Below are 144,179 nucleotides of genomic sequence, written 5' to 3'. Positions count from 1 at the left end.
GATACCTTTTAGTATCTAGGGTATTAGCTACAACAGAGGAGCTACAGGAGAGCTGATCTTCAAGCCATAGGCCAGGCATAATACTCTAGGAGGGTGCAAATCTGGTCTTGGTGACAGTCCCACTCCAGAAGACCTTTCCAGTCTGTGTTAGAAATATATTTCTCTTCTCACACCAAGTATGAACTGCACATACGCCAGCATCAAGACGTTCAAGGCAGAAGCATTCTGCCTGCTCATTCATGAGATAACATTAACTGAATGCAGCTGAATAGTTACCCTACAACTTACTACTTCATGAGTAAGAAACTGTCATCCCATACATCAAAAAGTAGTTCTAAATGCCAAGACATGCAGTTCTTTTTGAGTGAATATTCTCTCGGAATATTCTGAAATCTGGAAAAAATTTACTCAGATGCACCACTATGTAACAGAAACATAGAGATGAAATAGAAATATATAATGAACCAGTAAAATGTTTTCAGTGTGTAAAAGTATCTGCATGAACAGTAACTGCGTTATGAACTTCACCTAAATTTCATTTTTTTAAGTATAAATAGATATTCACAATGAGGACAATATAAAAGTGGTATAGCAAAAGGTGAACTCTGGCATTTGCTGTTGCTCTTTGTGGGAGTTGGAATGCATGTTTTGTTTCAAACATCTTTGTTTTTTGAAAGCATCCTTTTGGATTAACATAGCATGCTGGTAATTGGCATGCTCTTCTGTAACACTAATGACCCTGTTTTATCTTGTTACCAGTTTTAGTCAGAATTAGAAGCAGCTTCTTGCCTAACAGAGAACAGAGAAAGAGGACAGTATTGGACATTAATTTAAAAAGTTAATTGAAAGAGTAACTCTTCAGAGTAGCACACAGTGACAGACTTTGCTACCCCTCTGCTGCCCTTAATCGTTGGTTGAAAATAATCTTTTCATCTTTAACAGACACGACTGAACTGGGCCTGGAGGCAGGAAATGCACTTCTCCAGTGAGGAAAGAAGAAACAAGTTAAAACACTGCAAGTTATCCACTTTCTGAGCTGATTGCTTCTCTTCAGGCACACAGGCAGGGATTCCTGTGGCAGGAGTAAGGGCCTGCTAACCCCAGAGTCATGTTTACAGCGAGGACAGTCAAACACTAATAAATCGTGAAGTATTCTTTCAGTAGAAATAAAGCACACACTGAAAGGAACAAAGATGTGGCTTGCTAGCTAAGGGATCGTGGGAAGAAGCTTTTGATGGGGAATCAAACAAGGCTGTTTTGAGTGAGATCCCACAGGGATTAGCAAGGCCCAATGCTATTTGACATTTACACCAGTGATCTGGAGGCAAATATTAAAACACTGCTCGTGATTCTAGCAGATAGACAGACTGGTGGGAAGTTGAAGAATGAGCAAGAAGCCCCTCTCCTTTTCAGAGGAGTCCCACTGGTGGCTAAGATAACGCTTTTTTGAAAACTAGAACAATAAATAAAATGTATTTTAATCTAAATAAGTGCAGAGCTGAACACCAATGATCAAGGAATGCAATCAATACCTAACATTTGGGAGAATCCTGGGAACAGTAGGAAAAAACTAGCACTGCCTCTGCATATGAGCAATAGTGAGAGTGGAATGTTGTGTGGAGGTGTGGGATACACATTCTATAAAAAAAACAAGTTGAAAAACTGGAATGTGTGGCAAAAGTGATTGAAATAAAAAGACAGATGTTTAAAAACAGAGAAAAACTCATGTGCAAAGGCTGAAGTCAGACAGGTTCAAATTATGAAAGTCTCAAGCAATAAGGTACAATCAATCATGATAATCACGTTACTGAGAAAAAAAAAAAAAGAGTGGATTCTATGCCTGTTGCTCATCAAGAAAGAAAGATAGCAGTAAGCCAAATGAAAGTTACTTGGCCCAAACATATACAAAAATTCAACAATTTTAAAAGTGAGAGATTGTTCAGGAAATTAAAATGTCAGAAAGGTTGCTGGAACATAAATAAGGATTTCTGCAGTCAGAATTCAGATCCTTGGGCCATACTACATTTCACAACACTACAGTAAAGAATGCTGAATGACCAGAAAAACAAGAGTCTGACTCTTCTGATCGTCCTGTAAAGAATTTGTGGTCTATTGTCATTACTGTTGTGAATATCTAACTCTATTTTACTGCTATAACCTCTCTTCTACTATCAAAAGAAGAGATTCATTAGTAAAAACATGCTGTTTTGTCAATAACAAATTTTACCATCTGTTTGAATTTCTAATAAATTTTCTGGTGTGGCAGAAAGAAAATTTTATTTCAAAGCATTTTTGAAAGAAAAAAGAGACTGAAGTTAAAGAAATTTTACATTAAGAACACTTTTTAATATTTATGCGGGTTATTTTTATCGTAGTCTGTGTCTTTCTATATTTCTACAGGAAATATATCTCTATATATCTATATTTCTATAGAAAATTGTGTCCAATAAAAAAAACCAAAAAACAAACAGATTTGGATTAAGGATTTTTCTTTAATCCATTAAAAAAAATTATTCCAGTAAACTTTCAGCCACTAATTTTTTTCCAGATGTTCAGAAAATAGACAATAGACATCATCTTCAGGACAGTCTTTAAATAAATGTTTCCTGAAGTAGAGCTGAAGTAACATGGCTGGTAAAGCAGCAAGCCTATTCTGGGTGCCTTCCTTTAGATTATATTACTCAGTGCATCATGCTGGTTTGATTCAGTCTATTAGTAATAGAAGTTTCTGACACTGAAAATAAGTTTCAAAAGAAGGTGTTTATTGTAAGTGACAGATAGATCTGGTTCCAAAAGTGCACAGTCAGTGAGTCAGGAAGAGTTAGTCTGTATACTGCAACCCTTAAAAACACAGCCTGACAGGAGAAGGAAAATAGACCTCTTCTTTCACTACTTTTCACCTATTTCATGGAATGATTCTGTTTAATTCATAACATACCCAAGCAGAATCTTGAACGTTCTGTACTTACATTCATAACCGTTTCAAAAATATTGCAATATGTTCTGTAATTACCACAATCTTGTATATAGCTCAGTCTCTATTACTCATGGTTTTGTTCTAATCGATATTTTTTTCCATCTGACATGTAAGCAATTGAGAATTCACTGACTCACAGAACTGCTCCATCTTTGAAGAGCTGCAGAATTGTTTATGTAAATATGGTTCTATGAGCAGCAAGTCTGTCTGCAATTCCCGTAAAACTGCTGTGACACGCCATGTGATTGTTGTCAAACCACAGCTATCACATATATTATAGAGTCAGTCTAACCCTTTCCAGAATGAGGGATTTATAACCTCACTTAGACACTCCACAAACTGCACATCAGATCTTTTCTGTTAAGCTTCAGAATAAAAGAATAGCAAAGCATGACTCACAGCCTTGAAAAAAATATGACCCTCTCTTGGGGAAAAAGTACACACAATCTCTACAGGATCTGAGCTGATGCCATGCAAGAGAGGGCTGGCATGACTAAACAGTAAGAATCTGTATCAGCTGCCATTACCACAGCTCTTGTTTGTATAATATGAAATATGGAGCTGTCAATGGCTGACTGTTAGCAGCAGGTATATATAGTCCCGTTGGATTTTGCATTCCAAGCTCCTAAGTCTTGCAGCTCCTATTGTCAGCAGCTATTTGTTAGAAGAGCTGCTCACCCTGCAGAGGGAGGTGAGCTGCAGCCTCCCCCAGGCACCCCTGCCACTTACCTGGGTGTGCAGGCGTGTGTGCTGCCATGAAATGGAACTTTTGCCAGTGACACAGATGGCTGCACACACATTCCTCACAATCTTGAGAACCGATCTGTATGCCTGACGGACTCCTGACGACCGTGCTGATGGCTGCTTGTGTAAGTGACAAAATCTGTGCCCCCATGTCCAAGGTCCTTCCAAGAGGGAAGGAGACAGAGGGCAGCTGGCAGGGCTGGGGGACAGCTGACCACAGATGCTCACCTGCTGAGAGCCCTGCTCCAGCATTTCCTCTAGGACATAGAAACAGTAAGGGGGGAAATTTCTCCTCTGTTCCAGACAGACCAACCAAGTATTGTTATAGTGCACTTCACAAAACCCTCCCCCAGTCCAAATAAGGAAAAATTGATAATTTCTGTCCGTGATGTGCCATACAAACCTGACAAAGGCATTGTGGGTGGTTTGTGGTCTGGTGTTACTGCACATAAAGTGAAACTCCAAGCTAGAATGTTGCGGGCTCTGTGACCCAAGTGCTGCCCTATATCCCGCTTCCCTAACTCCTTCCTATGCCAGCTCTGCTGGCCCTGGCAGTTGAGACTGCATGCCCGCTGCAGACCCTGCTAAAAAACCCTAAATCTGTCATTTTTCCTCACTACTTTGAAGAGTCATGACAGATTTCTCTGTTTTTCTACAGCATTAGTATCGTTCTCTTCAGAGGTCCTTTATAACTACAGGTGTCAGGTGTTATCATTGCTATTAGATTGTTTTGTTGGGCCATTAACACAAGTTCTCTTTATCATCTCCTCTGCACATTTTAAAGTTCATGATGTATTATACCTCTTTAGGACAATAAAATCACTTTTACTATGTTTCACTAAAATTCACCCTTAAGGCCTCAACAATATAAATCACTGCTTTTCCTCCCCCACATTGTTTTGTTTCAAAAAATTTATGTAGACCTGCTACAATCTGAGTAAACCAAGCAAGGGTAGTAATGAGAAATAATTTAACTTTCATTGAGAAGTTCTCTGGCATTCTGCACCATAAAAAAGGATGGGAAAAAACAAAAAAAAACTCTTTAGCAGTTGCATTACAACTAATGCTACATGTTATATCAGAAAAGAGGAAGCCAGATTAAACTCATATTCACAAGAGAATTGTGTCAGCTACCAATTCCATCACTCATACATTATTCTTGTGGCTTAGCACCCAAGCCAACTTGAAGATTTAAAATTTATGTTGCAATATAAAGAAAACTCATGAGCATAGGGATGGTGGGGAACACAGTTGGTATTTTTTTTTATTTTTTAAAGACACTGAGGTTTGTGTTCTTATTGGCAGAACACTGCTTATGCGGTTACTTCAGGAGCTTCTGTTGTGGCAAAATCAGATCTAAAAGTTTATATAGTATTGTCTTTTTCCTGTTTTTATTTTAACCTCCTGCTCTTTTGACAGTTTCCTGTCAACTTGTAATTATCAGGCCACCTAGCTCTACATTAAAATGCTCAGGATCAATGTGCCACTGCATACTTAATGTATTCACTCGTGAATACATTGTATGTAAAGTGCAGAAGCAGAACCAAAACACAGACTCATCCATAAGTTTAGGGACGTAAATACATTCTAAGATGCCATGTTGTAGTGCTAGATGAATTATCAGCACAATTTTACTTTAATACTGATAGCACATTATCAATATTATGTCCTTATAAGAGGTTTTACCCCCAGGCAGAAAACAATGGTTAGCCATCACCTAAATAGACAAGAAAGTGGACACAGATAGTCCAATATGAGATTCTCATACTTGCTTCTGGCTGTGATAGCATTTTGATGAGTAGTTTGTAGATTGCCTAAGACTGGAAAATTATAGGAAGGTCACACAATCATTAACATCATTCAAAACTATTTCAAATCCCTAGGAAGTTCATGAAATTCAGAGCAAAGTACTTTGCTTCCATGAGTTTAGAGTTGGATGTTTATCCAGGTGTCCAGTTCCAACATCTAGCTACTAATTTGTGTCGTCAAAACTAACTCAGACAAGTGTGAAATCCCTACCATCTAGCAACATCTCTGAGGAGCTACAGTCCCATTCTGGAGCATGTATTCAGCCGCCTAAACCAGTTCAATGCTTATTGATCATCTCATCAGCTCATCACCAGGACCCCAACAGAATGCATAAATTCCCCAATGTCCTCCATAAGAAACTGATCCAGTGGATGTGGTCAAAATACATCACTTTCAGAGACTGAACAGAAGGCTCTTTTAATCCAAGTTTGAGTTTTGAAAACATGATCAAAGTTGCTTTCTTGGAAAGTGAGACAGATATAAATTTCCATAGCAGAGAAGGGATTTGAAGGCAAATCTCTAATCTCCCAAGAGATTGTTTATCCTCTAAGTTACTGGGCTTGCAGTCTGAATTTGTCTTTTAAGCTCTTTCACCTGGCTGAAATAATTAAATATACACTGAACCATACAATGCACAAATACTGCTCCCCAGCTAAGGGTTTGAACAGCTCATATTAGAGACTGAAGATTTGTATCTCATTCCCAAGGTAAAATTGATATCTTAAACAAAAAGGACTAGATTGCAGCATGAAGTTTTGAGTCCACCTCATGTTTAGTATATTTTCCTGCAAGACGACTCCACTTATTTCTCCACAAAGACTATCTGTACATGGTGTGAAGTCATCATCTCTTATCCCAAGGCAGAAAAAATAACTGGCTAAATGCAAAGCCACAAGTGTCTGAGGAGAGAGGTATTTGAGCTAGGGGAAGGAACATGAGGTCATGTTTAAATTACAGCTTTGCCTCATGCTGGTTTTGTTTTGGAGATTTGGGGATTTTTTTCAATTTAAAAAGGTCCTTGTTTACTATGTTGAACTACATCAAACACTTGCTATTCCTCCATGTAGCTGGAGTTTAATTTTATGTTATTAATTCTACAGGGTAGGAAGTCCTTAGAAGTTACCTACTGACCTCCAGCAATACCACCCTGCTCCTTTTCTGGTTCTTGATAATGCTGTTACATGCTGGATGGTTTTGCTATTAACCTTTTCAAAGAAGATACATTTCTTTCTTTTTCAAAACCTTCTTAATGTTATGCTCAACCATGCTTGTACCTGCCACAACTCTGCATGATTTGTGAGTAAGCATTACTAAGCCTTGCACCAAATGGGAAAATTGGAGGATGAAAAATAAGTATTTAAAACATCTTTTTAAGGACAGAGTCAGCCATTATTATTTAATCAAATTCTCCAAAGCTAGAATCTGTTACTAAGAAACATTTCTTTATACTTTCAGGTTATAAGTGTGGACTAAACCAGTAATTTCTCTATTTATACCACTTATCATGCTTTGTATGGGGACAAAAAAAAAGCTCAGGATTTTCTGTGAAACAGATGAAATGAAAGAATACTTTTTAAATACAGGCAGACAAAGACACAAGTCAGAAGCATCTTTTAATAACTCATGACAAGTGTGAATGTGACTGAGAAACTTCATATGATCAGATGACAAGCCTAATTAGGGGCATGCTGCTAAGGCAAAAATTGCACATTTCACAGGATAATAAGGGAAGAATATTTATTAGTCCACAGCAAGGAAAAATAAAAATCCTGACACATCACCTTTCCCAAAGCTGCAGCTGTATCTCTCCATCTATACACCTTCCAAACAATCTCTTGCTCCATTAAAAGATTTCACTGACACTTGTCAGGTTGTTTTTAAGCAGTTAAGCCTAGATTTTTCCCAGGTTGCTCACAGAAAAAAAACCCATACCATGACAGAGATATGGTCAGGTGAGAAGCTGTTTGGAGTTTGTGATCTTTTACTTCTGCTCTTCATATTTAACATACACCTACATCTACAGAAATTACTTGTGCAGGATTTATGCAAGTGCAGGTTGAAGGGTGGTTGCTTTTTTAAAATAAAAGATTGAAAATCAATATAAGCACAATGTGAGATAAGCTAGTGCTCCAAAGATAGCACTTTAGGTACATGTGAACAACTAAAATAATACCACCCAGAACCATTTTCTTCCTGCCTTCACAGGGCTGTATGGTGATCAGCTATCTGTCCTCAAGACATAAAAAGGAGTTCAAAGCTCAAGAGGACCAAAATTAAAAAGCGCCTTTACGGTATCTTTGCACTTTTCCAGGTCCTTATACTGGAAGGCATCTTCAGTGCCCAGGAAAAGTAACCCAGGCAGGTGACCTGTTCAAGTCACAGCAGCCTTTCTGAACTGAAGCACTGCCCTCTTTGAGCTGTTCTCTGACACACTAAAAGGGTCTGTTTATAACCTTTACTCAGCTGGGGCTTCTTGCTTAACTGCTTGTTAATCCTGCATAAGTACTATGCATCTGAGTGGGGAATGGCTTCTTTTAAAATCACTGACTCTTTTTTTACAAGAGGAATATCCACCAGCACAGACTGTCTGCTAATACCTTCACTCCGTCTCTAGATTGCCCTGTAGCTTCACCTGTAACCTACAGCAGGTAACACTATGATGTAAGGTAAATTGCTGTCCCGTGAAAGTAAGTATATTCAACACACTTTTATGGGCTAGAGCATAATGGAAACAGAGGTGATGTTTGTTGCAGAAAATCTGTATGGGAAACAGCTATAGTAGGCACCCTGGAAACAGGGCATGGGGCAGCAAGCTCCTTTACTGTAAGGATAAAACCCTGCTGTCAGCGATCTCAGGCTGCAGATAGAGAACTATAGGAGGTGCTGTTTGAGACACATCATGATTTCACAGGGAGAAGGAAGAGATCCCAGTCACACTGAAACAGAGAGTAGTTTAACTGCTCTGCCATGACCCTCACTGCAGCCTGCCTGCAGGCAGGGTCTGCAGGGAGGAAATGGCTGGAAGTTGTTTCCTGCAAATGCAAATCTCTGAAGTAATAATATGTGGTGTTGGTACTCAGTCTTATGACCCAGCTGTGAAGACCAGTTAAGAGCTTTTTTGTTCCTCCTATTTCTTCATGTAGGGATGTTCTCTTAAAACAATAAATAAATAAAAATAAATTATATCTATCTATCTATCTATCTATCTATCTGTCCACATATATATACACACATGTACACACATATATATACATATATATACATATATACACATATATACATATATATATATATATATATTCTAATCCATTTTTTACTAAATTAATGGAAGAAATTGAAATACAGGCTGAGCATGAAACCATAGTGCATCAGAATGGAGCACCCTGTGCAGTGTTACACAGTGCTGCAGTGTAACACAATTAATTACACAAGCGATGAGGGCAATGGGATATATTGCAAAGAAAGGAAAAGAGAAAGGAGCCATCTATGCAAATATTTTGTATGCATTACCTTAATGCTTGTTCATATAAAACACATTAAAAGATGCCAAATTTGTTTGTTCCACATACACACACAAATCTATTTGTTTAGATTCACGGCAGACTGACTAATATAGTTTTGACAAAAGTTCTGATAAGTGCAATGGAATGCACACAGCAAACACACTGATCTACGTTTGCAGTAAATCTTTAGGAGAAAACATACAAGGCTTTGCATAGCTGGTAATTTTTGGGCAAACCATGCTCTCAAAAACACATGATCTCTTAGATGTCCCAGCTGTCTTCCTTTGAACTGCACTCCTGTCAAATGAGAGAGGAAGACATGCCACAAATAGCACATGGTAAACTCACCAAAGAAAGGAAAAACAACCCCCCAAACGAACAGTGTTTCCCTTCACTCAGGCATGAATAAGACATGCTTCAATGCAATTGCATCTTATCTTTATAATTTATGTTCAAGTAGCTTGCAGCAGCCAGAGTCAAATGAAACCAGAGACCTGAACGCGTGTAACTGAAAGTGATAATAAGGATGGCTCTTTTTATGAGCATCACAAAAAGCAGTAACCAAACAATCACAACTGACTAATGAACTGATCTGGGGTCTTGGGAGAAAGATTTCTGTAATAAATACTGGAACTACAACACTACATTGTAATGTTAATTAGGTACATAACAGTTGGTAGGCAAAGCAGCTCTCTGATTCACTTCAATAGTACAAAGGGAACAGATCCCCATGGCTTTTCTTAGGCACAGCATAATTTGAAAAATGGGAGGAACTCTGTAAGTATGATTAACCAAACGAACTACCATTTGTTTTGGACAAAATCGTGGGCAAGGAAACTAAAGAGCTCAGGCTACACAGGAGTGCAAAAAATATCTGCAGATGTATGCTTAACTAATATTTAATGGATCTGATTTTTGAAAATTTGTTGGAGGTAGACAATGAAATCCAGCATTTAGCATTAGTAAAATTAATTTGGGCTGCACTTTATACATATAAGGTGCTTTTAGGGAAATAAAGCAATCTAGTCATATAAGGAGTTTCAATCTACGATTAGCCAATCATTTTGAACCTGTTTAATAGTTCAAAAGGAAAGAGACATTTTTAATAATTGAATGTTTTGTCATGATGCATTCAGTCTGAAGTCTGAGCACTGTTTTGTGATATGGGAAATCTTGCACTTTTTGTGAACCTTTTGTAAATCCCCTTTATCTCTTCAGTTCTTGCAAAACTGCAAAGAAATCATCAATAAAAAGGAGAGGAAAGCTATGTTCCTGCTCGCATTTTCATGTTGAATACAAAATTTACCCTTAGAAAATTCAATAAGCAGTGCATGATAAACTCCAACCAACTGCAAATCTCACCCACATGAAGAATTCTTTAAGACAACCTCTCCTGACTGGCTGTTGAAGCAAAAAACAGACAAGACATGAAGATAAGTCTCCTATCAGTAGTAAGTTCATCTTTTACAGTATGCTTTTAAAGTCTTTTTTTAAAGATACTGAAGCACCTTAAAGAAATTTGCATGCTTTTAAAATTTTATTATTGTTATTATTGTTACTACTAAATCTGTATTTATCTTATATTTTGAAAAAGTGCTGTCTCCCTCTCCCAGAAGAAATCCAAAGAAAATTCAGCCTGAGGTATTTACCCATCTGGAAAATTTCATGTCAAAAGTTACTCTTTCATCAAGATCTTACACACCACTTTACACTGATATATAGGAAAAAAATCACCTGCATATAAATATAAATGCATTTTTATCTTTATGTGACCTTCCAAACACAAAGAAATAGGTCTCCTACAGGACAATATCTTGTCTACTAGATAGATTGTATTTTTCCCTGAGTGAGCACAGTTTACAAAACTACAATAGTTTCCACATCTTAAGTATTTTGCTGTGACCTACTTATTCTCCACAGTCAGAAAATAGCCACTGGATGAAGGAAAATTAAAGAGCCATTATATTAAATTTTGTAAACCTGCCAGGTAAATGAGGGAAAGGGAAGAAATACAGAAGAAAAGGAGGAATCTCAAAACAAAGCACATGGGCCCCTTGAGGTTGAGCATCAGGCCCAATTAGGTTAATAGAGTTTTACTGATTTGGTCCAGTTGCAAAACTGGTTCAAGTCTGTGTGTTCAGAGATGCAAGAGAAACTGACTGTACCTTGCTCCTAGCTAAATATAGTGAAGAACATGCCTCACATTCCTGCCACTAGAATGCTTCTGGATACTTCTCCCAGTACAGTGGTGAATTACCCTGATCAAATGTCTTAGTCGTGGTGTTCTTTTAAGCCTTCCAATCCTAACACAATATTCACATATCTTTGCTTCTCAATTCTGTCTCACAGCTCTAGCTGCAAATCGAATCCTGCACAGACAGTCACCTTCAGTGGTTTCTCGGCACTTGGCTCTTTGGATGAGTCAGAAATCATTGCTCTGGGTGGTATCCAGCCTGCAGTTTGAACATTATGAAATTACAGTATATTTTAAGCACAGAAAAAATATCCTAGATTGCCATCATGGTACATGTAGCTATCAAACAGCGTTAGAAATATACATATGCCATCAGAATTTTCACCACTTTGGTTTCTAGACACGTGCAAGTTGTACATAAGTATCTCAGTGATTAAAGTGCTAGTGGCTGATCTACACCAGTGCTCCTATAAAAGCAAGGGAAATAAAGACTGAAATAAAGAACATGTCTGGTGCCCCTAAAATAAATTTTCACTCCAAGTTAATTATGGCTTTCACAAGTCTTCTCTCTAACTGATCTGCTAGCCAATAAAAACACTCAGATCCAAGCCCTAGATAAGTCTGAGAGAAAGATTTGACCTCAGTCTACTTCAGTACAAGTTAAGGATTCAGGAATTGATACCCCTCCAGAGCATTCACTGAGGCTTCCCTCCAGCTCAGCTACATTATCCTATTTCCTCTTTCTGCCCTTCTTTATTAGAAATGCCTTGCATTGGCTTGATTTTTACATCACCGTCTACTCAGACATATTTCTACATACAGGGCATTTCAACTGAGAGGTTTGACCTGCCAAGTCCTCTTTCTGACATGCTGCCCACAAGCAGGAAATAAAAAAATCCGTGAAGATTCTGGACAGCCTCATAAAGTGACTGACAGTAGAGTAGGGCTCTTGATTTTGGAGAGGCATCAGGATGGAGCACCCAAAAATTTCTAGCAACAGCAGATAGTTATCAGAGCATGCCTCTCTGAGCACATTAAAAGGAAAAAAAAGTTTTTCAGAACACACATGGAAAAGCTGTGGGTTATAAAATCAAAGGAATACAAGGACTCACTGGGAGGAGTCTGACCCTTTCCCCTTCTTACTGGCTACATTTAGATGAGAAAGCAAAGGTAGTGAAGAAACAGCAGCTCCAAGAACAAGTGAAGGCAAAGATGTGGGGTTGGTGTCCACACCCGCTCTGCTGACAGATTTATGGCTCAGAGTTTTTTAAGAATACAGTGACAGAGAGGAAAATCAGAAGGCATTAATTACTATAGCAAGGGAAGAATCAGGTAGGAGCTAAATCACAACATAAAGCAATAATCTTATTTTGCTGTTGACATTAGTCCTTGAAGAATTATGGTTTTCCACTCTTACCTCCCAGATACTCAAGAGAGACTGGGAGCAAAAGTAAGCATAGAAACAGCAAATGATCCTTTTTGGCAGAACCATGTGCAGCAATTAAAACAAGACGAGCAGAATATACAAATACAGGCATACTTGTCTAGATATATTTCATTACATGCTGTTGCTGACATCAAGACCGGTACTGAGTACTTTTAAGAAAAAGTCAAATGTACTAAGGCTGCTATCACCTATGCCACTATTCAAATCAAGAAATTTTCAAATCTTCTGGTATTGCAGGCCTGAAAATCTACCAAATGTTGATGAGACATTACAGAAAGGTTCACCTGCACTTCTTTTATGCTTTCGTTACTCACAAGACTTCTTAGAGCTTAAACTCTGAATAAGTCCTCAGAAAATACAGAACATTTCAAAAGAAATGCCTGAAAAGCCTCATTGCTCTTTCAGTCTGGACCTTGAAGAATATGACATTTTGGCCACATTATAGTGCAGTTGATACCTCAGTTATTGCTAAGATCCTTTATAACTACTGCAAGGTCCCTGCCCTGCTTCTGGATTAATTGTTTCCTAATTTCTGTTTATCCCTTCTTATCCTGTTCTGTGGTTAAACTAGTTGGAGCAGTTTCTGAGCAGTGATCCTAAGCCTATACCTCAAGTAAATAAAGAGCTAGCACTTCCTCTATTCTGGGACTCAGTAACATCAAGGGGAAAAGTTCTTTTCCATCTTCAGACAGAGTAATAAAATATCATTACACTGCTTTTCACAAAACTCTGCTCCAGTCAAAACAAGGTATGTCCACAGGAGCAAGTGTGTGTCAGCAAAAGGGGCAAGAAACCTTGAAGAAAAGAGAAGGAGGCAAGCAGCTGCAGGAGCTACAGAGAGAACTGCCAATGAGTCAAACCAGCTTCTAGACCACCACAACAGCCAGGGCTGCTCTGCAGCTGAGCAGGTGCTGCAGGAGGTTGCAGCAGACTACACTGCCCATTATTTACAGAAGGACAGGGGGGAAAGGCAGTGCAGATGACAGCTAAGCAAACTACAAACCAGGGAAATGCTGAAGAAGCTGCTGGACAGCAAACAGGCAGCAGCATAAAGTACCCATCACAATGAAATAGAAATGCATGTGCAGAATTACTGTATTGTATTCTGCTTCCAATTCACTTTCTCCCTTAATTAGAATTAATATTTTAAGGTCCTAAGAGAAATCCACCTTACACACGACTGCTCTTGCAGTAATGAGGATTAAATCAATCCTTTCTTCCTTCAGCTGCCCACTGGGAGCAAACATATGGCTTCTGAAAGGGTTTGACCCATTTCCCATCTGCCAGTGACCAAAGGAGAGGTAGTGAAATGCAGCATCAGCACCCATCTATGAGAAGATGGAAAGAGACCTCCTGAAATTAAAGTGAACTGATTCATCAAGCAAAGATTTTGAAATAAAGGAAAGCCTTTTAGTGTACCAGAACTCATTGATAAGTACAGGTATACATTTGCATGAGTACATTAGGGTTTCATATAAATTTATGAATGATGCTATGATAATGCAAATTCTTCCATAGCAAATATTCAGCTGAAGTTATTAGTCAGCCTTCAAGATCCCTTTCATCACTATTTTAGTTGCTTGTAGACACTGCACATGGATAATTTTGAGGTGGACACTGTTGGTCTTCCCTACCACACAGCAGGATGCAGTGAGGGACTTCTGAAACTTGTAAATTTGATTACTCCAAAAGCAGCCATATTCCACTAATAATAAGTCAAGGTGATAAATATATCAATTATATTTATTTATATTTCTTTTTACATGCTTATATTTTTATTGATTATCTTTGTTTAGTGGAGTAACCCACTGATGCAGCCTCTCTGTTTCAGTGGCCAGAGTTCTCTACATCAATGTGCTATATGGTGTAAAGCTATCAAGTTCATTTATTGTTGTTTCAGGATTTCTATGGTGCACTTCATAATGGAATTGCCAGCAGCAGACTTGTACCAGGACTCTCATCCCAGGATAAAAGAGATTTAATATATGCACTACAGTTTTTTTGGCACTGTGGAGCATTATTCTTCATACCCTTGTACTTATACCCATCTTTTAAAAATATGCTAAAAACATAGAGAAGATTTTTATTTCAATATAGATCTATCAAGCAGCAACCAGCCAAAGCTTGAGTATTGGCATTTTCAGGTTTGCTATCAGTTTTGAAGGAATCTAACTTAGCATTTGTACAGTTTAAGAACAAATTATTAAACATCCCTTCTTGCTGATCCATTTCTCCAAATTCTCTAAAGAACTTCACCCTTCATAAAACTTTCATAAAAAGCAATGCACCTAAATTTGTATTAGTCCCACTAACAGTAACAAAAGTTATCAAGTGCTAGATGACTCACAGATTTAGATTGCTAGCATGTTTATCCAATGCTTTTCATTCTAGACAGCAGTTTGTTTTGTTCCTGTCTTCATTCTTTCATTAGGCAGGATCCATCACTTCATAATTTAAACAATTAAAAGAGCACTTTTGAATGAAAGGCTAGAGTTCAGAAAACAAAAATAAACCTTTTAGCTTTAAGTTAACTTCCAATCATTCAGAAATTATGTCTGCTACTTTGAATTTAGGAGAATTGAAGTTCAGAGAGCACCAGTGTCTGATCCAAGCCTCAAGAGTTTACAAATTTAGAAACACATTCTTAGGCTTGGTAACCAGCACAATGTTTCCTAAGGTAATTAGCTTCACTGATTTCAGAAAGTTATGGTGGTACAGTTATACAGGCAGTAGGTAGCAGACACCAAAAGTGAAACAGTGTTTTCTAGTATTTAGTTTTTTAATTTGGGTCATGTCAGAAAAGCCACAAGAACTCCCAGAGCACTTCACAATTTCAAACTGCAGAGCAAAATAGGACAAAACATCCCAAAAATTCACATCACAAATTGTTTTGAGGCCCAAGCAAGCACTTAGGCTAATCCACATATTAGCCACAGGAATGTTTTTTTTTGCCTTCTGAGAAGCCTGGATAGCTTGAGAAAACCAAATATCTCCAAAAGACCAATATCTTTTCCTATATATTTAAGCTGCAGTCTTCAAACCTACATATTTTTAGCTGCATTTCAATTTCTCATTTACATTTTAACTCTGTTGTTACATGCAACACATTTTTCTTTAAGAAACTGACAATGAAAGAGACTGGAATGTCTGTCAGATTTAATATTACCTTTATTCTTACCATTAAAATTTCATTTATTTTTATAACTGAACTTTTTTTTTGGAAACTTTATAATTCTAGCGCTACATACAATTCTGAATCAATGTAAGGAGATTTTTTCCTTAAATATTAGAAAACTTGAAAGAGATTTTAAATATATGGCCAGTGTTGCAGCTTTTGCTGATTTTTTGTTGTTAATATCCCTTAATCCATTAATTTCAAACTTGCCACAATGTTTTAGTCATGTCAACAAGGATAAGAAATTTCTCTCATCAATATCAGAAACTGTCCCTTTAATTGTAGATTCACTTTCCTTATTCTTTAAAATTTATTTGTAAATTTTTAACTAAAATCAGTTTACTGGGAAATAAGACTTTAAAAAACATCATTAAAATGTTATATTAACTTTGTACCTGCATTTCTCAGAATAAAATAGATCAAGTTTTAGAATGTTTCTAAAAGGTTTTTAAATTTTGAAAAATGAAAAGCTCTACAATAAATTCCCTGTTTATTTCATTTTCCTATTACTTTGTTCAACAATTTTATAATTCTTTGCAATACAATCATTTTTAGTGATTTTCCATACATATATTGTTGAATGTAAATATATTTTAAAAATATAAAGAATAAACTCATTAAGGCAATAAAGAATTAATGGAAATACCTCTTTTCATCAATTTCATGTAAAATAAAGGGAAAAAAATTAGCCTCATCTCTTACATTCAAAACAAAAAATGAAATCCTGTATAATGCATTAAGATAATTTAGTTATGCTACATATCTCTTCATGACCAAGCTGTGATAAACTCACCACAGAAAAATCTAAATGATGGGAACCAAAGTGGCTTTTTCAGTCTTGTTCCAGGATTATTTTTTTTTACCTGGGAAGTCCTAAAGACTTTTAAATTCTGGCCCATGTCATTGTACTGAAAATATTTCCTGGGTCTCACTCCAGTCTATGGATAGCTCTTCTTGCCAACTGTGGTACCAGGTCAGTATATGTCTGTCCTTTTGAATACTTTTAAAACCATGAGAAATCTTCAAGCTCCTAAAGAAAATGCATTATTTCCTAGAGGAAAGACAATCACTTGCCTATTAAACTTGTCAACCAAACTAGTTACAAAATGAATGCCTAACTTATGTGCTCCAGTTATAATAAAATATGAAATTGTGGCTCTCATTCAGTTTCACACAAAGAAAATAGAATTTATACAAGAATTTTAAGTCCTTCACTGCTATTTTAAAGGTAGTGTTTTACTATGCTTGGATTTATTAAGGAGATCATAATTCAGTATTGTGATCTAATAGTCACGGGGGAAAAAAGAGGCAAAGTCAGCATTGATTAAATTGAGCTACATGTTAGATGGATATAGCTATTATTTTCAGAAAGTAGCATGACTATTGGTATTGTCTGCTGTTTTGCAGAGGCAAGCAGCCTATTCTTTACAGTATCTGAAATATTAAATATAAACTCAGTAAAAATACTATGTTTACAAACATAGAGTTCTTTTCAAAATCACAGCATTATAAGATTTTTTATGGGGACTGATGCTAGAGTAAATATAGGACGAGTCTATTGTTTGTGACAGAGGTTCTAAAGGAACACAGATTTTAATTATATTCTTCTATATTTACTTAAATTATGTTTTATTCATCTATGATAAAGCACTGACATATAGACAAAATTAATGGTGAAGAAAACAGATGCACTAAGGCTTCATTAGTTAATTGACTGAACATGATGTTTAGTAGATGATCCATCATTTTCAAAGGGTTCATGTAATATTCCTGACCCCAAAACACCTGTCTAAACAAAAGGACAACTGCGAGTGAATTACAAACACAGGACTAGCACCAAATACAACTGAGATTTCAACACTCTGAGCTTGTGAGCCTAATCAATTTAACCAATTTTATTTATTACATTAAAATACAGTATAAATCTGGATAACGCTGGGCACAAGGGGTGGCTGGGGAGCAGCAGGGCAGAAAGGACCAGGTGGGTGCTGGCTGGCAGTCACTCAGGGTGAGCCAGCAGCGTGTGCCCAGCAGCCCAGAGGGCAAACCCCACCCTGGGGTGCATCAGGCACACATTTGCAGCCAGCCAACAGGGGAGATGAGCCCGCTGCTCTCAGTGCTGAGGCCTCACCTCCAGTGCTGTGTGCAGGTCTGGCTCCCACCATTTAGGAAGGTGCGCAAATGCATCCGGAGGGGAGCACCATAGCTGGGAAAGGACTCAAAGGTATTTCATATGAGGAGCACCTGAGGACTCTGGGCTAGTCTAGTTTGGAGAAAAGGAGGTTGAGAGGCAACACCTCATTGAGCTCTACAGCTTCCTGGAGAGGGAAAGCGGGGTGGAAGGTGTTGAGCTCTTCTCTCTCGTATTCAGCAACAGGACAGGTGGTTCAAATGAATGTTTCTTTGTTCGAATGATTCAAAGATGTGCCAAGGGAGGTCCAGACTGGGCATTAAGAGGCATTTATTTACTGAGATCAAACACTGGAACATCCCCCTTAGCTGTTGGTGTTTGATGCCCCAAGCCTGTCAGTGTTTAAGAGGCATTTGGACAACATGCTGGTTGGCCCTGAAGCAGTTGGACAATTGGACAAGATGATCATTGCAGGTTCCTGACAACTTAACTATTCTATTCTACATTATTAAGTATCAACAAGTAGAAAGGTTGACAAATTATCTTTTGTTATTCTTGATATTTCAAACAAGAGAAAGATATTTTTTTTTAATCTCTGCAAATCAATAGTGTCTAATTTTTAGACAAAAACTCTGAATATTTAAAAGACTACAGCTGGTATTTTGGAAAGTTCATTCCTTATTTAGCAGCTCATTACATTACACTTCCTTCTTTTCACCCAGAAAATAAGTTTCATTTATAGTTTCAATGTGGTTCTCTTCTAACCCTAAAAACACAGAGGGAGACTATCTTTCTGGGTGGCAATAATACACAAATAAAGTTTTTTTCCCAATTACAGAACACTCTGTCAATTTATTTTGTCAATGGCTTCAGAGGTTCCACAATGTCATCAAAAACTGTGGTGGAACTATTATTGGCTCTTTTGACATATAACTGTGTATTAAGGACTTATTAACAGCAAGCTTATTGCCAACAGGCTAAGGATATAGACCTAAAAAGCTTTGTAATGGGATACGCAGCATTTCACTGTTAAGCCATTCATCCACATCTGGTCTAGCTTAGCAGTGACCTAAAATCATTACCTTATGATGGCTTCCTCCTAAGTTATGCAAAAGGAACCATTTAGTCCAGTTTTTAAACTGAGGAAATATCCACATCACAAAGGACCCATTAAAACATCCTGCAGAGTCTCCAAGGATTTAAAAAATGAGCTTGCTTAGCCAAAGTTAAATTTATTATTTATAAATAACGTGTTCTTAAATTGCTGCTGATTCATTTTTGCGTGCTGTAATCATACAGTATAAAGCCAATATACATTTTTGTATATTGTAATTTTTAACTCTTTAACCTTATTTCAAATATGATTAGAAATAGTGCATCATACCCATTAAATGGCCACAGAGGAGTTTGCAACGTTCAAATGTTATTTTGACAGGAGCTGAATAGGAGCAGAGGCCTGTGAGGTCTTTAAGCAGCAGTTCTGGCCTGTTTATTTCAGTTGTTACCTTATTCTCCCTCTGCTTCTTGTAGCCCTCAGCAAACCCATTCAGCCTTCAGAAACCAAATTTTTCCCCCTCTTCTGCCTGTGGTAGCTCTGGCCAAACTCATTCTTCCTGCTCTGTGTTCTTCCCTGAGGCTTTATGCAGACTCTGACTCTCAGCAGCCAAACTGCTCCCAGCTGCCTTTCTGCACCTTCCCACAGTGCAGGAAGCCCTGATGCCACAAACACACCCTGGGCACATTCTTCTCTTCCTCACAAGTCCCTTCCCTGTCTGCCCAAGCATCCTAAAGGGACATTGATCCCGTGTTTAGCACTGCCCACATATTTCTAGCAGCAAGAATCACTTCTCTAAAAACGAAAGGTTTGTTATAGGTCACGTAGGAGGTCATGGCACAGATCTTTAACACCCTCTCACGTACCTGTATGTTCCTGGTCCATGACTGCAGACCTGCTCTCACACCTGTGCTAGCACAGTGGGCATTTGGAGTGGGGAGGAGACACCTGAGACTTTGCTGTGCATCCATGCATGACTTTGCAGACAAGTCTGTCTGACATTGTTGATGATAACAACAAGCATAGAAATATAACACTAATACCAAAATGGATCACCCTTCTGTGTTTGGCTTATTTGTTTCTAGGATCTACAAAAAAACCTGGCATTTACCGTAACTACTGTTAACTTCTCCTAAACCAGGTTGAATTACATCAGCAGATGGAGTTGTGATTTTTGACTCTAATGTTCTTCCTGCCTTCCTACTTCATCACTGTTATCCCTGCTTTGTCATTAAATAGGACTTCATTCCTATGGCTATCATAAATAATTCCCATAAATTCACATTTTACCACCATACCTTAGATCAAAGAATTCACTGTTCAAAACCTTGTTTCCCATACAACAAGCACCTTTTATTTTCAGATTCAGTACTAGGAATTTTTTGTATTTCAAATAAGAGCGAAACAAAATCAATAAAATGCTAAGACATTATCAACCATTATAGCCCACTCCACATAAAAATCAATAATTTTTTCAATCTTGCTTTCAAGCCATGGATACCTTACTTGGCCTTTTAGAAAATAAAGTCACTTCTTTAAACCTTTTGATGTGTTCCCGAAGTTTTTGGCTACTTTACACTTTTAAAGCTATATTTGAAAAATTGAAGCCAGGATAAAATTTGGTAAGATTATTTTATCATCTCTCAAGAAGGCAAAATACTCATGTTAGCGTCTTCAAAAATTAATTTAAAACTTACCTGCATTGTATTACTGGTACTCAGATCATAATCAGCTTTCCAGTACACAAAAAAATATTTTAGTGCTTCACACTACTATAATAGCAACTGGAACTTCACAAACAAAACTAATAACATTTTCATTTTCTGCCAGGAAACTGAGGAGCAAGATTATTCCCATATCTTTACAGTCCCACAACCCTTTATCAAACCTTTCAATCTCAAATGAGGCACATACATTTCTAATATTTTTACTTCTTCCAAGAATTCAGCTTGGCTTTGTTCAATTTTGTGACACTTTCCTTGGGGAAATCACAGAATCAGGAAAAAAAAATAAATGACCCTAAGCCTTGAATAACACCTCCAGATTTATATTTCCATTAGAAGTGAAACATGAGAAGTCAGCAGGAGTTGAGTTAGATCTGTACCAAGAACTAAGCAGCACCTGAGGCAGGATTCAGTGGCATGCCTGTCATAGGTGCAGCAGAGAAATAACTGTGAGAGGGAGGAAGCGCTAAGGTAGCTTGAAGAATAACCTAACACTGATGTTTTGGAGCAACTCCAAAATATAATTTATCAGCATGCAATATTATCACTGGTAATAAACCCCACTCAGTCCTGCTGTGCTGCACACCCTGCTCCTCCCAGCCTCTGCACAGCTCCCAAGGGAGCACTGACAGCCTTCCTCCTCACCACTGCTGCAGGAATTATCTCACTGGGAGCCACTAAAGTACCATTATGCCTTGTTAGCTCCCTCAGTCTTCTTTTAAAATTAAAAAAAAAAAAAAAATTCTCAGACGCTTGGATTTTAGAGGGGAGTGCTAATCAAGCTTTCCATGCTGTGTTTCAATATGTTCTAGATTTGTTACTTGGAGTCAACATTCCCAGTGACCACACATCTGTGTCAAGTGAATGATCAGCTATCAGTCTCCTTTCCCACCTTGTTCATCTACTCCTATAATCGCTTTAAAGAACTATGTTTTTCCTCACGTTGAAAAAGGGTATTACTGGTATTGCATTACCCAAAATGTGTAATGCTCTGTGACTAATAACATTGCTGGACTTTTCAGACTCTCAAGATGACAGAGTTGCTAATTGATCCATAATTTTTTTTATCAAATGGCTGGTGATCTGCCCTATATTTACATCTTTATCAGCTTTCTAAAGAGTCACTGCACAGAAATTTGGGGGTTATCACATTACCTGTTTCATCCCATTTGAATCTAACTGATTCTGTGATATCTTAGAAGATCTCTTAGAAGAAGAAAGAGAGCTACCTTCTGCTTGTGGCCAAGCTGAAGAGTTATGAGTTATCAATCAGAAAAGGAGGACTTAAATAGAGTGTTATGCCACAGATTGTATTTCCCTTGCTTTCAGTAAAATGATTTGAAAGGCTGGAATAAATCACTGTGCATCCTGGCCCAGGTGACAGCCACTTCCAAGTATTCAATTCCTCCACCATTTTTCTCTAAAGGGATTTATTTATTCTACCCAAAGATTCTTTTCTCAGCTGCCTGTAGTGAGAAGTGAAATGCTGGACTTTCTTCCACTGGGCTGTCAAGACATGTTATTCTGCTGAGCAAGGATCTTGAAGTACCCAACACTAATCAGCCCAAGACAGGCTAATTATAATCCCTGAGGCTGCCTCCAGTCTAGGAAAATATTGCTAAAAAAAACACCCTATGAGCCTTGCCAAGCTGGCATTTTTCCTAGCTCCAAGTGGTATCAAATTTCACTTTCAGACTGTGTAATTTTCAGGTTGGATATAGCTGGGGGAAATATCATTTCACAGACTGAAGGTTTGTTGAGGTTCTCTATAACCTCTCCCTTCCCTGTTCTCCCATACCAATGAAAGCACCTGACAAAAGAAAAAATGTTATTTTATCATCATACTTTTGCTTAAGTAATGGCTATCTGAATTTATTAAGGATTAGTGAAAACCATGAAGTATTACTAAGATTAAAAGAATCCATCAACAATTAACAGTCAGTAGGAACAGAGAAATGCACAATTCAATTTCTAAACCATTCAATAAAGTTCAAGAAAACACGATGTTGGAGTTCACATATGCTTAAATACTAATTTTAGTTGCCGAGTTTAGCAGACTAGTTTGTTTTATTTACATATTAAACACATCCCCAGATGTAATTTTTAACAATTCAAAAGATGATTATAGGAATCACAGCTACCTGGCAGCATATAGGACTAAGACAAAACTGAAGTGGATTCTAAATTATATTGGGAGTCAGAAAACAATAGAGGTTAATTTGAGGTCTACTTTTACTCTTTATTACTCATAAAGTGCCTTTCTTGCTGTGTTCCTCTTCCCTGAGCTATTGGCACATTCATTGGAAATATACACCCTTAGCTTACTTGAGACAGCTATTCTGGTTTCAAAAATAAATATTTATTAGACTGGAAAGAGCAATATCTCCACAACCCAGGGGACTGCCTAACTCAGAGCAGATGTTAGTCCCATATATCCTACATCTCATTTTAATGCATATCCATCTGTCAATAGCTGTTTTGGGTTGTGCGCTCTCTGAACAAAACCTAGGCAATAAAGTTTCATGAAGATCAACAACTGGTGTTTTGATGAGTCTGCAATGACTGAGAAGACAGCACTCGTAGAACAATTCTTATCAATCTCTAATTTTGGAAAGGAGCCCTTGGAGATCATGCAAAAGCATGGCAGGTGCCCTTTTCACAAAACCCAATAACTTCTTTTCAAGTAGAATGGCATGAACATATTGCCCCAAGCTTTACAGAGCAGGTGGTGCTGCCTCTCTGTCTATATGGAAATCACTTTGACTCAGCCAGTAGAGATATTTGCCTGGTCATTTCAAACTTAATTGTAGAATTAAGCTGATATTTTCAATTCAGCAGGCTCACCAGTTTGAGCACTACTTTAGTAGTATTTATTTATTTACTGTAGTATTTTACACTACTTATACATTTAATTTTGTGCTACCAAAACCACTGAGCTTTCAATACTTTTTGTAAATTTAAAAAGTAGAACATTCTGTAAATGTTCTACTGTGCAATCTTTCACCTAAGACCAAAAATCCCCAAAGCTAGTTTCCTTCCTTTAGCTTTTAACATTGCATTTTGCAGCACCCGCTTCTCTTTCGTTCAGCCGTGTTTCCTTGCACCACTCTCTCTGGTATCTGCTACTGTCTTGGCTGTCTGTACATCTGTGTGTGTGGAGTTAAACTGGCAGTGGTGTCACATACAGAGTGGTTTGCAAAGGGAATCAATCTCCTTATGTCCATTCACAGGTGGAGAGCAGGGAGCGCAGGTATAGAGGCAGGGTGAACTGGGGATGTTTAGTATCAGATCCAGAAGTGGTTTCCAGTCTCCCCAATCCAAGTATCACGGGCTGCTACTTTGCTGTAGCTTATAAATTCTCTGACCAACTTTTATTCTGTATCCTTTTACACTAAAATTTAAACCCAGGAATTCCTTACTCTAGTTTCAGTACATTTTGATGACAAGCACAGGAGGCAGAACTCCTAAGCTCTTTACTGAAACAAATACTAATTAAGTACCAGTGTTCTACAGAACTCACCATTCGAAGCCTCAAGATGCTGATAAACTGTTCTCTATATTGCCTAACAATAATAGGAACAAGAGACGTCTGAGGGGGATTTACCTGTCTCGACTGAAGTGGCTTTACAAGTTACAGCAAAGAAAAGGGATCACATAGGTGGGGCCAGCAAATGAAACTGAATGTCTAATGCAATTCAAAATGACAAAGCAGAACACAAGGAGTAACTAAGAAGTTTCCAGTGTAATTCACAGAAATACAAAATCAAGCTTCTCCATTTATTTAAAAGTTTACTTTAAAAAGCTACTGTATTGCAAACAAATGTGAAGCACTTAGGGGGTTAAAATTATTTTCTTCTGAAAGAGCTGGCACCATTATTGCTGATACACTGTTAATACATCATGCACAGAGTATACTTAGATTCCACCTTCTCCAGACACAAGAAAACCCAAAATTCCCTAAATATTTTCAAAGTTTATCTGTGCATAATAATATAAAAAAAACTACTCACTGTTTTTAATGACCTAGCAAAATTCTAGGATGAAATTTTGGGAAGGAATAAGATTAGATGGCATATTAAGGATATGTAGAATAGACCCTGCATATTTTAATAGCTGACCCTTAAAATGGCAACTTACATATCTGCTGTGTCATTGCCTTAGCAACAGACTAGACATGCTGAAATCTTACAGAGAGCAGGCTTTTCTAGCTGAAGCTATAGGTTTTAGGGGGAGAGGGTTTTAGCAATTGAAATCTGATTTATTATTCTAAAAAAAATGGTATGTTTTAGGTGACTAGCAGAGCAGCTTAAAGTACAGGAAGGACACATTCTGGCTGGTACAGCCTTGAAGCAGCCTCTTCAGCAGGGAAAGCTATTTCCAAGCATGATGTAACACACTTGGAAATTGTAAGCAGCCTGGAGTAGCTTCAGGCAACAATTTCGAAAGATGTCCTTATTTGAAAACATTCTCAATAGGCCATAGTTATTCCATCAATAGCACTTAGCTCTGAAGTACAGTTTTTCATGACAAAAACTAAGCATCCAGGAAAGTTTATCATTAGTTTTTTCATCATTAACTAGTATCTTGTTTGAGTTCCTTTAAGGCTCGCTTTGCAATATCAGCTGAAAAACGATTTTATACAGCCCTCAAACTTGACAGTATCAGGCTCCTTTCTTTTTGGTTTGTGTTCATTGTACATGTTCTATCAGTCTCTCCAATAAATACCCCTCAAAAACTTTTTTTTTATGTGTGTATATATGTAATTGAAAGGGAAAAAATGTAATAGAATTGACTGTTCAACAGCATTTCTTGATGGGCTTGGTTACCAACATCCAATGTTGTACTATGTAATGCAAAAAAGGCATCTGTCCTTATTTCCAATTTTCTACCTAATGAGCATAATATTTCAGTTGGTAGGTACATTGTTTTCCTTTTTTATCTATTTTGCCGACATGTTTTGTTGTATTGACTGTCTTGGCAGAGAATATTCTGTCACAGCAATCTGTTAAAACAAAGGAGGAGCACTTATCTAGCCAATAAAGGAAATGTTGTTCTAAAACTTTCAAAACTAATGTGGGGTTTTGTTGTTCTGTGGGGTTTTTTTTAAACCAAGAAGTGCACAGAATTTTTTCCTTTCTGTCGCAAATTAAACTCATAAAGATGCAGCTTTTTGCTTCATTTTAACCAATACAGTCAAGATTTGTCTAAAACATTATGGTAAGCAGATACTCCTCTTCGGAAAACTAGAATATTCCAAGCTTCTCATGTTAATTTGCAGCCTAGTTTGTAGCAGGTAACAAGCATTTCTTGCCTTAAGTCCCTTGAAAGCTTAGGATGGATCTCCACTAGAAGCTCAGCTTTATCCAATGAGACCATGACCAATAAAAAAAACCAAACTCAGAAAACAAACAGAAGCACAAACAAGAAAATACAAAGACAAGCAGATAAAAGATTATCATTTTTTTTGAGTTCTGTACAAGCAACAGGAAAAATAGCTTTTTCTCCCAGGTCTGCCAGAGGTTTTCCAAGAAACTTGGGCATGTTACTTATCCCTTATAAGGAAATATTTAGGAAAAGTGAGAAAAAAAATTATTCACCTCAATTTAAGCTGAAAATCCAGGCAAACAAGAGAAAAGATTTGACTGTTTCTCAGGTGTCTTTACAGCCCCTAGCTCTGTAAAGGCTCTATCCAAGCTTCAGTAGAGAGATCTGAATTCTGTTATTTTAAAACATAGTAATAAACCTGAAGTCCCACGAGTTTTCTGTATCTAAACATTCATGAACCACTTTTTAGAAACTGTCCAGAAGAAATGTTACATTTTTCCAAGGGATTTAAAAGAGAAAAGGATGACAACTTGGTAGAAGAGAGCAATTACAGGCATAAAATTCAGGAACAGCAAGTTGGAATGAGAAAGTTAAGACACAGAGGAAGTCAACACATGATGGAATTGAGAGGAGTTGAAAACAAACACATGACTAAGATAACCTGAAAGAGGACTTATGGAGTTACATGGGTGCATTTTAAGACTGAAGTAGAGATTCAGCTATAAGCTTTTAGACCAGAGGGAAAATGCCGCAAAAATCACACAGAAAACAAACAAACTTTTATGTATTCACATACATTCTTCATTTTATCCACGCGCCAAGCTGGCAAAAAATTAATATTAATATTTTACAGCACATGAAGAAACTTCATGTCTGCATCCTAATCCTGAAACTGTGACAACTTCGAAGTTGCAAGAGAATCAGTACAGAGCAGCTCTTGAAAGAATAAAAGCATATACAAAAATAATAGATGTACAAGAAGACAGAAAGCAGAACGAATTACTGCCGTTGGGTGCTTCTTCAGTCCAATGCCAGGAGTTCTTTTTAGTACAACCTCATGCTAACAAAGGCTGTCTTTCTAAGTGTGTCAGCTCCCACAAGACACTGTACCATGGAGGCTGAGTGTGGAAGTGTTTAGAAGAGCCTTTCTACTGCTTCACCCTACAGAACTGCCAGTCTTCCAGAGCCAACTCCTTGCCCTGAGCCCTCTTACCAGTTCCAGAAGCCACTGGGCTGGCAAAGGTAAGGGCGTGTCAATACAATTCGCAGTGCTCATTCTCCACCCTTAACTTTGAGGCTGATACTCTCCTCAGGACATAAAGATTATCCCCCAGTCTGGAGGCCACTCCTTCTATCTACAAGCTATCTCCACTTCCAGGCACCTTAGAAGACGTTCTTTACACTGAGGGAAAGTCCCTCCTTGCCTGGCACCGCGACTGAGCGCTGGACAAGCAGGAGGCAACAGCATTTTGGCCAAGTCTGCCAGGACAAACCTGCATCTGACTCATGCCATGAGAGCTCACGCAGAGCAGAGAGCATTCCTGGCTTGAAACATCTTGTCTGAAAGTGCCAGACATTGTAAACTGCACAGAGCTGAATTTTCTGACCTTGAAGGGATGAAAAGCTGAGTCAGCCTTGCTGTGAGTCAAAGCTCTCAGGATTCCAGATATTTGAAACCTGTCTTTCATGCACCAAACAGGAAGGGAAGAGCTATCTGGATTGTGTTTATTTCCTCTTTTCCTCAGAACCAAAGCTTTTCTGAAAGCTTTTTAAAAATAAGTAAAATTTTGCTTCAGGAAAGCATATTTTGATACCCAAAGAGTGATTTTTGTGATGACCCTTCTGACATTATAGATACACATACATATGACCATACCAAACTAGTTGAAGGATTTATAGTACACACTTTTAGCAGTTTTTTTAATGGATATAAAGCGAGGATAGATACTTTTATTTTTAAATCTACAGAAAACATAAAACTGAATATGAGAAAGACAGTGCTCCACAGGTCTCTGTCCAAGAGCATACAGGCCTGTGCAGCAAGCAAGGTACAGGTGGCCTTTAAGCACTGACAAAACAGAAAATGACTACAGTACCAGCTTGCTAGAGTTAGAAACACAGCTGAACTCCGCCTTGCCCTCTGCCAAAGCCTCCAGAGGCTGAGAAGCCCAAGATGGGAGCTGCCTTTTCAGGAGAATTCTGGATCATGACAGTGATGTCAGTGATACATGCCCATCCATTGCCACTTTCACCCACCGTATGCCCTGTTCCCTCGCTCTCCTTTAGGCTCTCCATCCAGCTCAGCTCTTCCATTGATTCCTTCCTTTCCCGTGGAACACCTTGGTCCAGTCTGAGTGACTCATAGGGGAAACACATACAGCTTTCTTATTTTCTGCAGCTAGAATCTGCTTTAATGAGTGTCTGTTTTTACAGGAAAGGAAAAGTCACCTTTACCCTGTCCAGTCCACAGAAATGTTAGTATTCAGAGATAAACTAGCTGCAAGATGATTTCTTAATGTCATCTTTTCATTCAAGTATTATTAATTTTGTCCCAGTAACACCACTATAATATCTCATTGCAAAATGTAAAGAAATTTCATTATAAAACATGGGCCATACTTACAATGCAAAATATAAATATAATATATATTATAATATATAATGTATATATATAAAATACAATATTTCAACAGAGAAACATAATTTCTTTTAATACACATTCTCTTTTTTTTTCTTTTTAAAAGCAACTCTGGAACTTCAGACATTTTGCCCCTCCCTGAGGCTAGAAGCATTCAGCAGAGACCAGGAAAAAATCAAGCCCAGAATTTTGTAAATATTTCTTTCATGATAGCAGCAATGACTTTTACAGAAGGGTGCAAGTAGACTAGGACATGGCATGGGAATTTTTCTAAGTTGTTTCTAATTCTTCAATTATTTTGAAGGAAGTATTTCACCATCATTTTGGAAATGCCACCAATTCTAATCAATACCTGAGAACTTCTGATAGAGATCTGCTTTGACTAAACTTTCAAGGGATGTGTTCCTGTGCACAGCTTCATTCCAGATCTGTCAGAGGTGGGAGGCACAGGACACCCACCCACTGCTCTACTGTAATGTGATCCACAGGAGATAAAGCTCAGATCACAGGGTTCCCTCAAGTCCTCTTTAGAGAAGAAGGAAAACTTCCTTCCATTGAGGGCACGCTCTGGTCCCCTCTAGGTAGGTTTTGCATTGCCATATGGTGAAAAAAAACCCTAAAAAGTGTTAAAATAGTACCAACTTCATTGCTGTGGTCAGGTTTTGTCATCAGCTCCTACAGCTGCCTTGGGAAGAACCAAGCTTCTGTTTCTCTCTGCTTTAAGTGCTAAGCCATGTAAGAACTACTTAATTGACGATGCAATAAAACCCTTCAGAGCAAAGTAAAGATTAAACAGTAACGTCCTTTCAGTTCACTGGTACACGCCCATCTCCAACTCCACGTCAGTGTGATTCTGCACATACAGGAGAACCCTGGCCTTCAGATTAACTGCCCAAATTCAGCTGCTTCAGGGAAGAATACATGTATTTACAAAACATACTGCCCTCAGTAATGGTATAAGGCCAGCTGTGAAACAAAGCTGAGGGCAACACAAAGCTGTCTCACTTGTACCAGTTATGAATCTGCTTCAACAAGAAGCAAAACTGTATTATATCTTTAGTGTTTCTACATTTGGTCATGCTCTGACTCAGGCAATCAAGCTTGCTCTTCATAGTAAGACTCTCTTCATCACTCCATACTTTTCCATATCCTCACATGTAGATCTCAGTGCAACATACAAAAAATGGGCCCATACAAAAATTAACAGGAAGCATTCTATAATTGAAGTATTCAGCAGGAGTCAGAATCAGACAGCATTACCAAGAATCAAGTAGTGTCATTACAGCTCCATAATTAGCAGGTGTTTCCCAGGGTAAGCAGTGCTGTGAGAAGTGAGAGGAATAGAGAGTAACAGGAACTTTTTTTAAAGTGTTTAAAAACCAACATGGATTGTATTCTTATTATTAGGGGGAAAAATAAATTCTTCACTGGGAACTTCATAGTAGGTCATGCGTCCATTAATACCTTCAAAAGTTGTTCTTTTTCATCCAGGATGTCTCCCCTAAGTTTTACCATTGATCTGAGAAATTCTAGTTGTAATCAAGTCATTTAAGAATCTAAGAAAATACACTTTTTATTATTACTGTCATTGATGATAATAAAAGCATGACATTTAAACCAGAAATATCTTATATCCATGTCTTATTAACTGTTCTTTTATGATCCCTAAAGTTGCACGTTCAAGGCATTGCTCACCAGCTCTCTTCACACTCTGACACTAGGCAGACATCAGCTCTCCTGCCCTACCCCCATCCTCCTGCTAACTCATCCCTTCTGAGTTTGCCTGATGGGAACACAGCAAGTGCAGGAGACCACTACTTTCATACTGGAAAATGCATCACAAATAAATAAAACATCATTCTAGTAATTAATTTACAGTAATTTGCTTTGTGTTTTGCAGTGGGGAAAAAACCCAACAGATGTACCCAGACCATGCTGGAAAAAGCATATATGATTCTGTACAGACTGTCTAATTAAGATATGAGAGCTCTATTCCAGCTTGTGCCAGACAACACCATCACACACACCCCTAAGAGCAGTAGTCAGACCTCATTATATTTATTACTTTATCAAACATAAGGGACCAAACCCCACAATAAATGTTGATATCACTAAAAAATTAGCAGCTGCTTTTTTCTTGCTGCACTTTTGAAATATCAACTACACAGGGAGAAACAGAGCCAGAGACCACTCCCTAATTCCTAGTAGACATATTGATCAATTAAAATGACATGTGTCTGGTCTTTTCTTTCCTTCTAATAACAAGCAGCTGAAAGACAATATTTCAAATATGCAAAATCAAACAATAATGTTGTTACATAGCATCCAGCAAGATTAACTTGAAGTTAAGCAAAATAAACCTAGCCTCCAGAAGCAAGACCTTAATACCACATAAACAAATACTAGACATTGTAAAGAATTACAAAATACTGTAGATATGATTTTAACCAGCTTCCTAAATGCAAAAGATAGGTGTTATCTTCTGAAGATAGAGGTGAAAACCTTTTTAATTATTCTTATTATTTTGTTCATAGCAAACACCCTGAGTGCTTGAATCTTTGGCTACACCTTTTACTGCAGTTGCAGCAGAAAAAAAAGCTTGTTTTCTTTCCAGTAAAAGATAGATCTAAAATTCACTAAATTCATATAATAATTTAAAAAACAGAGTCAAAGAAAGTAATACAGTAGAAGAGCCAAAAGCTACAATCCTTTCAAAATATTTGGTTATTGTTTGACAATTAGATCTGTTTTGCTTTTTAAAGAATGCCAGTAGAAATAGGACAGTACTGAACCATGTTTGAAATCAATACTGTTTCAGTTGCTTGTTCAGCACCGGTTTGCACAGTATTTTCTGTGCTATCATGCTATGGAAGGCCAATGAAAGTAAATAGGTGATGTTCAGGCTATTGAGTTAAAATAGACTCAAAGAGAAGATAAAGGTAATAGGAATGCTTAAATGAAGAGACAGGGAAAGGAACAGGCTCTGTTTATGGCATTAGAATTGAAAACAGCAATTCTTTCCATTTAAGCAAATCAGACAGTAGCTACTTTAATTGGATTGAGAAATTTAAATATATTCTTTTCAAATATTCAGGCTATTACCATAAATGCAAAGGCAAGTCTAAACATTCAGACTGAAAACATTTTCTGTAGGCCTTTGTCTTAGCCTGTCTGCCTGAAAATAATATTTAGGCATGCAACATCTTTCTTCAAAATGATTTTTACAGGGCAAAACCCACACACTTACATTAGGAAAACCTCATAAAACAGGAAAAAATAACCCTGCAATTAAGAACAGCACAATATTTTGCAACTTACCATGTCCTGTTCAAATCATCCTCTTTTGATGTTTACGGCACATCTGTAAGATGCAATACTAGGAGGTGCCTTGTGTGACCTGCTGCATGATGCTGTGACATCAGTTCAGATGATGCAGCTCATTATGGGAAAGACTGCTGTTGCCATGGCAACTGAGATGTGATACGAATCCTTACTGCATTTCCAGGGGAGTCCGAGACAATACGGAAGCCCTTTAAAGAAACAGACAAAATGCAAACATGCTTTTAAAGTATGGTGCCACAGATTTTAGAGCCCATGTTAGTACATGCCTGTTGTTAAGGAATATTTTAAACAAATTATTCCTACGTGGTGACTCAGAATTGAGATGCATGAGCTATAAATTATTTCTTCATTTAAAACTTAATATCGTGTGTGTCAATTTAAGAACAAATTTTATAAGTCAAATTTGGTTATCATGCAAGGGAACCTTACTTAAAATAAACAGTCAGTAGCATGATTTTAACACTAAGACTCTAAAGACAGTAGTTATTGAACAGTATTTTAAGAAATATGTATTTTCACTCTGCCCCACCCTGCTCCTACATCCAATCTGTCACTTACAAGAAAAATCTTGTTGCTAGGGAAAAACACTTGATACTTCAAAATGAGCAGATATAACACTGTTGAATGAATGACAATGAGTTTTAAAAAAAAAATGTCAGGGGGATGACTTTTTATTCAGGAGAGGGTAAAGAAGTTTCTAGCCAACCAAGTAAAAATCTCCTTATCATTTTTCAGCTCTAGGACAAACTGCACTGCCCTCTGCATGCTGAGTAGCCTGGCTTTCATCTGCCCATCAGACAGAGAGATGAGTGGAGATTTTGAAAGCTGTGGGCAAGCTGCTGCCAGCCTCCAGGTAGAGCAGGAGGGCAGCAGAGCAGTGAGCCCCTCCCCGCAGCCTTGGTGAAGGCCTGGGCTGGAGGCTGAACCTTCTGCACCAGCAACCTGCCCACATCCTCTGCTCAGAGCACTGATGGGAGAAGCAAAGGCTGTGTGAACAAGTACTAAAAGGAGCTGCCTGGAAATTAAAATTCACAACTAAAGAACCACCAGCACATTTTTGGCCACTTGCCAGTTCTATTTGGATGAGAAAAGTTTCTGGCAAAAACTGCTTTCCCTAGCCATGAAAATCCCTTTCTACATGGTAGGAAAGAAAGCACACAAAAGACTGGACCCTCTATGCTTGATATGCTGAAGTCCAGAGTAAAACAAAAGCCCAAGTTGAAGCAAGAAGCCCCAATGCCCTGAAGATGTCCAAAAATGTCCAATGTGTTTTAGGCAGTACCTAAAACACATTGCCTAAAACCCTTCAGTCCATTAAACTTTAGCTTGTGAGTAAAAATTTTGATTATTGATTTCAAAAGAAACCATAGGAGAAAATTACACTCTCTTAGCCACCACCCACCTCTGAAAGAAAGAAGATACTTTGATACTTTTTGATTAATGAATTGAAGTCTCTCCATAAACCTAGGAAATGCCATAGACTTCTGAATTAGTGCTGGCTTGACATTGTATGGTGTCATTTTTGACAGTTTCTCTCTTTTATTACTACTACTATGTCATTCTATACAATACAGTAAAGCTCTCAAACTGACTCAGTATCAAACCCAGTCTAGTGATCCATAATGAAGAGTTACTCACAAAAGAGCTACAGCTCTAGGTTTTTGAATGTTTAAAACGTCCTTAGGTCTCTGAGAATGCAATTCACAATTTAGCAGGGGACAACACGACTGAAACTTGATTTGTGTTAGACTGACATGAAAACTAAGGCATGTCATTGTAAGTTAGCAAAGTTTATGGTGCGCTGTATGCCATTCTGGTTCAAATAATGTGAGTTCCTGAAGTTTTCCCTAAAGGAGCTACTTCTATTTTGTTAATTACTCTTTGATATGATTTCTAATACCTTTATCACTATGGAAATGGAGTTGAAAGGAGGCAGTGAGCCTTTATTTTTCTTAGGAAAAAGAGGAGATTCAGAAACAGCATTATGTCAAACCAGGAGTCACAATCTAGTTGATACCAGGGCTCTGCCTCATGCCCATGAGGTTGTTCCCAAAGACTGGGAAGTGGGAGTGGTGGGAGGGCACATCGGGGAGCACACCCTGGGCCAGCCCCACCTCGCTGGGGTGGCAGTGCCCACCAGACTCCTGCTCCAGGCTCTCCAGAGGGCATCTGGCTCCACGTCACCTTCACATAAACCTCTCTGGCAGGAGTGAGCAGCAGCATAGCTAACATGGACATGGGAGAATGGAGAGGGAGGGAGGTCAGGCAAGAACAGGGAAAATATCAGGCCATTTTTTACAAAGACTTCTGCCTACTTACTGCTAACTGCACACTCTATCTGTTTATTCACGTATGCAAATTATATGTAAATAAAGACAAAATTAAGATGTTTTTCCTGACTTTTGCGTGTTTGCTATTTTTTTAAATATCAGTCTGTTGTTAATTTTTCCCAAAAATTATTTCTCATGAGCCAAGGCACATGTCAGATTGGGTGCACAACAGCTACAGCAGGAATGTCCCAGGCTGAGTGTAAACTAAGTATTTGTTGCACAGGTCTAATGGTTCTGTAGTGGCTTTACATGGAGGACTGCAACCACAAGATGCTAAAAGGAATTTCTATCTTATGACTACAAAAGGTAGCACCCACAAACTTTGTAACCTCCTAATTAAATCTGCAGGTCTAGAGGAAGACAGCTGGACCTAGCTGCTTTGGATCTTTATTTTTTAATAAGGAAAGAAAAAATTAAGCTTTTTTTACTCACTCAGTCCAGGACGGACATATCTTCTAGATTTAAGGTTTAAAATTGCTTTCTATTCCTTACAATTCAGTGGAACAGGAGGTACAGAGAGAGCCCAATCTACCCCATTGCCACACAAATACCTTGATCATTTTGAAGTATCACAAGTACGTTTCCAAGACAAAAGCATGGGGCTTTGACTGTAACTTTTCCCTATAAAAATAGAAATCTTTTATCCTACTTTCAATCATAGCAACTCAGGTAAATGATAGGCATAAATTACCAAAAATAAGTTTTAAATTATTATTTTAGTTACATTCTGGCTCTCCTACACATGTTGTGTCCTTCCTTTTCCCCACATTGGGACCCCCAGCAGTTGTTTTGAAAGGATTGATACTCACCTGAAAAGGAAGAAGTGTTTCATCTACCATCTGCCATTGTTTTCCCTCTTGGTCAGTTTATGTGCACAACTAACCCTTGCACAATCCACAAGGTTTTCAGTAAGCAAGTCATGGTCATTCAAGTAGGCATGGCCTTAACTTAAAAAAGTTCTATCTCCCCTCAGTAAGACAAATAATAAGCCAGAGACTAACCTTGACATGACTTTATTTCCATTTAATTGTATTCAAGAAAATGAGTTAGGAGTAAATTCACAAACACAGATAAAAAAGTAAAATGTTAATGCAGACCTTTTCTCTGCATAATCCAGCTGTTTTCTTCTGTGTTGTTTCCCCCCTTGAAATGAAGGAAAGCAATTGCTTACTGTTTGCCAGCTACCCTACCCAAACAGCCTAGAGAGAAAGGGGAAGCATGGTGAAGGACCAAAGGAAATGAGAATTGCATAGTCTGAATTACCTGTCAAATAAGCCAGGCTTTAAATTAAAAATAAAACACATAAAAAGCAAAATCACAATTTAGTGATTGCTGATGCACATCACCAATGTGTAACAACAAAGATTCTCATCCAAGATTTTGTAATTCACTTCAAGAGTCCATGTCCCAAATTTTGCATGGAATGCCTTAATTAAACAACTATATATACCTAGGTTTCTATTCCACTGTGGGCTTTGTCAGAAGGAAAGGGTAAGGCATATACACTGATGGAAACTCTATCCTGTTTCCCCACATGGAAAGGGCTATTAATCAGGATCTTATTGAGTCCATTGTATTGAATCCATCAACTGAAGTTTGCATTGCAAACATGAGAGTTATACACACTAAACTCATTAAACATCTACGTCTACTTACACTTTTAGGTAGGGAATATTTTCTATCCTGTAACCAAGGTCATCTGAGCCTCTGTTCCTACAGTAAAGTAGACTAAGAATGGGAGCTGCTGCTCTGGTGCAAAACTGCACCTCACATGAGTATAAAAAGCCATGATGATCCCACAACTCAAAGATTGAGTTCTAGACAGAGCCATACATCAGTTTAGGTTTGGAGCCTCTCATTTGCACAAAACCATTATGTAGAGAAGTCCCTGGTTATATGATGAACACATTGACACTTGTTACTACAGCCTGAAGGGGATCTGGGTCACTGTTTTCCTATCTGCATCTCGGTCTCAAGAGAGGCATGAGATTAAAAGGCCGAAACTCAGTCTCATAAGTGGGACTGCCTTGCTTCATTTTTTAGAAGGTTAATAAATTAGTAACTAGTAGCACATTTTTCTTCTTCTTTCCCAATAACATGAATGCATCTAGTGCTAATATCCAACAATCAGTCTATTCAGAAATAGCTTCACAAATTATTTTTTTTAAATCTCAAGAACACAAAGACAGTAGTAACTGTACAACTGGAAAAATCACCCATATTCTACATCCATATGGTAGAATAAAATCTTTCCATCCAGCATAAACCTTATTTAGTCGCAACTCAAGGTACTGTGTCAGAAAGCAAGGCAATATCCTTATTCCCAACACACTGAAAGATTACAGCAGGGATTTGAGCAATGGGTCACTTCTGTCAGCCACTAGTGAGCTGAGATCCTCAGATGGAGAAACACAGAAATTCCAGGTGTTTTGGTCTAGCTCTGAACCAAATTATATGTTGTTAGAATACTCCAGGGCATACAATATTGTGATGTTGGTGTATTTGTTTTTCTTCAATCTCATTCTTTCAACCACCCAAGAAGTATATTATTACCACAATAAAAAAATGCCCTAGAAGATCTTCAGCTTTTTAAAATAACATTTATATGAAAAGAAATTGGCTTAAGATTCTTCTCCTTATGTTCTTAAATACAACCTATATGCAAGATAAAGCTCACTCACTTCTAATAATAAAACGTAAGTTTTCCCAGATCAAGTGGTAAATCTTGCCTCCAAAATTTCTGCCTACTCCACCCTTTAGTATAATGGGCAGCATCAGAAATCACAGTCTTTGTTTTCCCTCTATTACAGCCATATCTGTTGACTAATATACTTCATTGTGCGTGCCTTTATGCATTTTATGAACTTGTTCCTCATGTTTCTTCTCCACTTATACAGCTCTTACTCAAAGCTGAGACTTAATCATTTCATGTCTTTAAAACTCCAAGATCCTTCTCTCTGAACACCAAGGATCAGTTTTGTCCTTCTCCATTCAGGATATTACCAATAAATTCATCTTTCTGGCTCATTTTATAGTGAGCTTTAAATACCCTAAACATTAAATTAAACATAATTAATTCTATTTTTACTTCAAACACTCTGGAAGATTTTGCATAGTTTCATCTTTCCGTTCCTACAGAATTGACTACTTTTTGCTCTGCCAGTAGCTTTCCAGCCTATCCATCCTACAAGCACTTCATTTTCCACTTCCTCTTGCCAGCAAGAAAAATGCCCACCAAAAAAAATATCACGAATAATCTTCACACTCATTCACACAAACATTCTACTAATATTGCTTTGCACAGTTCTAACCTGATTTGTAGGTTAACAGAAACCCCACTGCCATCACTGGCTGACTTCCATGCCATTCTTGACCAATGTGTTTTAGACATCCTATTTTGCTTCCTCCACCTCAGTCCCCTCCCCTCAACCTATGACACTCCTCCCTGCTTGCTTCACATGTTCATTATGTATTACACTTCAGGAACAACAGGCTAGTGGCATAAATTTAGTATACACAGAGACTCAAAATTCTAAAGGAAAATATGATTAATAATTTTGGCTTCATGCTGCTGGATATAGAGCTATTTTCTCTGAAACTGGCTGGTTTAAAGTTAGCTGAGCATTCTAGTATTAGCTTAAAACTTTAGTTTAGCTTAAAGATAAGTCACCTACTGTACATATCCCCACAGGGGTTAAACACAGCATGGTTCCCCACACTACTTAAAGCAGGGATCTAGTTCCAGGATCTGAAGGCAATAGTCATTTAACAAAAATAAACAAACAAACAAAAAAATTGTTCCTGTCTGGATAGAGCCAATGATTTTAAGAGCATCTATTTACAACACGACTGCTTTAATTTTTCATAATTTCTTTTTTAAAACATAGTTCAACATTCAGTGGAGTCCAAATGAGTACTTAAGCACAATGGGATGGAAAAAAGTCTGGCTATTACTGTAATGGAATACAGAATTATAAGTTTTAAAAAAAAAAAGAAGAAAAAGAAAAACCACAGCAGGGGGAACTCAGCAAGAGATAGCAGAACATTTCTGATCTTCCTAGGCAAGGCACTAAACCCCACTATACACATGAAATACTGGCAGAAAACAACTTGTTATAATTTTAAGAAGCAAATGTTATACAGCAGTTTGATAGCCCTGAAGAAAAACAACCTAAGAATGGAAACAGTCCACCAGCACATTACAAGCCCTAAGTGGCATATTACCACTTCAAGTTAATTTGTTTGGTAGACAATTTGTGTGGTAGACAATTTTATAACAATAATAAAAAATTTCACATTCCTTTCAGTTCACAACCTCCTTGCTGAAATTACCCAGATGCTGGGACATACTAAATTATGGAAGGAGGCAAAATATTATCTTAAAGAAAAAAAATAAATTAAAAGCTGTGGCTTCTCATTTATTTCATCTTGGCTTTTGGTATCAAAGAGCAACCAACATATTTTACTATCAAGCGAAGAGAGTGCGTGCTAAGGTGAACATAGAGAGGCAGTGGTACAAACAGTGCCTCAGCTCTGATGGGCAGAGGATGTTTGTCCAACACCCAAAAGATAGTTAAAGCCCATTCTGATATGAGGATGTTTGTAATATGAAATTTAGTCTAAAAGTAATTAGTTCTGGCTACAGTTGGAGTGCATAGAAATGTTTTGGGCTGTAGAGACAATAAAAACTGTTGAGCAGATGTAACATTACCACCCCTAGCATCGCATGGATTTAATGTCCCAGTAAATAAGGGCATACTGCAGACCACACTGCTCTGAAAATGAATATTTTAGATGAAGATGGCACACTGAGCCTCAAATCTGCCCCTCCCTTGCTTGCCTAAATTAATGCAGTGTCCATATTACAAAAGCCAAAAAAATCACAACGTAAACAAGACAGAAACAGCTTTTCACACCTGGGCCCCTCCCAGACCCTCCTTCCCCTCAGTTCCCACACCCTTTGTGGTGTCCCAACCAACAGGGGCTAAATCTGCTCATCAAGACTGCACAGGAGGCAGGGAGCTTCTTGCAGCCCTTGCAGTTTCAACAGGGCCTCATAATGTAAAGTTTGACCCTGAGCATGACATCAAGTTTGAGCATAGGTTGAGTAGACTTCTTTCTAGAGAGTGGCTGCAGGTTCTGCCATAGGAAGTGTTTGGTGACCCACAGGAAATGTTATGGCCAAGCTGTCTCACAGGAAGTGTTCTGGGTTTTACCAGAATTTCCTTCAAAGTGGTGAAGCTGCTGGGAGTTTGAGAAGAAAAGGCCAAAGCTGTGCCAGGGAACAAGGACTGAACAGGACAACACAGATCAATTTATGACAAACCACAGCCATAGAGAAAATTTATCCATCCTCTCAGACAGCCAGTCAGCCAATGAATATGTATTTAAAACAAATTGAGGGGCTGAAATCTAAATGAAACTGGGTTGAAATCTGAAAACCTGGGTGCAGAGTGACTACTGTCACTTTGGCAGATCCCTCTCCCCAGGGCCAGGTGTGCTGGCAGTGCTCACCTACCATGGCATTGTGGCCCCAATAGAACCAAAATACTGAGGCAGAATTGTCTCCATGACACATTGAATGCAATGGTTCCCCCAGACACAGAAGAAATGCCAGGGAAATGTCAAGCCACTCAGGTGTTTTTTAAAAGTCAAGCTAAATCCAGATTAGCTGATCCTCCTGCATTAACTTAAATTAGCTTTCTGGTTCAAAGCAGGAGTGTGTTTCCAAAACAACTCTCCCAACCATCCACATTTATTGTACTTGCCTTCCAACCACTGAGCAGTCTCCCAGGACATTGATGGCATTCCTTTCTCATGAATCTGAACCAGAAGATGAACTCCATGAGTGCACCCAGTGCACTCCAACTGCTAAGAGGTATTTAATCCTGGGAACCAGACGTGGTTTAGTCTGTAGTGATCCCCTGCAATGTTTCCAATGCAGGCCTTATGTCTCCTGAGCATGCTGTTTTGTTCCAACTCACTGAGCAGGCAGGGCTCATTTGGGGCTGCACTGCCGCTGAAGCGAGGTTTTGTCACCAGGCTGAACCTCTGGGGTCCCTGCCATGCACCTTCTCTGTTAACAGCTGCAGGAACAGCTAGCCCTGTTTAAGCAGTATTATTAGCTCTCTGCTGCATTAGAGCTACTGCATAGTCTTAAAATCTGACTTCTCCCTGAAGACAATACAGCTGCATTCACACTGCACAGCATGTGATCAAATAAGTCACGGTAGAACTCTGCATTCCCCTTGCACTCTCACAGCAAAACTTCTTCCCCTCGTCCTCCTTTCAGGCTCTCTTTATGCTACATCCATCCTACCGCATCTCTTCTTTGCCTTCATCCTCCCCTAACAAATTACCTGTATCGCCCAACTTCCAGGTGCTCTTGGTCTTCAAAACCTCTCAAGACCACAGTTCACAGATGTTGCTAGAACTTATCAGAGGTTGCTGGCCACAGCCCCCAAAGGCTGCACCCTCACTTGTACCTCAGCAGGCCTTGGCACATGGGGGCTGAGGCTGCCTCATGCCTCCATAGTCCCTACAGCCATCCAGTCTGGCCTTTGCCTGCCAGGAACAGGCATCTGTGCTTTGGATGGTAGATACAAAAGAGGTCTTGCTATTGCAAGACTTGATTCCACAGTTTTCCATAAAAAGAGTCATAAAATGCAGCTGCCCTGATTCAGTTGTTCACTTTCCACCAAAAAATGAAGATAAATATTAATCCTTCCTTCCTAGTCTCTCAACTTTCAGCAGTGCAGTTCCACACCTTCATTCACACTAATGAAACTTGTCAGATAATTTCATCAGCCCATCTAATTCACTAGTTCAGCAGAAAATTATCCAATTTTGGTAGGTTTGTATCCTGCCAAGTTAGTAAAATAAATTGACTGAGGCTGAAGGGTTGAGCCTGTGGCACTCCCACCTTTAGGAAAAGTATGCTGATAGATGGTCCCACCTTTCCCTCTAAACTGCATATTTCTCTGGCATATTTTTTCTGGGCTTGGTGAGGCAGGGTTCATACCTCAGACAGCGCTTGGTGCAGGCTCAGGGCTGGCGATGACAGAAGACAGCCTGACATTTTCTTCAGTGCAGTTACATAACCCCTGTATGTATTGGTCCTTTTATGTACTTGTCCCCTCATCACCTGAGGGGTTTATACCTCCTATTGACCAAATATCATCAGAGCATATATTTCCCTGTCCTCTGTGTCCTTCTTTCCATACTGTGCTTATAGAGGATTTGCCTTTTTCGTGGGTTTTGTGAAACTCTTGTCTACCCTCACCATGATAAATTGTTCTCTCACAAACATACATATTTGTTCAACTCAGAGACACTATCTCATTTCCATGTAAGGTAGGTCAGCTTTATTTAGCATGTTGTTCCTCCATCCTGCTTTATTCTCATTCAGTGGACAGCCATAGGCTATCATTCATTGTATGACTTCAAGGGGCAGAATGATTAAATTTAATTCTGAAGCTTTCTATATACTTCTTACTGGGTACCTGAAAGCTTCACAAAACCTTCATGCTCACAAAGTCTCTGTAATGGAAGAGGTTTTAATCCTGCTTTCAGGAAGATAAACAAAAGGCATACAGAGATTAAAAATAAAAGAATGACAAATACTGTGTTTCTGACCTAAGATTTGACTTTTCAAGTCACAAGTTTTCCTGTAGCAGGTTATTTATTCTAAGCCCAGCTGCTGATGTTTTCAGTTTCAGCCATGAGCACTTGGCAAGCCAGTTCCTTGGGTTTCAAGTCAGGATCAAGAAAATAAATATAAATGTGACAAAAGTTTAGCCTAAATAAACTGGTCAGCACTCTACAGCAGCTTTGCAGTAGAAGCAGAAACAGAGGCAAGAACATTTCTGAACCCATTCTGAACTCAATGACCTAATTTATGAGCTTTTCTAAAACTTTTCTGTACTTTCTGCGTGCTTTCAATTTCTGCTACAGAGGAATGATGGATACTACAGAAATCTTCTCCTGCCCTTTTGTGCTTTCACTCATTTATCACAGATCCTTCCTATGCAGGCATTTTGAGGGGAGGAAATAACAGATGAGCATTATAATTACAGACTATATTAGAAGGCATTCACACAAAAGGACCAGATAAATGTTAATTTTAGTGTTTTCTATCTTAGCCAAGGCAAGCAGCCAGATCCTAACAGGGACCTACAAAACAGGTTTTTTGAACAATACATGTGATTTTTTTGTGTTTTATCCTACATGAGGTAAATCCAGATCCATATCTCTAATTCACCCAAAAATAAAAGGTACACAATAAAATGTTACGTGCAACATGGTTTGATGCAGGTACATGCACAGGAGCTACAAACCAAGGCCAAGCAGCAGAAGACCCAGCAGACACAGTCTGGCCATCAAGTGAAGCTAAATTTTGATGCTGTGAAATAGGCAGAGGACTGATTTACAGCATAAGTGATTTTTTCTTTAGTAATCTTTGGATTATCAGTATATAATAAATCGGAATACATTTTTATATGAAGAATATTAGGTGATAATATAGAGAACTACTGTCTGCCAGCAAGGGGAACAATTCATCATTTTTACAGAGCATGGTTAGTTAATACATAACTGGCTATCTCAATACCTTGAAAATCATGAATCTATGCAGAGTTTGTGTTTCTACTTAAAGCTTTTGGTTCTGAATGTGCATTTACCAGAGAAGATAATTATAAGCTTTTGATTAAAAACAAAATCTAGATCTTGCATGACTCCTGGAAATTTCCATTAAATAAACTGGTTTACTCTCTGGTTTAAGTTGCTTAATATTCTCTGCACAAATCAATTTTCTAGTTAGTAAGAATGTATATTTTATTGTATCTAGATATAAAAGAATATAAATCAAGTATATAGGTGGATTTTTACAGTAGGAATACTTGAAATTCAAACAAAATAAAAAAAAGGTAACCCATCCTCAAATTCTCTGCATCTGCCTCTTCATGGTAATGATCTAAAAACTGAAAGTGACATTAATAATCTAAAAAACCAAAAGTGATATTTTGTTAGTACACTGTTCCTACAAAGGCCAGAATTCACTTTAACAAAGGAAAACAAATGCCTGTATCCCTCTTCAACAGCCACCAAAACTACCACAGGCTTTAAACCCTATGGAGTGCTTCTGTCTTATGACTTTAGGGCACATCCTTGATTCCTCTCCACAGACACAGCTACAGATTTCATCTACTTAGTCATCGTTTAATGACTCAGTTACTGCCACCTTTTGGCATCTGACCTTGATAGCTTTAGACTGAAACTAAAGCCATTTTTTGTTGACTGTCACTTTGCATGGCTCTCTGCATTCCTCTGCTTTCTCACAAGTGTTATTTGCTTCAATTTCAGTTTCTTCCTAACAGAACATTACTACAGCAATCTCTTGTTATTTCCATCTGCAAGCCAGTTTAAGGCCCAAAACTTCTTCATCCTTAAAAACAGGTAGGTCAATAACATTCCTTTGTTTGGCAAAGCTTCTCAGAAGCTCTGAAGAACTTTTTCACAATTTCAAAGAAATCTGGTCTTAAGACTCCATTATTTTTTTCTATGCATTTTGCAGGTTATAAGGCTGCTGGTATCAAGGTACCAGCAGCCCTTCAAGCTGATCAGTGCTAGAAGTGAAGCTGGAAAAGGACATATTCTCATTAGGCCAACTTCACAAAGCTGGAAAATTAGTCTTTCCTAATAAACATAAGAAAAGAATTTCAAAGATATACATGAGCTAAAAAATAAAAAAAAAACTTTTAAAAAAAAACCCTTAACTGAATACATGAGAGGAAAATGGAGCTGGTACTTCAGAGCAGAGAAGGTTGCTGGATAGAAGAGCACTACAGTGCTCTATAAGAAAGATATATATTTCTCTCCAATAAGAAAGAGAAAAGTGGATAAATATGATATATGGGACAAGAGGGAATAGTTAGTGGCATGGAATAAAAATACAATTTGAAATTAATGTAACTTCAGAGCAGCACACGGACACCTATTTCAAAAAGTCATGATCAAGAGTTTTTCTGTAACTTATAAAAGCTCTATCTTTACAGGAGAAACAATCCACCATAACTGAATCAATTTCAGGAAGATCCCATATTTAAGACAGCTTCTTAAAAAGAAGCTATATGAGGAAACTAAGAGCTAAATATTTGCAGACAGGCCTAGAGACTGGCTACTTAGACACCACTTTATATGCACAGAAAAAGTACATCATCAGTCAAAAATACTATCCATGTGGATTTTTGACTCAACAAAATTACTCACCATAGGCTCTCAAGAATAGTAAACAGCTAAGAAACAAAGAGGAATTTTTAGATGAAATCTATTAATGAGAGGGTAAAAGAAAAGGGTTTGTAGAGAGATGTCACCAGGGGATTTCTGACAGTAGGTGAGGTGGTGTGTTGTGCTGGTAATTCAAATTCAGTCTGGTAAGGACAAGGGCTGCCTCTAAAAAAGCACACAAAGAAGGTACCCAAGTGGTGACGCATTAAAATGGCAGATAAAGTTCAGTAGACAAAATAGCACTGTGAAATACCACACATAGGAAAAATTATCTTAATTTGCAAATACAGTGGTAGGTGCCGAGGTGTTCATTATGAGTCAGGAATGAGGTCCTGAGGACTTCATAAATAATTCAATGCAAACCTGAGCTCAGTGCTGTAGAAATAAAACAAATCAAAGAATAAAACATAAAAACACCAACCAAACCAAATTAAAGACTTAATTCTGAGATACTAGCACCAACAAGTGCTCCCCCCACTCTAAAAAGGATACTGAAGCCAAAGTCAATGTCTCCTCTACTGGAAAGGAGCCCACAGCCCATCTGTCTCTCCTCCTTGGCATGGAAATTCTGGTCACTTTTCTCCTTTGCTCCACAAGCAGGAAGAAGACATGTGATTCATAATTTTCTCATTCAAATCTGATATTTGCTGATGGTTCTACTTGAAAGTGCTCAAATACTCTACCAACCACCCTGTTTTACCTGCTGAGGGAACAGCTCTGTTGGCAGTGCACTGAAGATCCTTCGCTGGCTCCCAGCAGCTAGGAATGACTGTCATTAAAATTAAACCTTGAATGCTTTTTATAATGTCTGTTCAGAAGTTCTCCTTATTAGAGAGGTTATTTTAAAATATATGTCAATCATATCAGTACAATTGGGAATAAAAGAATAGTTTGTTTCAATGTCTGTCACCTACCTTTTCCTAAATACTAATTACTTACTGATACTATTAAAATTGCAAGAATATTTGACTTCTCAGGTGTCTGGTGAATTTTTTTTTCAGAAGTCTACATTTTTCAAGGTGCTCTTACAAATCTCTAATCAAATCAGTAGCAGAACTACCAAAATGTTTGCCTGTTCAACTCTTGTAGTTTTTGTATCCTCATGATGTATACAGACACAGAAAATATGGCAAAGGGAACAAAGGTTATGTGTTTCCCTTCCTGAAGGCAGTTAGTTGTTTGGTGAACTAAGATTAAAATATGTTCATTAATATTGCCAAGAGCTAACTTCAGCATCCATAAAGGAGCAGAATTTAATGAGCAATCCCCGAATAAGCTAGACTTTCCCATAAAACTTGGTTTCTCTGGAACATAGACAGAGGGGTATATATTTATTGTAAAGTGCATGAGAGAAAGATTAGTGTAAAATGGAAAGAGAAATCCATAGGTCCTATATCCTAGGGCAATTCATGACAATACTAAGCTTTCAACCTTTCAAAAATTTATTCTCAAGATATATTTTTGTAAGATACAAAAAATAACTGAACATTATCTACAGGGCATTTCAGAAACACTGAAAGAGAAAAGAGTTATTCCAGGAATCCTCCTGTAAATGTTATGTCAGAATTTTGAAAGAGATATCCCAGAAGTAGCTTTGTGTTTACTGCTGATGTTATTTCCTGGATAATTAAGGATTTATGCTCTCTCCCCGTGGGATGAGTGACATGGTATGTTTAACCAGGTCTTGCCAGGAAAAAGAAAATACATGCCTATTTCAATACATCATCATCTCTTCCTGGAAGTATGCTTAGTCACCATCCAGATTTGCACAAAAGCAACAGATAAGCACAGGAGCATGAACACTTTGAATCTGCAGAATGTTCTGCTGTGGTGTGGGTTTCCACTCATCTCTGAAAGTAACAGCACTAACTTTCTTCTCTGTTTTTTTACCCTCCTTTGTCTTCTTTTATAAAGAGACCAAAATTTAAATTTAAAAAATTAGAGAAAAAAAAAAAAAAAAGAAGAAGAAGGATATCCATAAAAGCACGTGTGCTGGAGTAATCTTACTGCAAGACAAGAACAAACATGCATATTACTCCTGCAGAAGACACAACTCAACTGTGAAAGATGAGAACTGAATTCTTCCTTTATTCGGGTCACAGGCCTCCAAGATTTTGCAGCCCGTGGCTGCAGAGGATGGATCAATCATAGAAATGATATTTGGAGAGAACTTCTCAAGGGGGTTGGTCCATAAGAATGGATATTGTTGGGCTGTTGCCAGCACCAGATCAGGTCAGTCACAGCTTTGCTTGCCGAGTCTTGAAACCATCAGAGGATGAAGCTCTCCCAGTCTCTGCGTAACCTGCTCCTGTGCTACTCCACCCTGAAGGGAAGAAGCTGGTTTGTTTGGAGTTTGTTTTGTCTACGTGGGAGTAGAAAGTACAGAAATGGCACTACACAATACACAATACACGATAAAAAAAACAAACCACCCTACATATGCTGCATATCCTGATGGTAGTGTCATAGTCTGCCTCTGGATGTGGATGAGGAAACAGCAGTGGCAACTCACGGCAGCAAAGAGCACATGAAATACCGATGGAACAGCGAGAAGCAGCGTGGTAGCTAATAGTGGGAGGAAGGAGTGGAACTTCCCTTCTGCCCTTCTTGCAGAGCTGCCCCTGTAAAAACAAAAGAGAACCTTCCCCTTTGTTACACGGTTATGTAGCCCCCCTGTTATTCTTGCAAGCAGTCTGCCTTGACAAGAAGGGTTAAAACAGTAGATGACATAGGAAGCATCCCAGTTTTGGACCCTCTGATCTCAAATGGTTCATGCAGGATTTTGACTAAAATGCCTCAAGAAACAACTCAGATTTAGACTCCAGTGGTTTAGCAGTAGTGGTCTACAGTGAAATTAAGAGCTGTCATGGGCTGAGGACTGAGAATAAGGCAGGGTTTAACAGCATAAACCTTTGGCAGTGCTTGAATGCAGTGGGGAAACATGTATGTCTAAATTCACTATTATTTCAAATATTTGTTCACTGCTCTTGTTTTCCTTTCTAGATTTGAAACCAGTCTGACAATCAAGTCTCCCTAGATACTGCTGCCTGAACCTTGGATGCAGGAATGTCAGCCTGATTCACGCTGCCTCCAGCCCCCTGAGCCTTCCGTGGTTCAGAGAGACCAGGCAGCCACATTCTGACAGTTTCAAAGGGAGGTGTCAGACTGTTTCCAGTGCTTTCAAAAGACATTCCATCATTTCATGAATCATATCGTTGTGTGGAACCTCTGAGATAATAAGACTATGAACATCATCTCACAACACCATTTGGCTCAAAGACGGGGAAGCATATGTGCATTCTTTCCTACACAGATTTTGCAGGGGAAGTAGGGAAAGTCCTGCTGGCTGCAAGACTTTCCTTAGCTTCATTTGCAAAAGGCTGGATGTTGCTAACAGGGGACAAGATGGAACTGGTCAGCCACAGATTGCACATCTCAACACAGCTTAGCTCTGCTTTAGGCTTCTGCTCAGAAGGGTGAGAGAGTCACCATGGGATGTGAAACCAGCTAAAGCTTACTAAGGGCATTAGACTGAAATAGTTGCAATAAATCCATCTCAGTGCAATGGAAATTTTTTCCTCTTGTTGAATATTTTTGCATTTTTTCTTCTTGTTAGCAAATTGAATAAGCCTATGGAACTGCCTGAGTGCAGATTTTAGCCTACACAGATAGGATGACTCACCTACATCTTACCATGGAAAACCAGAACATAACAGTCATTGAGATGGAATTGATCTGCAAAAAACTTAAGCTGCCAAGCCCTACACTGCAGGCTGACTTGACCATTTAGAATTCTAAATGGCAGTGAAAATTCTTTATATTTGAGCTTTTATTTTGGAAAATAAGTTGAAACATATCAGAGGTCCTGCCAAAATTATAACCCATAGTTCAACTACCACTTTATCTGACTCTTCAGAATAGAGTTTCTGAGTTGCACTACAAAACACCTTTTACATATGTAAATATATACAATATAGACATATATATAGATATATACATATATCATATATATATATATCTATATATATGTATATATATATTGTAATATATATACAATATAGACATACAGATATATATGCACATTATATGTGTATGTAGTTGTCTCAAAAGGTTTTATTCAGTCACTTCTCTCCAGGCTCAATCATACTCTGGTATTTGACCTCTTCACATGTGGGGAAAACAATAAACTCCAAATCAGCAGTATGCTCTCTCAAGGAAGAATGTATTGCCCTCTGAAAATAAAAAGGAAAAGAGCAAAGGTGATTGAGGAGCAAAAATATTTTTCTGCCTTGCCTAGATTGTTCTACACAAGGTGTATGTTAAAATTTCAGAGTTTATAGATCATATGTCATATGAAAGCAATAAATTACTTTAGTTGGCTCGAGTGTGAATTTCAAATGAATGGAATTCTTTATTTGTAGGTTTAAATTTAAAATGGAATTTATTTTTCACATTAAAAGGCCACATGTTCTAATTAATTCTTTAAATTAAAAGACAGCAATGTAAATACTTTTTAGAAGGAGGAGCAAATAGAAAATAATTAATAACTCACCTTTTGTGAATTTGCTAAGTATTTTTTAAGTATTAGGCTGCGTTCTGCAGAGCACTGAATTAAAACTCATTTTTTTTGACTCAGAAGATGCCTAGAGTACATTTTCTTCAGTGATAACATGTATTTATTTACACAGACAAAACGCAATTTCTCTTCTGGTGACATGGGCACCGAGGAAGAGGTTGCTACCTCTGTTGAGGCAGTTTCCTTCTTTGTAAAATTATCTTTGCTTGAGGCACCTGGGCAGGGACTGCACAGAATTTTCACTATAGATTCAAGGAGTAAAAAACAGGTTCTTTTTTTAAGCACAAGTAACTACCTCAGTATCACTGTCTACACAGAGCTAACCTGAGTCTCAGCATTTGGATTTATACCTCAAAGGAAGAAACTCTCCAGGAGCTGATAAAAGTTGCTACAGGCTGGCCAGCCATAACATAAACCAGTCCCTCTGGGAAAGTGGGAATTCCCTTCTTCTCCAGCTTTTATGTCTGCTTCCCTCATAGAGCCCCCTCCAAATCTCTTTGCAATCACACTTTCCAGGGCTCAGCCAACATGGAAAGAGCATCCAGGTACTTACCTCGGAATTGATCCTCCACAGCACAATGCAATAATTATGATTAATTAACAGTCACAGCAATTAAGGCCATTTCATGTTGTGATACTCATTCTCAGCAAAAAAAAGAAAAACCTAGGTTATTTCTGCTGACTGAAAGACAAGATTTCCAGGACTACACTGAAAGACTTAACATAGCAACTTGCAACACAGCAAATCTGCCTCCTCTCTTCTATAAAAAGCAGAATGAGGTGACACACAGAGATCTTACTCCTACCTCTATTGTGCTTTTCTGTGCTGTTCTGTTTTGGCCTACATTGAGTCAAAAATAAAGTAAGATACAGCTTGGTAACCAACTTCATTTCTATTGTCTGATATATTTATGTTCACAACCTGTGTTTAAATACTATGATAAAATTCAAGAAAAAGATAGGGTCTGTGTTCTTTGCTACATCTGGCAGTGAAAACTAAGAAGAAAGCCAAGTGAACTGAAAGAAGAACTGCCAAAATGAAAATGTGTTCCCCAAAAACATTCCACAAAATGTTGGTCACTTGCTACAGATCCTGGAGGAAATTACAGTAGATTTCTGCTATCCAGAGCAAGAATGAGTCAGGGCATTGGCACAGTGGAACTGGAAAAGATATCTTTGTAGGGATTACAAAGCTAATCAAAAACCAGCACAGAGATATTTCTATAACCAACATCTATGTTCTATCATTTGTTCATACCAGAGGAAGAAAGAAACCAAATTAAAAAAAGATAAACTAATGCATGAGCTCTTTCTCTGCAGAGCCATAAAAGCAAAGAAAGGCACCCCAGTAAAATACTATTTTTTCATAGAGACAATTCTATTGTCCTCTATGAAAAACACAATGCTGTTGTTGAAAAATATAATTAAATAACAATAAAAATAGAAATAATAACAAAATCATTTAGAAACTGTAATAATTGGTAATCTATTTATAAAAGCATAAATTCTATTAAATTTATATTTTTTTAATCCATAGAAGTATTCATATGGAAGACTATGAATGCTTACAGAATTTAATTGGAAGAAATATGAGTTTATTTGGGAGTTTTGATGCACATTGTCGTCATGACCTTGGGACGCTTCAGAGGTATATGTATTCTTGTGCAGATGATGAATCTTACTCATGCCAATAGCCCCTTCTTTCCATATAAGTTAAAGCATTCACAAATATTATCTCTCTGCAGCACCAATCATCCATTCCATATGATGCAGAACACCAAGTAATGAGCTCATGGCACTTTTCTCTTTCTGTAACTCTACTGCCCCACCCCTTGTCTTGATCAGACCAGAATATGTCTGGTGACAGAACCATCATAAAAGGGCTTTGGTTGGAAGGGGCCTTACAGATCATCTTTTTCCAGCCCCCCATCAGGGGCAGGGACAGGTCCCACTGTCCCAGGTTAGTCAAGGCCCCACCCAGCCTGGCCTTGAGCAATGCCAGGGATGGGGCAGCCACAGCTTCTCTGAGCAACCTCTGCCAGTGCCTCAATACCCTCTGGGCAGTACGTATGTGTAGAGGACCTAGCACAAAAGGAACCCAAATTTGGGTGGCATATATCGTTCTAACAGTAGCTGATAAAAATCTTCTGTTTGAATAGTTCACCTTTGTAAAATACACTAAAATCAGAAGGGCTTTTCTATGTAGTTTAATGCATTCACATGATCATTGATCATGCAAAATGGAAGTGGAGTAAACAAAATTAATCTTTTCCATTCCTTTTAAGTCCCAAAACATGGAAGAGGCAAAGCTGGATTTTCTGTCCTTTACACAGAACAGAAGGAAGAGAAGAAGGAAATTTGACAGTCAATCAAGAAGTTGCGCTTCATGACTGACTGACAAACTCCAGGAATCTTTAAAGAAGATTTTACTTCCTGGTTCACTGAAGATCTGTAATGCACAGAGCTGCAAAGGTCCGAGCTTCCTTCTTACAGTATATACCATAGAGGTTTTGTATATATGCAATAGAGGGTTAAATATGGTCACATAACAAATTCCAACATGTCTGGGTGGAACAAATCATGCTTCCAGGTAACATTCATCTTTGAAAAACTTTGAATAACTTGGCTACCCTTGGCAAAATGTTCCACATTTGGCAACAGCATAATTTCAGTGTCTATATCCAGGCTGGATGCTGGGGGCTCAGCCAGGAATTAGAAGATGGAAATGATTAACATCTGGTGATCACTAACATTCACCATAGCCACTAAGCAGAGGCTGGTGCATTTCTTAGGCTAATTACATGTGCTCTGACTGAATTAAACAATAGCCATGGTAACCCTTGTAAAATGAGCTATAAAGTTGCAGGTCCTATGAACCTATATTGCTCAAAGTGGGTGAGCTGGGGAGGCCACAAGGACTGGTGTTGTGAAGGTATGGGTAGGAAACACAGAAAACTAAGCACAGAAAACATGTGGCAATAGTTTAGTGTAGTTGCAAGCAGTCTAGGTTTTAGCAGGCTGAGGTGATCTCAGCACTTTTTTTCCAATGAATTTAAAACACTTTTGGAGAGAGCAATGATTTCTGTTCTGCTACAGTGGCTCCTAAACCCATTTATGAAAAATATGGATTTTAATATTCATGTTTTCTTTTCCATTTCATCTCAACAGTTTAGTGATTCTTCCCCACAAGGTGGCAGAAAGACCACACAGTTGACCAATAATGGTTCTCACCAACCCCTGCCTTGTCACAGAGTTACCACCTTAAAAGTCCTACCACCCAAGCAAAATAAATCCTTAAACAACTAATTCTATGTTAATTGGAACAGTGCAACATATCCATCTGACATAACAAAGGTTTAAGGAGGAAGATCACAAACAGGAGAGATTAAACTGCTTAGTCATCATGACCTACTCAAGCATTATTATGCAAATGCACAAATGCCAACAAGCGATACCTTGGTCATCTGAACGGAAATGCATCTGAAAGTAATTTGGAAAAGAAAGAAATTTGGATCATTCTAACACAAAGGAGCCCAGCCTGGAGGGCAGTAACTTCCTGTTGGATGAGCTTTCAAATATCAAACATTTATTAAAAGAAGCTCAAGATTGGGCTTTTAAAACATAACTTTTGAGATGGTTAATGAGGCACATGCTGTGTGGAGAATGCTCCAGCCTCAGATCAGGCAGGGCTGTGCATCTGGCCATGGAATGGGGCAGCACTCGGCTCTGGAGCACAGGGCTCTCCTGAGCAGGGTCACCAGGAGAGGTGGGGCCAGGCTGGGCAAAGGTTGCCTGGACAGCTGGACATGAGAAACTCCTGGCAGGGCTCGAGAGCCAGGCTCCAGGGCAGGGGCAGGAGCAAGACCTGACCCCAGCATAAAGCAGCTCAGGATGATGGCAACAGGCTCTGCAGCCTGCAGCAGCTCACAAACTCTGCTCTGTGCATGTCCCTGCTGCCTGGCCAGGGCCCTGCTGTGTGCCACAGGCCCCCTCCTTACAAAAAGGGTAAAGGGACTTCTCCAAAATAGTGATTCTTCTGTGTTCCTCTCCTGGATTCACCTAAGCTGACTGATCACAGTGATGCACAGAGGAAACAACTCTTGCCTCTCCCCTCACAGTAGCTCTCTTGGTATCCACCTGACACTGTTTCCTTTTTTTACAGCAGACAAAAAGCTACATGTGCATTAGAATCCTTCTCAACCTAAGTACCAGATCCTCCAGTTCTTCCTACATCTCCAATCAATAAATTGCAATTTCCCCCTTGAGGATCAGCATTAGGAATAATCCTCACAAGCTCTGGAAAGGGCTCCAGCCCTGGCATACCATATGAGTAACCGGCCTTTTAAGAGGCTTAAAAAACAACCATTTAGGAAATACCTTTCAGTAGAACTGACTGCTGTAGTTATTTCAGAATAAAATAAGAAGCAAAAGATACCCTGAAGTCAGGGCAAAAGCCAGTTAAAGTGAACAGATGCATTAAAGCCAAATATACAGCAACAACAGCAGTAAACAGTCATGTGCCAAAAAGGCTGGACATGACCCTGTCCCAATAAAAAACATCTTCTTCAACTTGTGAAAATGTCCATGTTTTAGTGGAAAAAATATTCCAAAGCCTGTTCAAGCCAGAAAATCAAATTAAGAAAGCATTTCAAAGTCAGCTTAAAGTGATTAGAATTTTTGTGAAGTGTAGAAAAAGGGATTTTTAAATCATTTTTGCTTGTCAAGAAGAAAGTACATCATTTGACTGAGAATGTTGCCCACACACAAACAGAACAGCTTCAATCTCCACTGCTGCAGCCTCTGCAGTGTCACCCCTCCCTCCTGCTCTGGGCCTAGAGGTCAGGAAATTAGGTTTGTAAGAATTTAGTTGACCATTTTTATGTCTTTGCCTTCCTTCTACAATGAGATGAGCCTGACCCAAGTTAGAAAAATTAATTCACTGAAATACATTAATTTGTTTGTGGTGCCACAAGCAAACTTTGTTGTACATTTTACTGGATTTTGGATTTCAAGTTTAAAGCAGCCAGAGTCTCCAAGGTAATTTAGTGGAGTTTAAGAATAGCTTCTGTTTATACCAGTGGGACTGTTCATCCACAGAGATCTTGCCCTAAATCTAAGAGAAGCCAGAGCATCTAACAAGATTCTCCTCATAAAAAAAAATAAACACTTTTCAAGTGCTTCTATTTCATGTATGAAAAAGATTAAAACTTAATCTTAGCAATCTTATTCATGACTGGAAAGAAGATTATCTTACAGCTGAAATTCAGGAGACAGGAGTTTGTCACCACAATGGCTCACAGATCTCCACATAGCCTCAGGTGAGCTGCATCCCTGCTCTCACCTGAGAAGTGATGGAGGCAGTGTGCCACGTTTTCCTCATCTGGGCCTCTCTGATCTACTTAAATTGTCTTCTTTTTAGGACAGGAACAGAAGCTGAGGGTTTGCTTTTATCTAATAGAAGACAACTGATAGGTAAACATCAATAAAATGCCCTGCACTAAATGAAAATTCTTGCATTAAACTGCTTATGGCACCACAGAGGAGAGATAATGGCAGGCCCTGAACCGGTTGATGACTGAGGGGGCTTCTTCTCTTGCCTTGATCCCTGGGAAGATTTCTATCTGAGCCAAAAAGGAAGTGTAAAGACCAAAAGTACTTTTTCCATGAAGGAGTCATCTCCAGAGTGTGCTGGATCAGTATTTTCAGGTCAAGCCAAGCAGGATCAGTTCTGATCTCCCTAGACATACTGCAAATTCTCCCCTTAATAAGCATCCCCATGCTCTACCAGCTGCATGATTATTCTGCCTGGCAGCCTTTAGGCTCTCACACTGCCAGAACATGGGACATGCAGAAATGAAGGAAATGAAGCAGCACACTAGCTTTTCTGTCTTTTTGCTGAGATCCTGCAGACTTCCTAAGATGCCTGGTTTCTGTGCTAAGTGCTTGAGTTACTCATTAAGAACAGTCTGCTCCTCCCCCAGAAGAATGAGTCAGAAGGAATCCTGCGAAAGGTTTCCAGTTCTCAGCAAGGGCGGGGTTGGATATATGAAGAGAAATCTACTTTTCAAAGCTATTTGTTGTAGTTAATGGATATCAGGGTATGACCAAATGGGCTTAGGTAAAGTAAAGATAAATTACTGGAGCACTACACACAAGGAAGGCGCTTTGTTCCAAGTTAGAACACCACTGGTCTCATACAGCCATTGCTGATCATGTTCACACAGCCATAACTACTTTGCCCACTCTCTGCTAAACTGAGAATGCTTTCATTTTGTATCTCTAACCCAGCAGGGTTAGATTTAGTATCACACCTAGATAAATAGCACGAAGTCCTAAAAACAATGCAGTCAAGAACCTCTCTTGCAGCTGTTGGTTTTCATGGCATATTCACAGATGATTTATCCCAGATTAACCTGCTTAATTAACTAAATGTGACATAAACAGCATGGCTATGTCTTTCTTATTCCAGGAAACCTTATCTAAAGAGCAATCAAGTTTGTAATTCTTTAAAAGAAAGTCAGAACCATATCATAAAATGTAACAAATTTGATCAATTGTCTAAAAATATGAAAACATGTATAACACTGCACATTCATTTGCTGGGAATGCTAAATAAAAAAGGAAGAATTTAACACGACCAAGAATTTAGCACATTCTATAAAAATCACACAGGAAGAAAATTTGCTCAATGTCCTTAGTCAGTTAAGCTCTAATTGCACTGTAGTTTAAGATGGAAATGATTTACAGAGCTCATCAAATTTATGTGACTGCAAGGGCTGGCAGAGAAGATGTATCAGATAGTAAGCTGAGGATATATTTGTTCTTAGTAAAAAGGCCAACCAAAAAATCTATCTTCTTCCTACATCCATCAGCTGAGGCGAGAACACATAACTGGTTTAGAAGATAAGCCAATAACTAATTCAGTCATGTGGAAAGAGCTGCCATGAAATCCCTCCCACCACCCACAACATTTTTCCACCCACATTGTTTGTGCTGCTGCACAATCCCCACCTAAACTTTTAGAAACTGAAATGCATCTCTTGGCAATCCTAATGCTTTGTTATTTCAACCCACGATTCTTTGCTTCGTTGGCGGCATAATATGTTAATGAAAATGAAATCTCTACAAGCCCAATTCAAGACCTTTGGATGTCCACAGCAGCAGCCACTTGAAAGGGAATCTGTCCTTATTAGAGGAGAGAGGATTTTCAATCAATAACTGTCAGCTGTACATTTTCTTAAACATACTGTCAATGGGATTTCTCTCCTTCCTTACATCAGCCAAATGCTTTTCATACCCACAAATGTGAGAGCCACTTAGTCACTCCATGCATCTGTTTGGGTTTTAGTTTCTTCGGTGAGAATGCCAACAAAGAGGCCAACATTGACTGTGATTTCTGTGTTATCTGTATACACATCTAGCAGAAACTGTATTGAGACCATAAACTCATTTCCCATTCTGTAGGTCACTGAGCAGCTGCTGGTAATGATTTTTGCTCACTAATGACCTAGGTTATATTTGAATCAGTGCCCTAGAGGTGAAAAACTCTGTATTCCATTACTGATTCCCTGAGTCATAAAATCCCTTGGTAATTTTTTTCCTGGCTGGCTTTTGCAGTATTATTTATTATCTTATAAAAATTCTATGTTCATCAAGTGTCAGGAAAATGCAAAATAAAAAGCTGTACATATAAGAGATGAAAGTATTTGCATTGAACAACCCTCAAAATGGGGCAATACAATGTAATCAACACCATATAACAGTCAAATGGGTCGGAAGTAAGAGGCTTGTGACCCACTGAAAGGAAATACTCTGTCAGGAGAATAGAATTGTATAACCAAATATATGAGTAATACATTATTTCTGGCATAGTAAAAAAAGCTATAGTAAATGAATTATAACCTTGGCTTTTAACCCCATTCTTAGGTAAGACTCCAAGATATATCACTTGCATATTTAAGTTAACATGGCCACTTCCTTGTGGGTCCCTTCCAACTCAGCATATCCTATGATTCTGGGAAGTAAACTTCTAGTAACATTATACACATCATTTGCCACGTTATGACTTCCCATGTGTTGCATACACAATTCTCCTGATGCCAATGTGGGATTAATGAAAAGAAACGCCCAAGCTTTTAGGAGAAAAAAATTTACGGTGAAACCTAAAAACCACAGATTTGTGTAGGAGCTGTAGCAAGACGTTAAAGAGGCACAGATGAGTGCTTTAGGGTCTCGGTGTACTGGTGCTCTTCAAATATTAGACTCTTCCTACCTGCTGTGCTTAGCTTCAAAATTTACCATTGCCACAGGAAAAAAAAAAAAAAGATCTGTTTGCTTTTTCATGGCTGCACCACATGGCTTTCACTTTCATCAAAACACAGCAAAAGTGTCACAGGGGAATCATTCCCTTGGCTGCCTTAGCGCTGCTGATCTTTGACCTCTGAGGGAGATGGATTCCAGGCACACTTCTGCCTGACAAGTGAACCATGTAAAATCTTGATGAGGTGTGTGTTGTGTTTTGTTTTGTTGATTAACAAGCCCTAAAAATTGAGGGAAAGCTTTGTCCAGCAAAAAAACACAAAACACTTTCTTTATCCGTGCTTTCCTTTTGTAAATTTACTGACCTAGAACAGTAAACGCTGCTGTCTACATAGGTAAAAAGCACATTAGTACATCGAAGTGGCATTTTAGAAAGACACAAAGGGCAGCAGCTACGCGTGCAGACCTTGTGGCAAAAGAGGAAAGCTTAGAGCCATGACGTCATAAACCTCAGCAACTCCTGCAATGCACTGAGCACGCACACGCAGAATAATGATTCTGCTCCCTGGAGGAAAAAGCTTAGGAGCAGGAGGAAAGAAGAGATTATTTTTAGCTAAGGGAACCCTTTGTCTTACAGCATTAAAAATCCTTGAGTTGGCTTCTCACAATAGCAGCCTTGTGCTGTGCTCCAGTTTTAACTCATGGACTGCTACAAAATCTAACAATTACAGAGTAATGTGCCACCTTCTAAACTTCCTATTTGCTTTTATTTTATGCCCTTTTGTCTCTGATTAAAATCTTGCATATAAAAAAGCTTCAGATTTTAGCCAGAAAATTCAAAGCTCTTGTTCTTATCTATTACCAAGTTACACATTTTCATAAGTAAAACAGACCTAAGTAATAGGAGCAAAAAGCAACATTTATTAGAGTGGCGAGTTGAAAGTATAATACTTAAAATTAAACTGAAGGTCCATTCCCATTTGAACATTTTATCTTGTGAGACACAGATCTCCCTTTTCCTCTAATGCCAAAGAAATTTGATTCTACATCCATTAATAATCCCAGATGTCAGCCACAGACAACATTTTCATCAATCATTGCATTAAAGCACTGACCAAAAGATACACCTATAAAAGAAGAAAACACACTTTCCACTACCTTAATGTCTTTAATGTGTTTTCAAGATTTTAAGCCGTTTTGCTGAAGGCTACTTTTAGTAACACAAAGAGACAACTGCATATACATCTCAGCTGCAAAAAAATTTGATTTTGTTTAGCAAAGAAAAAAGAAATCTTATAACCTATTTTAGATGCCTCTTAGATACTCCCCAAGTACCACACTACATTTTTGTGGTATATCTGTGGTATATAGCTATTTGCTAGGACTAATTTAGAGCAACTTTGACCTGGCCTCTAGTACATGTGGAAGAGCTGTGACTGCCTACTTTGCTCCATGGGGCAAGGGTGGCCTGGCATAGCTCTATTAAATGGTATAACAGGGGTATGTCTACATCACACAAATCAAACCTGAGGTGAGCTGCCCACACAGCCTCTGAAAACATTAATTCAACTACCAGAAAAGATACAGACAGTGCAGTATTAGTCTGACTAATCAGCAGGGATAATTAGTCTATATAGAAGCTTGTACTAATGAATTTCAATTAAAATGGGCTAAATCCAATTACCTAACATTTTTTTTCTGGTTAAGAGCATATAGACAAAGTGTTACTATGAATTTTCTGGTCCATAGTAACTGTCCACATATTTAATCTTTCAGTGCAACTCATACTGTATTCATTCCACAGCCATATATCCCCAGAACAGGGCTCCTGACTGCTTGTTTGAAAAGTTATGCTGAAGAGAGAAGAAGGAAGATGTAAAAACTACCACAGGTGATCCTTTACATTGGAACACAGCTGGTGAACAGAAAAAAACCCACATGTTACTACCATCACATCACAGCTGTTCTCCACTACTGATTCCTGCTTAGGGCAACCTTTTAGAAGTACTGCTATGGGGTAATGGAGAGAGCAGTCAGAGTAACTCTGGCAGGGAAAGAGAAGTATTACCCACCCTTCCTTTATCAAAAATCCCACACTTTGCCATCCCACATCATTGGGCAATCACATGTGTTCAGTGAATGAGAGACAGATCAGGAAAGATTCATCATGTACCTACCACACAAAAATTACAGCACTGCAGGACTCGACTCTGACAGCAGCAAGTTAGCTCCATAAAATTCAGCTCTGTCCCTTTTCTACAGGTACTGTTGTTCCAGATAAACAAATCGAACTGCTCACAGCTGGTGAAGTTTTTTTAAGACTATTACAACTTGGCTCATTGCTTCAAGTGCAGAATAAATTGAAATAATGCAGATGCATTCAAAGACTTACCTTTCAGAAAATTGCTTCAGAACATGTAAAGCTGCCATTTTCATATGGAAATTTGTCCATTGCTATTTCAGGAAAAAAGAAGATCCTAGTACACAGTATGCCTATCCTCTCCATCACTAAACAACCTGTGTATAAGGATTCCTAACCTTATTAATAACTGCTAGTTATCACAGCAATTAGGAGTTTGAAGTGCTATAAATAGTTGCTAAATGTGTCCTAATTTCCTAGCACATACAGTAGATAAGGTATGGTGCTCATTGATATCTGATGCTATAAATGTGCTAATTTCACCAGCAACTACAGAAACCATAAGCAAATAAATACATTACAGAAAAAATGTCCCAACTCAAATGTTACAATCTCAGCCTTCATGGGAAAAGCATCTGAAACCTGTTAATAACTTGAACTTTAGTTGTGTCTTAATAAGATGTAGACTTGATTCTTTTAGGAAGCAAGGCAACAAATTCAAATGTTTCTAAAAATAGATATTGCAATCCATTGTGACCAAACTCTTTCTTGGCATTCAGTTCAAAGAATAGTACTGATGAAGCATGATGATCCTTAATGGTACAGGATGTGTACGCATCTAATTAATATTAGCAGTCAAAGATTAATCAACGGTTATAAAGAAAGTCATTTAAGGTGGTCTAAGAGTGAGGAATCAAGCAACGCTTGCTTAAAAACAAATCCTACCTTGATTGTCAATACTTGGGCATTAATAGTTATTAATTAATTAATTAATTGAGTGCATGTAGACAGGTTGTAGACTAGAAGTAGTTAATGGGGGGCAGGGGAGGGAAGTACTATCAACCAACATTTTTCCAAAAACAAAAAATTTCTTCACTGTTCAGTTACGTCAAAATTTTAGAGTTTCTGACAAGGAATGATAAATAATATGGATTAACAGAACTCTCAAGGATTACTGAAGCTAGGACTTTCTTCAATACAAAAATTTCTGTCAGTCCTAGGGGGAAATGTGCACCTAAAAAACACTTATTCTGAAGAGTCTTTGGCCCTTAGATTGGCACAGCTGATGGGAAGACCCGAGATTCTTAGGAAAGAATCTTTAATTATGAAGAGTAATCTACTCAGATAGATGGCATGTTCAGTGAAAGGACCATGTTTAACTGGACTAAATAAATGTGTTTTCAGCTCAAAAAAGCATCCTTATATTAACAAAAAAATCCAGAGAAGTTAAAATAAATAGACATATTATTGAGAATCACAAAATAGGTAACCTTCTGTAAAGCAGAAACATAGTGGTGAATGCAGCAGAGCTGTTTTAATGTTCTCCAGAAGAGTAGGAAAAGATAAAGGTGTTTGATAGTATTCTTTATTAATGGCATGCTAAGGTAAGGAAGAGAAAAGAGGGACTGCAGGATGGGTCCTGAGGTCAATAGACAGCACTGAAATACATTCATAGAAATAATCACCAGCCATTGCCTCATAGTTGACAAATATTATTTTAAAGCCATGTGAAAACACTACTAAAGTCCTTCTTATTTCTGGGTGAGACAGTGGTTTTTATAAACTTTATAACCAAATAATCACTTTCTTCAATAACAGCAAAGACAAGACAAACTGACCTTGTATTGAACAAATTTCATTTTATTCAATACCTTGAATGTAAGTATAGAAATGCATACCTACATTTTTATATATAAGTATATAATTCAATAATTACTAATGTTTGAAATTTTCTGTTTCTGTAGGGCCCACATGGGACATGCTTAGCTGAACCTATTGGACAAGAAATTTTATGGAGTTTAAAATAAAGTTGACACTTGGAATTTCTTTGCATCAGATGGGCATGTTTCCCATAAATTGTATGTGAGTCAAGGAAAGAAAAACCTTTAATGGTATTAACATACCAGACACAGCTACATAAACAGCAACAATTGCTAGGCTGAAAAAGAAAGAGAGGCCTGGGAAAAATGAAAGCCAAGCTGTCAGTCTCTCATGTCTTGTCTGTACAGCTCAGAGAGCAAAACTGATGGGATCCTGGCCAGTACTTAATCTGAAGGCAAACATTCATTTGCAGGGACCTTCAAATTGTGATGGTTTTTTGGAAAGTGCATCCCAGTGAGATTTTTCAAGGCCTGGATTTTCCTTCTGTATCCTGCTCTACTTCTGCTTTAGGTCCTGAATTCAGTTTGTTATACAGCCACCCTGTCTCTCTGTATATGTGTTCCTAATAAGGATGACATTTCTATCATACAAGGGTTTTGTTGTGAACCTTGGTCAGTTCATTAAACAACATTTGTAATTCATTAAATGTTATTATCAGCTACGCTAAGAACCCTTTCCTTTGGCTGAGACAACTGTGTTTCTCTATGGCTTTTTCTCTTTAAAGAGAAAAAAGGAGACTTTTGCCCATCTTTTCCTGATCTTCTGTTTCAGCTGAGGCCTGTCTAGCACACCTGGGCTATGGACAGTCTGCTTTAAAGGACCTTGGAGTTCTGATCAAAGAGGACATCAATTCATTGTCTGAAGAGAATAATCCTATGTTTAAATTTTGAGAACTCGGGTCATGAACATCCAATTCAGCACTGGCTCCAGGAAAGCAGACAAACAAACAAGGACTAGTTAAATCCTATTTACTGAAATGATCTCTCTTGGTATTTGGCAGTAAAAACGAAGGGTGTCCACCTGGCACCCAGTATGGATTTGCAATTATTGGAGTTGATTCTCAGATGATTTCCAGTGTATGATAAATGATGACTTCCCCAATTGCTATGGGGGAGAAGGACAATCTCTTCTCATGCTAGTGAAATTGCATTTTTTTATGAATTTCCAAGGATTTCACAAACATTCTCCAAGGCCACTGACAAACAGGTAAGGAGAGTGAGTCATCTCTGTGATACCAGATGTTAAATGACTTTCACCATAAAAAAACCCCTGTTATCCCTTTCCTTACGACACACCATTTCCTCTCTGACTTTTCATTATCCTAACCACATAAATGCTAAAGTGACCAGCTGGAATTAATGAGCACTTTAATAGACCATGTAAAACTACTACAAGTTTTTAAATATAAACTAATGTTGTATTCTGTATTGAAAAGATATTCACCTATTGCATCTCTTTGAACAAATTTAATACAGAAGAAAAAAGACAAGAAAATAAAAACAGAGAAAATCATGCCTTGATATGAAGAGAAATTTAGGAAAAGAGTACTGTACCTCTGATAACCGTGCAAAGAAGATAATGCCATCATACCCAGACAAAAGAGAATACTCTCTTTTACCCGAGGTGAGTAGTAGCATTCCCTTAACTTCTGCTTTTTTTTTTTTTCAGCTGTTAGTGCTCTGAAGTAATATTTGTACTCACAGCTGCTAGATAAGTAGTACTGATATTTCAGGTGTCTGCTGAGAGCTTGTGATATAACAAGTCGTAAAGCACACTATGGGAACACAGGAAATATCAATTCCCATGTTTCAGAATAACCACTTCCAGGGCTCAAGAAGGTCAAGATGACATTTCCTGCATAGTACATAATTGCTCAGTTATTACATATTGCCCAATTAGTACAAAGATCTTCACCTAAAAAGCCCTTGTAAAACAAGAATAGACAAAGCAGTGATAAAATAGCTGCAATAAAAAGGTCTTAGTTTTTCATTTTGAAAATTAGCACCGTCAGACTTCTAAGAAATTTAGTTTTAGTTTTCTTTTTAAACTAAGTGAAAAGGAATTTTTTCTAAAGTATTTTTACTATTACTGATTGATTTTGGTAAGAATCTGAAACAGCCTTTCCTGTTAAAGGAAAAATTAATCCAAATACTTAAAATATTTTCAGAACAAAAAGGTTAAGAAGGCAGGCAAATATTGTTGCTGACCCAGTTGGCAAAAAGTTGACAAAAACATCATCTGGGAAAAATATTTCTTCTAGAAAAGAAAACTGGAACAAAAGTGTTGGACATAGTCCTGAAAGAAGACAAATTTACAAAATGTTGCCAATTTGCAGCAAGGAAAAGATGAAATTAAATCCTCACAGCTAACCCCAAAAAAAACACCCAAGCAAACCATGGTGTCAAAAAGATGTAAAAAAAAAAGAGATGCAAAAAAGATGTAAAGATTATTATTATTATCATTATTATTATTAAGAAGAAGAAGAAGATAAAGAAGAAATAAATGAGCACCTGTATATTCAAGAGAGCAAAATGGGATATTTCAGTTCATTTTCTATTTCCTTGAAATATTATGTGTCATTTGGGCCTTTGTGAAACCTCTGTGTAACACCAACTGTCAAACAAGGTGAGGCTCAGAGGCTCCATCCATTAGCATTCCTTAACTTGGGGAGCTCAGCTGCAACATCCTGTGCTGAAATGCAAAACTCTCATCTGCATTCTGATGTAATGAACAGACACAGTATGGAGGGTGCTTAGGATAAAAATTTAAAGGAGAGTGTCTTAAAGCTGTGTTTTCCAGAGAACTGATTACAAAAGGCTGGCAAACCATAGAAGGTGTGAAAGCTTTCAAGAAAAAAGGTTCTTTTACGGATCGATCACAGCAGTTTCTTCTGGCAAACATAAAGGCTCATGTGCTTTGTTCGTGCACTTTTCATTGCTAAACTCTTTCAGATATTTCAATAGCAACACCAGATGCAGTCAAATTCGATCATCACAAATCAGATTTGTGATCAGGAAAGTCAGTCACCCATTATCAGCTACTCACTCTGCCAGTACCATCTCTTTCGGTATCATGGCAGCAGATGCTGTGAGCCACATTCTCCCATTATTCTCCCTGAGCAACTTTTCTGCAAAAAGTCTTGTTGACTTCATTGCATAGGGGAATTTTATTCTCACTGGCAGGAGATCTGATTGCAATCTTTATCATAGCTTTTCCCTAGCTTCTATCTTCTATCATTACCCATCAATAAATGATCTTTTTCTGAGAGCACTTACTATTGTTGGAAATATTAGTCAATACTTACATTTGGAAGAGATGCTTAAGAGCACCTGTGCTGTGCTGCAGAACAGATAACATCAGATAGAAAGTAAAAAAATGTGGTGAAAAAAGAAAAACACGTGGTGAAAAATGAGCAGTTTCTCTAATAGTTGTTTCCTTTTGGAAAAAAAAAACAACTCTTCACAGCCTTGTTCCAGCTGTGCAACCTATGTTGCAAATAAAGAATCAATAGGATATTAGATTGTTTTTTTGAGCTAATTAAATTTTTTCTAGGAAAGAGAGAAATGTCAGAACATTAGCCTACTGCATGTTTTTCTAAAATATGGTGCCAAGTGTGTGTATATATATATATATATATATATGTAATAAAAAAAATAAAAGGAGGATTCACCATGTTCCTGTGTTTCTCTGAAACTCACTTGATTCATCTTCCAGTATTGGATATTTTTAATATGAGATTCCAAGATTCATGACTTTGTATTTCAATTGTAAAGGGATGAAAAGATGTGTTGACAAAAAAACAGGAGTGTTCCACTAGAATTTGTCAGAATGAAAGTTTTATAGCTGAAGAAAAGGCAGGGGAAAAATGAGGTCCAGTTCCCTACTGAACTAAATGCTCCCACATCACCCTACACACTAGCACGAAGCAGATAACTTATCTGCAAACCTATCTGCTCAGTCACATGAAAGTTTCTTTCTCCTCTTGCTATTAAAGGCAAATGGAAGAAAAATTATGGTTAGATGGCAAGTGAGTTATGAAGGATAACAGGGAAATGAAGAAATAACTCACAAGCAAGACTCTTCTTTAAAACATTTGAGACATTAGAATTTTTTTTTTCCCCCTTAAATTTCAGTTGTCTGCTGAAGCATTTGCATACTGCAAATCAAAAACCAGCAGTAAGTAGACTCTGGCTCGAGATTCAACCTCTGACAAAGGAAATTGTAAGTAAAATGTAACAGTCTTATTTAAACAACCTACTCAGGAGCCTACACCTGACTGCAGGCCATAATTTTGCAAACAAAAATCTTTTTCATGGGCAGATATTACTGTGTGTAGAACAGAAGATGGGGTGAAAACTGTATTTTCCTTCTTGGTTTTTGAGCTCACTCCTGTTACCACCTCCAGTCAAAAAAAAAAAATGTATCCATTGAGTGCCAAGGGCTTTACCCAGTGGGATGAGTTCATGGGTGGCTAGTCTGCACCAAAGGGGTCTGGCTGAGTAAGCCTTCCAAGATTTGAGCCTTTGTGAGTGGCTTGCTCTTCTACATCCTCTCCAGCCACACAGCTGAAGGGAAGGGGAGAGAGAAAAGCAAAACTCCAGGAATGAGCCTGAGAGTAGCTGCAATTAAAATAGGCCTGGCCAAATGCCAGCCCCGAGTGCCTGTAGATACAATGGGTCCTAAACCTAAATTAGGCCAACTGCCAGGCTTGGGGACGCATGCACAACCATAATCTCCCAAGAGCAGACAGACAGCAAAGTTCAATTGAGTGTTCTCAGTTCACCAGTCAGTCAGAGAAATCCTCAGGCATGGCAACACTTGCCAAATGGTTTTCATGTACAACACGAATAAAAAAAAAAAAGAAATTAAAAATGTATTCAATTCCTATCACTTTGGAGAGAAAGCAGGAGAAAATTTGAGATCTGGGAAGAGAAATACTAAAATGCACATATGGGCAGAGCTAGGAAAGAAGATTTTAAAGCTATTTTTTGACAAGGCCACATGCCTACACATGAATGACACTGATTTACCTTTCATTAACAAGCACAATTGCAAAAATGTTGGTGAAGAGGGAACATATTAAATAAGAAAGCCACATGGCAATATAGTTTGGCTACAATTTATGTTTGTTGCATTCTCAGCTTGTACAAGACAGACTTCCAGTAATCCCCTCCTTGACACTAGCACCATGATCCAACTTATTCTCTTCATTAGGCTCAGTTATTGGCCATCTGTCTGTGCAAAAAATATAGTCTGAATATCATTTCTTCCTCATAATGTGGAAACAATAATGAAACACATTACAGAAAAAGCAAGCTGGAATTAGGATACTTCCCAGTTCAAAAGAGAGAGAGCTGGAACCCATACTAAGGCTTCTGGACTCCAAGTCCTGCCACAGCCGCATACCAGGAGCCAACTGCAGGGACTGCCAGTGAGGAAAAAAACATTAAATCACAGCCAGAACTACTTTGGGTCTGGAGTCCGATGAAAAGAGAGTTTTAGTTATTAATAATGCCACTGTAAAGAAAACAAACCCTGCAAACACACACACATTCATAGCCCAAAGCAGTCCAGGGAAAGCAGCCCTGAGGGTGAGGTCAGTCCTCGCAGCCTTCTGCAGCACTGGGCTCTGCCCTCCTTCACACTAGGCACAGCCAAGATGCTGTCTCAAGCTTTTGAGTATCAGGATTTAGCATCTTCCACCCATCCTCTCCTCCTTTCCACAGGAAAAAAAAAAAAACAAAAAAAAAAGGCAGGGATGTGTTGAGAGGACACGGAGCGTGCTGTCGGGAAGTGCCCTGCGCAGGGTGTGCGGCTGACGGCAGGGACACGCAGAGACAGGGCTGCAGGGACAGGCTGGGGCAGGGGACAGTCCTGCCAGGTACCTGCGAGGTGGCTCTGCAGCCCAAGAAGGGAAAAGAAGCACAGCAGGTCAGTGAGGCAACAGCACTGTTGGTCTTGGTGCCTAAAGAAGGCTGACCTAGAACAGAGACTAGACGGTTAAAAAATAAAGTAGGTATTTTTTGAAAGGCCTTAAAGGACACACCTTGGGCGGTACAAGAGCCTGGCCAGGGCTACACCCAAGGTGGACCCAAAATGGTCACAAAAAATGGACGGCTGGTCACAAGGTTTCACACTTTTATAAGTTTTGGTCCATCTGCATATTGAGGTTAATTGTCCAATTACAGCTTCAGATTAGGAAGTTCCATCCTTCTTGTTTTCTCTCTTCAGTCCACTGTTGTTTATGCTTTTGGGTATGAAACTTGTAAGGACTGTCCTTGGTACCAAGCTAGAAAAGGAATTGCTTTGTCTACTTCCTCTGTGTGAAGAGAGCTCACTAACACTTACTATGAAGCTCAAAACTACACATCTAGGCAGCACAGAATATGAAAAATACAAAAGCTAAAACATAAGACATCGGTCTGGGCCAAAAGGACAAACCAAAGAGCTGAGAGCAGACCCCTACCTGGGCCTGCTCGCTGCTCAGCCATGGGCCAGCAGGGCTGGACACAGTGGTCAGGAGCAAGGATACAGGTCAGAGTGTAAGCCTTGCCACCAGGAGATATAGGATACTCCTTCTATAGGTAAAAACTAGGGAACATTCTGGTAAACTTCATTCCCCTACAAATTCTGAAGACGGGGATATAATACTTGGAAAGATCCATAGCTCCCAGTAGTGAAACTGAAAAAGCTGGCCTAACTAGCCAAGATTTGCAGCAATGAGATTAGGTTCGCCCTAGTACTTACCTTTGTCAGTCTGAATCACTAATTGTATTTTTGCCTTTCTTTTGTACACAGTGTTATGCAGAGATCCTCATAAATAAACCTGAGGATATTGAACCTCACCATCTAATAGATGTAAAATTAATTCTTATGCAATAGCCGAAAAACTAATTCTTATCTTACTGATCATCAACATTTCTAGGAAGTCAGAGATACCAAAAGAAAAAAAAATATGCAATGATTTCTGTGTACCCTTTCTCTAAAATGTATAACCACAAGGTATTCTTTGTCTGTTGTGGTTTTTTTTCCTTTTATGATTGACAGAAGTGAAGAAAGTCTCCCAAAGGAGTATATAAATAATTTAAATAGCACATACAGTGGCTGCCAGTACCCAGCCAAATTCACCCTGGCTGTAATTCTGCTTGGCTCTCGCATTCCATCTCCAAAGCAGATAAACCAAATGTGTAACAGAGAATTAACAATGAATGAAAAACACCAGTCACCCTCTCTAGTAACAGTTATAATCTGTCTTGATATATGTTTAAAATCTAAGATGCATTTTCAGAAAGATTACAAGGAAATTATGTGTTGAACTGTTCTGGGATCTTGGGATGGAGAACACTGCATATATTCTAAATCTTTGTTAACTACCACAGCTTGTATACCATCACTTTGAACACAGCCAATCCAAAGGTAGTGTAAAAGGTGCTGTAGGAGTGTTTTAAATCAGGGCATCAAGCCAGAGAATATTAAAGTATATAAGCTGCCTTCCTGTCTCTAGAGGTTTTAATACAACGAAGGCTTGAACTCCTGTTAGCCTTGTTACATGAATTATGATGTACTAACTGTTCTTTTTGAGCACAGACAGTCCATTGTAAACCTAAGGAAAAGGGATACTACCCTCCAGTGAAAACTAAGCATTGTTTACTCTGACTTTTTTTTCCTCAAAAAAAAAAAAAGTTAAAATTTTCATTTCAACACTACAGAAATTTGTGTTTACAAGACCACATGAAAATGGCTTCTTTAGTTTGTTTTTTTATATCTTTAGGGAGTTAAGGTGTTCTTTTTCTTGTAAATATTACAGAGAATTAAATGTGTGCATAAATTAATTGGGAAGCTGAAATAAATTTCATTACTTTAAGGAAAACATAATTTGCCACAGAAGCCCAAGGAAAATCTATGATCTCTATTTTTGTATTTGAACTTCTTACCAGCTACAATTTGAAATAAACCTGTGCTGAGGGAAAGGAGAATAGAGTTTTTCCTATCAAAGTTAAAGCACAAAACACAAGCATCATTAATTTTTTCACAATCTTTGTTAGAGGTAAAAATGTTCTCTCTGAGAGGAAAACCTAAAGAGAAAATGGAAACTTACCCTTGTTTAAATTCCTAATATGGGATTTTACCTTTTAAATCTATTAGAGCTCCTTTCTAATCCACAGCTATAGAGGCATTTGAAACAGCAGCTCTCAAGAACTAAATGTTTTGTGGTTTATTCTACCTACAGAATCATTTACTTAACAACCAAATTGCTTGTGATATAAAGAAATAATTGTATGGTTCCTTAGCACTATCTTAGGTGTCAAGAAACCTTCTTTTCCCACGTAAAAATACTGCAACTCATCCTGCACTGCTGTGGGTTTAGGAAGGCAGACAAATGTAAGCATCATTATAGAACTTGAATTAACTGCACTGTACCCATTAACATGGCAGTCCACAGCCACGTGATCTATGGAAGGAGCTGCCTTTCAGAAAGTTCTGAAGAACAGACCTGCCTCTGAAGTAGCCACTGCCAGTGGTGATGTTTCCCAAAGCTCCTTGGGGAGAGCAGTGTTCTTCCCACTCTGTGAACTCCCCTGAAATCAGCCTGCTGATCCTGCAGTAAGACCTTACCTGGGGCTCAATTGTTGTGTTATTATTTGTCGTGTGTACTGCCTCAGTAGGTGTTCTCTCTGCTCTATCAATGCTCAAGCTCTTCAAATTTGTTCCTGTGTGTTTAAAATTCAAAAAAGGATCACAAGTGACATTCACTGTCTAAAAGCGTGGGGACACAAAACATGGGCCTGATACATGCATATGGCAAAAACTTATGTTTTTTAACATAAAAAAACACTATAAAAAGTTAAATCTAGCATGGATAAAAGTCACCAGGGATGTCAGTGTGAATTTTAACCCAGCAAACTCCTCAGAATTTGCTCCTTTTGAAAACTTTATAAAACAAATGTTAGATGAAACAGAAATGATTTTACAGAATTCATGGAACCTGCTTTACAAGTAGAAAGAACGCGAACTACTTATCTGCATGTGTTAAGTAATTAAAATTCAAAGCATTAACATGAATAGTAAGAATAACAAGAACTTTAATGAGTCCCTGTGGAACATAGACCAAGCTAGTTTGTTTGGCTAAAATCTTTCATAAATATAACTGCAGTGGAACTGTGCACACAAGAACAACAAAGCAGAGTAACTGCCTGAAAAACAAAACCAAATAAAGGTGAATAAAGGAAAAAAACATCAATAAATGTAACTTCAGTGTAGCAAACATAAATGAGAATTAGAGACAACTCTATCAGGATGTAGTGAGGAAGGCAGCTAAACAAGCGTTGCTGTCTCTCACCCACTGCCTTTATCTCCCACTTCATGCTTGTTTCATGTCACAAAATCAAGACAAAAGCAATAAAAGTGACTTGTGAAAAATAACACACGCATACCACGGCTTCATACTGAAATGTACGCAAAGACGAACCACTTTCACCAGATGACAACTGAGCAGTCAAAAGAAGTTTCTCTGCAGTCCACTTCTGATGCTGTGAATGGACCTGAGTTGGCTTGTTAGACAAGAGTGTGCATAAAAGCACACTGTCCTCCCCCAGAGGAGCATCTTTTAACAACCTCCTAAGTCTTTTGAGCGCCACTTTCCCAATATGCTCCAAGGACACAAAAGAAGTCGGTCACTCCAATCCCTGTTTTAACTGAAGGATTTGGTTAACCATCCAGAACATACTACCTTGGGGCACATGACAAGGTTACATCTCACTAACTCCATTGCATGGATTTTCAAACTGTTTGTGAAACAGCTCCCAGAGGGAGCTGTATTATAGTACAGCTTTAAAGCACACGGAAATGAGAGAGAGTTCTCTGTAAAATGTTACATTTTAACATAAAACATAGCTGCTGAATCATAACCAACTTGGACATGGGCAGAACAGGACAGAAAACCTGGAGAAGACAGAGTGAAAGTTGTCCCAGCACACACCTTCCCTGCTTATTTTCAGAGGCCTGAGAATACCCTTTGTTAATCTGGCTGGGTCCACAGCTGGCTCTCACAGCACCTAGCTTTCAGCACTTCAGAGTCTCATACAACACATAGCTTTTAACTGGGACTTAGAATTCTCTTATGACGCGAGGAAAGGCATGATAAGTGAAAAATGGATGTACAAAAAGCCACAGTCCTGGAAGCAAAAAGCAGACCAAACTGAGGAGTTGCATCTGCGTGGGAATCATGGTCTTGAGTCTGCTTCTGACATTCAGCGTCTCCAACAGCCATTGCTCATAAAACAAAACCAGGAGACCAAGTGGTGGTTCTTTAGTTTCATCCTATCATTAAATGTCATTTGAGATATGGAAGAGTTGTATCCAGGTCCACCCTCCACTTGAGGAATTTTGAATTTTTTTCCTATGCAGGATGCTTTAATTTCTTTTTAAAAACTGGGTTTGAATTTCTCCACAATTAATATTTATGTATATACCATTCAGTAAAGCATGAACAGAAAGGAAAAAAAAAGCAGTAAAAACGTTATTTTTACTTATTGCAAGTCAAAATATTAAAATCATTTCAACACCTAGTAAATGTGTATGTGTAGACACAAAGCCACAGCAGCAATGTCTGCACCAACAAAACAAAACCTAATAATATTAATTTCAGTTATCTGTAGTGAAATGCACTGAAGCAACACTGGAAATCTTCTAAATGGAAATAATGTGCTCAGACACATCACTTTACGATTCTCTTTTTAAACAGATTTTTTTGCAATATTTACTTTTGTCAGCATCAGCTTGTCTACTGACACTTTTGAATTGCAGCAGGTTTCTGCAGTATAAGAGCCTGAAGAATAATTAAAAAATGGCTTCCTGATACAGGAGATTAGCCTCTGGCACAGACCACCTTTATTCTGGCTATAATACAATTCACATCTGGTTAAAAGAGACGTAATGCATAGAGAGGGTCTGTCTGTCATGCAGGCCTGATGCATTAAGTCTCTATTTTTCCTGTTTGCTGAGCTCCAAGGTTCAGTGGTGAATGTGAATGGAGATCTCACATACCTTTTCTTTTTTAGCTTAGAGGTCAAGCCTACTGCATGAACTACAGAAAAAAAAATAATCTTTTTTATTTTAAAACTAATCCACAAAAAGGGTTATTATTCTTATGTATTCTGTCAAACAGGGATAGTTAGTTTTTACAGTAAGGTCATTATTAACACAGAGAAATTTTAGTGATTTGTCTCAGTTGCATTCCTGATGAATAAAAGTAACAGTAGCAACAGCAAGCTGACATTTGTTTTCCCAAAGATAATTTTTTCAAGTGATAGTAGTGAGTATCTCACAGTGGTAGAGAAAGAGAAAAGCTGCTTTCTTAAGAGAACAGACTTGAAAAACTATGCACACAATAAGGACATCTCAAAGTAACAGCCAACACAAAAACATGTATAAATGCCATGAGTTCTGTTTTACATCCTACTACACATGCTTACAATCACTAGATGTGCTTATTTTCAGACCACGAACAGGCTCAAACAAAAACTTTTTTTAATCAACAGGAAGGAGTAACTAATTTAAGAACATGAAAATACTTATTTATCTGTGCATATTTGTCAAATTCTTAGTAACAGTAAAGTTCTCATTAACTGAGTGAAAAGATTAAGGAACGTTTGGATATTGGCAGAAAAAATACTTTTAGCCAGGAAAAATGCAAGCAAATCCATCTGTGAGAAAAGAAGCTGAGACAGTGATAAAATATGAGCACACGTTCAGTGGAGGCATGTGATCACAGACAAACTGGGACAAAGCCAAGAAAGGAGCAGAGGTGCTGGAACTCTGCAGGGTCAGCTCTCCCAGGGCATGCTCATGCTTTGCTCACAGGGCTGGCAGCATGCCAGCTTCCAGATGTTAACCTGGAGATCCCAGCCATGATATCAAACCTCTGAAGAAAAGCATCCTGTCCTCCTTTCTACACAACAACTCGGGGCTGTGTGCCTCCTGGCCTTTAGCTACAATTAACTTGTCTGCTATCTTAATGCACAGCTCTCTGCTGGGCCATGGAATCAGGTGTGTCCTGTCCCCTGGCAAACATTTTGGGGCTGGAGGCCTGCAGCCAATACAAAATATCATCTCCACAGAGAGACAGCCAAGTGGCAGAGAGAGAAGGAATTCACGGGACGTTGCTCAACATCTTCTGTGCGCATAAGGTCTGCAAGAGTTCTGCTTGATTTGCTGATCAGCTCTGCTGAGCAGAATCTCTTAGGAGAGAAAGGAGAAAGCCATTCAGACTGAAAACATAAGCATCACTCCTACATTTAATTCAGCCTGAGAAGACGTGAAACTGTCAATAAATGCTTTCAATCATGAACATCAAGTTGTGCAAATTGAGTTGTGTATGATTAAGAGAAGAAACCTGAAAACTGTCCACAATATTTTAATCAAATAGGAAAGTAAGTAGTTTTTTTTGAATGGTTCAAGCAGGTCTGATTTTTGAAAGTGATAAAGACATTTTAAAATAAGCAACTTTCATAGAACAATTAAATTAAATTTAAATTAAATTTAAAACTTAACACATTATTACTGAAAGCTTGTATAGTGAAATATTTCACAAATCCTATTGTGTTCCTGAAAGCATTATGGCATTTCATGGAGAACAGAAACATTTTGGGATTTGTTTTTTATCTGCCTAGTTCTGTGCTTTCTTTTGCCTGCTTCATTGTTAAAAGAAACTCATTCACTGAGCTCTGAAGTTCAGCTGAAGGCAGCTTACTTGTGGTCACAGCAGCAGGTCCATGGCTGGAATCCCCTGGCCACATCTCACCTTATCCTGCCTTCACGAGGACCACACCAACTCATGCCAACCATAAAATTTCACTGCTCAGGCCCAAGCAGTGGGCTGCCGCTTAGAATAAAATAACCACTTGTGGGCTAAATGAGTAATACTAAACCGAGCTAGCAAGCCATCAGATCCCCCAGACCACTGAAATGATGAGGGGAGCTTATCTAAACCACATTCACAGTAAAGCCTTTGCTAGCCAAAAGAATTCAGGTGTCCCTGTTAAAGATATGCTTTTTTTATGCCTATTCAAAGCTGCACAATGAAAAATACACTTGAGTTCATTGGGGATCTTCTCCTTCCACTTCAAACGCAAAGACACATGATCTTCCATAACATGAGCACTACTCAGTGAAGCCTCTCAGTTCCCAGACACACATTTAAAAAGTTCCAGTTGTGTGTCATAATTGGGGCATGGCAGTCCAGAAAGACCAGCAGGAAGTGCAGCATGGATGGTCAAGCTCCCAGGGGGTTTGTTGGGTCCTGGTTCCTTGGGCTCTCCTCACCATTTTGTCTTTTGTCTGGGCAGCACGTGGCAGCACTGCTTCTGGAAGGCATTTCTTTTGTTCCCTGTGGTGATTGCCCTTCTGTAGGTAAAGCACTCTCTCTCTTTGAGATGCTTTTTGCTCTTGGTAGTGCTGTGGTTATTGTGATTTTAGTAAATTGTTATTCCTGTTCCTTCATTACTGGAAGGGGCACAGGGAGAAAGGGAGCCACTTTAGTGGGGTTGGATTTTCCAGCTGGGTTTTAAACCATCACAGTGTACTAATGGTTTCTGAGTGGCTTTGCAATCAATTGGTCCTATGGTTATCCCACACTTTTGTTAATAAAACCTTCACAGTCAAACCACAAATTATTGCAGAACAATATATAGTGCATTATCAGATCCTGTGTGCATAGTTGAATATAAATATATCATGAAGAACATTATAGAAATAATAGGATATTTTTCTTAAAGCAATCCTTTCATTTTATTACCTTTTACAGGTGTACAGTAAGTTGTTTGCCTTGCCATTTAAGAAACTGCTGCTTCAAGACTTTGGAATGCAGTGTCAACACTGAAGGGAGTGATATCGATATCACATTCCAAAACCAGGAGAAACTTGATTAATGGCCTCTATTTTAATGAGGAATCACACTGCAGTGCTATGGATTTACTTTCCTATGAATGCAAAGAAAGTGAAAAGAATGAGAGTGATGTGTGTTTAAAAGGCCAGATCACAGACCTTCAGACAGTGGTATTTATTGCACAAATTAAAGTTTGTGGATTTGGGGGTGGGGGGACTGTTGCTTTTATCTAGCCCTGGAACTGATGAAGGGAGCCATAAACCTAATAGTCAATAACCTTATGGAAACAGGACATTGAGAATTAGCATGTACTAAATTAGATATTTATTACGGGATTCAGTGCAAATATATTTGCATTGTTTGTAAAACATCACATGTATCTTTGCAGACAAAGCTAACAACACTGCAAGAAATTTTTTCAATTTTAGAACCAGGAGTTATAAAATGTTGATTAGGCACTCTGATAAATAGGAAGCATTTAAACATCTTGGATATATTGAAGTAATTCAGGTGAGAAGACATCTAACTTACATCACTCAACTGTATTTCTCTCCTGAATGTTAGAAGCATCCAATAAACAACAAACATTAATTCTTAAATCCTCACTGAACAAAGCAATTTTTATATTTCTAAGCAAGGCAGCCATGATAATGGCATTTGCATTAAGTATACACGCTTTAAGAAGAGGCACATCTATTCTCATCACTCAATTCAGTAACCATTTTAAAAGGCTGCCTTTGCTCTCACCCAGGCTTACCCTGTCTTTTGTGTTTTCTCTATCATCCTTCTCAATGACAGCATTAGATCACAGAGTTGTAGCATGATTTAATAGGTAGTATGTCAGGAGCAACTAATAAGAAAGCCATCTGCCTCTCCACTTCTTCCAAAGGCAGAATGCCTCATCCCACATCTCCCTGTCACTCACATGCCCACTGAGGAGGTGCCTGTAGCACAGTGGTTCCATGCGAGCCTCTCGAGTGGACAGAAACAGCCACAAAACTGCAATAGAGGAACAAACTGGTCTCCCAGAATGAACAGTACTATTTTAAAAGGACACACTGGTAATAAAATCAGGGCTTACAGTACATTAACCAAGGGGTTAATCAGCCATACTTGTTATTTACAAGACACAGGAGGTATTAAACAGGTGTCATTTGTACTCATAGACTGGTCAGGACTGTGCCCAGTTTAGACCAGCAATATACATAAAAGAAAGGAAAAAAAAATACTACAGTTTTAAACAAAACTACAAAAAAGATACAGAGATTGTGTTACTTGGACAAAGGTAAGGGAGTCATGAAAAGCAGTGAGAGACAAATGGGCCATAGAAGTCTTCCAACATCTAAAGATCACCATAAAGGTGACACTAATAAATATCCACCACACCTACTTGAAACAGAACTAAAAGAATTCCATTTATCTTGCAGTAAAGAAGATTTAGCTTGGCTACCTGGAGAATCTTTCTTCCCATAAGGCTACTGAATCACTAAAATAAGACACAGAGAAAACCTATTTCACAGGTTTAGAAGAAAAACATAGATAATTTCCAAACAGTAAGAATGATTACAACCTACATTTGTATATTAAATGACAATACTTTTTTTTTAAAATCTCTGATGTGTCAAGAATTGTTTCACCTCTATACTAGTGTAAATTTAAAAACCTAATGAGGGTATTGTATTGATTAATACTGATTAATGAGAGTAATGTATTGATTAAACAAGACAAATACCCAGAAATAGCAAAAAAAAATCCACTTGCATAGCATAGAGCTAGAGCCCTTATATTAACATATGCAACCATTCCCCTGTTTCATGAAGCTTATTTTTGCATCTTTGCCATTATTAACAGCTACATTCTTCCCTGTTTAAAACCTTTGCCTTAACTCTAATTCTTATCCATCTCCATATTTGGGTCCCTATTTTACAGCCTTTTAAAAATTATTATTAAATGTTAAATTATTGTTAAATGTTATATAACTCCACCCACCCTGCCCCCAACCACACATCTCTTAAACAATCTGTGCAGTCTCCTCAGCTTCCAGAATTTTATTAGCAGAAACAACCAAATGGCCATAGAGGTCTACCACCTAGCAAGGGAAAACAGAAAAAAAGTAGGTCAGGGAGAAAAGAAAAAGTGAGTGAAGATAAAATCAAAGGCCTCTCAATTCTACACGCAGTTCCTATTGTATCCTTATTCTTTCTAAAAATATACACAAAGTTATTATCATTCTATTGGTATTGTATCCAATTAAATTTTGCCAATATGATTTACAAAACTCAGCATAATCTCAGCTATTGTACATTTACTTTTTTTTCCTGTACAGGTGTGGTCCCAAGAAGGTGCCAAATACCCCACAGCATGAAAAGCTCCTAGTTCCAGAAACTTGTGATTTAAGCATAATACAAGGGAGGACAGCTGGCCATAATAAATGGGCAAGGCAACAGAGTGCAACAGTGGGTGATGTGAGTCAGACAAGGTCATTCTTTGCTCCTTGCTACCGGTTTCATTTGGGGAAGTAGGGAGGGCCGGAGAATTTTTAGCAGTAAGCTTGCTAAAAATACCATTTGCAGTTCTTCCAATAAACCAAAGGGTGAGATCAGATCCTTAGATTTGAGAAGACCACGATACTTGTGCCCAGGCATTTTAACACACATCTTTACTATTTTTTAGAGTCAAAAAGGAAAAGGACTTCAATTATTTCTTGCTCAGTATATGCACATGAAGATGGCATGCACATATATGAACTTCTTTCTACCATTTACACAATTCATTATCTTCTACATCAATTAAATCAGAAGGATGAGGGAAAGTTTGCAGTTGAGGAACAGAAAGTTCCTTAGAGCCTCTTGAGGAAAATGGCAAAGACTCACTCACATTGCAGTTGTGAAACAAGAGGATAGTTTTCTAAATTTTATTTTCAAAATCAGAGGGAGAGATCTTTTCCTCTGCAATATTTAAAGAGAACAGTACACAGCCATTTACCAAAGGTTTCAAGGACACAACCGCATATGAAATGCCAATCTTTGAGGCTGTGCCCTGCCTAGAAACAAAATAATCAGCTACCCTGAGAGTGCCTGTAGGAACAATGCAGCTGGATCTCTTCCACAGAGAGAGAACAGGGGCAAATTCCCAATACAGAAACTCACAGATTTTTCTGAATTTCAGATTTTCTGAAATTCATTCGCTTTTACTTTCTTCTCTGCTTCTTAAATACCAAGTATATTGATAAAGCATGGATGCTGTTCAGGAAGCAGAGAGACTAAAAATTTATGCACTTAGAGCAAATTTGAGTTTTCATTTCCAAGACAAGCTGGAAAACTCAACATGTTGTGCTATACATAGCTGAATCTGAGACATTTGGGGACAGAGTTCCCAGCTTAATGAGCAAACAGCAGTGTCAGGGAGCCCTTGTCATAACCATCCATGCACACATGCACGTATGTGAAACTCCACTGATCACATCTGCAGAGGACTTCACAAGTAAACAAAAACTTTCATTCCCTCCTCACTAACTGAACCTACATCAAAGCAGAAATCCAGCATTTTCATCCCCACTTAGCTTCTGCTTCCCCTTTAAGACGAAGATCAGCACTTCAACAATAGCACATGACTTGCTCTACCTTTATCAGATTAACTCTAACCAAAGTGATAAGTGTTTTCTGACAACACTCACTAACCTTTTAATCTGAACTAATACTGCCATTGTGTTAGTATGATTTTGGGCATGTTGTAGACATCATCTCTTTTAAAAAAAGAAACAGGGTACAGTCAGAAATTAAAATATAATGAATACAGGAACATAGGTATGCTAAGTATTTTTGAGAGATAGGTTATAAAATATACGTCTGGCATTTATATTCAGACAGATTATGTCCTAAGACTATAAAACAGAGCAGGACAGTCATTCTTGTAGTGAAATTTCCAGTAAGATAAAAATTAAGACATGCTTTCATCTGGTCTACCTAAACTTCTCTCTCTGGAAGTTATTCTCACAGAATGGTTCTCTTTCCTTTGTACATGGGTGCTCCAGATACTGCAATTGCACTATTGCCAGCTGCAGTTGAAAGCAAACTTCCGCCAATCCAGGCAAAAAAAGGTCACCCTAGTTGTTCTTTAACAATAAAGAATGTTAGCTGTCTCCTTTTTATATTCTCAGGAAGAAATCTGGACCTCTTTCACTCACCATCAGAATAATGAATAATCCAGGGCCTCCTGTATGCAGCTACTTCAACACAGAAACTACCACATGCAACTGTAGTTTAAAAATGTCATTAATATCCCTGCAAATAAAACACATTTTAAAAAGAATCTAGTTGCTAGTTGGAAAATAATGAGGTTACTAGAAAAACCTAATCAAATATTATTGCCTTTAATTTGAATACTCTACTGGTATTCCTAGAAGGTTACTTAGTTAATTCTAATCCTTTCTTTTAATAGTAAATTCCAACATCTCTTTAAAAAAAAAAAAAAATAAAAAAGGCTAACCAGTCAAGAAAAAGAACCCATAGAAACTGTTGAGATTGTGGTTTTTGCCAACAACCCATATTCCTGAGAATTTTGTCAAGGTAGGAAACTCCCTTATCCTACATGAAACCTTTTCAAGCTCTTGGGTGTTACATTTAAAGGGAAAAGGCTGATGCAAAGTGCCCTCAGCACTTCCTCATCAAGCACGCAGCTTGATGTTACTTAAGAGCATTGCAGTGGTGGGAATGGAAGTGTCAGAACATGTTCTCATGTTATAAACACAGATAGAAGGCACTGAAAACTGTAGAATGGGAAGAACACCCACCATAAACATTTCCTTCCAGTCAGTTTAAAACTTCTCAGCTCTTAAAATCCCCACTCTATCTTGGTTTCCTTCTGATGAGCTAAGCTATTTGCACATCCTATTTGTTCCTATTTAGCACACTGTCTATTAGTCCTTAAGGCAGACATGCAATATAAGGGCAAGAAGGCAATTGCTTACATTTATTTTTGCTAGACAATTCTGAATATAGATATTTATCATCCAGATGAATTCAGGAACATACTTCTTACTACTATTCACTGCAAGAATAGCTGTAGGTTTCCTTAAGGAGTATATCAGAAGGAAGAAGACTCAGAAGTTTTAAGCTATTCTTTTCCTTACATTTCAGAAGAAATGTTGCCATCCTATGGCTCTGGGCATGTGTCCCATAAATTCATGCACAAAAACAAATAAATGCCTGTAGACATTCACTGTGGCCCACTCATCCTCAACAACTTTAGGGAGGAGAAAAAAACTGTTTGTAGCAAGCCCAAAAGTTAACAAATTCTTACAGTGCAAAGGAAGAGGGCCAAGATCTAAAGCCAAGTACTTTCAAATAATAAAGCTCTGCAGCCTGCAGGAGAATCCTTTCTTCATATTGACAGAACTCTAGCTGAGAGCTCTGCTGTTTTAGGGACAAGCAGGAGGTGTATAGGGAGAGAAAGAAAATAAAGAAAAATGTATGGTGGGAAAGGACAGCATTTCAAGATGTCAGACTCAATCTATTTACAGATCAGTACCTAAAAAACACATTACAGGAAATGTTTTAAGTAAAATAATGTATATGGGGCAGCAGTCAAAATCCAAAGGGAGCTAAGAGACCCTTCCCTTCATTAAAAGCACGTGGTCTTGGGAAAAACAAAAGCATCCAGTTCCTCCCAATACTCTGAATACTATGACAGGACAGAGATATCTGCATTGCCTTTCAGAGTGTTTAGTGTCAAATTTTTTGCTCATTTCCCAGTGGGGTCAGAGCTCAGCTTTGACAATCACATTACATGCACACCAGTTTATCCCCATCCTGAAGAACAGAAAACAAACAAAACAAAAGTATTCCATTTCCTTCAAAGAGGAACTATAGCCATGACTGAGAATTTGTTCTACAGTTCACTTACTCTGCCATAGACAGTCTTCCAAAAGATTCCAGCAGGATTCACATCTTCAATGCCTTCACTGAATGACCTGGGCATTTACCTCATGGTCACTATCATGCTACAAAAAAACACCTCTGAAAGATAACAGTTCAGTCCTCTGATTTTCTTAGAAACTGCTTTCTTTGAAAAGAGAGAAAACAAAATAATACTTGATAGTACTGTGCACAATCCCAAGGAGAATAGAGCTTGATTTCTACTTCCTCAGAGGTATTTCAGGTCAGAGAATCCTTGTATCTTCTAAAGAACACTTGGACCTGCAGATTGTGTTGGTAATAGCACTCAAAACTATTTTAAAGTAAAAAGCAACAAAACTCTCAGGGCAGCATGCTTCAGGAGCAGGGATGCTGATGAACAATTTAAGGCTCATATGTATGTCCCCACTGCTTTGGTGTCCCAAGTTCAGTCAAAGGCCACGTGCTAATGCATGACTCTGTGGGGCCAAAATTCCACACTGGACATAGAGAAATTTGTGCCCCAAACTCTGTAAGAATAACACTCACCCCTGAGGTTAGGGACAAGGGTATATAGGAGTTTGCCATCTCCTCCTCCCTTCTCCACTATCAGTGGAAGGCTTAAAAGCAGCCTACCCACAAAGTTCTAGTACAGAAAGGAAGCCCAGTTGAGATAAGCATCTTCACCTCACTGATGTACTGAGAGCTTGTATTTATCCTTCACCATTTTTAAATGGTTTCCTTGCTGGTCCTTCCAGCACTCTTTTATAAAAAGCAAGTTAGGATACAGAAAGGGACCACCCTTACATCTACCTGCTAGCAATCAGAAATCTCCAGACACAAAGTGGTGCATCCCCAAAACTGCAGTGCACATGTAAAAGTGCAGACAAAAGGAGTCGAAAAGAGTATTGTCAGATTTTTATAAACCTCACGTGGGACCTGGTCTGTTCTATAGGAGACAAGTAGTATGATCATGTTATCAATTTCAAGTTTTGGCTTTAAATCAAAAAGAAGAGTAAAGAAAGCAGTTATCTGTGAAAAGAAACTTTCCAACTCTTAACAGTTACATAAAGGACATAAAATTGGGCATATTTGTGTGACCACAAGATAATAGGGTAACAAAATTAAACTAACATTAGAGCTAGACCATTCATGAATACAATATCAAAATTAGATACAACTGTTGACATTCATTTTTTAAAACTTTACATCTGAGTTGTAACCAGTATTTACCTGTAGCAGGCTGACCACCTTTACTATGTTAAAATCCCTGCATCGACATCCACTTCTTTACTAAGTTAAAAAAAGCATGCTTATATTCATACGGATGTCAATATGTATTTCAATAACCAACCACGGACATCTAATTTCCCATATTTATTTACTACACGCTATGTTTAGTAATTTCATCTAAATATTTTCAGAGGCAGCTGTTCAAGGTTGTTTGTTGTTTTTTTAAGTTACTTGATCTCTTCTTCCTTCCCAACTTGCACAGGATCCATGTGACCAAGGGCTGTTACTGCAGAAACTCGGGTCACATTGTCAAGTACTGAGTGGAGCCTTCAAGGAGACACCGTAACACCTGCACATTGATAGTGCAACTTGAATTTTTTCTATATGCTTCATCAATTGATTGCACTCAGTGTCTGTTAACTCAAAACTTACTACTCCATATGTTTTCTACTTCCATAAAGCACTGCAAGAGCAATTCAGGAGCCCCCAACAATTCTCACCAGTGATAAAGCTGAAAACTGCAGGAAATGATGAGACTAGCCACTCTGCCCTCTCTTCACAAGTTGTGAAGCAGAAAGATCTGCAAGAACAGGCAGATTGTGATATCATAATTTTGGGGAAAATATAAGCTACAGCTACACTGCAAAAATCGGTCAGTCACATAAGCAGCCAGAGTTACCCTGCAAGTCAGCACATCTAACCCTGAAGCACTAACATGCAGTTGGTAGCTAGACTCACTACAGGATTTCCTTTACACCCTTTCTCAAACTCAAACAGCTTCTAAGTAGAAGCAACAACAGTCTTTTGTTGTTACCACACTGTAAAACTGAAAAAAACACAGCTGCTGCAGTGCAGGCATTCAGTGACACAATTTCATTTTCCATTTCCTAAATCACACCAAACAAAAATCAGAAATGGTCAAATTATTACTAATCAAGTATACTAAACCCTATTCTGCAATACATAAGCACTATGTTGTCAGCTGGGCATCAATGACACACAGTTCAGCAACAAAATTTCAGTTCTAAACACATATTGTACTCTATAAGGAAGATGAGAACCATGGGAAACAGCCATAAGATGCACTAGCTACACACTTGGGAAAGAAATTGTCAGTAAGGAAAGGCAGGAAGTGTTCAGTTCACTCATGATGACAGATTAACTTCATCCCTTTCTGATTCCATGGAAACCACGAATTAGTTGAAGGACCAAATCTGACACAAGTGATCACTGATGTTGCACTTTGGGACAGTTACTCATCAGAAACTTGAGTCTGAACAAATTTCAGTCAGATTCAGTAGAGCTGCTTTTGATAAAGCAATCTAAATAACTGATTTGCATACTGAGTAAATTACATATAAGATGAATCCTATTTGAGATTAAAGTACTCCAGTATCTGAACATGTTTATATATATATATATGTGTGTGTGTGTGTGTGTGTGTGTGTAAGTATATAATAAAACCTGAGTAGTGTTCAGATTTGAAGATCATCAGGAAGGTTTTGCAGTTATTTCTGCACCAGCCATATTACTCAAGGTGTTCTGAAAAAACTAAGTACAAACACAAACACGAGAACTACAACCACTACTACTATCAAAGCTGTGTTTATCCCATATCCTTAGCAGAATTATGACCAGTAATGTACAACTCTGATGACTTAAAGCTGACATTACGAGCCCAGTTTTTATTTCAGGTTTAAAAATTCCACAGGAAAAACAAACTTAGGAGACCCACGAGAGACAGCCTCCCACCCAAGAAAAACTTAAACACACACTGCACTCTTACTTTAGCAATATTTACTGCTAAATTTCATTTCTGTGTCTGTGAAAGAGAGGGTGCTTTTGCCTTCAAAAATTTAGCAGGCAACTAAACTGAACATTATACACAGTAAGCATCTTAGTATTTTATTCGTTGCATCTTTTATACAGAATAAGCTTCACTGATATTTAATTCACTGCAGTATTTTCTTGATGTAGCAATAAAAGATTACACTATAAACAAAGAACAATTTTTACTTGAAATATTTTTTAAATGTGTGCAATTTTTGCAGTTGACAAACAGCATCACAATTACTGAAAAAAAAAAAATGAAAGAAGCACAAACTACGGCCTGGTTTTTTAATCTCCAATTGAAAATTTTTCTATGTTCTTCATAAATATGGGAAGCTAAACTCCAGCAACTAAAAATAAACATACCTATAAATTCCTAGCAACCAGGATTCAAATAAAGGAGAAAACATATAATAACAACAAAGTTTCTTTTCATTTAAGTTGACATCTGCGATCTATTTACACTATATGAGTTTAAATTCCACAAGATCATGAAGGGTAAGGATTTTTGAAATAACCTGTTAAGCATTACTTAAAATGGCACTTTTGTAACTCAGGTCTGGGATTTCAGAATTGCTAAAACAGTGAAAGACAATACACTGCAGTATGTCTATACCATTATAACAAAAAAAGAAACTACTCCATAAAGTGCCACTGAGATGGCTCAATCAAAGTAATATACATTTGTATCTTTATCAAGATAGATATTACAGTAAAAATGCTCACATTAAAAAATATAGTTATTATTGTTTGGATTTTCATTAAAACTAGAAGGGTCTACATGAGCCAAAGTATGAGGAATTTGGATATAATAACATGCTTCCTCATTTTATAGCACTAATAAAAATAATAATAGAGAAAGCTCTATTAAAAATCTTTAATAACCACAGTTTAATTTCCTAGTATATTTTAAAAACTTTACTATGTGGGTGTATGTGCATGCATGTCTGCATAAACACACAAACAGATAAAAGAACTCAAAGTGTATATATTACACATACACACATATCCACATTCCTGCATACAACACTTCCATAATGCAAACAGTATGCAGGGACTCTTCCATGTGACAACCAGAAGCCACACGCCATGTTTTCTAATTTCTCTGTTTATCCAGTAAATGTAATAAACCTTTTGTATTTGGCTGAATGGAAGTGTTAAGATTCTTAAAAATAATGGTGATTTAGCCATTTAGCCACAACATCATACACAAAGAAATGGTACTGCAAATACTGCTGATCAAAAGCTCAACATGAAAGTTTGTCATGAAATGGAATGTAAATTATTCTAAAAATTAGTATCCAAACATTAGTTAAATATTATGGCAAAAAACTTGGAATTTATAGAAAGTTTAAAATGTAATTCACATTACAAAGACTGGAGATATTTTATAGATGGAATTTTTAAAAATGGATATGACTGGCATTTATTTTTAAGCTTACTTCTATTAGAAATAGACTTGATTCCTGTACAGCTGATGCTTTGTCTATGCCATATAAGTAGAAAAATAAATTCTTTAGCAACCTAGAAATAGTTTATAAAACTCCTGAAGTTTCATTTTCTTTGCTAAACATGCCAAGATTAGTTTGAAAACTATAAATAAAAGCTGTATAGACAACAGGTAAAGTAGAACAAGTTAGGAATACTACAATTTACAGGACAGATTTTATTGTACTATTAGTTCCTGTGTGCTTTGCAATAGGAATAGGGTTGACTTTTCTTTTTTGTTTATGTTTTCTTAAAAAAGATAATTACTTGCAAGAATATAACACAATATCAAGATAATTTATAATATACATGTACTTCAAACAGCAGCCAGCTTTATGGTATTTTAGTAATCTAGAATGATAATCCAAGTCATTAGAAGTACAATACCTAGGACATAAGTGGGAAAGGAAAGTTTTATTTTGGGAAAATGGAGCAAATCAATCTCTTAATAAAAGCCTTAATTCTCAAAATCATCTATTTACTATAATACATACAAGACGATCTTAAATCTTGTTATAATGAAGATTACAACAGTGACCATCATAAAGCTTTTTTTTAAACTACACAAAACATTCTAGCAGCTGAATGAGCCAAAACTTTGTTTTTTGCAGACCTAAAAAGGTACATTTTGAGCATGAAAGAAAGAAAGCTGCTATGAAAGTCTCACAGGTAGTGTGTATCTATGGTCTCCCCTTTGCTACAATTTGTAACCTTCTAATTTTTTTTACCACTATCAAAATATTTAACCAAAAGATTTGTTTAAATTAAGCAGCATTCTTTTACAGCAAAATTGGTACCAATATAAAAGTCAAATAAATGAAAAAAAAAAAAAGATAATTTAAAAATACGATGAAGAAAAAAAAAGTCATTTGAAATTTTAGTACGACATACCACAGGAAAAAAAATATGAATACAAGTTTATGTGATTTTATATATACACACTCCAAAGAGGTTAATTGTCAGTACCCAAAGTATTTATTGCCATGTATTAGCAATGCATTTTTGTATATCTTTAGAGGGTCACATAAAAATAGATTTAAAGAATAGATTAATTGAAGTCCTAGATTAAAACATTGTTTGGTTTAGAGAATTTTACTACAACAAAAGTCATGTTTATGTATGAAAAGTTATATAACCTTATATGAAAATGTCATGAACTATTTTCTAAACACTACATGTATTCCCAAGTGGGAAAAATTAAAATATCTAAAATATATTAGATTAAGTTTACAAGACCATCAATGATCTTTTAAACATGCAGCTGTTTACAGAATTAACAGTTTTACAAAATGTTTAGTTCGGTAATGGAACATAAAGAAATAAGTAGGCAACATCAAAATTTTTGTACAGTATTTGAAACTCACTTTTACAACAAGCATGTCCTTGGTATTGTGCTGTAAGAAATAATAAGCAAGTTCACCCACCCTTAAACTGTCCACAGGTTTACTTATAAGTAAAGATGGATGGTGAGGGATCGTAAAATTCTCAACAGTGCATTTTGCATTCTTCCATAAACCACCCTAAGCATAAAGTCACATAAGTAGCCAGGAGATTACAAAATAAACTATAGCTGGGCTTTAGTTGTTTACACAGAATGCTTGAATGTGAAGAAAATTGCCAAAAATAGCATGTTAAATAACAAAAACCAGCCATAAAGCAGGCTGTAAGCATTGAATGTTTCATAAATGTAATTTTTTTTAAATCATTTAATTTCTATAGAAAAATTTTATTCACAATATATTGTGACAAACCGTCACAGGAATGATATAGTGATTGCAATAAGGTATCATGCAGCAGCAGCTTTGTACTTTATAGCTATTTTTGCTTTTAAAAATTAAACCTCTCCAGTCATGCTTATCACATAGTTTTTATCTGCAGCGTGTACAAATGAGGAACACAGTACGGGATATAACAAAAAGATGTCCAATCAGCTGGATGGGAATTATTTTTCATAAATATGAAGTACATTACTGTATCCTGAAACATGCATGTCTATAGCTTGTCTCTACTGTCCACCAGCACCAGGCTGCCTGCAATCATCTTCTGGCTATATAATACCAAGAGGGTCTGCTGGTAGCTGCGACTGTATCAGCTGAGGCTGCAGCGGGGGTGGCAGCTGCAGGGGTACCATGGGTTCCACCATCTGCACTGGGTTGGAGGGTGGTGGCTGACAAGCCACTGGGTTGGGTGCTTCTACGATCTCCCCGTTGTAAAAGAAAAACTGACATTGTTGAATGAAGGTCTCTATAACTGATTGGTGGATTTTGGTGGTAGAAAGAAACTCTCTGTTTTCAAAATCGGGTCTCATCAAAGTAGGCCAGAAACAAATCGATAAGTTATCAGCAGTCATAAAGTTGGTCTTATATTGCTGACTAACCCTGAAATGAGAATGATATGCACAGAGTGAATTAAAACCAGTACGTGATCAACTAGAAATATTCTCATAGCGCTCTAACTGTAGGCATTATTACTAAACAATCTTGAGATTTTTGCTCCTTTCCTCAGCAATCCATTAAAACAATTGTCCTTGAATATTTTATGCGATTATGCAGAAGAAAATTTAGAAACCATGTCATTTCCAAATTTGGATAGTTAACTAATATAAATCTGATTAAGCTTTTAATCAAGAAAGATATTCAACATTCCACCAGCACTTTGAAAAACAATAATAAACAAACTGAAACAGAGTCTTCACTTATTATCTACATTCATTATTGCATTACTATTACCAAACAAAAAAACCTCCCAAGAATAACAAACCATCCTATTACCAAATTTATCATCTACAAGTAAATACCTACTCAGAAAAATCAAAATGCTTTTCCCAGCGATAGGCAAACTGGCATCATAATTTTATCTAGAAGTAATTACTGAAAGACACATGAAAAATCATGTGTTAATACATGTGATAAACACCTAAGATATGCATTCAGCTGGGAACATGCATTTCTATATTACAGTAGATATCACAAAGGTAGCAGAGATACAATTGTCCTGTAGAAATAGACAGAAAATAAAACTTCAGAAATTTGTCAGTTACAATTTTGATGATTAACAAGAGCAGCCCACAAGAATTTCTGACAGCTGGCTGTAGTCCATAGATTCAAGAGCTGTGAAAGCCATAGTAAACACTAGAATTAACACTATAAGAAAATACTTCCAGTCATTTACACTGCATATATAATGGTAATGATAAAGCATAAAAAACAGTGTGAAGGTACACAAATACTGCCTCTCGATCTGTTTTGAGTAAGTTTGGATACTATTTCAGAGTAGCAGTAAAATTCATAATCTCTTTGTTAAAAAAATTACATTTAAAATTCACTTAAAGATCAAAGAATAAATATAAGCTACATTTTGCTTAGCATTATTATTAACATGCTGTACCCTCACAGTCATTAGACTCAATAAATGAAGCCTCAATGGGAACCTACAGCTAGAGGTGAGAAAAAAAAGGCATTGCACCTTTTCCCCAACAACAGCTCACAACCAGATTAAACAAAATGATCAACCGCATTCCCTCCTGTTCTTCAACTTTACCTTTGTACTTTCTAAGAGTAAACAAAACCCTACCAAACCTGTATGTTGCTCTCCTCCCAAACTTGCTTTAACTACTTCAGAATCTTCTAAGTGCTCAGCAAATGCCCATTTACCTTCTTCTATGCTCACTCAAAATGAAAAGTGACGTGTCTCTCTTGATCCTGCCCACTTTCTCCACTGCCAAGTCTCAGGAATTTCAGACTGTAAACCCACCCTGATCAGACTTTAAAAGCTGTACACTGGTGTTTTCCCAGACTTCAGAAGCATATCACGCCATATTAGTCCTTACGTATGAATGGTCTTGATACCAAGGAATGTGTATAAAACACAACTAGTATCAAAAAAGCCAATGTCAATCCAACACTATCCTGTTGTAAGAGCTCACCTCTTACAGTTAATCAACACAATTACCTGAAATGCTCATAAAGGTGCTTATAACACTAATGAAATCTCACTGTTGCCATTTATTAAATTCTCATGGTTACTGGTCTCATACAATGTGGATAATACTTGTATTTTTTGTTTCAGCTATCAGGTCCTGTGGTTGTGGTTGTGGACACACCAAAATATTACCAACCACCAATCATTACTAACTATACAATAGCACATATTTTACTGTAATGATTTAGGATGCAAAAACAAAGCATCTATAACATTAGCTTGTGATGAGAGCTCTTTCATCATGTAGAAGACTGCTTTACTTCATTAAATAAACAATTCATTTGGCAAACAACACTTCCATTTTAATTATAGATCAGCATTAATTCACCATTAATTCACCAAGATCCTGTACACAACTGTAACCACCTCTTTCTATATATGCAATTGCTTACGTCCAAGCAGATTTCTTGTTGAATGGAATGCAACTACCTGACACTGCAAATGAGACAAAACATGACAGCCTTTCTTTAAGAAAATATTGTTTTTTTACTAGCAACCTGCAATCACTCATCATTAATAGAGGACCAGACCAGAAAGCAAAGGCCAATGTACATCACTGATGTTCTCCAGTAAATTCCATGAATTAATATGTTTCATTTGTTTGTAGATATGCACACATTAGAATCTACTCAGGAATTTTTAAAATTATGTTTAGCTCTTTTACTTGCAGCAATCTAGGTACTTAACATTGTACATTCAGCTGTGCTTTGCCAATAGGTGACCAGATGAAGACTTCTGACAGTTCCAAGACTGCCACTCTTCCACAAAAATATAATCAGGTTAATTAAGAGTTAACATTTCAGATAACTAATAACTGTGTCAAGATTGAGATCTTTAGTTGTACTTTAGATACTTGCAAGCGCATCTTGAAATTCTGTAATATGGGCATTTGTTCATTGATATGGTTTTATCTGTTTTAGAGCTGAATTTGTATTGGACAAGAGTACAATGGAAAAATTGTTCCATTTCCCTGAGAAGGAAAATGGACAACTTTATAAAAGTTGAACAAGTTGCGTATGTGATAGAGAGAAATGCAAAAGTAGGCACTTAAATCCCAGAATCTTACACATTCTATGAGAAGTGTAAAAATAGGGAGTACCTACATTCTCCTTGATGACTAAGTAGGAAAGTTAAAGGTTCTTATTTCTACCCCTGTACTACAAAGCTCAGTTAGATCATTACAAATACCTGCAGAAACACAAACACACGGACAGTAGTCCAGAACAACTGAATATCCTGTAAAGGTTGTATATGTGTCTATACTTTTCAGCCAGACAGTTTTGTGTAACACTGCACAGAGAGAGACAAGAAAGTCCTGATGGACAACAAACTGAGCAGAAGTCAGACAGGTGGCAAAGGCAGCCAACAGCACCCTAGGCTGCATTAGGAGCACTGCCAGCAGGTCTAGGGAGCTGATCTTTCCCCTCTAGCCAGCACTGCAAAGGTCACATCTAGAGTCTGGGATCCAGCTCTGGACTCTCCAGCACAACAGACATATCAACACACTGGAGTGAGCCCAATGAAGGGACATTAGGAAGAAGATCATTAAGAGATCAAAGGTCCCTCAGATGAGAAAAAGCTGAGCCTAGAAGAGCTCAAGCAAAGTCTTATCACTGGTTTTAAATATCTGATAGGAGGGTGTGAAGAAGATGAATTGAGACTCTTCTGAGTGGTGTTCAGTGACAAGACAAAAGGCAACAGGCACAAACACCCACAGGAAAGTCTCTCAGCATAAGAAAACACTTTTTACTGTGGGGGTGACTGAGCACTGAAACAGGCTGTTCTGAGACTGGAGTCTCACTTCTTCGAGATACTGATAACCTTACTAGACACCATCCTAGGCTATCTGTTGTAATTGACTGTCAAAGCAATGGGGTTGAACAAAACAATCTCCAAAGATCCCTTATAACCTCAACAATAATACAGTTAATCTCATTCTATGGATTTCAGAGAATAATTTCATTTTAGCTGAATAAGAAGCATGAGTTAGTTGGTCTTTTTCGTTTTTTTATGACAATATTGTACATGTAAAGGCTCAAGATTATGATGTGATATACATCTATTAGCACTATTTTAGTAAATATGGAAATAACTTTTAAATATAAAAACATTAAATTTCCATGCAAGAGGCAAAATTTAAGAAGAAAGTGTAACCAATTTACTGTAACTTAGAGCTTTGTTTTACATTTTACTATTGAGCACATTTTGGGCTCTGTATTCTATATATACATTTTGATTGAAGCTAGCCCTGTTTTGGCAGGAGAGGGGAAGGGGGAGAGAGGGAAGATGATGTTTAGGCCAAATGACTCAAATTCCTTAAAACCTAGATTAGTCTATAATTTTAATAGCTATTATTTCCTGGGGGGGAGGATGTGCAATAGTTATAATTAGGTGCATAGTTAATATTAGGTGAAGTTATTCTTCCAAGCTTTTGTTACATACAGCATTCTCATAACTTTATAGTAGAAATGATGCCAGATAAATATATGTCAATAATATGTGAGAAACAAATATCTAAGGTTTTATTAATCAACTGTAACTCCTAATTTCTTTTTCCACATTTTCAATTCTAGTAGATAATTCATTGTTAAAAACACAATCTTTTTTGCAACTATTACAACTTAAACAAAATTGAAAAATACTAAACCTGTTTAGATGTGTTATTATGTATCTGAAGACATCATAGTTCACTGGATGGAATTTCTTCACAATCTCTTTTAACTCGTGTAGCCGTTCTGTCTTATCCATGATTTCTATAGAAATAAGTGACATTTTCTGACACATCTAGAAAGACATACTGAATAAAGTGTTGCTAAGTCTTTTTCCTAGTATAATGGTATAGGTAAGATACCCACAGAGAAATATCAAGTGAGAAAATATTTAATAAAAAATTCCTATTTTCACAGAGTAACTTTTTTATTACAGAGTTTGTCCTGGTTACTCTAAGTGTATGAAGTACACCCGCTGCAAGTTTAACTCAGCACAAAAATATTTTTCTGAATTTAAGCAGAATTATCTGTGTTCAGCAAATAATTACTTGACTAGTTTACTGTTAGCCTGTAGAATAACAATGTGACACGGTCATTTCCTGTTGGAGTTCCCTCTGCTTGCAAAATGTTATGACAGAAAGACATTCACATGAGCCTAGAATACTCTTAAACTTCACTGTTATTCAAATAATAAAAAAATCATGAATAGGGCTAGTGCAGCTATTTTAAATATGCTGCGTAAAGAAGTACAAGGATTCTTCACAGGCCCAAAGGGCATTGTTCATGCTTCAAACAGGAAATAACCAACATGTAGGAAAGGAATACAAAATAGAGTAACAATTTTATTTTAAAAAAACCAGCAACTAATGCTGTGGGCATCCATATATTCTGCAGAATACACTTCTAATCAATGATGATTCATACCATAAAAAGGAATACAAGTTCCCCACTATTACTTGACTGCACTGCTAAAAACAACTTTGATCTACCATAATATCATAGAAAAAAATGTTAAATACAGTCCAGTATATCCCAAATATAAATTTGAAGCAGGATTAATGGCATTTTAAAACAGTAATTATATTCTAAGCTATTTTAAGTTTTGAATGGAATTTAACTGTTATAACTTTTAAGAAAAAATAAAACCAAAGTAACTACATTAAACAAGTAACATGCCTTAAAAAGTACAGGAGAAATACTAGAAATAGCTATTTACAGATATCATCAGAAAATACAAAATTTCTAATGGGCTATATATTAATCAAGTCCTGGCCCAAGCCTTAAGCTTACACTAATGCTTCCATGTTTTGAGCAAAAAATACTTTGAAATACTGTACATCACAGTCGTACTCTGTAAAAAGTGTGGTGGTCGCTCTGTGGAACAGCTTGCTGCCAATACGAGACGCTCATTTCAAATACAGGAATACTATGAAACGTCTGAAAAATGTTCATAAGGCAAACAAAACTAAGCATCTTACAAGAGTTCAAAAAGAACTTGAAAAAAAACTAAGAGAATTAGAGAATTACCATAATATCCCATAGATGTGTCTGATTTTTAAAGTCTACTTTGAATGTAAGACTTCATAAATCCAAGGGGGTTTTCCTATTAACAACTGCAAAGCTGCTCCACGAGCTTTCATAATTTTTATCACTTAAAAAATAGAAATAAGTAGCTGTCTCCCAATTAAATTTTCTAGGAAAAGGAGAAATAAGCTACAAACTTATTTTGAAAAATAAATGTATTACATTCATCTCATCATATATAGTTGTTCTAATTTTAAAGAATATTAAAAAATATGTGTGTCAAAGGAATTAAAAAAATATCCAGTGCAGATAGTCCTTTCAACTTACAATGAAGTAAAAATAGAAATAAGGGCAATGGAAATAACACAATTAAATAAAGAAAATGTTGTTTGTTACTTACTTGATGTTTCTAACAACTCTTGATGCAATGAGTAAGGAACTAATGGATCTGGCAGATCTGCAAAAAAAGCTTTCAGAGCCCCAGCCACAGCATTCACTGTTACTCCCATTGATTCTAGACTGATATTATGATCTGTAAAACAAAATTTTAAAAGTAGTAGTTGAAGTAAAACCTACTGTTATCATTCCTTATAATACTTTATGAAAAAAAGAATTTATTCAAAACACTGATAACTAAAATTTTGCCAAATGATTATTAAATAAGGAAGGAAAGGTGAACTTACTGATAACCTATCACACAAACCTACAAGAAATCAAATATAAGAAAATGTGATAGTATTACAAAACAGTAGAAGATCAGAAAAATAAAGCTGTCTAACTCTCCATGAAGTCTTGAATGATTTTGTATTTGTCATTAGCTGGCTTCTGATTAATCAATTTTGCCCAGTAAGAAGTTATAAATTCTATTTCCCAAAATGCTGCTAAACAGCAAAGCAAGGCATAATAAAGAAATAGCACTTCTACTTTCTTTAACGTCTAGAAGACATTTTACTATTTTTCACAGACTCAACTTCATTATTAACATCCAAGAATTTTCAATAAATGTTTTCATTTTAAAATATAAACATATCAAAGTGAGCAGCTTAAACTACCAATCACATTTCATTACATTCTACAATGACAAAGGCTATGTTAGAAATTACTCAGACTTAATTGTTAATGCACATTATTGAAGAGAGCTTTTACTACAGTACCAAGAATTACTATTTGTGGGGCATAAGAAGCAGAAGGGAATGCCTTAATGCCTAGGACTGATGAACTGTTAACACAAGGAGCAGCTAAAACTACACTTAAACTCTTTCAAACCTTCAAATACCACCTAGATAATATTTTAAGAATGCTTAAGCCAGCTGCAACAAGATTCCCCTCCCACCCTTGGAGCTTCACTGGTAATAACATGGACTATACCAAAACAACCCACCAGAGCACTAAGGACACAGTGCTACGGAAGTTGGTTTGAAAGTGCAATCCCTTTATATTGCACTGTGATAAATCTACAGAGAATTCATGTTGTGTTCTGGCTTTAAATAACAAAATCTGATTACCTTGATCAAACTGTTTTTGAATGTTGTCTTGATCTGTTTTATTCCCACTAACACGGTACAGGCCTTCAGTACATAATCCTTAGAAGAGGAGGAAAAATAAATATTAAAAAACAAGTTTATATACTATAAAGCAGAGCAGAACCAGTTATAACTACTAATTCAGAAATGAAAAGTAGGAATACATTTCTTAAGGGCCTAAAAAGTTAACACATTAACCATTACAGCAATATAGGACTAGCAAAACACAAAATGTCAGTTGTCTATTGAGTCCACTATTCCATTTAACATCAATCAGAGGAAATGACATTGTAGGATAACAAGACTCTGATGCAGATATTTGTTGAATAATTCTCTTACTGATCTCTATTAAGACTGTTGTTATTTGCACTGTTTTTTTAATAATCAAAAACCCAAATTCTGTGGTACCCACATTTATGTTTTTAAAAACTGTCTTCACAGTTTGGGCTTAACAACTTACTGTGGCAAACAACAACATACTAAAAATACTCTGCAGGGAAAAAAAAACAACAAAACAAGCATTTGTAATAACAGAATCCTCATCTTTTTATTTCACTGTGTAACACAATTCTGTATATGATAATAACTTAATCTTTAACAATTTATATTTTATAATCTTTGAATCCATTTCTCTTCACTTCTTATCTAAAGTATATTATCACATCATTTACAAGTCTTTCTTTAAGGGATGGGGGAAAAGGGGGAAAAGAGAAAGGTGTTAGGAAGCAACATTCCTCAAGCTTCTCATTATTACTTTGTTTTACCGCATTACAGTCATCGTAATTCCATCAGCATTTCAAGGCAAATGTTGAACAGTACACCTTAATTATCACATACACACACTTGCACACTCCATTCCAGTGATCATGCTTCCTACCACACTGCTATCATTTTCTGCCCACAGCTACTCATTGAATGGAAAAAGTCCATCCTAATAATCACACCATTACCCAAGATATTTTCCTTCTTTAATTTAGAACCTATTAAGGAATATAAACAATTTATAGATCCTTAATTCTTCAAGTTACCTTTATGGGTGCAAAATTATCTATATATTAGATGTCTGTAACACTACATGGGTTTATTAAAAATTCCCAGGTTTCACAGCTTAATGAAATCTCTTGTCCTTTTGCCATTATAGGTCAACAACTGAATGCATTTTAGATCATCATATCAACACTTAACTGCTCTGTCACACTATTATCCACCAAATGTGTCCCTTAAGTTACCAAGAAACATTAAGAATCCTACTACAGCATTCAAAGCACAGAAAGCACTTGACTGGTTCAGAAGGATTATTTCCTTCTAAATGTCTCATCAACAAAACATGTCTCTTTACTGGCTGCATCAAGGATATTTTAATAAGCATTTCTTCAATAAATTTTCATATCCATCATTTAGCTTTCCAATTCCATAGCCAAAAGTTTTCCTCTTGTAAATATACACCTGAACAGTCCCTTCAAAAAACTTGAGCCTTATCTACTGATATCCTTCAACACCGCAAGAAGGTAAAATTTGGTGGGCACAGGGCAAAAAGCAGTTTCAATGATTCAGTGATTTCCACACCTTGAAAGGAGTTTCAAGCCTGCCTTCAAAAAAAGTGCCCCAAATGTGTTACATGTGATCACAGCCAGAAACACTTTATATTCCTCTTCCAGAAGGTGTAAATAAATACAGAAGACCACTGGTAGATAAGAACAAGCTAGATCAAGATTCTCTTTGTCTAGCATGAGAGAATTCTCTGCTGGAGACCCTACAGCCTCAGGATAGTTTTTGTTTTATCCAATTACTATTCAATGTCTTTCTGCACAAAAGAAACTGCATGTGCTGCTACAGCAGTTTCTGAGAGGTCTGACCCAGTCACTGTTTAGTAGGTATAAACCTTGAATACTTGAACTGGCTGCTCTGGAGACATATGCTCTAGTGTGGTATCTATGCTACAGCTCTAAGAAACAAAGAAAGACAACTTACAGTACTTCTGAAAATTTCCAGGTTAAAGAAGGAAATGCCTACTTAATTTAGGCATCTTCAAGAAATAGTGAAGTGCTGCACTTCTGTATTAAGCTAAATAAATTTGTCTCCTGAGTTCCTCAACAAAATTTTTCTTGTTTGTGTATATTCTAGAAAGTCACGCTTCACAAAACGGCCAGTTGTCATTACACTTTCTCTAAGGCACGGAAGGAGACAAGTTTAATCTGTGAGTATACACACAGCTAGAAGTCTGCAAGAATTCTTTATGTAATACTCCAATTCTCTGTTGCTTTTTCTTATGCAGCCAGGTCTCTCCGATGCTTCTTACATCAAGATCTTCCATCAAATATCAGACACTGTAGTTCAGTACAGTACCTGTGGTTCACTAGTTTTAGCTTTTAAACTTTTTGCATATGTATAATATATATCTCTAAGAAAAGAGGGAGAAATAGACAGCGCTCAACATTTATTTTTTTGGACAGCTTTTTAAAAATGTGATTCCCCCACTGTCAAGGCTCTTGATTTTTCAAAACTTTTTTTTATGTTCTTACTCTCCTTGCATTCTGGTCCAGTTGTAATTTTCAACATATCCTTACCAAACACAACTGCTGCTGTAATATTATACGTTAGAATCATATTATTTATTTGCTTCTCTGTCCTGCTACCTTTACAACATCTCTAGGTTTAAATAACTAGATCCTCTTTATGTCACATCAACATTATCTGTATTTAATTGAAGATAGTGCACATCCCCTTTGCCTAGACTACTCTTTTCTCAAAGTACCTCCTAGAGCCTAATAGAGCCTCTTGCACCTTTTGTGCTGACAGTTGGGACCAAGGCTCCATCCCATCTAACTGGAACTTCACCACATGGGGTTCAAAGGATTTCAGAGAAAGCGAGCAAGGCGGATCTGCACCTATGTGCACCTATAATCAGTCTGTAGGACACTTCCATTCTTAGGCTCCAAGAGATTTTCACAACTCTTGGTTCCTCAAACAATCTTGTTCCTACAAACAATCTTTTTGTGGTACACCCTCCCAGCTTTCTGCAGATGGTGGCTGACATAGGCTTTTGTATAAGGTGTTGTAATAGCCACATGGGGATTTATCCTTCACTAATTCACCCAAACACCTTCAAGTAATTTACTTGTATTCTTCACATCATGGTGAAAGCAGTTTTTTCATTCCAGAATGTACATTAGCAAGCACATTGAGTTTATGCTCAGTATTTGAAGTTCGCATAATTTTGTTTCTCAACAAGAACTAATAACTTCTCCACATTTTCCCAGCGCCAGTTTTTTAAATTTATGTCATTTTTCTTCCTCAGAAATGTTCTAAGCTAATCAGTTTGGTGTATCTTTATCCAAGAATTACTATTACTCCCGTATTTATTATATTTTCCAATTCTTTCTATTCTGAGAACAGCTGAACCAAATTGCTACCAGTATCAAAATGGTGTGTATAGCATGGCATTATGTAATAGCATGAATTTTCTTCCTCCATAACACTTTTTTTTTTTTTTGCTTGCTTGATAGCAAGAACAGAGTTTAAGTTTTCAGAGAGGTGTCTATGATGATTTCAAAGCCTTTTCCCAAGTGACAACAGCTATACTAACATTTAGACTGCTGAAAAGTCATAGAGTGTCTGCTAACAACATCCACAGCCAGACTCTGTTATCATGTTCTGCCTGTGTTTCTGAATAAGTGCCACAATTACAGCAAGTCTGTCTCTCCCAGTTCAGTTCCTTCCTCTACAGTGGCCGATGGAACTTTTCAGGACTCGTTCTCCACTACAGTAGCTGAGACTATCATTCCCACACTTAATATTTGTAAATTTGGTGATCTGTATATTTCTCTACTTTTATTCCATGGATTCATCTGGTGTACCTCTTTTCAACCCCTCCTCAATAACATAAGACTAAATGAACCACCAATTTGCTGGTCCAAACTAGTAATTTCCATGTATACCTAGAATGCATATAATTACTGAGCAAATAAGTCAAACTCTAAGTAAGAATCTCACACCAACTTTACTTACATAAAACATATTTAATGTGTCCTTATTAACACTGACATTTAAAGTCCCATGACATTCAATTCATGCACTGAAAACCAGAACCAAAAATAAGTGTCTTACTGCTTCTTGTAATAAAATAATTTATAGCATATTGAAATGTTCAATAAATACTGAGTGGTGTAAGGAAATAAGCAGTACTTTTAGAAAGACCCTTATAATAGGAAGCACTCCACAGCTGAATTAACATTTCTATAATTTCACTAACTGATTATTAAACAAGGTCTCAGTCATTTTATGAAGTGCCACTCAAGCCCATATTTTATGGCATACCCATTTCAAAAAAAGAATACAAAACTACAATTAATATGACATCATGAACATGCCTGGGAAGAGGTAGGTGCATTCTCTGCTTTATTAAAAATAGGTGACAACTGAAGCATTGTAGTTTTCCAGGCATATAGCTGTTTGGACACTTTAGGTCTGGAGAATGCTGAGGGAGTAAGTGAAGCAGCAGAACTATCATAACCTGGCATCTTGGTCCCATCTGTGTTGTTTAGGAATTCTTTATATTATTCCCATGATGCTTCCTTTGAAGAGATACCTCATTAGCAATACAACTCAAGTGCACAACATGTGTTTTATGAGTATTTCAAAACATATTTGTTCACAGTTTTCAGTGATTCTCACACACTTCTAAATTAATGCATGAGCTCCTCCCCTGTCTGGTAGTCAGTCTTCCATTAGGAGCAATGATGCCTGTTTTACCCTCTTGAGCTTGCTTCCTTTCTGTTGATTAATTCCAAAGTAACAAGACACAAACTGGTGTACAGTTTCCTAACTATTGAAACCTATTCTATGTCAATTTTGAAGTGGTCACAGAAGGAATTCTCAAGAGATCATCTAGTGCAACCTTCTGCTCAAACAACAGTCAACACTGAAATCAGATTTGGGTGCTTATCTAAATATCCCTTTAATATCTCACATACCCCACAATCTTGCTAACCTGAACCAGTGCTTTAATAACCTTCAGAGCAAAAGTATTCCCCTTCTTTCTAATCAGAACCTCCTATGTTAATGACAACATACTTCAGTTCTTTAGCCTGGCTGCACCTGGTCAGTAACCTCCTCATAGGTATGGGAAGATGCCTCTGGGTACCTCCCCAGCCTCTTTCTCTCCAAGGTGAATAAACCAACATATTAGGAACTCCAGCCCCTGACCCTCTTTTGCTAGACTCAAGTTTGTCAACACCTTTTATGTCCAACAAGTGTAGAGCAAAAATTAGTAACCACTTCTGCTGCTGTAGTGTCTGCCCCTTCTACTGGGACACTCCAATCCAGAAGGCATGATCAGCCTATTCCCCACCACGACCACAAGATCCTTTTCATCAGCACTGATATGGACCCAGTCAAGTGATCAGCATGTACTACTGCAGGGGTTTAGTCCTTGCAATTCTAGCTGAAAGGCCTGGCATTTGTCCTCACTGAATTCCTTCAGGTTCCTACAATCCCATTCCTCCAGCTTGACTACGTTCCCTTGAGCAGAAACCCTGGTCTTAAATCCATTAACCACACCACCCACTCTAGAATTACTCAGATACAAAATACGTTGTAGAGTTATTTAAACCAGAATCAAGAGTAACAGAGTCATGGCCTGCGTGCATTTTTTGCTGAACATAAAGCTTCATGGCCAGTTGAGTCAACTTAACTGAACAATATGACTGAAAATGATGGTTTCACTCCCTGCCTCACCAATCACTGTTTCTGTCCTCCCCTTGCTCCTGCTCCCTGCCTTGCACTTGTTTTGGCACATGTGACTCTAAACTAACCAGCTGTAATACTACACAGCAGGATTTCTACCATTTTTGCTGATACAGCTTTTCAAAACAATGAACTCCACTGATTCGGAGACATCTGACAAGTGTCCAAAATGAAGTGACAGAACCATATACATCAGGTCAAGGGGGTGTCCGGTTCTGTTCTCTCTGACCAACACAAGTTCCTAAAACCTTCTAGCTCTCCCAAGCCCCTTGAATAAAAGGGGAGGTAATCAATCTTGAATTTCTGGAGTTTTCAGCCACTAGGAATATATTTCAATGATTTACCTAACTTTTTTACCACAACAAGCACTACTGACTCATTTTCTTTGTCTATTTCTACCAAACCTCATTCTCTGGAGACAAACTTTGCTTTATCTATACTGTCAGTGTAAAAATCTAGCCTCACAGCAGATTCAACATGTAAGACCATGGTGTAAGCTAGGAAATTTGAAGGCGGCAATATTCTTTTAGTTTAATTACCTCCAAAACTGTAAATTTAGCAGCATTACAAAAATGATCTCAATATTAAAAGCAGTAATTATTGTACATATACCAAGTACACAATTTTTAATTTCTCTTATAGCTCTCCATAGGAACCATGTGAGATAGTGACATTTAGCTCTGTCAAAATCTTTCTTCTGCCTTTATTCCATTCCCTGTCTCGCATAAACTGAGTAACTAAATTACTAAAACACAAATTATTCTAATAAGCTTCTTTTTGTTAAATTATTTCATGTACAACTAATACTCTATTAATGTTAGCAGTTTTTTATGAAGTATGGAATCTAAAATTTATAATCTGGTCAATGAAGTACATGGATAGCAATATTCTATTACAAATTAAAAACATTTGAAAGCTCAGAGGAAAAAAACATTAAAATACTGATGCTAAAGTTGAATATCATCAAGAAATATATGTACTCAATGGCAAAACTGCTCGTATTTGTAATGTTAATTTGATGTCTACCTCCTTGGTAAAACAAAATTAAATGTAACCTATAGCAAACTTTTCACTAATGCATGAACAAATACAAAAAGTAAACCCAAAATGCAAAAAAATACTGAAATATTAAAAAACCCTCATATGCTAATAGTATCAGTAAGCCCAAGTCATCTTGCCTGAATTATTTGAAGTTTGGGAAAACTTAAAAATCAACAACAGTAGGTTGTTGAATAGTACACAAATAGTCCATGGAATAGTTCATCACTGAATTTGAGGTGTGTATAACCACATAAAAATATTACCAACAAAACACTCAAGCTACCAAGTTGGCATAAACATGTACACTTTTTACACTTCCAATTGGACATTCAATAAATATTTTTCCATTATACTGAAATACAAAACTCAAACCATATCAACATTTTGTTGAAGACATTAAATTAGCCTTCAGAAATACGTTCCTATCTCCTAGAGTACTGAATATCTGCCTTATTCTCGCCATGGCAATTCTCAGAGAAACACCGAATTCATGCCATTCATACAGCTAAACAGTTTAGTTTCAAAAAGTATCTCAATTCTGCTACCTAGATTTCAAAAAAAATGAGTTGTACTAAAAGGGGTAATGATCTACATTGGATTTTTTTATTTAAAAATAGCAGGTAATCTTTTTTCTACCATATCTTAGCATAGCACCATTACTTCTATACAAAAACAGCCACTACAATTTTCTTAAAAATCAAAACTCTGGTTTCCCAGCTAAATACATAAATCTAGTTTACAGAAAACCAGAACACTTTAAAAGTTCATTTCAAATGATGCAACAAAATGAAGTTCTGTTCAGTCTATCAGGAGAAAGCAAAAAACAGACCAGAACAACTGTATCATCAGAATACTCTTTTGGAAGCCCATAACCAAAAATAGCTACCAATGACAGTCAATTGGAATAGTTGCTCTCATGGGCAAGTTACAAAGCGATTTCCAAAGGATGCAACAAAGGTAAAAGCACAAAAATATCATACATGTTACTAGTGACAGGAAAGTGTCCATATAGTCTGTAAAAGGTTACAGGTAAGATCACAATATCTTTACCAAAAATCAGTTTCCTTGAAAAATTATGTATTTATACCAAGATGTTTAGTGGAAAACTTGGTAATTCACTATTGGCAAGTTACTTACCTGGAAAAAAATAAAAATCTTTTGAACATCTTGTTCAGTGAACCAAGAAAGAGCTCTGACAACCCACCAAAATATTACTCATCCTGCTATAATTACAATGAATTCAAAAATTAAAGGCTTGGATAGAAAAAAGGCTTTCCTATAATCATGGACAATGTAGAAACACAGAAGCAAAGTTGTTTACAATATTTAGTAAATCTTTCCTCCTTTCTTATTCAGAAGTGACAGTGGTATAAAATTTAAGATGTTCTCACATGGTATTATGATTTGTTTTTAATCAATAGATTTCAATAAAACCAAGTATTATGTGCTATTACTGATTCATACTCTCAGTACCAGTGACAGTGCAGACTGCTGTGAAATGGAGGTTCTAACACATATTTACACCTAACCAGCTTTAGATCTACTCAGGTATTAACCTGAGTTAATTGGCCCCCAGTTTCTGCTTCCAATACTATCAAAAAGATTACAAGGGGATTCAAGCTCTGTATTGAATTTCAAAAATTGGTTGGCTTCATAAAGCTAACCCAGTTTAGAATAAAGCTTTTTGCTGAAAAATACTAAAGAGGAACACAGAGACAATAACCTTCTCCTATAGGCACAGACTTAGGATTCCTTATCTTTACCAGATCAACATTTACCTTGACAGAAACAGAATATGGCTTCTTCAGAACAAAAAAATCTATTGATTTATAAAAGGCTAGGACTTTCAAGCTCCTGAATTTACTTTAGTTTTTCCAAACTGCCTCTCTTCTACTGATACACACTTTTTTTTTTGGTGAGGATATTCCAGAACATTACGGTAAAACAAAAATCTGATGGTATTTTCTGCATACGCTCAATTCTTTACAGTTTATGGTGGACTGAAAATCTTCAAAGACACTTTAAGGTACTATTGTCTCATCTAGGCATCTGAAATAGAGAAAACTGTTTTTCACACTGTATGCTTTTTAGCCTCACTCAAAATTTAGATGAGTGGGTACAAAGCATTGCCTTGTTTAATTTCATGAGACAGAAAGAGGAAACATTAAAAATTAAGATTTGCCCTTCAAATCGAGATTAATCACATCTTCACAAATTCAACCACAAACTTACACAGGAAGGAGCTGAACACCATGAAAGTACCTGAAGAGGAAAAGCTAAACAATTATATGCTCTGTAAGAGAAATATATGGATTAGCTGAGTTGGAAAAGACTGCACTTCTTGATTAAAAAAACAATGATAATGAACACTGGTATTCAGTGCAGTTCAAACTGACAGCAGGCTGACTTGCTAAGAGACATATGAGTACTGAATGACTCCCCAGGGCCAAGCAGATTTATCATATAGGAATGGTACTATCCTGAACTCCAGCCTGGAGCCAATAGGCCCTGACGTGCCTTGTGCAGACTGAGAATCTCCAAAACTGTATTTGTGGAATTTTCTCAGACAGTCCCAAAGTCAGTGATGCGAGTCTATCTCGGCACAGGATTTGAAGGCAATGCAAGCGAACATACTTTTCTCTCAAAGGCAACAAATATATTCTATCAGAACTCTGCTTGAAACTCAAATACCTACAGCATGTTAATACAATATAAAACTAATACACACCAGAAATAAAACTCCCACAGCCAAGTATGGAAGCTGAAAACAACACCAAACCTACTTACACAGAATCCAGAATAGGAGAAAGAAAATTGTAATACAGCTCAAAAGCAGAGGTTTTGTTCTAAATGCTTAACAAAACTAGGAAGACACCTAGTGTCTTCACAGTCACAAACTACACAGATGGCACAATGTTTGTCCAGCTTACATTTATGGCCAGAATTAAAATTCTCCATTTGTACAGTAGCATTCCAGGATGGACTAACATATGCACAGCTAACAGGAAAGTTGTGCCTTCTGAGTCACCACTTTTGAGGAGACCCTACATTTTGAGCACACAGCAGCTTAACCCAGCATCTTATTTTTCCAAGACAGGTCATGAGAAGAGAAGAGATGTGCTAAGCTGGTCACATGGCTTGACAATTACGAGGGGAAAAAAGACAACAAATAATGTTCCCACGCTATTATAGTTCTCTCTCTCACTCCACAAGCTGGTGAAAATTATTTCAGAGAAATACCTTTTTTTTGAAAGTTTACCACAAAGACAACAATACTTATAAGCAATTAGAACTTTTAGAACTGGACTTATAAATTTGTTGTTTGAAAGTATTCTTAAAAAGTGACACATGCTCAAATTAAGTTATTGCTAGATTCTACAAACTCTTGAAATTGGTCTTCAATACCAGTTAATATCTGTTTTATATAGCTATGCATAGCAGCTGTACGTAGACACTCTTAAATAATACCAAGGACAGTGACTCACCTATAAATTACATGGTTTGTTTTGGGTTGGGTTTTTTTTTGCTACAGAAAACAGCAAACACAACATATATATTGAACTGCCTAGACCACTATTATTCCTTGCCCTTCTTCCTTTTTTCCCATTTTTAACCAGGTGAGGTGGAAAAAGCAAAAGCAAGAGGGCAGAAAATACAGCTCTTACCTTTAATCCATGGAAAGTAAAGGTTAAAGACAGATCCATACCAAGATCTCTGACTACAAAAAGATCAGTGCCTGAGGTTTCACCTAATTTTTTTATTGCAATAATGCAGTATGTAAGTCATCAAAAACAGCTATGAGGCTTACCACCTGTGGTAATTATTTTGGAAACACTGTTCTTACAGATGGCAGCAAAACTGAATTTTACTATAAGAAAATCCTTCAGCGTTACCCTTGCTACAACTGCTACTATCACCTTACAACCAAAATTGTATTAGAGATTTAAGCAATTTAGAAAAATGATGCTGGTTTACTTTGCACTAAACAACATCCCATAGCAGACACACATCAAAAGATGGTCCTGCATATGTTTCAGCTCAGTCACACTGTCATCTACTTCAAATAGAGCAATATATCATTTATAAAACTTCACAGCAAACAGGATCTACACACTAACTGAAAACTAGTGCTCACACTCTTTAAAAACAAACAAAAAAATCCCCCAAAAACTCCAAACAAAACCCAACCACAGAGCACTCCCAAACCTCACAACAAATCTCCACTCCTAACCGTAGTCTTCTGTTTGACCAGCAAAATCATCCTACTTGCCTCATGGTCACACAGTAAATAGGCTGAAGGCAGGAACAAACACACAACCAGGAAGCCAGGGAGAGAGAGAGAAAACCATACTCTGAAATTTAACTCTAGTGTAAACATATATATGTTAATATTTTACATTAAACTGGGAAATTACATCTTAAATAGCTTAACCTTTTTCATGGAGAATTACACAATATTTAGAAAATAAGTGTTTCTGTCTCTGAAACAAGTTGGTTTACCTTCAAAATCAAGAAAGCAAGCTGACTAATCATACCAAGACAGAAGCCATTTCAAATTTTTGTTTTCTATAATTGGAAAAGGTGGATTTCAGAACTTTTAAACACATGAAATAAAACGCAACAGTGAAACATGTAAGACTGGCCTGACACTGGGTTACACATCATTTGGCATTAGAAAGTGATACAAGTTTTTTAAATTACAGGGAACCTGTTAAACTTCAGACATTTGTCAGAAAGTAATTAAGTATTTGTATAAATTAAGTCAAAAAATCATCACATATTAAGCATAAAATTCAGAAAACACATTCTAATTTTTAAATGTGCCATGCCCACAATTACTTATTTCTATGATAAAATTCTAAAAGTACTTTGAAACAGAAAATGAAAGGCTTTAGTCATTATGCAAAATGGGAAAGTCTTTCCTCTAACAGTCCTCCTATCTTACCTGTATCTTCAATGAATTGCACACATTTTTCAACAAACAGAGGTATTGGTTTCTCAGGTGTAACCAAATCTTGTAGGGGCATCCCAAAGTAATTACTTTCCCAGTTTCTACGGATTGGAGGATTGAATGTCTTAGTTTTCTTTTTCGGCTACAACAAAACAGAGTTATTTAAGTAATATTCAAGCAACATTTTAACCAATTAATATTTCAATCATTCAGTAAACACAACTGCATCATACATCTATCAGACATTAAAATTCCTCTACAGCAAATTGAATGAATAAAAATTAAATGTACTTTTAAAATTATAAAGTACTTAACTATAAAGTATTATTAGATAAAAATCCCTCAACTTCTAAAACTTTTGATCCTTTTTGTATTATGTTACGAACAGGATTACCCAATATAACAGTAATTGAAAGACCACAGGAACAGAAGTAAAGACACCACTTGTTTTGAGTGCTTTGATTTGTAGAGAGATTTTCAGCACTGCTCACACAAACCACATCTGAACCACTTCTTTAGAAATTGTCAGGATAAAACTGTGGTGTCATATCACCAAAACAAAGTTGGTGTCCTCTGCATATATTTAAAGATACTAAATAATCTTTATAATGCAACTGTGTAAGAAACATGATGATGGAGAATGACTAACAAGCAATCAAATCTTGAAGTTACAGTTGCAGGCACTCATACCAAGCATGAATGCTTTGTTACTGGCACAGGATCTTAGCCAAAAGGATCAAATCAAATCAAAGATGGTGAGTTTCATATGGAATTTTCCTGGTTTTTTGTTTTGTTTTGTTTTTTCACTGAGAAGGACTTTTATCAGTGGAACTGATAAATCAGCCTTGGATGATTACAAGAATTATATTGTATCAGATACCATAATTCATAATTTGTCTCTGAATACTGATGAAAACATAAATTACATCAAAAATATTTATTTAGGCAGCATCCGGTTTAGCTGAGCAACAGCTGAAAGGGCCAAGCTGAAGGTAAACAATGTATAAAACTCAGTGAAAACATCTTTGTCAAATGTCAAATGAAAGATCATTTTAGATACATATATTAAGGCAGTAAAGAAAGGAAAAACAATTCCATTTTTTTTTTCCAAAGGGTGTTCACTACCCATCTCCACCATCACAGAATAAATGAAGCAAGATATACTTAAGACTGTGTATTTAAGATCATAAAGACAGAAAAAGTCTCTGTGTCTCTCTTGGAAAGCAGACAGGTATATGGAATAATAAACTAGGACTCTACAGAAATTTTATGAAAATTGCAAATATTATCTGTGTGGAATACCTGGACACAGTATGAAATATCAGACATAGCTACAAAGCTGGAGTAAAGAATGCTCTTTTCTAATAATTGTCCTGCTTTTAGAAGACAGGTTGCAAGGGGCTGCCATATCACATTTGATATTATGCACAGAGAAAAGCAGAAAGGTTTCTTAGATAAACTCTTTACCTGAAAACAGTTTAATCCCCAATTTGGAGAACGAGAATTTGTCTAAAAAATGTAATGGAGCATAAAGAATAAAAGAATAAAGAGAAAAAGGAAAGAGAAAACCCCAACTCTGAAGTCCTTTGCAAACTAACCTAAAGGCAGAGTAGAAGAGATGATCACTGCAAGACTATTCCATAAACATGAAATTACAATTTCACAATACAGTTACAACAAGTTTATCACCTATTTCTCCTTATGTATCATTATGTATTTTGCATCTCTCCTGTCAACTATTTATTAAAATACCTGTCTCATTATTTTCCTTTCTTTTGGGGTATGTGAGTGCATAAACTTTCCACTGACAGCTTAAATCAAATCCTTCTGCAAGTAACACTATGTACATGATCTTTACAAAAAATACTCTTCTATATTAAAAACAAAACTTTAAGGCTTTAAGAAAAACCAACATGCTATTTCCTGATTTTAGACTTCCATACTTTCATGAAGTTGTTGGTCTAGATTTCGTAAGTGAAGAACTTGTTCTGAACAAAAAGGTGTTCTATGCAAAAGACCCGATCTTTGCCAAAAGACCAACTGACTTCAGGGAAAAAAAATATGGATCTTATTTCTAACAAAAGTAAGTCTTAGTGAAAGCTTTTCTTTAATTGCTGCTCCCCACTCTGAGAAAACAGCATTTTTTTCTGATCCATCACACAGAGAATCGAACTTTTAGATTTGCTAGTCAAGATAAAGACTACCATATTTTTTTGCATGTAAAATTAACTTTTAAAATATCTCTAATGAAACAATAAAGAAACTGTTAAACATTAAATTATTAATTTAGTTAAACAGCATCTGAGAAAAGTGAACCATTTCAAAATTCCTAGATTTTGGCAGAGATATTATGATTCTGCCCCAGGTATTTTTAGTTCAATCATTCTCCCCAATACACCTATGCCCCACAATACAGCAGTCATATAATACTGCATGCAGCAAGTACTAATCTAGCCACAGCCAAAACAAATTTTGTATGTTTCTCCTACATCATCATAAAAAAGGACAAATAAAGTTAAAGAAGACAAGAACCAGCACAAAAGTTTTGTTACTTAAGCTGAGCAAAATGCTCATTGTTCACATAGCACTGTTTTCATTTTAGTAATTAAAATACAAGCCCAAGACCATAACGTTGAAATCCTTAAGTTTTCCTGGAGATCTGTGGGCCTTTGTATAATTGATTGCTGCACTTATGTTGAGCTTTCAGGATGGGTTTCACCACTTGATTCTTGCCAAAGACAACTTCTCCTCATACCCTAACAGAGGTTAATGCCAAACCTCCGACTGATCCTTATATATTTTGGCAGGAAAGCATTTTAACTCTGAGAATTCCAAACTTGCCTTGCATTGCATTTACTAGCAAAATTGCTTTATTTTGCAGTACTTCAATCACCAAAATACATCTTGCAAAAGATTACCTGAAGTCCTCAACATAAGACAAGGTAAACATAAAAACATATACTCCAGCATGGTAAAGTATCTAAGTCTTGATTTCAAAACCAGAAATATTACTACAAATAAACATTAACTTTAAAAATATAGATGTAAAGAATACTCAAGCTTAACCGTCTTGACTACAGGTACTAGGGAACCAGCCAAGCAGCACTCATCATCTAGAGAGAAACTAGGCTAAGACTTCAGCTAGCTGAGAGTCTTAAGAGTACAATGCACTTAAAGACAACCTTTTAAAATTAACCAAGAAAACTAAAAACTGCCAAAATCCTATCAAGCCCCGTTATGGACGGGCTGTTTACTTTAGGAAGCCTTCTGTTCAAGACAGGCCTTTTTTTTCTCTCATTCCCATCCCACCAGAACTATGATTAGTAATTTACTTAATAAAGAAGAAATTCAGCCACTTCTCTACTTCCAAAAGACTTCACTACTACTTTTGATGCAAAGAAAATTTTCTGCCTGCTTTGTCTGCAGTCAGCCCTAGGGTCATGAAGGGCAAAGTCAGTATTTTCAGGACTTATTTTCAGGACTAGTAAAATATAAAAAAACATGCACTGTGAACAGCATTCATTTTATAGGCTTAATAAAAGTATTTGTAATCTCTAATTCATAGCTAGCTCTTCAGAAACTGTATATGAATAATGCAGATCATTCTCCCTAACATGCTCTTCCTTCCCTTCATGCCTTCTGCTATTCTTAGAATTCCAGTTTGTTATACTGTTTTAAACTACAAAGGCTCAAGAAGGCATATGGCTCTAAATAAGCATATTAAGAGTGCTAAATTTGAACAGACAAAACCTGAAAGTATAGATTCTGATACTTCCTATCCTCCTCAGGAGAAAAAAAAAAAAATTACTGCACATTCCAGTCTGAAGTAGACAGTATTTTGCTAAATAAACCCCGGAATTTACACAAGAACAGCTTACTAAAAATACAAGTTGATCTCCCATTGCTCACATGTTTACCATAGTCTTACTAAAATTGAGATCAAAACACATGGGTTCTATGGTTCCTCACACTATCTCCATAATAGTTTTAACATAAAATTTCATTTTGAAATTATAATGGCAGCAAGCAAGTTTAAGCATAGAAAAATAGATGGCAAACACACTGCTTCATGTTCCAGAAAGAGTAAAAGATATGAGAATTCATCAAGATGCTAGTGGATTTTTCTTGCCGAAATACTGAGAAAAGTTTTCAGATTAATTTAAAGTAAAAAGCTTCTTACAACAATATTGGTATAAAGGAAAATGGAAAGAAGTCATTCACAAACATCTTTGGAATCAGGGAGTGTTGTCTGCAAACAGGGTTACAAGGCAGAATGTTTCACGACACTGTTTCTCAAATTTAATTTAGCAATACAGATGGAAACTCCATTCACAAAAAAAAAAAAAAAAATCAGACCTTGAATAATCAAACTATTGACTATTGGCCAAAGAGCCTAAACAATGGCATGCCAAAGAATTATAAATAAACAGTTAATTTACTATATTGTGTTCAAGATCTCTCTAGGTAGCATTTGTTTTCATAAGTACTTAAAAAATTCAAGATAAGGCTCTGCCTTTCCCATTGCAAACACTTACTCAGGATATTGCTGTTCTTGATGTGTTGTGGAGAATAAAAAACTAAACAACTACACTTTCTCTGTAAGAGGTGAAAAAAAATACAGCCTAAATTAGACACTGAACATATCTCAAAGTGCTCACAAAGATAAGAGTTCTAAAGTAGGTGGGTAAAGTTTTAATACTCATGAATTCCATTGTAAAAAAAAATAATAAGGTTATTAATTGTCACTATATGGAATAGCTACAGGTTTCCACATCAGGTAGTCTTCCTGCTGAAAAAGGAATTACTAAATTATAACAAGGGTCAAAAATAACTTGCTATTATTTAATGGTAATAATAATAAATACAATAATAATTGACAAATAGTTTTAAAAAGTATTTACATTGGGCTTGTTTACACAGCGAGAACAATGGAAAGCCAAGGACTACTGTGGTTTGGGCTTTATATTAATGCATAAAATGCATCAGTTGCAGCTTTAAGGTTATTGAAGTGGTTCCTCCTATCTAAGATATTAGAAGGCTTCCTTCAGCAAGATCCCCTTCCTCTAGCAATCTTCACACCCTTTCCTGACCTGAAATTTTCTGCAGTTTCTGTTGTTTTTTATCTTCCAACTCATGAAATTAAACTGAAGACAAAAATAATTTATGATACAGCATGCAAGGCTGCTGCCTTTCATGTACACCAACACCAATAATGCTTACACTAGACCTTAACATTAAAAATTCTGATTGAGACAAGCATCTACTTGTAATTCCCACGTCCAGTTTTTGATAAAGACATGGAGATGAATGAGCACACATCTCAGCTGGAGAGGACTTGGCAAAGAAGAAACAGCTGAGGCAAAGACATATTTTAACATTTTAGTCCATGCTTAGTTCCTCTAAGTTTGTGAACACCATCAAGGAAATAACCAAACATAGAAAGCATGCAAACATAGGGAAGAATTCACCCTGCAAAACGCATTTTTTTTGCTATTTTGTTTAACAGCAGAAAGGACAAGGTGCTTTTTTCCTAAGAGAAACTTCACAGAAGTTCTGCAGGTGAAGAAAATAGGCCACTACAGTTCAACAAGTATTAGCACACAACATGCACTTGAAATATCAAACAACATGCACTTGAAATATTTCAAGTTCAGTGTGCACACACAACTACACATGAATGTAGCTAAAAAGTCCTGTGCTTCAAGCCAGTCTGCTTGCTTTCTTCTCCTCCTCCTTACTTGTCCTCATATTTATCCCCACCAGAAAAAGTTCAACAGTTCACTTGTTAATAGCACATGCAAGGTCATATCATAAATTTTTTAGAACATTTAGACATGTGCTAATAAAGTAAAATAGGATAAAGGTGGGTGTAGCACAAATTAGACTATACTGATTCAGCCTTTCCCACTTTTTCTTTTCTAGAGGCAAAGATAGAACTACCATCTGTTGGTTTTACCAATCTGGACTTCAGTAAGGCACTCAGTGATGGCATATAGGAAACTACAGTGACAACTGGAGGAGCAGAAAAAAGATGATATTCAGCAACAAAAAGGACAGTCAGAGTAATGGAAAAATCCTTCACTGCAATGCACAACTAATAAAACTTATGTGCCGTAATGTGCCTGTAGCACATGCTGTAATGTTCAGGTACTATACATGTGTGTATGTACAATAAACCACCTGTACTGTGCAGTGTGGAGTCACTACCTGGAAATCATCAAGGACAAGAGCAGGCCAAAGGCACCTAGGGTGACAGCAACTGCAGTTAAGCAAAGGTTGGGTGCAATCACATAATTGTGTCGGGTAGTAATTTCTAGTAGATCTCAGCACACACTAAGATTACATGATGTACTGTTATGACATTCTTAGCAATACTATGCACTGTTTCAGTCATCCTCATTCAAAAACAGAGGTTTAGAGGAAGATTTCAATTTTTTTTTAAATCTTTGAAAACTCAGGCCAAGAAGTAGCCATTTTCTCTTCACCATTTTGGAGGTGACCGGCCAGAAAAAGAAACATTTCAGGAGAAAGGTTACAATAAGGAAGGGTGAAAACTAGGAATGGCAAGATTCTTTACCAATACAGAGGAAATAGAAGCTCTGGATGAGTTTTTCAGAGTAGTAAGAATGGGGGGATAAAAGTTTTCAGAGGAACTATTTTTGTGATAATTGAAAGGAGAGCTCAAGGATGATTCTCTTCCAGTTCTGACTACCAGTATAATGAAACTAGGTCTAAGAACGCTAGCACAATGCTATGGACAAAAATAATGGGCAAATAATTCAGACCAAAGCACACTTGCTTAACTGGTCTGAATTTTAAATTGCTTCATTTGGTAATAAGAAACATTACATGACCTTGCAAGTAATGTTACCTGCTTGCCACAGGTTTGTCACTGCTATACTTTCCACACTAAAATGTTTTAATTTATGCTTCCAAACAGCACCAAGTAGTACAATTCTGAGTATTTACTTCTGCCTTTAATAACACCTGTCCACAACACATTTCTAAAGTTTGATATGCACGTGTTATCCAAACTACACCAGTTCATGTTCCTGCTCTACTGTTTCTCAATTCTTGCTTCCTCCTTCCTACTCACCCAATTCTTGCCTTTATCCTTTCAGTTGTTTTACCTGAACCCTACAATTACTCTACACCCATTCTCTGCCTCCCTGTATCTGTCCTAGTACCATATTTTTATGTGATTTTATCCTGAGTTGGATAAAACTGGGGACCTGAAAAGGTCAGGACAGAATGAGCAACCTTCAGCACAGTCATGTCTCCCCTGCAACACCCTACAAGAAACCCACCCAGAAACACATCTCAAACCAACAAAACTGCAAGGAGTATCAGGAATGTTACATCCTACTTGGGCCTTATAAAAACAATCAATCTTTAAAAAAGACAATTAGGAGTTCAGACTTTAAAATCCAAGTTTTTCCAAACAAATTAAATTTGTTCATAAGACTTCTGTATTTCAGAATCACTATAATTAAAGCAAGTACATAGGATACACATGTATCCTATTTTCCCTTTACACAGAGCTGAATGAACAATTCAGAAAAAGTATCAATAGGAGACTTAAGAAATAATCAGAAAGAAATACATAAGTTCTATTTACCTCTTTTACATTTAAAGAGTCAAAATTCTCAAAAAAACCCAGCAATCTGTAAATAGTGGTAGACCAAAATAACTACCAAAATAACCAAAAACTGAAAAGGACAATATAATTTGAATAATTTTTGCATTTCTGTAATAAAAGACTGCTAGTTGCTCATCCAAAACAACACAGGAAAACATGCAGAAAATGTTCCAAAACTAAAAAAACTGCATGTTTTGTGAAATAAAATTAACTATTAAAAAACACAAAGAAACAGATAATGAACTAGAATGACTCACTTGAACTGGAACTACTCTCACTTCAACTTCATGCAAGTCAACACACAGAAAAGTCACTACTTATCAAAGGCACTGAGCATCCAAGACACTTAGAAAACTTGCAAACATTTGAGCTATCAAGTTAATTTGTTTTCTCACAATAATTTCCATTATCATTAAAAGTTTTCACTAATTTAACAGTAGCAGCTTTGCTACATGTGAGTAAAATACAATTCACACACACACACACAAAAAACCACTCACATAACCAACAAATCACAAACCAAAGCAAAACCAACCAACCAAAACTTAAAACAATTCTACTCTTCAAGAAACCTATCCACTACAAAAATTAACAGTTTGAAACTTCCAATTTAGGCTCCTTCTCAACAGGCCAAAACCAAAAGTGGAGGCTTTGGTAGACCCATCAGGAGGTTTCCTGACAATTTCAGGAAGAGAAGACCCCACTGTAGAAGATCTACCCAGTTTAACACAAATATTCAATTCAAAGTAACTTGCTCTCAACTCAGCACTGCTGGGACAGTAGATTTATGCAACCACACTTCAATTTCTAAGTAGAAAGATTATTTCAAGCAAAAGGAGTCCAGAAGTTGGACTCTATCTTTATGGGTTCGTTCAAGTCAGGATATTCAATGATTCTATGAAAAGTATATAAATTATTGTTTTTTTAAAAATTCAAGTTCCTCCAAAAGAGTAACTTTAAAGTATTTTTAACCGTATGATTTTATACCCACAAGACATCATTATCCATGCTTATGAGTAAGCCTTAAGAAAATTTAGTGGCCTTTAAATCAGTCATGTGTAATTCAAATCACAGCTGCATACCAGGAAGAATTTTATCTATTAGTTAAATTTAACAATGCTCTGTTTTAACAAAACTTATTTCTGCTATTCAAATACCATCAGATTTAAGCTAAAAAAGTGACATTTTAAAAATGCTAAAAAAGATAGTATTAAAAAGGTCAGATTATTTTGAGACAAGATAGAAAATATTTAACTCATAAGGAACACTTCTGATTTCATGTCAAAACTATACCTAACACAATGATTGCTGGCCTAAAATTTAAATTTAAACTATAAAGAATGTACATCTAGAACCCACAACACTACCTTGATGATATAACTTTTCAGACAGCCAGTCAAAAAATAAGTAACTCTCAGTCATGAAGATGAAACATTTTCAAGTAAACTGCAACATTATTATCTTCCCTTTATCTCCCTATTTTGTTCCTTTTATTCTGTTTGTGTAGAGGTCTGTAAAGTAGTACAACTTTCACCTTGATTATTTGTTTGCCCACAGTAGGAAAATGCAGCCGTCAGTAAAACTACCATATAGTTTCCTTTTTATGCAATTGTTTTAGTGCTCCAGGAAGACAGCTAAGAATTAAAAAGAAATCACTCCTTTCATTCACCAGCCCTAAACCACATTCCAACAGCAAAAATTGCAACAACTGAAAGAACCTGTTCTACTCAAGAGCTCGCAAAGCAGCTTTTTCCTGAAAAAAACCACACAACCTTACTCAAATGGAAGGAAGCCTCCACATGTAAGTAGAGACAAAAATAACTTATTGAAGAGCTGATAAGGTAGACAAACCATCTCATTCCCTAAGGTTTGCTAGTTCCAAGCAACTTAATAGGAACTTAAGAAAAAAAAATCCAACAAATACAGTTTGAAAATTTTAAAGCACAGGTTTCAAAATAGGGTACAACTCTTACATATTTCATCTCTTCCCATTTTACAAAGCACCAGAAGTTGTAAATGAAATTTAAATTAACTGACTTACCTTCTTATCTTCTTTTACTTTATGGGGTTTCTTTTTCATTTTTTTGTCATCTAATTCTTGATCCGATGTAATAGCAGGATTATCTATGCCACCCTTCCATGTTTCAACAGGTGAAAGAAGTGGGTCTTCTTCACTTCCACGATGTCTTCCTTTCCATTTAGTTTTAGAGGTGGTAAAAGCCTCATCATCACTCGCATCTGAATGTGTTCTCCTATAGTAAGACTTGGCTTTGCTGAACAGTGTCTTAGACTTGTACTTGTATTTTGAAGGCCTTCTTTCCCCATGACTTTTGGAAACTCTATCAGAAAATCCATTTTCTTCCTCACCTTGGGTATTTATAACAATTGAATTCTGAACTTTAATAATACGATTCTGACTATCCTCTGGAACCGCATAGATATCATCTGCAAAGCCTTTATGCTTGTAAATCGTGTCAATAGGTTCAGCATAGTTGTCAGATGGGTCTGTATCTTCTGGCGGTGCTGCAGTCACTCGAGAAGGCTGTTTCCTGGGGTTTTTGCCAATACCTGCCTCAATTGTTTTCAGGAGGTTAGGATCCAGTTTTTTGACATTTGTTCTTGGAACAAGTGGTTTCGGTTTTATCGGAGGAGGCACTTTATGGTTGCGTTCATGGTCATGACAATTGATCGGTGTACTGTGAACAGGATACTCATTTCCTTCCAAATCCAGTCGGTACTTTGAGCGATCACTAGGTGCTGGTAGTAACCTTACATCATCACCAATTGGACTGTAAGGCGGTGGTCCTTCGGCATCATCCTCTGAATCTGGGTAATTATAGTCAAGGGAACCTCCTCTCGGAGATCTTGGAAAAACATCTTCACTTGTGTGCGTTGATTCCCTTGTGCTGTCTGACATGTAGGAACTTTCAATCATGTTTTTCTTCTCTAATACATCACTGAAGAACAATGTGAAAACCTCAGTTTGACGATGATATTGAGATAATGAATATAAAGCTGTAAACTTAGCAGTAATTTCTGTTGCTATGTGCTCTCCTTCAGTCATGAGTTCCTTGATTGCTTCATTCTCGAAGAAGTCTGCCTGGCTATCAGTAACAGCCACCAACTGGACAGGAATCGTATCCTGAACTTCAGAAAGAAATGCCCGAAGCATTCCCATGGATGCCTTTCGCTTTGCAGAATAGACCAGTATATATCCATGAACAAGTTCATCTTTCCTTACACCAATTGAAGAATGATATGATAATATAGTTATCTGTATTCGACGTCTCTTTTCACCTATTATTTTATCTAGCATCAAAGAATTATTCTGGCCAGCCTGAGCAGCACTACAGGAGTGAGAATCAAGGAAAGGGGAAAGAATAAGATCCACACTGAAAGGATCGCCACACATGGCACACATGACAATCCTTAAGTCAGCTTCTGACAGATCTTTAATGGTGGGAACTGGACTTACAACATCAAAATTGTGTTTAACTGCTTCCAGTACTCCCCTCAGAGCTTGTTTTATTTGGGCCTCATTAAATTTGCGTGGGTATGTGCCAGCAGGCACATCTACAAAAGGACACTGTAACTTGTTAGCCAATTGCTGTCCCTGATGCCTCAGAATAGGTAGATTCTTGCTAACACTGTCCCTCTGGTTAGCCAATATTAATGTAAATGAAAGATTAGCCATATACTTGTCTCTCCTTATCTGAGATGCTTCAGCCCTTATTTTAGCAATGCACTCCCCAATAAAAGTCAGTGATTCAATAGAATTAAACACGCAGAAACAACCATGTGGCTTGAAGGCTGAGGTCCACAACTGAGTCAGCAAGTACGGGGATTTGGCATCAACTGGCCTAAGATCTAGTTCATATATTTTTCCATCTAATGCATATTCATCATCAGTGGATTGTGTCCGAATTTCATTTGCCAATTCTTGTGCAAGGCCATCTTTGCCCAAAATGAAAAGATTGATTTTATCAATGTTGGCACTATCATGGTATAAATTTGAACGTCCATGGTCTAGTTGCAGAAGACTGTTGGCAAGCAACTCTTCTACTTTTATGTCCATGCAATTTTGGCCACTGAGACAAGTTTCTTTAGTTGGGTGATAAACAAATCCTATGTGTTTGAGCAGAAGAGATTCTCTATCAGGTGCAAGTTTCTGTAAAGCTTTGTATCTAGGTTCTTCACTCAGAACTGCATGAATTTCACTCATTTTATCTGTACTTGGTGTTGCATTAAGATCCAGATCATAAAATAGCTCTGAATGTTCAAAAAGCATTTCCTGAAACTCCTCTTTGGCTTTTTCAACAATCTCCCTCTGATGCCTACCATACACTTCCTTACTATCTGCATCAGTGATGTATTTGAATGCTTCATCCTCTACCACAAAACATATAACTTCTTCCCATGGCTGTCCGGGTGAAATGAATTGGATTTTCTCAAGAGTTTTTTTGAATTTCTCTTTCATTTCAACCCTCCTTTTTTCAGATATAAGATGCTGCACATGGTTTTGATAAACTTTTTCTGCCTCTAGGGTACTGAGAAGGTCAAATGGAATCCTTCTGTCATTCACTTTATCTATGTGGTCAGTTTCATCCCAGGGTATTTTTTCAAGCACTACAAAATAGGACTGGAAGTCAGGCCTTTTCTCCATTACTTTCAAGGCTTCTGACCAGCTCAAAAGTTCAATCTCATCAAGATTTGATAGAAGAGTATTAAGAGCTCTTGGCAATGCATTAATGTATTCTTCTTTTCTCTTTCTAATATGTTCCTGTTTAAGTTGCTCAATGTGTTTTGAAAATGTATTTTTGGCCTTTTTTGTTCCTTCCAAATTTATATACTCCTCATAATCATGGTGGTTTTTCAGTTTGTTACTAACAGTTTTCCAAGTTGCATGATAGTCTCTCACAGTTTGGACAAGTTTTTCAAACTTATCTGTTGCCGTAACAACTAACTGTCTTTGAGTTTTATAGGCATCCAGATAGGGGATTATTTTAGGTTTACCACGAGTTTTATCCATCATTTGTACCAGTGCAGTAAAACATGTTTCAACATTGACATTGAATCTTGCCGATGTTTCCACGACCACAAGGTTCTTCTTATTTGAAGCAAAGGCCTGAACCTCTCGCAGATAATGATCCACACATTCATCACATTTTGTTGCCGCTATTATTATGGGTTTTTTAGATTTTGAGAGCTGGATATAAAGATTATTCACAAATTTAAGTTGATCATCAAACTTCCTATTGCATCCTTGGCTTACATCAATGCACAATAAAAACCCATCTATGTTTAATTTCCCTTCAGGCATTTGTTTTTGCTCAAAGTCTTGCTCCAAGCCTAGCTGATCTGTGCAAATGTACATTAGTTTTTCTGCGGACTGCAGTTTGGAGGCAGCTGCACGTTTTATGTACGGTTGTAAATTTGTACTCCGATGAGGCAAGAAAGTCTGATCATCAATGAACTCAGTCTGCTCAATTACATGAATTCTGCACTCAATTCCATCCTCACCACTTTGTGTTACGTCACCCCAGTACAAAAAGTGATCATTGTTAACAACTCTTCCTCCAAAGTCAATTGTGCTAAGCACAGAGGTATGCTCAGGATAATATTCATCTGCTTTTGAACGAACGAATCTATTGCACAAACATGACTTTCCGACTCCACAATTACCTTTATCCTTTTCAGTTCCAGACAGTCCAACAACACTAACAGCATAAGATGGGGGGCGTGGCTCTTTGTTTTTTGCCATCATAACTTTCCTCTCATCCTTTTGCAATTATCAAGGTAACTGTATGTGGTTTTCATTCTGGAAAAAGTTCCTACAAATTTGAATTGTATATCCAGGGCTCCAGAAATTGCCTTCAGTTGTTCCTGCTTCAGCTTGTGATTAAGAGAACCTCAGATAACCTGGACAAGGAGCATCATCTTCCTAAAAAATACAAAGAAAAAAAAATTTCAAGATTGCAGGTATTTCTTTATAATATTCATGAGGAAAGAGATTTTAAGAAGTGCTTTTGCTTGATCACCCTGATTTCCTGTGTATATGAAAGTTCTACACCTACTTTGAAAGAGATCATAAATTCATAATTCAGTAATGCTAATGCTATTTATACTACAAATTTTAAAATAAACAGATTTTAGGCACAGTTTAGTAGTAGTTTGTCAGCTCTTTTAATAGCTCATCAGCATACTCCTGAAAAAAAGAAAACCCACACTCAAACCCCCAAATTATTGTCCTCCTCATTAGCTTACAAATACTGGGCACTAAAAAGCAAAAATACAACATAAAAACACTAAACCCGACCCAATATTCATGCTCTTCTATTCACACATTTTCACTAGATATCATGCACATCTGCATGAAAAACATTACTTTAACGTGCATTTCTGGGTTTGAGGTTAGGTTGCAGTAAAGAAAATTTCAAAACAAGTAGCTGTAAAAGCAGGCAGTTGGCCACGTGCCTCAGCTGCTACCTATCTGCAGAAGTAGACTACTTGATTTGTATACTAACAGCAAACTGCTTTTAAGGAAATGTTTTGAACCTGAATTCTACAGAAAAACACTAACATCATACAAATACTAAGAGCAGGAATTATGCATAGATTTTAAGACTACAGTGTTGTTTCATTCCTTCTGTCTATGAAAAAAAAAGCAAACTTTTATTCATGGGAAACAAAAACTACTATATCTATACTCAGAGTTTCAAAGAGTTACTACAAGCTTCCAGTGGCTTTATTGAAGCTGTCACCAAGTATAAAAATTACCACTAACTCTCAGTCATTAATCAGAAGACTCTGCTTGCATGCATACTGCAAATGGAAATGCATTTGCTGGTTTTGAATCAATTACATTATGAGGAAGACAGAAAAAATTGAATACCCAAATAACTGGCTCCAGCAGACTGCAACGAGTGGCATCAAATCTACTTGGGGGCCAGTAACCAGCATTGCACTCCACAGGCCAGTACTGGGTCCAACACTGCCCAGTATCTTCATTAATAACTTGGATGATGGGGCAGAATGTATCCTAAGCAAGTTTGCTGATGACAGAATTAGGAGAAGCAAATTATACAGTCCTGCATGCAGGCAGGAATAACTCCATGTACCAGTATATGATGGAGCCAGCTGCCTGAAGAGCAGCTGTCCAGAGGGGCACTTGGGCATCCCAGAGGACATGAACATCACCCAGCAATGTGCACCTGTGGCAAACAAGGCTGAGAGTACACTGGGCAGCATTAGACAAAGTACTACTAGCAGGACAAGGCAGGTGAACCTTCCCCTCTTTGCAGCCCTGTAAAGCCACACCTGATGCACTGTGTTCAGTGCCACAGTACAGGAGAGATACAGAACTACTAGAGAATGCGGCAAGGGCTTAAAGCACCACTGCATCTCTCATTTAATGAAAGGCTAGAAGAGCTAGGACTGTTCAACCTGGCAAAGAGAAGACTCAGGGAAGATCTCATCAAAGTGTAAAAATATTTGGAAGAAAGCTGCAAAGACAGCAGAGCCAGACTCTTTTCAGTGGTGCCCAGGGACAGGACAGGAGGCAATAGGCACAGACTGAAATACAGATGATGCCATATGAACATCAGCAAACCCTTTCTTTAATTGTGAGGGTGGCTGAGCACTGGCCTGGTTTGCCCAGAGAAGTTGTAAAGGCTCCTCCACTAAAGGTATTCAAAAAACACCTGGACACAGACCTGGGCAACCTGCCCTAGGTGACCCTGCTTGAGCAGGGAGGCTGGACTAGATGACATTCAGAGGTCTCTTCCAACCTACACTGCTCTATCCCCTGTGAAAATATTTTTATAAAAATACTGCTCATTTCCTTGGTAAAAAGCCAACTATTACATGGCACTATAAATGAAAGGTAGATACTCTTGTACTTGACATATTTTCTTTTACATTTGTAGAGTACAAAGTAACAACACAAATGTACTTAAACAGACCTATAAATAGCCCTTATAAGAATAAAAGTATAACAAGTGTCAGTACTGAAATTTTAGTGTTATATACTTCATCCTTCTTAGCAACAATTAACTAACCAAAACATAAAATACAAACTACATATATAAAACCAGCTGTTAGTTATAGAAATCATAGCAAAGTTATAGAATCATAGCAAAGGAAAGTACTTTTTCTGAAATAAGTATCAACTTCATTACAAAAGGAAGAGGGACACCTAATTTTTATACTCAAGAGCTTTTAGATTGCAAAAATTGAAATTTTTATGCCAGATTTTAGAATTCTTTTTTGGTTAAATCAGATTACTCTAAGACCCATTCAGAAAGACAACTCATATTTAAAATTTTCCTTTTCACTGTTTCCACTGTGTTTATTATGTTCTTAAAACACAGAACTTGGACATAACAGAAAATGGCTCCAGGAATAAAAATACTTAATAAAAGTAATATCCTTTACAAGCAGTATTTATATTACTACAAATAAACCCAGTGTCTTCTTTCTAAAGGAAAGCTTATCATAGTAGCATCATTCAAACTGTCAGAATGAGAAATTTAGTCAGCACTTTCACTATAAAATGTTTTCTGTTTGCCACAGCACAATACAGATTTCATGTGGACTAAACCAGAACACGAAAATCTTCATCCACAGGATTACTTCATTTCATCAGGAAGACACTGTCAATTTGCAATTAGTTTATAAGAAACAATCAATACTTTCAGATACTCTACATCCTCAGTAGCAAAGGTTGTTCCTCATCCATCTACAAAATGTTTTGTTAAATCGATACATTTTTAAGCAAGTAAATACAAAGAGTAAGGTGAAAGGGGACACTGACAAAGGGAGAACAAACACATCAGTCTCTCATTAAAGTTCTGACATGAATAATTTTAACCATAACAGAAGCTGAATCACTAAAGATATTTAAAACCAGTACGGGTTTTTTGGGCTTTTTTTTTTCTGAAGACAGTTCCTTTGCACTGATTGTACAAAATCACAGAACTAGATCTATGTTAATTAAGTAATAAAACTGGTAAAAATCTGACATTATAATGACTTCACATTTAATATGTAATCATCATTAAATTGTTCTCCAAATGGAAGATCATCCATTTCACTATATCACTAATGTAAACTTACTTAATAATTTTGTACTGTTTTAAACCATGCACACTGGAAATTCATTGTAAGTTAGTCCCATTATCTTAGTTAAATCTGCCTAATTAAATAACAAATTCTAAAGGCTATGATTCATCTAAACCCACCCCCCGCCACCTTTGTTACAGATTCAAAAGAGGGGTTGTTTGATTTCCCCAACTAATTTCAATCTTAGGATTGAAAATAATACGAAGTGTCTGACATCACTGCAGGAAGAACCTCTGACCATCTACAGATGCACGGTAGGACCTTACCTCTACAGACTTTTAGATTTCCAAGAGTAGTCATAAAGAAAATAAGGTAGCAGCTTGTACTTATTTACCCACCTTCACCCTTAAACACATTATAGAGGTCTAAAGCCCAAACTTACCCTTAGGAAAGAGGTGCAAAGCAAGATGACTATCCTGCTGTGATCTTCCTGCAGTAATGTCACACATTTAAACAGTGCCCTTCAGTAAGTCCTTCCCTGAGGAATCTGAAAACAAAAAATAAGAGCCATTAAAATTTCAAGTTTATGAAGGAAGAAGCAGCAATCAGAGAAGGTACAACACTTCACCTACACGAGGATTGTTTTCCTTATTTTAAACCCATAAACAAAACTCAAGCTGGACTTTGTCTAAATTGGGAGGGTTTAAATCCTGTAAGCACACCTATTAATATTTGAGAGAGGGCAGAGTTCTTAAGTGATTGTGATTTGAATTTCAACTTGATACTTCAACAATACCTAGGTTGCAGAAGCCTGTTATGAAAAAATAATGTAGTATCTCAGGTAACATATAAAATGTAAGCTATAAAAATCACTAATCACTTCTAGAATAACTTGGAATTCTAAGGTATTTAGAACACAGTTTTGCAAGATGAAATTGTTATAGGCCTAAGTACAAAATACAGGAAACAAATATATATCTGTATACATATATCCTATTAGTCGGAAAAAGGCACAGTCTACCTCAAAACCCTTTACCTGTAGGACACCACTTCTAAATTAAAAGGACTTACAAACTGTCACAAATTAGAAATTGAAAGTATAATTATATTTGAAGATTTCGAAGCCTCAACTAGGGTACAAATTATTAATATAACCCTTTCAAGTGCTGAGCTCACCGCAGGGATGCTAATATAAAGTAATCAAAAACGGAACTCTCTTCCATTGTTCTTCCCTTTGCATCCACACAAAACCCAGACTTTGCCTGGCCAGTGATCCACACATTATGATGCAGAACAGGAAAGGAAATTGAGGTACTTGCACTGGAATATTATGTAAGCCATTTTTAACGCAGGAAAGGTGTCATTGTTAAGCAAGATGCAGCAAAAGCTGTATATGTGCTAAATACATCAAAACAACAGAGCTTTCTCTTGTTTTGCCATTTACAATTATAGTCTTAATAATTTCACTTTGCTTTGGAATTAATATTCACTTTCCTGTAGTAAATTTTCTTTCAGATAAAAAAGGTTTGGCAATACTGATAAACAATATACCAATACCACAACAGTAACTAATCTTGTGGTACCAAACAACACCAAAATCAATAGGCAGCAGTCCTTCAGTCATGCATTAAGCCTGGCTGAGCTTCAGTGCTAAATTCTATCCCTTGATAGAGAAGATAGACGGCAAGTCCTGTTCCCTGCCCTTACCTCCAAGCTGTGGCACACCTCTACATCCACAGCGAGCTGAGCAGAGCAGGTAGTTGCTCATGAGGAAAAAGAGAATGGGCCTCTGAAGAACTCAGAGTATGTGGAAGAACAGAGAGAAAAGTGTCTCCATTTGCAAAAATGCATCTGAGGCTTGTGGGACAATGCCACAAGAGAAAGCTCAAAGAACAGGCCCTCACAACATCAGTCAGAAACATTTAAGAGACCAGGAAAGACCCTATCTACAAACACATTTCCCAAAGACTCCAAGCTAAATTCTAAACACTAGAATAAAATGCCATTTTATTAGCAAGGAATAAACACTTGAAGAGTTAATCATCTATCATTATTAAGTAATTGTGGCTGCACAGGAACTTGCAGATGAGTCCACAGTCAAGAAAATCACTTACAGACAAATACCCTTGAGTATTTCTCAATACCCTCCAAAATTGTTTTCTGAACCTAAAAATGTTTTAGATCTAACATGGCTGAAGCAAAAATGTTGCCTGAAAGAGTCCACAGAATTGCTTATGACCATCAACTATTTAAGTAGCTGCCAATAGGGAAAAATAAACAGTGTTTTCTCCAAGTTCTTTACTCACTCTGTAGTGTTGTCTAGAACAACAGTTTATGGATTAGTATTTTCTGGGGTTAGTTTCAATCAGCATAGTCTTGCAAGTGAGTTTTTAAATTACCTGGCCAAGCAAAGAGAAGCACATGTGAATGAAAGGCTCCTCACAGCCAAGTCTGCTTTACAAGGTATACAAATACACCCACAGAAACTTACTGTGACCTCTATAGCAGATGACCAAGTCATTCCTCACTTAATACTTTTTGAGAACCAAAACCTGGCAATGGAAAAAATTTACTACAGTACCCAACATCCAAGATCTATCAGCACAACAGTAGCTATATATATAGCCCTACACAAAACAATAAGAATTCAACAGTTTTCTCTTCTAATAACCAGTAAAAAAAAAAAACATAAAAAAAAAAGTTGAGGTACCTTAACATAATGTTGTCATTCCTCATTCAGTTTTACCAAGAGTTCTCTTTTTTCAATCAAGCAAGCCTAAGAAATCTTCCCTTCAAGAAAATATTTTTAGAAATGAAACCAGAGTATACCAATGTAACCTTAACAATTTCAAATCACTTAAGTCTGCTGCAGTCCTAACACTTAATGTGTCCTGTCCACTTTACATACACACCAATACTCTTGCCTTCAAAAGTGCTGGTAACCTTAATTAACCATACTTCAAATCTTATTTATAACTAATGGTAAATACAACGATTACCCAAGTATCAGCCAACATGAGAAAAAACATTCAGATTTATTATCAGAAAGTAAGCTCAACCACACAACAGCAAGACAGTAAGGGACAACAGTGATCCTCTGGCTGAAAAGAAATTCAGCTGAAGTGGTATGCTGATTAATCATGCTAGGGAAATGAAGGATGAGAATGGATGACTCTAACTGCTGTTCACTTCAGATTTGGTTAGTATGACGGCCAGCTATAATCCCTAAAGGAGTTCTATAGCCTAGATAATTCTCTCCATAGAAAAGCAAAGTAATCGATGTATGAAAAAATTTTTTAAAAAAGAGAGAAACCCCAACTGCCCAACTTCATATTATAAAAGCAATGAAAAACTGTGTTTAAAAACAGAAGTTCAAAGCTCTTAGCTCCAACTAAGCTCAATAAATGTCTTCTATTAATAATAATACACTGAAGACTGCCTGTGTATTACTCAAAATTAAATCAGAGCCTAAATATTATTTCTGAATTCGAAACATCATTCTTTAGGTGGAATCTAGCAGTCCCAGGGCATCTATTATCATTATTGCTCTCCTCAAAAAAAAACAAAAAAACAAACAAAGAAGAGAAAAACCAAACCAACTTACACAATTTAAATCAAGGTGCATTAAAAAAGTAAACTGAAAAGGTTCAAATTACCAGCACAGCAGTATTCTGAACTTAGGCCTCTCAAGTTACTTATCTTCAGATTTTTGAATATCTGAAAACATTCAATATAGTTTCAAAGCTTGTCTTTTATCAGGGAAGGAAAGTGCAAGTTTACAGAAGCAATAAATTCTTAATTCTTTTTCCATAGGATAAGCTCCAACCAAAAACATGCAGAGTGGTCAGAGAAGTTTCTCAGGGCAAGTCTCCTGATCAGGCTTATTTACAGAGGTACTCAGGAAAAACACAAAAGAACTAATGGAGAAATTTTACAAATGGGATCCATAAAAAAACTTATAGAAATAGAAGAAAGAAAAGGAAGCAGACAAAGAAAGAGGGATCAAAGAAAGGACAGAAAAAGGGCTAAAAAGCATTTCCTGGAAGAAAAAAACAAGAAAAAATTACATCCTGGTATGGGTAGCTACAACTAATTTCACTGATCCACAGATCTGGATCATTTCATATTATTTCGCTTCATGAGCAACTGCAGTGTAGAATCCAGGACTCAACATCATAAAGCTTAGTTTGTTGTTTGACCTTGTACAAGCTATATGTGTCATTTTTACCTGTGTAAAACAATACAGGTTATCCCCTTTCTAAAACTGCAAAATGAGAAAGAGAAACGGCATATATAAGCAGCAAATAATATTCTGCATAAAAATTATCCAACTTAAATAAATGCCAAATGCAACTATATACACTTGTTCAAAAACTGTGCATGCAGGTATTGGTTTTGCTTTTTTAAATGCAAGCATTCTTCTGTCATGTTTGAATGCCAACTGATGCAGAACTGCAAAAATGCGTGGGAATTTTAACTCTGAGCCAAAGAAACAACTCTTACTTACCACAAAATGTAATGTGCAGAACTAGCCACAGATTAATTATTTTGTTTTCCAATTGATGTGACTAGAAAAACACAGTTAACATGCAGATTCAAAATAACCTCACAATTGTTTTTTGCGAGGAATTATGAATCCGTTTTTCTTTATGTATTTCACCAAATCTGTAAATACAAGGGAATGATGAGATGGCTCAAACAATAATCTGTAAAATCTTCCAGCTCACTTACACTGACCTTTAGGCTAAAAATCCTCAGAGTAAAAAAGAAAAAAAGAACCAACCAACCAAAGAGCGATTAAAGAATGATTAAGTATTTTGTGCGCCCATTAGGAGAGACGCAACGCGGACGCAGGGGAGGAAGAAGCGGCGGGAGCGGCACCGCGGCGCTCCGGGGCGAGCGGGACCCCCGAAGCGCGCGGCGCTCCCGCGGGCCGGGAGGGCGGGGCCGCGCGCGGCCAAAGCCCCCTGGCGGCAGAGCCCGGCCGGCCGCGGGCCCCTGCCAGCATTCCTGCCTTATCAGCCAGCAGGAATGCACCGCGGGCCCGCTCGCACGGCTACGTCATGGCCACCGACCCGGCCGTTCGCAGCTCGCACGACGGAACCCCGCCAGCAGAACTTCGCCACGGGTGTTCGCCTTCCAAAGTGCCACTCTCTCGGAGAAGGTCACGGCGTGTCACCCCCAAGAACGCCTTCTGCACAGAATCCTAAGGGAGCACCGGGAGCAGCCTACTAAACGGAGTGATGAGGAGCGCTTTGTGAAGTTTTATGCGAAATATTCCTGAAGGATAAGATGCCAGTACGTGGGATTTGTCTTGTGTCAAGAAAGTACTTTTGGAAGCCTTAAAATAGCGTCAGCATCCTTTTAGTATAGTTATTAAACATCGTGGAATTATTTTTGCACTATTTACTCAAATAACAAGTCCCAACAGGGAAACTTACACAGAACAATCTATTATTATGATCAGTGCTTTTCTTTTCTACAAAGTCTGCAAGCGGAAAAAAACACCTACAAGCTTTAGGAAAGCACATAGCTTGAAAAACATGTGAAGCATTTGGTTCTGTTAGTGCTAAATATAGCATTTTAAAACAATTTAGTCTGAGCCTAAAGTATTTAATTGGATTATGTTACACATGCAACACCTTAGCTAAAGTAAAGTCCAATACCAGGGAGCGGTAGGCATTTGGTTGCAATTATTTACAATTTTACAACAATGGCAGCTGCTTTAGATAGGGATACTTTAGAGGAAAAAAATGCTATTTAGCTCAGTATGTTCCCGGCTAACAAGTAACTTATACTAAAACACATTAGTGATACTGTAACAAATGCTTAAAAAATTTCCCATACTTTAAGTACCACAGACTTAAAAAAAAAAACACAACAAACCCTTACATTTCCATCATACTTTCTGAGCTCTAGTAACACTGAGTTTTAGTACAGCACTATAAATAGAATGTTACAAATTTTAGCACTTCTTAAAAATCATTTTAAAAGTAGCACAGCAATGAAAGTAAGTCCTTACAAAAATACACCTGGATGAATATGTATAATAACCTTAGTTTAGATAAGTACTATAAATAAGTATGGGTTTTATCAGGAGGCAGTTAACTCTGGTCACTGATGTCACTGCTGAAAACAACTGTCATGCGGAAGCCTCTTCAGAAGGTAAGACAGCACAACTGACAAAAAAGCCACCTATAAATTCCTCATTCTTTATGAAATAAGTAAACAAGCATCAGTGCTGCAACTGGCTTCAATGCACAGGTTTAAAATGGACGTCCAATTGACCAGCTAACGTACTGTTCTCTTTACTGCTTTTACTCTGCAGTGTACAGTTTTCAAATTTCTGTCAAGGATCTTTATTAAGAAAAAAAACAATCCTTCAGTTTATCTGCATGACACTAAACTAAAGAATACATACATACCCCCACAGGCCTATTTTGGTCTAGATTAAAAACGTTCCCCTCCTACTTATTAAGGAAATATTCCATGCTGATATCAAAAGCGATACTGGAGAGAGCAAAAGAGGGGTGTACGGAGGGGTGGGGTGTATTATAGGGAGAAGGTGACAAGTATGTCTTCCATTTATAACTATATAGTCCTGCTCCTTTTTTAAATTAAAGCAGTGCTCCATACTCCTTACGTCTCACAGCTACAACACCATGGCATTACATCTGTATGTCTCTGGTGATTCCCTTGGGTGGAGAGAGTCTAAAGGTTATGCTGGTTGAAGGGATTCAAAACGCTTGAAAGCTGCAACACTGCAACTGGCTACCCTATTCCAAAGCCTTAAAATCCACCTGGTGGAAAAACAGAAATGCACACACATCATTAGGAGAGTGAAGTTTTCTGAAATTTAATATCGAGCAATATTTGAAGGTGAAAGGAAGGAGGAGGGGAATGGACAACTGTTCAAATTTAGAAGAGGAAGAAAAGAACAGAGAAGGCGTGAATGAGTATTAGGGGGTAATGAAGAGGAAAATAAGTACCGAGAAAGGAGAAAAGGGGGGGAAAGGCAGTGGGAATAGAAGAGGGGAGGAAGCTGAAGGAGTAGGCAGAAGGGAATGAGGAAGGAAGAAGAGAGGAGCAGGGAAGCTCCCCTTCCTGCCTTCCTCCCTCCCTCGAGAGCCGTGACCAGCTGGCAGCCTCGTACAGCAGGCTCAGACCCTCCCATTGCTCAGGCCTTCATCACCTGTCTGGGACCAGGCACTCCGCTCCCTGCCCTTCCCGCCTGCCCTCCGCGGCGCGGCGGGGCCGAGGGGGCCGGCCGGGGGGCGCGGGGCCGCTGCCCGCTCCCCACGCGGCCCCCACCCTCCGAACTGGTTACAGCCAGCGGCCGCCGCGCCGGCTCGCCGGGCTGCAGCCGCCTCCTCCCCCCGCTCCCCTTCCGCCTGCCGGGCCGGCCGCCCCGCTTCAGGCCGGGCCGGCTCCCACGGGACCGCATTCCTCCCCTCACCTCGCGCCGTCGGGATCCGGCTCCTCGGCGGCGGCGGGAGCGGCAGCATTCCCGGGACGCTCTCTCCACGCCGGCGCCCCCGGCGGCTTCCCCTCCCCGCGGGGCTCTCTCCGCTCTCCGGCCCGCAGCTCCCGAGCGCTCCCGGCCGCCGCAGCCCCGTCCCGCCTCTCCGCTCTCTCCCCGGCGCTCAGTAATGGCGGCCGCCGAGCCTCCCCCGCTCGCGCTTCGCTGACGGAGTCTCTCTCTCCCCCTAACTTTACCTCAGCAGCTTCCCTCCCCTCCCCCCTCCCTCCCGCCGCCGCGGCTCAGCGCGCGCCCGCCCGGCCAGCTGCGCGTGCGCGGGAAGGAGCCTCTTCCTGCTGCCGCTGGATTCCCTGGGAAGCCTGGGAGGGCGCGCGCGGCCGGCACCCAGCTGCGCGCGCACGCGTGCCGCCCCGCCTCCCCCCTCCTCCCTGGCCCGTGCGGGGGCGCGCGCGGCGCGCGCCTGCTCGTGCTCTGGTGGCCGAACGAGTAGCGCGGGGAGCCGGGAGCCTTGGGGATGCGGGTTCGAGTCCCGCCTCGGGCAGCGGCGCAGCGGCGCAGGCCGGGACGCCGCGGTGCCCCGACGTGAGAGCGGCTCCGAGGTGTGGAGGTGGCCACGGGCTTGATTCCGGGCCACCGGCTCTGTCCGGTGGGGGCCAGCCTAGGCTGGGGCCTACCCTGAGCGTACATCCAGCAGCGATGACTCTAAGGGAGGAAACTGGTGCTTGACTGGGATGGAATTAAAAGACGCCAAAATGCTGCTTTGGCCAGCCCTGTGCTCCCAGCTCCTCTCTTGCCCGGCCGCCTATAACTTCTCCCATTTCCCAGGTTTGGCCGGTGTAACACAGCACTTCTTTCGATTGTTAATCATTAAAAAGAGAAAAAGCCCTGCAGTGGGGCTGCTTGCAGCCACCAGGTGAGACAGCCACCTTTATCGGACAACGCGTAGGACACGTCCACAGGGCACACCGGGCTCTGCACAGCTTGGGAACCACTGTAGGACATCCCTTCACAGGGCACACCGGGCTCTGCACAGCTTGGGAACCACTGTAGGACATCACAGGGCACACCGGGCTCTGCACACCCTGGGAGCCACTGTAGGACATCCCTTCACCGGGCACACCGGGCTCTGCACAGCTTGGGAACCACTGTAGGACATCCCTTCACAGGGCACACCGGGCTCTGCACAGCTTGCAGTCATGTTAAGCAACCCAAGGCAGCACAGGCACTCGAAGGGTCCCCACATGGCTTGCAGGAGGTGAAATCCCACTCTCAGAGCCTTCAGGATTGTAGACAAACCCCAACCCCACAGGGATGGGGCTGAAGAGCTTGATGCTCCTGCCTCTGGAGCTGGGTTTCCTCAGGCAGTGGCAGGCGAGGCATGGCACATATATAAAAGAGCTGGTAAGCAGGTGCTAATCTATTCTATCCACCACAGGCCACGGAACATCTGTGGTCATCATGCACATGCACCTTATTTCTGTGCACGCAGAAATGCATATTCTGTGCATCATTTATTACTAAAGATCGTTTATATGTATGCATACAAAGGAACAAATTAATATTTTACTAGCAACCTCATTCTTGGCACAGTCCAAGATTTGAATGTTATATTTATAATCATAATATTTAATAACAATATGGTTCATTCTGTGCAATTTTACATACTGTATGCACATCTTAAAGTTTTACGCCTGAAAATTAGGAAATTAAAAGATTTACAACATCAGATCATTCCTAAAGACACATTGCCTGTAAACTTGAATTTTTGAGAAAATTCTAAACCGCTAAACCTTTTTGTGTTAGATTTGACCGAACAGCCTAGCATGGACACTGCCTTACACAAGAATATTTGTAGAAATACTAATCTTAGGTAGATCCACATTAAAAAAATGTTAAATTATTTAACATTGTAACTGCAGCATTTACTCAAGAGTTTTTGCAGTCCCATCCTAGTTTAAAAAAATAAGGACAAAAAAGCAAGCGAAACAAGCATAAAACCAGAACTTAATTTTGAATTACCTGATTTTGTGGTTTGTTGGTTTGTTTTTTTTTTTTGGGGGGGGGGGGGATTGAAAATAGACACTTTGGAATACTAAAGTCCCATTTCATACTACCAGAATCAAAAGCTTATATTCATATGATTGAAAAAAACTTTTGAGATTTCTTAGCTTAACACAAATTTAAAGGAAATCTGTATCCTTCTGAAACTCTGCTTAGGTACTAATTACCATAAACATTAATATTAGAGAATTTTGGTAAAGCTCCATCATATAGGAGATCTCTCATGTAGGAATTGATTGAAGAAATTAGTTTGATCCTGATTTTAATTTAAACAAAAAGCTCAGTAAGGTGAATAGGCTTGGGAATAGCAGGAAGTTTTTCTCAGTAAGCTCAACCCTGAAGCATCCAAGGCCAGCGAGGAGTGCCTCAGCTGGAAACAGCTGGCAGGGTCACTGGCTGCATGGGATGTGGAGGGACCCTCTTCACAAGGATAAAGAGCAGGCAGATTAAAGGCAGCATGTACCCCAGCTCCAAAAGCACTCCTTGCTGAAAGAAAAAAACAGGCTTTCAGGCAGAATTAGATTGGCTAATTCTTCTTTCTCTGATCCTAAATAATCCTCCAAAAATTAATATAACACAGGAAGACTGTAAAGCCAGAAATTGATTTTCATGTAGATTTCCTCAAATCAGATCACCATAATCAGAGGACATCTGCTGTGCAGAAGCTCACTTTGCTTATGGCCTTCCAGGAAGCATGCAAAAGTTCTGCCAGGCTGCAGCAGGCATCTTGCTATGGTATTGCAGAGCTTATTAAACCCCTTGATTTTGCATAAAGCTACAAAAAGTCAATAATTACGTCAAATGACCCAACAAGCAGGGTTCTAAGCAGATTCATGACACAGTGGTTTCCCTAGACTTTTTAAAATTTATAAATCTGCAGTTTAATGTTAACTATTGGGTAGAGATACACCCATAGGTCATTTCAGATGCATATTAAAAAGACATGCAAGGTTTGTTAAGTTTCATAGGGAAAGTGGTGAGAAAATTACAAATCCATGAGAAAACAGATAGTTTTATGCCTTTATGAGGGCATAATATTTAGATTTCTAGGGCTACTTAAAGATTTTATGTCACTAATGAAGTAGTAAGATAAATGAAAGCAACTCCATCCAGGTATTTTAATATAAAATTTTATTAAAATTGTTCAGAAACATTTCTGAATATTTTTCAAAAGAAATATTTTTAAAAGTCCTTTCAATGACTGAGTAAGATACAGGGAGCACAGCAACTCAGAGAAGGCATAAAAATAAACTATAATAATGAAAAACGATTAATAATTTACGTAGGTTAGTGTTTTGTAAATTATACAGAAAGGCAGTTCAAAGAAATGTTTTAGTAAACCTTCAGAAACTCAGAAGAAAGTCATAAATGATTTGCAACATTTGTTATTTATAATGACTATTGTTAATTGAGCCTTTCCCTGTAGCAGATTTCCCCATAGAAATATCCTCATACTTTAAGGGCTGATTATAAACACAAATAAAGTAAGCTCTTGGTATATCTCTAGTAGCCTTGCACATCAATTTCCTCTGATTCTGGTGATCTGAAGCCAGATGGGAAGCAAGTGCACATCTCCTCCTGCTTCTGGAATTGGTGGATTTTAAACCACAGATGAGCAGTGCACATACTTCTCATGGGTACAGCATTTTCCTAATTGCCCTCACTCCCACATCACTGCTTTCATTGCAGCACTTGGAAGTGCAAAACAAGCAATCTTACCAGTGTACTGAACCAAAAATCGATGTGCTGTTGGTGGCTGCAGAACATGAAATCTGCACATATTATTTTACTACAAGCTGCTTTTCAGACCTCTTCCCCAACATCCCTCATTAAACAGGAGAACTGCCAGGTCTGTCTCACTTCAAGGGAAAAGGATGTTTTGCATAAAGTTTAAGAATCAGTGTTACAGCACCTTCTTTGTGAGAAGATCTTCACACACTTTGAAATTGTTCTACTATCTATGCTCATGTTAATTCATTGTGCTCCATGTAAAAACACTTGTATACAGGAAGAGAGGGAAAAATAGAAGCATAAATACTCACACCATCATATCACATTGTTAAAGAGAGCCTGTTTGGTTTCTAATAGGAATCATTTAGATAAATGCATTTACTTACTAAGAGACCCACATCACTGCATAATTCCATGGCATTGAGGGGAAAGCTCACCAGCACTACTGGTTTTCTGATCATCAGGACACTGACAACACAAGGAGCAGGTAGAAAACTTAACTTTCTTTACCTTTCTCCTACTCCACCCTTGTTTTAGTTTGAGGGTTCAGGTTTTGGGGTTGTGGTTTTTTAAACAAATATTTCATTCATTTTTTAAATTAAATACTACATTGATAACCATTTTTGATTAATTTGGATCATCTACCGTTTCAAAAGAAACGTCAAAAGCATGATTAGTGATTGCAATAAACCTGGCTTATGCAAAATCAAGCATTCACATAATTCACACATTCAGTATTTTGTGCTATGAAGGCCTGCTCTTTTCTAAGCCTTGCTGTTTTCCACTCTGCTGGTATGAACCCCATGACTTGCAGGGTCTGGAAAATCCCAAATGAGTGCAGAAAGATCTAACAGAGCATGAGAGGGAGACTGAGAAAAAATACAGAATCCATAATTCTTCTTTAAAAAATTAACTGGAAAAGAAAATTAGCCAGATACCTTACATGTATTCATTAGTTCAGGAGAAGAAAGAAAAAAAAAACAAAAAAACCCCACAAAACTTCCAGAGTAGGTTTAGCACTTACACATATATATATATATATATATACATATACATATGTATATGTATATATGTACACTAATGAAACCTGAACACTGAGGAGTGAGTACCAGGCTCAGAGAACATAGAGGAGGAAACAGAGAATTGTTTCGGTTTATTTCACCTATAACGAGGCACTCTTAATTCCTGTCCCAAGCCCCTGACTGTTCTAGCCCAGCCTTACGGAAGCCTTGGCCACAGCAGAGCACCAAGGCACCCACAGCACCCTGCAGCCTTTGCCAGCACCCGCCCAGCATTCTGCCCAGCCCACAGAGGGCCCTGCTGCCAGGCTGGGTGCCACTTCCTACAGACTTATGGATGATACCTCATTTCAGTACAGGCATCAGTCTGATGAAGGGAGAGGATAGATTTGTATGAACAACGCCTCTTCTGTTGCTTGCTCGCTCGTTGAAATCAGTGAGTTGAAGCACTGGGAGCTGCTGAGAAGAGATTACACTTATCACAGGTGAACCAGGAGAGGGCTGTGAGAAGAAGATACCAGAAAATACTCATGGGGTCAAGGTCATAGAGAAGGCTTGCTTCTGCTATCACCATGTCTCCCTGTGAGCTTTCAGACAGCTCAGGCTTTTCTGTTTAGAGGCGCATTGGCTATAGGAGTACAGGGAGAAGAGAGATTTGAGAGTGAGAAGGTTTTCTTGATTGCTTTCTGCTAAGTAATTAGTATTGATATGTTTTTGTTTCAGATGCCTCAGGGATAATAGAGCTTTAGGAAATGGGTGGATTTCAGTTGCCTGTTTGCTTTACAGCTATAACTGAGAATTTCTTTTTCTAAAAAGGGGGGAAAAAAAGGTGCTAAATGTGCCTCGGGAGAGGTGATGGAAAATATTATGACACTAGTCAAGATGATTGCAAACACGGTGAGGCTGAAATGTGTTCAGCTGACCTAAGCATGAATAATACATTGCTTCATTTGACTACAATATTTCTGGTCAAATTCTGAACATAACAAGGTGATTTCAATAACCAACTTATTGTACTATCAGATAGTAACAGTTTAGATGTTACGAGAAAAAAGATGCTAAATACTACATTTCTAAAGAAACTGTACTAAGCATTGTGTTTTAAAGCAGTCTTTCTTAGAGGGCAAGCACTTTTCCTTCTCTAATGAAATGTTGTCAGAGACTAGTTTTTTTAGTATCAAAAGAAGAGAAGATTCCTCCAAATTGCAGTCATCAGAGGAGATTTAAAGGCAACAAATGCCTAGGAAAGGAGTAGGGAGTATGCTCATTTTAGCAACAGATTACAATTACAAAGTGATCACACCATTGATCATTGATTTCTACTATTGCAGCTATCCCTGTAAAGGTATTTTACTTAAGTAGAAATTATCTTAAATAGCTAATCTAACACATAGAAAGAATATTCACCAACTACCAAGCTGCAATAGTTCCAAGACAAATCACAGTTATAGGACTGTATGTGCTTGTGTCTTCCCTCCCCACATGTAAAGGTAGAGGTAGGAAAGAGGTATGTGGAAAGAGCAGCTGAATCTTGCCTTAAAGGCTGGAGAGACAGAATAGGCTTTTCTTTTGTATATGCATCTGGATCCTGGGCAAAGGCAAACAAATATCTCTTCTGGAAATCTACTGTTTGTGCATATGTATTCTGTTTTTCTTCACCAAAATAGTATGTGGCTCTTCTATTTTTAATTTTTTCCAGTGTGAAGAACACAAAACAGCCATTATTTTCCTAATAGGAGCTAATTGTCTTCAATAAATACAGATCTATATTCTCTTGCCCAGTGTTATGAATCCAGTATTCGGTCAGGTGCAACTACATTAGGAGAGTTCAGACTGAAATCGTAGTAAGTTAATAAAACAGTAAACATTTACTTCTAAAACTTGGATTCTAAGCTATGACTCTGAAATGGGTTCTATATGCCTATGACAAATACTTTACATGCTATATTAAAACATATATGCATGAAAATAGTCAGTTGAGCAAACATGTCTTAAACATGTCTTAAAAGGTGTTGCCAAATAAAAGCCCAAGTTATTATCCACCTACAATAAACAGGAAAAAGATCTTTTGTTGTCATTGTAAGATGAGTTAATGGATTCATGTGAACACATTTAAATGCAAATCAAAATTTATTCATGTAATAGAATTTTTGATATTATGGTGTACTCATCTATTTTTTTTTCAAGGTAATTTCTGCCCAAATTTTGAAGAAAAAATTGCAAAACCTTTGGATTTAAATCCTTGGTGTGAAGAACGTGCTTTGGGGCTGGATAACACTGAAGAAATACAACTATGGATATCCTCTGGAAACCTATTTTTCCTGCATGTGAGTTCTATTTTTTGACCAAAAATGTATGTGGCTCTTTAGCCTGTATGAAGAATGCAGAACAGCCATGTCTTCCTAATACATGGTAATTGCCTTGAACAGATCCTCAGTTCTCTCCTTTTGCACTTTTTTGGTATCAATTCAGGATAACAGGCCTGTTTTACCCATTCTCCATCTGCAGATTTTACACACTGCAGTCAAGATAACTAATCTAGGGAGTAGAAATAACTTAAGCACATATACATTTACGGGAGCTGTCCCAATAAACAACAGCATAGACATTTTTCTCATTTGATATCTGAAAAGCATGAAAGTGGTCCTTTCATATGTAAAATCTTAAAATACCTATCACTTATAAAAGTTACATATTTACCTAGCTAACATGACAATCAGTGCTTCCACTGCAAGCTTTTTTCCCTGCTTCCCTGCCTTTCCAGTTACATACGCTTGCGCACACTCACACAAGCACCACGTCAAATGGTCCAACAACTGGCTGAAAGGCTCGGCTAGCAAGGTTTTGTTGCTGAACAGCTGCTCTCCTCCTTTAGCGTATTCATGAGCCTGCCAACTTCTTCCTTGTCTGACAGTGAATCTGTTGTGCACATGAAAGAGGTGTGGCACTCCTCTCTGTCTCTGAACACGTGAATAAGAGAAAATACAGTGTTTGCTAAACACTAGGTATCATTATTGCCATTTTGTTTTCTTATAATCTAATCCTTCTTAACCAAGTTTCATCTTTATAAGACTGAAAGGAAAACAATCGTGTCAAGTGATAGATGTATTTGTGTATTAGACACCTTATTACATCAAACAACTAATATGGCACAACATTACTTTTGCAATTAGGGGAATTTTTCTTTTTAGTAAAACAGAAAATTCAACACATTTCAATAATTCTGGGTGCTATGAGATACATCAAGCATTTAAACTGTATTCATAACTTTAATACAGGCTTTCCTATGTAAATAATTTTAATTAGAGAAGCTACAATGATTATATCCTGTTATAAAAGCAATATGTTTTTTAAAAGTCAGTCACTCCTCAACAATCACGTGTCTGAAATTTTGTGCACTATAGCTATAAGGAAAAGTAAGTACATTCCTTGAATTCCTGCTCACAAAAGTCATCTCTTCTCCTAGGATGCTCCTTTAAACTTCTATTTTGCCTGGCAAACAAATCAGATTTTTCAACAAAAAGAGTCAAATTATGCAGGAAGTGGTTTACAGAATGAAAAATTTTAATAAATATTATTTGCTCATAAAATATATGGAAGGAATATCAGAATTGCTAAATGTAATTTAATACAGTCCAGAAGTGAAGTGATTAATATTTTATAGAAATGTCTGTATTTCGAGACACATTAATCACACAGATTGCATTCAGGAAACTGACTGGTTGATTTTGCTCTTTGCTTTAAAAAAGAACATTTATTCTCACTTTTCTAATAGTATTTTAGCTTTGTCTGAAAAATAAAAATAAGAGTTCATTTCTATTTCAAGTTAAATGCATTACTTGAAGGACTTAAGTAGTTGATGGGACAGTTAATGGTTGCCTTGTTTCAGAAGCTTGCCAGCAGCAGGGCAGGCCATTTTTGCTGAGGAATACCCTACAGGAATCCATTAGTGCCCTTAGTCTCAACTGGGTTCAACTAAGTCTGCTGTTTAGCAAGTGGGATATTTGCCAATATCTCCACAAGGATCCAAATTTCTCCCATGATGCACATATATGATTCATTAATATAATAAGATGCAAGCAGTGTGTGGCAAATAAGATGCTCAGCAGAGCTGAGCCAAACCTACATCTAGGATACAGATAGAAGAAGAGCTCTTTCCCAGGTACTTACAAGGTTCCCCATCTTACATTGGGGTGTGCAACCCATTGTGGCCAACAATGGAATAAAACAACTCTTTTTCCACTGTCAAAAACTCTTTCTCCACTAGGAGAGGTAAATAGATTCTCTGGCATTTGCACCTTTGTACATCACACAAATTGTTGAATCTGCCTCAGGCTGTTAAAATTCCTTCCAAGAGTGCTCTGCAGAAGTTACTGTTTCTGGTCATGGAATGGAAGCATGTATTGGTTTTGCTGTTAAATTGCTTTGTGGAATCAACTAATTGCTATGGGCTAGATTCAAAAAATATGAGTACATATACAAAACAGAACACAGACACATGCAGAAAACACCTCCCAACCCACTGTTGTCAGATCACTCTATGTTGCATTGGACAGAGAATTTCCCCAGGAGTAATGAATTCTGGCCCTCTATTCCAGTGCTGTAGACTATTTCAGTCCTTTTACTTTCCTCTAGCAATTGTCTGTCATGGGGTGGATAGGAAGACCAGTGTTTCAGCATCTTCCAGTCTAGCAAGTGCTCCAAATACAGTGCCAGGCTCTTCTTCACTCGCTTAGGAATCACATGAATCTTTCCTTCCATTGTGCCCAGTGACACAGCTTCATCAGAAACATTTTCCTCCTTTCAATGGTTTGTTCTTTCTAAAAATAAGGAGTTTGAATAAAAGAAGTTTGAATTTTCACCGTCTGAAGAGAAAAGGGGAAGACACATTGACCATACCTGCTTCTCTGTTCTCCTAGATGACTTTCCACAGCACTAAGCTCTGTGAACTAAGAGGCACGGCCACCTCCAAGGTGGCTTCCAAACTTCCTTTGGGCATCTTTACATCAGTTTCCATTCACCAGATGGTGCTCTGAATAGCAAAGCTCCCTGAATTGCTAAAGGGAACTTGAACATCTAGCCTGGTTTTGAATTGCATTCTTAGCACCAGGTGCCTTAAACTTACAAGCTGTACACCTAATTTATAGGTACTTCTGCCTTTTACTATGCATACTTCTTCATTTTTAAAGCTTAGATTTTCAGCTCAGATCCACAAACCAATTGTAATGCAATCTCTCAGGTTATTGTTAGGCTTCATAATTCCAGATCTGTAAAAGGCTTAGAAACCATCAGAAAAATTCACTCTTGCTATCATTATTTTTCTTTAAGATAATGCGTCTGAACATTCCTTAGTGTTATCTTTCTACATATTGGTTAGTCTTTTGAGCCAAGTTCAACATATAAAGTTTGAATATGTAAAGCATATATTTCAGTGACTACAGGGCCACAGCTTCTCCCCATGTGATGGGTAAAAGAAAACGACTTTAAAAGAAATAACATCCGTCATTACTTTTCTGAGCTTTTCTTTTTCTGACATGCTCTTCAATTCCAGGTAGACACTTAATGATTTAGTAGGTAGATTAAGTGATTTTATTAGGATCTGCCGTATGTAAAAAATGTTTTAAGTTTCTATTTGTACATGAAGTCTAGAGTAAATAATACATAGAGACCCCTAAAATACAAAAGTTGTAACATTGTAAATTATTCAGAGATAAGACAAAGCATTAATTTATAAAAATATTTCCTATTGCTGGGATTTTAAAGTGAGGTAGTTCAGCTGTTCAAAATCGCTTGCTTCTCCCCTCAATTAAGATTTTTAAGTGAGTTGATGTCACTTTTTATGTACCTTGAAAATATTAAGGTTTTGTTTTATATGGTGCATTTGGGAAATAAATTAATGGAAAGGTAACAGAAACACAATTGTGAAGAACTGCTTGACTGTGAAGGTTTCCTCAGTTTATCCCCATACACTGAGGGTCCTCTGACTGCTTGCTGCTCTTGCACTTTAATATGTTGGCAGAGTCAGTGGAAATTGCAGAAGTGGTACTAGGGAAAGCCAGCACAAAGTAATGTAAAAAAACCTGCTTTTACTGTAAATTAAACTTCCATTTTCATGAAAATAGAAACAGTAGTTGCACTGATCACAACATACACAAAAGCCCTCTGATTGTCAAATCCAGGTCTTAGGAGCAGAACTATTAAATTCATGGATCAATCCATATTTTACAAAGGAGCAATGGCTTAAAGCTACATGTGAAGTATTTTAACAGTACCATCAGACATCAGCTTGCAAATGACCACGAGACCATCCCTGTCATAACATTTAGTATTATCATTTCATTTTAAAAGATCAGATGTTACTGGGGACGAGTAAAGTAAAGCTATGTTCCAAAGTTCTCCAAACAAATTTTAAAGATTTTTCAACAAGTATTTCTCCTAAAATGCTATTAAAAATCAGATTTCTAGTGAGATTGCTGATGTCCTTCAAGGATCTATGCTGAACAAAGAAAACTTACCTTTATAAAGGATAAACATATCACAAATGGAATTTTTATTCTTGTTTTTTATCACCTCCAAAAATTATACAAGCCTGTAAAACCACATTCTGATACTGCCACTTCTAGCAAGTTTTACCCAGTATTTGACATTGACATAGTTTTCACAACTTTATTTTCAAAAATAGAAATAGTGAATGTCTCAAAAAAGGAAAAAAAACTGGCTCAAGCATAGCCTGCCAAAGACGGCAGCACAGAAGTACACAGAAAAGAGCAAAACACTTAACTGAAACTTTCTTTGAAATCTAAGTAGGACAATGTCCTTTTATTCGTCAAAAAAGTGGTTAGCACAGGAACTTACTATCTCCTCATAATCTGCCAGGTAAATAGTAAGAAACATTTTCTACTGTCTCCAGATTCCTAGAAGAATGTGCATATTCCTTTTGTATGAGGACTTTTCAGCCCTGATGTAGAAATGTGACCTTTTTTGCTACTACTTATGGTTTTTATCCAAGAATTGTTAAAGCCTCCTGTGAGTACAAAATGCTCAGTTGCTGCTTCAGAGAGCATTTCACCTGGGATTCAGGCAACTGGGTATTTTTAAGTTCAAAGAATTTGTTCGTGCAGCCCCATGGCCTGGCAGCAGGGCTCTGTCCATGACCTACTGTCACAGCAACATTTGTCATGTTGAATTCTTCCGTCTGCTAAGCCAGGATTGAAGGGGATCTCAAGGTGCACAATTGACAAGGCTGAGACTTTCTGGCCTTGCTCCAAGCACTCCCTGGAAGGCAGCAACCAATAGCTTCCTCTTCTTCCAGAAGCTACCTGAGATCAAGCTCCTGCACAAGCTAGAACTCTTCCACAAAAGCAGAAAAACTACAGATCTTGCAACCTATCATGGAGTGACACTCCTGGTTTACTCTTCCATCCCCAAAGCAATCTTGACAAGTCCCCGTGGTGGGTATAGCAAAGAGAGGTACAAAGTTGCCTTTGGGGCACTTCCTGCCAAAGGTACCCTTAATAGCACATTTAGAAATGCATTGGAAATACTATATGTCATTTTTAACATGCACTGGGGATCTGTCAGGAAGATGTGGAGATTGCACCTGAAAGGTCAACAGACCTAAACCATCCTTCTTTTTTAATCAGGACTTCCTTACCTGGCAAGAGGTGACTTAGAAAAAGGATCAAGGTTCATGGCAAATAACATCTGAGTACAGGTTCAGTGCACTGGTCTAAGGTAATCTTTGTACAGACCCACTCTATCTGACCCTGCTTTAAGCAGGACATTGCTCCAGACAAGGTCTAGACATCCCTTCCAAACAGCATGACTCTCCAATTTTACAAATACACATCAGTATAATAACACTGCTAGCTCGTCTGGACTCAGAAAGTACTAAAAAATCTATATGCCTGTTCAGAATTTACATTCTAAATGAGAAAGGCTTTGGAAATGCATTTCAAGCTTGGATGAAAGTTTGAAAAGCCTGTCTCGCCCTTTATGCTTTACTTCTCCATCAGAATAAGAGCTGTCTTTTTTATGCTCTCTATTTGTTTGCACTGGAGAAGACTTGTATA

At 37.6% G+C, this 144,179-nt stretch overlaps 2 protein-coding genes across 3 annotated transcripts in view; both read right to left on the bottom strand.

The window, feature by feature from the left end:
- Positions 1 to 32,118, bottom strand: part of AKAP6 (A-kinase anchoring protein 6) — a 259,455-nt gene extending 227,337 nt beyond the window's left edge. Inside the window, exon 1 of the mRNA XM_088057688.1 lies at positions 32,040 to 32,118. The gene's annotated coding sequence lies outside the window, so the exon portion shown is untranslated. The remainder of the gene's footprint in view (positions 1 to 32,039) is intronic.
- A 52,316-nt stretch (positions 32,119 to 84,434) lies between these two features.
- ARHGAP5 (Rho GTPase activating protein 5) lies at positions 84,435 to 131,526 on the bottom strand. 2 transcript variants are annotated; one of them, XM_005520308.3, is made up of 8 exons: positions 131,273 to 131,524; positions 124,259 to 124,363; positions 116,798 to 120,697; positions 107,112 to 107,259; positions 95,363 to 95,440; positions 94,258 to 94,389; positions 92,492 to 92,597; positions 84,435 to 88,241 (listed from the first exon to the last, which is right to left on the bottom strand). In XM_005520308.3, exons 3-8 carry the CDS (start codon positions 120,518 to 120,520, stop codon positions 87,911 to 87,913), a joined length of 4,518 nt encoding a protein of 1,505 aa, XP_005520365.1. In that variant the 5' UTR covers positions 120,521 to 120,697; positions 124,259 to 124,363; positions 131,273 to 131,524; the 3' UTR covers positions 84,435 to 87,910. The 2 variants fall into 2 exon arrangements, with proteins under 2 accessions (XP_005520365.1, XP_014105380.1); XM_014249905.2 differs by lacking the exon at positions 92,492 to 92,597 and having other exon boundaries at positions 88,071 to 88,241; positions 131,273 to 131,526.
- Between the last annotated feature and the right edge of the window lie 12,653 nt (positions 131,527 to 144,179).

The sequence above is a fragment of the Pseudopodoces humilis genome, chromosome 7 (assembly GCF_049639895.1).
Source record: "Pseudopodoces humilis isolate 2021_Gansu_Grassland_sample_001 chromosome 7, ASM4963989v1, whole genome shotgun sequence".
NCBI lineage: Eukaryota > Metazoa > Chordata > Aves > Passeriformes > Paridae > Pseudopodoces > Pseudopodoces humilis.
Note: the sequence above shows the minus strand (reverse complement) of the source record. Positions and strands in the feature narration are given on the sequence as shown.

Excerpts from the sequence above, each read along its gene's own strand:
- ARHGAP5 (XM_005520308.3), bottom strand. The coding sequence starts at position 120,520 with ATGATGGCAAAAAACAAAGAGCCACGCCCCCCATCTTATGCTGTTAGT. Across the intron at positions 92,598-94,257 it reads AGAGTTGTTAGAAACATCAA|AAATCATGGATAAGACAGAA; the intron begins GTAAGTAACAAA and ends TTATTTCTATAG. Across the intron at positions 88,242-92,491 it reads ATAATAACACATCTAAACAG|GGTTAGTCAGCAATATAAGA; the intron begins GTTTAGTATTTT and ends TTCTCATTTCAG.